This window comes from Hippoglossus stenolepis, chromosome 16 (assembly GCF_022539355.2).
Source record: "Hippoglossus stenolepis isolate QCI-W04-F060 chromosome 16, HSTE1.2, whole genome shotgun sequence".
In the NCBI taxonomy this organism is placed as follows: Eukaryota; Metazoa; Chordata; class Actinopteri; order Pleuronectiformes; family Pleuronectidae; genus Hippoglossus; species Hippoglossus stenolepis.
Window position 1 is genome coordinate 20,882,500 of NC_061498.1, and position 121,896 is coordinate 21,004,395.

At 40.6% G+C, this 121,896-nt stretch overlaps 2 protein-coding genes and 1 pseudogene across 3 annotated transcripts; 2 read left to right on the forward strand and 1 right to left on the reverse strand.

Moving 5' to 3' along the window:
* Positions 1–23,066: 23,066 nt before the first annotated feature.
* LOC124854965 lies at positions 23,067–25,931 on the forward strand (annotated as a pseudogene).
* A 25,332-nt stretch (positions 25,932–51,263) lies between these two features.
* LOC118123686 (protein TANC2) lies at positions 51,264–99,631 on the forward strand. 2 transcript variants are annotated; one of them, XM_035181208.2, is made up of 28 exons: positions 51,264–51,532; positions 64,604–64,708; positions 64,878–64,985; positions 72,396–72,535; positions 73,342–73,510; positions 73,619–73,939; positions 75,733–75,858; positions 75,951–76,217; positions 76,727–76,866; positions 78,871–79,102; positions 79,195–79,367; positions 80,124–80,204; positions 80,291–80,491; positions 80,691–80,825; positions 82,024–82,329; positions 85,235–85,357; positions 85,975–86,112; positions 86,241–86,339; positions 86,987–87,178; positions 87,593–87,686; positions 88,625–88,758; positions 88,850–88,973; positions 89,211–89,386; positions 89,523–89,655; positions 90,614–90,705; positions 90,860–90,994; positions 91,202–91,302; positions 93,634–99,631. In XM_035181208.2, exons 2-28 carry the CDS (start codon positions 64,651–64,653, stop codon positions 95,510–95,512), a joined length of 5,877 nt encoding a protein of 1,958 aa, XP_035037099.2. In that variant the 5' UTR covers positions 51,264–51,532; positions 64,604–64,650; the 3' UTR covers positions 95,513–99,631. The 2 variants fall into 2 exon arrangements, with proteins under 2 accessions (XP_035037099.2, XP_047199749.1); XM_047343793.1 differs by lacking the exons at positions 51,264–51,532; positions 64,604–64,708; positions 64,878–64,985 and adding an exon at positions 67,923–68,963.
* Positions 99,632–100,173: 542 nt separating this feature from the next.
* LOC118123696 (transmembrane ascorbate-dependent reductase CYB561) lies at positions 100,174–117,151 on the reverse strand. Its single transcript, XM_035181224.2, has 6 exons — positions 116,773–117,151; positions 115,405–115,612; positions 102,888–102,986; positions 102,689–102,792; positions 102,064–102,221; positions 100,174–101,931 (listed from the first exon to the last, which is right to left on the reverse strand). The coding sequence occupies exons 2-6, from the start codon at positions 115,607–115,609 to the stop codon at positions 101,739–101,741; spliced, it is 759 nt and encodes a 252-aa protein (XP_035037115.1). The 5' UTR covers positions 115,610–115,612; positions 116,773–117,151; the 3' UTR covers positions 100,174–101,738.
* Positions 117,152–121,896: the final 4,745 nt, after the last annotated feature.

Here is a 121,896-nt window from a genome sequence, read left to right on the forward strand (position 1 = left end):
ACAAATAATATTAACCTGACTGGAATTACCTTTCTGAAATCTAAAGGAAAAATTGCAGAATTTCTGTAGTTTGTGCAAATGTTTATGTTCTTAACTTCACATCATTCAGTGTACTTCAAGTTTTGTTTGGGGTTGTTTTCAGATCAAGCTTCAGTAATGACTTAGCAAACTGAAGTACAAGAAATTGTAAAATGAATTAATACAATGTTTGCCTCTTTGCTGGACACTTTCACCACTGTTATAGGCTAAGGCTGCTGCACACGAGAGGGTTTTCAACTTTGACCGATTTCAAAAACATGACAACACACATAATTTAACCATGTTCAATCTTTGGCCAGAACATAAGACCATACCGCTGTTTGTAGAAACAATTACACAGTGGCGATTCCAGAAACTTCAAACCTTACAGAAACTCACAATATAATTCTTCAGTTTTAGTTTTTTTACGACAGTAGGCAAACAACTTTTAGGTGACATCGCCACCTTCTGAACTGGAGCAGTCAAAGAAAACCAACATGGAGGGAGGACTGACGCCATGTGTCTGTTTCTTTGCAGTGACAAGAAAAAAACTGGATGTAGTCATGGCTGAGGAGGCGGAATTGGCTTAAACATTTTGAAATGTATTTTTGTTTTTCCAGTTGGTGACTTTACCGGTCAGCTCATTGTTTGGCTTAGTTTCTGTCGGAGCCGCTTATCAATTTAAATGATCAAACATGCTCAATATTTATGGATTCAGATCAGGAGGCTCCTGTACCAATCGGGTGCATTAAGATTATTTTATAAACCCCTCACACTTCGAGATTATTTTGGCAGACAATCGGCACTGACCGACCTCCAGTTGGGAACGCCCCAGAGATTGTTGGAAGGGGAAACCGTCCAGAATCATCACCAATTTTCCTTCTTCTCATGTGCAGCAGCCTTTAGCTGCCACTGTCAACTGTTACTCCAACTCCAGCATTGTCCTCTCAATTTATGGTGAGGTAAAACTCACTCAAAGAAGTATACCCGGAGTTAATAAAGGTGATTTTCTTCCTTATGTCCTGTACTATGTCTGCTCTGGTGTTCACTGTGAAATGTGCCGTCTATTATAATATTGACTTTATCTTACACAGTCAGCAATGTTAGAAAGACATGGGAGAGTCTTATCTAAACACGCGTATCACTGTAATCTTCCTCTCAAGAAGGTCACTGGCTCTACAAATCACCTTGTAATGATATCTCAAAACACCAGTCACTGATTAAATTTGGATACTCACAGGTCAAGAAGGTCACGGAGGGGGAAAAGAGTTCATCAAGAAATAAGTAGATTTACCTGAAAGTTAAGGGTAAAATGTTTTTCTGAAAAACAAGGAAGTCAGCTAGAGGATCTGAGAAAAATGTTCTTTCCTTTGTATATTCTCAGAATCTATATTAAGCAGACCACACTGTGGGATAGTTTGGTCTAACGTTTTTCTTTAGCTTAAGCAAAGAAACACAATTGGAATTTAGTAATATTTTTAATTCTACAACGAGCCATTTGTTTTAGCTGGAGATTGGAAAGTGTGAACCTGAAGTCCTCCGTCAGCATTTAGGTCTTCCAATGACTTCTGGATTTAAAACCTGTTGATAAGATGTTGCAACAGCACAGACATAATTTCTCTTTGAAGCTGATAGTTAACTAACAGTAGAAAAGAACAGCATTACTCGATTATCCATCGCTGTGTCTCTTGCTACCTGTTTCATTAATGCCGCCGCTTGTGGACCCCTGTTGCTTTCACTTACTCTCCACAAACACTGCTAATGTTCATGACCCATTTTCACTAAACCTAGTTAGTACTGCAAAGTACTAGATCATGTTGATGCCCCTTGCATTACATTATACATGGTCACAGCTTGTCAAATATATAACTTGTGTAATGTAGTTGCTGCCCAACTCAAGCAGGAAACACATTACAGTAATACATGCACATGTCATCCTCAGAGAGTCTGCAGACATTTGCAAAGCCCATTTTCAAACAACATCCACCAGACTTCAGACAAATAAAACTCCAAATTCGCTTGGGTGATTCCTTCTGTATCGACTCTAATTGAATCGGTCCAAATCTCCTCCACCAATTTCATCAGAAAGGATCTCGCATTGACAAATAAACATGACAACAGTGTTCACATGAAAATGCCAGAAAGTGTCAAGCAAACGAAACTGGCCAATCACATGTCTAAATGTCAGACAGAAGTTGTTGGTTATAGAAACGCCAACTCCACAGCTGCAAGAAAGCAGGAACATCTTGTTGGTTACTACAACATACCACCATCAATATCAAGTAGGTTGGGCTGGTGGAAAGTCTTGCCCCAGAGTTAGCGAGAGTTTACGCTGCTGGGGTCACTCTGCTCTGGCATCCTCTCTGTGTTTATGAGCTCAGACACTTCATCTAAGTATAATCAGGATGTTGAAACTCCTTCTTAGACTCTCTATTGGTGAGTAACAAGTGCTTAATGTGAAAAGATAATGTTGCAGTTTTTTCTACAGGATTGTCTAGAATTTTAAATTATTTATTATTTATTATTAAATTCATGTATAATCCAAATGTAAACCTTAGGTCTGACGAGCCAAATGTTTGGACTGAAATGGAAACCAGAAATAAGGAAAGTTGGACCATGAGTGTGTTCCCTGTGTTAAATGTCTAAAGATGCTTTTGTTTTCCTAGCGTGATCCAATATAAATACATAAATTGATGCATTATATTGGATATGCAGAGATAATTCACTAAAGAAAAAAACTGTTTCACAATGATATTCTACCACTCGTTATACTCAATCAAAACTGTCTCCAAACTGAAACTGTTTAACAGAAACATACCTTCTCAGAATCATATCTGAATAAACATCATGTACACATTGATTGGTGGAAATCCCTCTATACAGATCTGTAATAAACATCGAGGATAGATGTCCATGAGTTTGTTTAAAAATCATGTGCCCTCTCGATATAACTTCTGAAGATACAGACATGACAAAAATAAAAAGAAGAGGGGTAACACATTATATTATGACCCTCACTGCATTTTTATTTGAATTTGAATCTTATTTGTCACTTACAGCAACCATACACAGTACGACGTGTAGTGAAATGTTTTTTTTTAATACTATTTACAGAGGAAAAATATAGCGTGATAGGCAGGAAGAAATATATTCATGTATAAATGATATATATGTGGTTAGGATAGGTAACATCAGTAGCTGTATGGAATGTAAGTGCAGCTACATGTACAAAGGTGTGTGAATAAAGTAAATGCTAACTGGTTAATACTGGCAATTATAAGTTTGTCACCGTGACATTTGACCAATAAAATCTACTCAGTTCAAGGTTTTGCACCACGTGAAAGGTTTCACTCTGAGATGTTCCTGATCACATTCACAAGGGGTAAAACATTTGTTTTGTGAGGCCACCATGACTTTGACCAATCTCCAAAATGCAATAATTCCCATCCTTGAGTGCAGCTGAATGTGTTTTTACAAATGTAATAAATTCCCGGGCCTTCTCTTGAGATATAGTTTTCACAATAATGGAACAGATGTTGGGACAATATAAAATATTATGCCCTCCAGCTTAATGGGCACAGAGGCATAAAATACATATATGGATTTTAAAAATAGATATGGTAATAAATCATGTAAATATAAATCTGCATGTGCTCTATTTTCTCTTCTAGTCCGCTTTCTCTGACCAAGAGTTCACTGCTGCAGGTCATCCTATCTACCTGTGCATACGATACATATAACTCCTGTACTTGTTGCATGCATGTTCTGTTAAAATATGATGTTTGTTACACGGCTGGATAGGTTTTCAGATCAGACAGTTGGTTCTGGATCCACCGTGCTCTGAAGAGTTGGAAATCTATCACAACTTGGCTTACCTTGGGGAAACGGGTCTGCGATGACGGATGTAAATTTACAGGATGCGCTGGTGGTTTGCAGACAGCTGAACTGTAGTACAGCAGTGGAGTGCGCCTGTGGGTGCTTACTTGCAGAGGAGTTGGATCTATTTGGCTCGAAGGATGTGGCCTGTCAGGAAATGAAACTTCTTTGACCGCCTGTCAGCACAGAACATTTGGGCACATAACGAACACAGTGAGGATGCTGGGTGTCATCTGCCTTTGTGTGTGAGAAGAGAATATCAATGTCAATTCATCAAACCTCTAGTTGTTGGGCCAATGGATCAGCTGAATTCACTATTAAAGATTTGTGTCAGGCCTGTGAACCTCAGGGCTCAAGGGACAGCGAATCTGTAATTACTAAGGTTATTATTATTATTATTATTATTATTATTATTATTATTATTATTATTATTATTATTATTACATATGGCTATTATCATTATTACACCCGTCTCAAAGACAGAAGAAGGAGAGGCAGGGTCATACTTCACTGACTCCAGAGAGCACCATTTCCAGGCTGTCTTGTTTGCACCGTAGTTCTCCTGGGCGGTATCATCAGTTCCCCTGGTGGACCCATGCCATCCCGAGGCTACCTCAAGACACACTTGGAAACTTGAAATCTCTGTTGGTTCTTTTCCAATCACATTGCTCACAGCATCGACATCCCCAGGGACATTGCTGCCGAAGTCACTCTCTGAACTCCCGGGAAGAGGCTACCGTAAATGCATCCAAAGCTTGTTAGCAGCTTGCACCAAAGCAGTCAACACTCTTGAGCCTTTAGAGAACTTTCTTACATCCAAGTGAAATGTAATTTATTACAACCTGTTGTCTTTGCTTTGAGTATCTTGAAAATGCTACCATTTTCCTGCACTCCTATACTTGACTTAGAAATGACTATCATTTGGTTAAATACCAGCAGATATATTGAGCATTTTGCCATGCCTTTGGTTTATCTCATGGTTCAATTGTCTTCCTGTCTCTTTGGAATTAAATCTTTCTAGATATCTTTTACAATTTTGTTTTAGTGTCACTACATAAGACTGATCTTCTCCTGGCAAGAAAAATGTTTAGTATATGCATTAGCGTTATGCTGGTTCCTCATGAACCAACTGTCTGTAAAAGCACCCACTCTTGCACCCATTATGGACCCTCCCAGATCCTAAGGAGCAGTTTGTTGTCAAGGCTGATGCTTTTATGAAGAGTTAGGGACTGTGTTCCCCAGTGCTCTGCACCTACCAAATAGTCCACACATGTACATTCTTCCTGCAACATACAATATCTCTAACAGCATGCAACTATTACATTTGCAACCAGAACTGCTTGCTAGTTGGCAGTGCTTGAGTGCACACATTATTTGTAATAGACTAATAATGTACAGTAACAAACTCAATTCTGTCTGCTCTATCTTAACTAAGTTTTCCTGTCTAAAAACAACATTACACCTTCAAGAAAGGATAAGCCAATGAATACGGAGGAAACATTTAACTATCACTTACTTGATGGGAGGTAACAAAAAAAGATAGGATTTTAAATTAAAAAGATAAGCAAAAACAGGACTGTTGTCACTTGAGTGTCCCCTAGAAACACTTCCATTGTGTTGGGAGTATTTGCAGTGCAAATTGTTTTTTTCCAGCACCTGTTGCCAAACATGAAATGTTTTCTCCAAGCAGCATGTGTTGTGTCTATCTGCATGTGCAGTACATAAAGAAAACAGCTTGCAGGACTGTATCTTTAATAGGGAAAATAAATATACAAAAAAGACACGCTACAGTCAATGCTTTCCTAGTGTCTTTGTCGCTGCTGGTCTCCCTGTAGCTGCTGGGAGCCTGGTGCCGTTCTGCTGGTCCCGTGGTGATCTGTCTGGTCCGCAAGAAGACCTAAGCGATGCCGCCTGGAGTCCCTCAATGTCTGTGCTCACAAGGACACACTTTACATTATGTGTATATCACAAATTTATTTAGCCTATTTTCAAGCTCAAGCACTTAAATATCTCTGTATCTGTGTTCCTGACTGTGCAAATAACTATGTGATTTCTAGTTAGCTCATATTCATGGCAGATCCTCTTTCCCTGCCCATAACGTGCAGTGGCTGTCAGGAATCACTATGAAGACCCCACGATGAGGAGCCGCCTAAGGGAATCCTTGAACAAAGTGAAGAGGCAGTTGGAGCAAGCCAGCGGACTGCTGGATGCAAAGAGGAATATCTTTATTTTGCTGACGGGCGGTTTGCTATATGTAAAGACAAAATCCAAGAGCAGATCAAAATCGAAGAACGGGAGATGGAGCACAAGAAATGTGTCCAAGCAGAAAATATCTGAGTGGGTGCACAGTTTGAGCACAAGTGAGCATTTGAGGGCAAATGTAGGGTTTTGTGTGTAAGCATTACAAAAATCTAAATTTGAAATCAATAAGTCCTGCTCTCTAAATTAATCGCCACTCTTGAATAAGTAAAGGAATTATTTTCAATTTTTATGAGTTGAGTTGAAAGAAGGGGTGATTTGGATTTTAAGGTTGTTTTGACAAGTGTTGCCTGTCTGTTTGTTGGTTTAATTTTTTATGCAAAAACTAGCCAACCTATTTCACCAAACTTGCAGGATGGATGGGGCCCTGAAAACCTTTGACATCTAGTTTTTGATTATACTTTATATTTTTCTATAAGAACTAAACAATCATGGTATTGTTTCACGGTGGCAGAGGTATGGCCTACTTGGAGCCATATTCTAGCTATCAAGTCATTCAAAAGATCAATTTGTTGTTTTTAATACCTAATACAGTGTTTTTAGCTAAAATCAGACCACTACTAATCCACATCATATTTTATTCTTTAGTTCAAGCCTACACACATTTAAGACACTTAAATATCTCTGTATCTATGTTCCTGACTGTGCAAATAACTATGTAATTTATTGGCTCATATTCATGGAAGATCCTCTTTCCTGCCTGCGTTCCAGTCGCTGTCAGGATTCACTATGAAGACACTGATGATGAGGGTGGAGCAGCTCGCCATGAGAACTTTGAACAAGTGACGTACAAGAAGAGGCAGGGAGCAAGCCAGTTCGGTGGATGAAGATCATGATGACTGCTATGAGGGAGAGAAGAACACAGCGCAGGTTGTGTACAAAGCCAAGTGACCAGTGCTACTGACCACGATAATAATGTAAACCAGCCCTTTGCTGAAGACTGGTTGGACATTTATGGAGAAGACGCAGATGTTTATCAAAACATTTAGTTTTCTACTGCTGAACAAAAGCACAGGGGATTAATCAACCCACATGCAGTATTATGTATTTCAAATTAATGAATGTGGCTAGTCCTGGAACAGGCTTAAGTAAGATTTTTTGAGTGTGCCATATCAATGGGCAATATAGTGCAACAATGCAGTGTGTAAAAACACTTCCAGAAAGATCTTTAAATTAAAATACGAGGATAGAATGTTTGATAAGCATTTATTTTTTCATTTCTCTTTTGTAAAGTTTAATCGCAACTGCGGATATCCAACATTGCACCTATGAAAAACATAACATTATATACTATAGAATAAGTCCAATTAAGGTTTTCTTGTATATGTCTAGCGTTTCTAGCTTTGTGCGTGTGTTTTTGTTTGTGTGTGTGTTTTTCAGCTACTCTCAAATTTGTTCAGAGTATTTACACAAGAAGGCAATGTAGTGAAATTTATCTTGAGATGTGAACAAAGAGTTTCCTCAGACCGGAGTTGTCTTTGAGTTTTAATTAGCTCTGGGTGAGGGCCAGTACAGTCAGCAACAAGGCTTCAGAGTGCAGTTTTGAGTGTGCCGTTCTCTCTGCTCCACAGCTGCACCACCGCTGACATATGTACAGTGTGTTTGCACATCCATACCTAGATGAGAACCAAGTTAATGACGTTTCATGTATTTACACCTATTGTCACTGGAAATTCTGCTAGGAATTCCCATAGTGGAATAATGTCTCTCAATGCTTTGGTGACCACACTTGCAGTTTGTTTTGAGGCAGGAAAGGCTTCAACACATTTTGACCACATGTCGACCATCACTAAGCAGTGAGATTTACCTTCTGATGGTGATAGCTCTATGAAGTCCATCATCAGATGTTCAAAAGGTCGTACAGGTGGTGGGTGTGCTGCCTAGCTGGTTACAGCCACTGGCCTGCCTACATTGTGTGTGGTGCAGACTACGCATGCCTGACAGTATTTTTGAGCATAGGTGGAGAAACATTTCGTAAACCAATGTTCTGTGATCATAGATAACATCCACATTTTAGATGTATGATCTTTGCCGTGAGCTAACTTAGCATAATGAGGAAAGAAATGTTTTGGCAAACTGGGTTTGTTGTCAGGACCATACCACACACCAGTTCAGAACATAGCACCAGACATCTTCCATTGGGAGATCTCAGGAGGAGTGACAGTGGACTGTACTGCAGAGAGAGAGGAGGACATATCAGAAGTGATAAATACTGTTTGTGTATGAAAAAAAGGAAGTGACATGTCAGATGTGAGTGTAATAGCCTGTTGTTTGAAAGAGGAAGTGGTAGGCGAGCCGCAGCTTTAGCAGCAGCATCAGCCTTGGCATTCCCCGAGACACCACATCCGTAGCACGTGTATGTGCAGTACATGTGCATACAGCAACAGTCTTTGGGAGCAAAATGGCAGACAGAAGATCTGTGATGAGACTGTGATGTGCTATCTTTTTACCAGAAGATGTGAGGAAGTTTCTGTGTTGCCAAAGAGCGCCAAAATCACGAGTTACACCGAATGCATATCTGGAGTCAGTGTAGACTGTGAGTGTTTTACCAGTAGCCAATTTGCATGTTTCCGTGAGTGCAATAAGCTCTGCTGCCTGGGCTGAGAGGTGATGAAGAGAACTCGAGAGGAGAACATCATTATCTGAACAAACAGAGAAACCAACACAGTTAGTACCAGAGACAGGTTCACGTGAGGCGGACCCATCTACATACTCAAGTATGTACTCAAGTCAGAGTTAGAAAGAGGTTCGTCAGAAAGGTCAGGTCGTGGAGTCACAGTTGTGTTCTTCCCCGTCGTCCGGAAGCGGAAAAAAAACATTGGATAAGTCTACAACCGAAAACCACGCTGCGTCCGGCGGAATTTGGGAAAGTTGGGAACAATAGGCGATCGAGCAATTACAGCGTCATTCACAGCCTTCAAATCCTGCACAAATCGCCCCTCAGTAGGTTGACCTTTGTCTCTGATTTTCTTAACTGGGAACAGTGGAGTGCGGACAGGTGAATCAGGGCAGGGGACAATTACACCAGCCTGCAAAAAGGATTCAAAAACAGGACGTATCCCCTCCACCACTTCCTGTCTGAGTGGATATTGTTGTTTACATGGTCGATAATCAGATTTTGGAGTGATTTTGACTGGATCACAGTTTCTGATGAGGCCCACATCATATTTGTCCTTTGCCCACAATGTTTCAGGCAGATCTGAAAGTAAAGGAGAAACATCAGAGGGGCTGAACAACATGGCATAAGAATGAAGGTGACAAACAGTGAGCGTGTGGCTGGAGAACAGAAGGTTGGAGAAACTTTTAGATCAAATGCACTCAGACTGGGTGAATACATTACGTCAGGCGTGGTTGTGGGTTGCCAATCAACGGCAGCCTGGCATGATCTGACAAATGGGCATAAGTTGTGCCACTGGTCATCATGGGACTTGGAAAGCGAGATGTGAGGGCTGGAATTCGAGACGCGAAACAGTGCCATCTGCTGGTTGGTGAGTGAGACGGCAGCAGCACTTCTGGAACCAGACCAAAAAATATTGGACACATTCAGAGAATCATCGGGAAAAGGCAAAAACAGAGATTCATAAACGTGATCTGCTGTGTCTGTCACATGTGAAGTGCAGTGCAATGAATCAGTGTGCATAAAAACAGAAAAAGGGGTGTCGAGAGAGCGTGACATGGAGAACAGATCAGTTGAGGTTTTTATAGGAAGATGCCACTGATATACAAACAGCTGCTCATGTGTGGTTTGTGACATGAGGAAAGGAGGTGAAGAGGACTCATGTGTAACTGTCACTCCATCAGGGGAGGATACCAAATTGAGGCCTAACGCAATCATCAAATCTCTTCCTAATAGAATAATTGGGCAACAGGGAGACAACAGAAAATCATGTTCAAACCTTATGGGATGTTGAACCGTGCACGGGAGAACATCCCATACCGCTATTGCGCCGCTTGCGCCTTGAGAGAAAATAAAGCGACCACTCATTTCAGGAGATGTGGGCAAATCTGAAATCCTAACCACATAATAACCTGCACCAGCGTCGACCATGACATTGAGTTCATGACCGTTAACACACAGTTCGAGTTGAGGCATTTTCTTAAAAGCATCATTATTATATTTAACATTATGTGTGTGTGTGTGTGTGTGTGTGTGTGTGTGTGTGTGTGTGTGTGTGTGTGTGTGTGTGTGTGTGTGTGTGTGTGTGTGTGTGTGTGTGTGTGGTTAGTACAGCAAGCTGTTCTTCATTGCATGAGCATGTGTCTGTGTGTGTTTTACTTCCCTTTTTCTGCTCCTCTGTGGGTAGGCAAGTCATCTTCACTCCGCCTGCTCCCCCCTCACTTCCTCTATTTCAGTCAGCAGTGAAAGTTCTTGCGACTGACTCTTCGTTGGTTGGTAGAGTCTGGTCTTGTCACTGCATCATATTGAGGAGGGTTTTGTCGTTGAGGAGGAGGAAAGCAGGCGTCGAGGGGAGGAGCGCCACACCCTGTAAATGGGGAGTTTCTTGAGGAGTTTTTCTCTTCGGAGTTTAAGTTTGTCAATACTGAATGATCCATTATGAGGAAAAGCAAAGTCTCTGGACCACATTGGAAGAATGGTCACACTTTCCCGTCCCCACTTTGCAATCATAGAGTCCACACTAGGACCCTCTGGGTCCGGGAGTTCCTAACTTCCCTTGTTGCCCATCCTTATTAAGTAAATGTATGAAACAACCTAATATTAATAATGATATAATTATGATAAATAATAACAATTTCACTCATTATCATTGTTGTTGTTTAGTAGTGGTTGTAGCATGGCCCCAGGTAATGGATGAAATCATGTAGTAATCTACTGGACTCTGAGTTACTGCAGAGATGTTGTAATGACTGATCACTAGCACAAAATTACATTTACATTGTGCTATGATGATGTTACAGCCTCTACAATGTAAAACACAAACTGTGGCTTACCAGTTAGACACTAGGACAATGCTGTGGCTGTAATGGAGGAGCAGAGACAAGTCCAAAGGAAAAATTTTAAGATGGGAAAGACTGGGAAATATCAACTGTGTTTATTTTACTTTGTCCCGTTGTCATTTCTCCTGCATTTTGGAATGATTCCATTTCCTGTTGGTTGTACTGTGCTGGGTGTGTGTTTGAGCCAGCTGGTAGAGAACAGTAGTTGAAACAGAAATGATTTAATTAACATAGTTTTTTTTCTGGCCGATGAATCTGTTGGTGATGGTATTACCAACTTACCTATACCTACCTACCTACCTACCTACCTACCTACCTACCTACCTACCTACCTACCTACCTACCTACCTACCTACCTACCTACCTGCATCCATCCATCAATCCAACTGGATCTTGTTGGTCTAGTAGACAAGGAGGTGGAGCTGAGCGATAAGTGAACATTTGAGGAGGTCTGCTGAGGGTGGGAGGCAATGTGGTCCAGGACCCCTGAAGGCCATATGCTGCTGCTGATGTTGAAGTTTCATGATATGATATATCATGATATTTTCTTATTATAACATGAAAATAAACATTCTAAATGATATCTATGCATCAGAACATTTATAAAAAACATTTCTTCTCTTGCCATTTTGCATTAACCTAGAGAGAGACAGGAAGCGAGGGAGGGAGTATGACTTTGAACCATGTATGTTGAATGTGCCTTGCATATTTTGCCACCGCAAGCCCCACAATAGCGGATCAATTTTGATAATTAAATCAATTCAAATAAAAATTATGTGGGTATGCTTTACCATCCTGTAGCTAACAGAGGATGAATTGAGGTGTTGATATCCTTGAGTGGACAGGCTTGTCAGGAATGTTGTGCGACCAGGGGTAGGCAGGCAAGGAGCACTTGTTTTTTGTGGATGGGATGGAGGGTGCCAGAAAAGATTTAGCAGGAGTAGCAGGTAGAGGGGCAGAAGGTCTCAGGGTCAGGGGCAACTGTGGATAGAACCCAGATGGCATGACCCCATTTATTATCCTAGATTCTCACAGGCTACCTCCAATATGTACTCATATAAGTGTAGGGCGTAAGCACCACAGCAAAAATACAGACACACTATTCAGCAATAGAAGCATCGCTCAAACACAATGTAAGCATACCTTCTCTTATTAAAGTCAGTTTTATATCGCAACTAGTAATGTAAGTGTTCTCAAATACATCTGAAATTGGACTTGTAAATTCAGAGAAACAAAAAACAAATATGTATAAATGAAATCCACTTACAATTTGGTGCCTATAACCAAAAACAGACTTTCTGTGAAATTACCAGAAAACATATCAGACTGGATGAAAGCAACTCTGGACATTAGCAGCCAATGGTGGCAAACTCAGAAAACATCTACATGGCTACATAGCTAGCTAGTTGTCGAGCTATGTAACTTATATATTAACGTATCTAGCTTGCTATTTTTGCATCTTGCCATAGCAGCTATTCTGTATACAAAGATGATCAATATGACACCCCAAAAGTAAAGCCAAAATACACAACTCTGCAGACTGTGGCTCCAAACAATGTCTTCAGAGGACAATGGTAGCACCCATATCCAGGGTATTTGGCTTCATTTTTGTATTTAGAAACCGATGAAGTGGAGACATGTCGTCCTTACATACAGTCATGGCTTGCCATTGCTTCATAAAGGCCTAGACTATATAATTGCAGTTAAAGTGCTCTCCTACTTTTTTATCAAATCTCTGGACATGTTTATTCCGAATGCAGAAACATTGCTCTGACCAAGATGCATCTCTCTGGCTTCTTTTCCTAGACAGTGGTGGTGCAATGGGGTGTAATCTCATGTTAATCTGCCTAACCCTGTAGTTCGTAGTCTGGGTTTAACACTGCCCCCCACCATGTCAGTCATTAGTTTAATGCGATCACTCATACAGCATCATTAGTGCTAATTAAAAGTATACAAAATGTTGCCAGGAAATGTAATGTGCATTTTTTCCCTATTTTTTTAATGTTTTATAAATTCCATAATGATTCCAGCACCTTCTTGCCAAAATCTTCAAAATATTTTCTCAAACCTGCCTGGCAGATTCCCTCTGGTCTCATCTTAAACCCAGTACACAAAATTTGAGTTATATAAGCAGGATATCTATTAAAAAGTAGTGATAACTATGAGAAATAATCCATGATGCCAGTGTGCAGTGCCTTTGTATGAGCGCAATTTATCACTTGGGCTTCCTGTGGTCTTGGAAATGGAAAGCACATGATTTAGTGTCCTGGTATCATATTCCATGTGGCAAGGATGAGTGAGTGTGGACCACCTGGCCGGTGTCCTTGATGTTCTTTTGATCTTTCAATATTGCAGTGGCTAATGTGCCTGTTATAGTGTGGAGTGTGTGAATAATTTTTGAACCTGTCCTTTAGCAGTTTGCAGTCCCAAGCAGTTTAGTTTCCTTACTCTCTTTGTGGTAGTGAAGGTTACAAACACAGGTGGAAATATATATATACTATAATCTGTAAGCATCAGTCAGATGCTAACTTTGTTGGACTTTCAAGTTTAAAAAAACTAGGAGGTAGATGTATAAAATAACCCTTGAACACTTTTTCTTATTGATGTTTTTAATGATTATGATTGTGTGACTGTATAATCTGCTAATTGCTAAATACATCGGTAACGTCAAGGTTTTAGTTTGTGAAAAAACAAGTTGGTCAAAAATGAGTCAAGTTGAGTTGAGTGCTGACCATCGGCTAATTTGAGCAAATGATAAACAATAGTCGGACTTGCTGAGATGTATTTTTATGAGAATCTTGGGACAACCAGAGGTGAGCAGCAGACTGTCCAGTAAATACGTTCAATTACATGAGGATTATATGAGGTTTTTCAGATGTAGATTTTACACGTGATTAGTAAAAATGGTGGACAACCTGTCATTGTTAGCTCAGGAATAAACGCAGACAAGGTACCAGTAGCTTGATGCCATTCTTGTCACATAAGACAAGCTTTAAATGACTTCAAAAAGTGTATAAGTGATAATCGTTTACAGCAAGAGGAAAGGGGAAAAGGTAAGCATGTCAGTTAGCCCTTTGTTTGTTTATCTCCAGGAAGTTTTGTTTTTGTTTTTGAGGCTATGAACACACACACACAGACACACACAAGCTTGTGCACACACTCACACACTGTGTGTGTGTGTGTGTGTGTGTGGATTATTTGCATTGATTTTGCATCAGCAACAAGTCATTTGCATTCTTGAAGAATGTGTTTGCTGATGTTCGTTCTCAACCGCGTCCCTAATCCTCTGCTGGAGACGCTCTAGGAAACTCAGGTACCCACCAAATCAACTTGGAGCCATCCCCTTGTGCACCATGAATATCTTCACTAAATTACATTTGAATCCATTCAATGGTTGTTCAGACATTTTACAAAAAGTCTAAACTGTCAACCTGATTACACAATCCATATATTAGTGATTTTAATCCACTTTCTTCATCCTTAGTTTTGGCCTATATTGATGCTGATTTTTTTGTATCACAAATCTGATAAAGATGTAATGGGCTGGTACAAATTGTCTTTACACAACACATAACTACTACAGTGTATTACAAATATATTTACAGTGTAGAAATGTTCTCATCAATAGTCTCTGGTGGCCAAGCTATCGAATGGTGACACACATCTGTGGCATTTCTGTGATTCAGTTTCTTCTAATATTTTATCTGGCATATAAGCAGATATGAATATGCTGCATCTGCAATAATATATATGTATATATATCGGTTGGTTGATTTAGCGCTGGGTCTGGACACTGCAGTGGTCAAACTGTTCTTGCAAAACAAAATCAAAAATGTTTTATAGTAAACTTCAGAATATGTTGTTTAGTTTGTTGTGTTTTTTACAGTGATTGCAATAGTTAAAATACGTTTTTTAATGTAACATTAGCAGTGAAGTGTAAGAGGAGATATTTGGAAATGTAACTGAATACATTCAAAACAAGTTAAATTTGAATATAATTGCAGCCTGATTGGTTAGAATGTCAGTTGGTAATACGTAAACAGTGTTGGGACCAAATTGGGTCTGTGGTGTTTCTGTGTTGTGGATTTACAATGGGGCTACTTTTCTCTCTGTAGATATGCTAGCATGATCGTGACCTCCAGTTGGCAACACTTCTTAATAATGACTGCACTGTATGGGGTTTAATAATTTTACTTTGTCAATGCCACACAAGTATAAGGATACAGAATTCTTCCCTGATTGATTTGTCTGTCTGGAATTAACAACCAGTTAAGGTCAACAAAGACCTTACAACATGACTGTTGTAAACTGGATGTTCTACTGGACAGATGTGTGAACTGTTTGGTAGTAGGTGCTTTTAGAATTGGTGACTGGAAAAGAAACAGCGTGTTATTTGTTAATATGAGGAATTTGTTTTTAGCATTAGGTTGCTCTGCTAACACTAGCATCAAGCTAAGCGCTACATGTATGGTTATCCAGACTTGTTGTCCTGTGTAACTTGTGTCGGTATCAAATTTGGACAAAACTCTTGTGTGTTTGAGACAGAAAAAGTTGGAGGAGGTCAGATGGAGACGTAACTGACAACAGATGGTGTGTGTGTGTGTGTGTGTGTGTGTGTGTGTGTGTGTGTGTGTGTGTGTGTGTGAGAGAGAGAGGGAGAGAGACATGCAAACACCACACTTATCTCTCTTTCTCTCTTTCACACATATGGACACACACTCAAATGAATGAGCTTCTCACCACGTCGCCCCTGAGTCACATTTACTGGCATCAGAGTGACTCAGATCACATTTTCACATCTCCCTTTCTTTTTCTATCTATTTTTCCTTTTTTTTGTACAAGAACACATAACTTAAATAGCTAAACTCTACCTTTGACATACAGTATTACAGTTACAGTATTATATATATATATATATATATATATATATATACACACATATATATGTGTGTGTGCGAGCCTCCATGCAAAATACACTTTTGGAATAATGAAGTTGATATGGTTTATCTTTTAAAAGTATCACATTATTGTGAAGATGAACCCCGCAAAGTTATTAATGACAATGAATGGAACAATGCATTACTTCAAGTGAATGACTACACATCTTGTCCCAGGCTTAACCTGCCAACTCTAAACTCTCCAAAATATATTCCAACGTCACTCATAGATGTCACATGTCACCAGCAAACATGACACACATGTTTTGGTCTTGTCCTCGCTTACATATTACTCGTCACCCATTTTCAAACACTTCACTGAAGCTTTCAATATAGTGCTGACACCATGTGCAGAAATTTAAATTTTTTCAAAATATTACCAGGTTATCATTTAATCGGGAGGATAACAACGAATATTATTGCATTTGTATCTTTGTTAGCACACCAAATAATAGTGTTGGAGAGGAAGTCTTTTTGCCCTTTAAGCATCTCTACGGTTTAAGAACCTCATGATGTTCCAAAATTTAGAGAAAGTTAAGTACAACTTGAGGGGATCACATGGAAAATTGAGTCTGTTTGTGGACCCATGATTAGTTACATAGTTAAATTAAAGACTACAGGACAAATTAACACCCATTACTGATATACACTGATCATTTTAATTCATAATTTTGCCTGTTCTTTTGGTTTATTACTGACTCAGTTATCATGTTGAAAGGAAGGCATGGTTATGTATTCATTTACTTTTTTTGGTTTGCTTTTCCTGTTTCTTCAAATCTTCCTTTTCATTTAATTAAAATTCCACCTATTTATTTATTATGTATTTTATTTTTATCTCGAACCTTGTACTGCAACCTGTACTGGGTTGGAGGATGGGGTTGTGTAAAAAAAACGAGTCCTGAATATTCATTGTATTTCTTTGTACCTGTTCAATGAATAAACACAATTATGGTGAAAAATATTAAGTAACATTACAAACAAAAATGTAAAAATTTGGGTTAGGGTTAGGGCTAATATCTTTTTATTGTGTTTGGTTGGGGTTTTTTTTGGGCCCTATTGATTAGTAGAAACTAGGCCAGAGTGGGAAAAAACAGTGGCTGGTCTACAGGTGAAGACGACCACGGACTGATTTGAAGATCTCTCAACATACTGACTGTCCATTGGGAGGATGGAAGAAGTACAGGCCCTTATGGAGCAGCTGAAAACAGCCAATGAACAGTTGAGAGAGCAGTTGCAGAACCAATCAGAGTTACCTGAACCAGTTCCAGGGTCATCCACTACTTCTCCTAATGTGGTTCCAGCAGGCAGCCTAGCCTGTGAGGCAACCAACCTCCGTTATGTTTATGTACCTAGAGAGCGTAAATGCCCCAAGTTCACTGGTAAAATGTCAGTTGATCTGTTAACAGTTGAACAATGGATTGAAGAGGTACGTAGATGTCTGGAGGTTCGGCATATGCCAGTACTTGAACAGTTGCTGTTTATCACAGACCATTTAGATGGAGGTGCCAAGTCAGAGATAAATTTTCACTCTCGTGCCGACAGAAGTACTCCTGAGAAAATCTTTCAGATTTTAAGAGAAAACTATAGTTGCGCTCAGTCCTATGTTGCGGCACAGTTACAGTTTTTCCAACGTACTCAGCGAGAGGGTGAATTTTTGCGTGATTACTTGCATGCCCTTAAGTCCTTAATGGATTTAGCAATACGTAAAACGCCTGGTGGTATCCCCAACTCTGATGTCCTGTTGCATGATCAGTTTGTTGAACATGTGCTTGATGATATGTTGCATAGAGAGTTGAAGCAGCATGTGGTCCAACAACCAAGTATTCCTTTCGTAAACCTTCGGGCTATTGCTATTAGGTCGGCAGAAACAAGTAGACAGGGAGGTAAAATTAGACCTCGGGTCTACTCTTGTGACACATACTCCCAGGCAGTGGATAGTTCTGAGGGTAGCACAAATGCGGTCACTGCTAGCTCTAATGATGAAATGATGGCAGAGATAAAAGAGTGCCTTCGCAAACAACAAGCTCAATTAGATACTATTATGAAGCATGTCACTGCCCAGTCCTCTCAGCCTACTCAGAGCCCTGTAGCCCTGACCCAAGCTAAGCAGTTACGATTTCCAACAGATGGCAAACTAATTTGTCACCGTTGTAATAGAGCAGGCCACATAGCCAGGTTCTGTAGGGTAAACCTAACTGCTACTACGACCCGTGAAGGATCGGTTTATGAAGTGGGGGTGCACAGACAGGTAGGGGAGGGGTTCTGATTCTCAGCCATCGGGAAACTAGACACCTCTGGTGCAGAGAGCCAGGCATCAGAAAAGGGTTTTGTGAGCTCACCTGAAGACCAAATGGATGATCACTCTCGACTTATAGGAGATTGCCCAGTTGTGAAAATCAACATGGGGGGTGTGGTGGTGCCCTGCCTTTTGGATACCGGGTCAATGGTAACCACGATCAGAGAAAGCTTCTTTGAGAAACACTTCAGGTCACAGGGTGTCGGGCTTCTAAAGAAATGTCACTGGTTACGTCTTAAGGCAGCCAATGGACTAAAAATCCCTTATCTAGGATATATGGAGCTCAATGTGACTGTTTTGGGTAAAACCCTCTCTCAAATGGGCGTGCTAGTTGTAGAGGACCCCCTAGATGAGCCCACACCACAGCAGCAGGCAGTATCTGGCCTCTTGGGAATGAACATCATTCGCCACTGTTACCGTCTGCTTTTTTGAACAGTATGGACCTCGTCTTTTTGAGTCACCTGTCCTACAAGCTGCTAGTAAGGAGTGGAAAGAAACTCTTTCCATGTGTCATCACATTGAGGCTTTGAACACACAGGAGTTCTTGGGTATAGCCAAAGTCCATGGTCAAGCTGTTCGCGTTCCTGCTGGTTCCCTGAAATGGATACGCATTTCCTGTCCCTGCACTTTCAACACCACCCTCCCATTAGTGCTCCTGGAACCCCTAGCAAAAGGAAATCCTCTCCCAACAGGTGCCCTTGTATCTGCAGCCCTTCTTTCTGTCCACCAGGGCAAGGTGGAAATTCCTGTAGTCAATGTGGGAACTGAAGATGTTTGGCTGCAACCTCATACACAGCTGGGTGAGCTGCACGTGGTTGACCTGCCAAAATCAAAGAGCTCTATCCTTATCAGGGAAATAGACGACCAGAACACGCTAGCAGTGATTCAGGAGGTGACTGCAGTGAGCCCCCCGGCCATTGATCTGTCTAGGCTGTCATGGCCTAGCCTTTCCTCTGAGCAGACGAAACAATGCATAGAGCTTTTGCAGAAGCATATCACAGTTTTTAGTCAAGGAGAGGGAGACCTGGGATGTACCACGCTGGTAGAGCATGAAATTCCTATAGTGGATGACGCCCCAGTTAGGCAACGCTATCACAGGCTCCTGCCGTCACAGTATGAGCAAGTCAAAACTCACATTCAGGAGTTGTTGGACAGAGGGGTTGTACGTGCAAGCTGCAGCCCATACTCCTCGCCGATCGTGGTAGTTTTTTAAAAAACTGGAGAAATTTGCTTGTGTGTGGACTATAGGTTGCTCAATGCCAAAACAAGGAAGGATGCTTATCCGCTGCCCCGAATCGAAGAATCTTTGAATGCCCTCACAGGCGCTCAGTGGTTTTCAACATTGGATCTTGCAAGTGGCTACAACCAAGTACCCATGGCAGAAAAGGACAAAGCAAAGACTGCTTTTTGCACCCCTTTCGGACTCTTTGCCCCTAGTACGTTTCAAAGGTTGATGGAGAGGATCTTTGGAGACCAAAGTTTTCAGTCCTTGCTTTTATATCTGGACGATATTGTTATTTTTTCACAAACTTTTGACCAGCATCTCCAACGTCTCGAGTTGGTGCTAACTCGTCTCAAAGAGCACCATCTGAAATTGAAGCTAAGTAAATGTCACTTTTTTCAATCTGAGGTCAAATACCTGGGTCATGTCATCTCAGCATCTGGCGTTGCCACTGACCCTTCTAAGATTAGTGCAGTGGCTGAATGGGCACAACCCACTACTTGTACAGAGCTTCAATCATTTTTGGGATTCGCATCCTATTATCGCCGCTTTGTGGAAGGTTTTGCGAGGTATGCTGCTCCCCTCCACCGGTGTGGTGGCCGAAATGGATGGCACCAAGAAGAAACGCAGAACCCTTGGGAAAGCCATTATAGGCGACCGTTGGAGTAATGAGTGTGAAAATGCTTTCCAAACACTCAAAAGACTGCTTGTGACCGCGCCAGTTCTGGGATATGCTGACTTCACCAAACACTTTGTCCTTGAAATCGATGCTAGCCATGCTGGACTTGGTGCTGTGTTATCCCAGGACCATGATGGAAAACAGCGACCAATTGCTTTTGCAAGCAGAGGCCTGAGGCCCACGGAAAGAAACATGTCACACCAACCCTTTTAACCTTCCGAGGTCAGTAAATGAAACCGTTGATACCTCAGTTAGAACCTTGTAGGTGAGCCACGCTGCAAATCATCACATTGTTGAGACAGTGTTTAGACCCTGGTTGTAATTTGTCACTGGAACGGTGACCTTTTAAAATTGGGGCCATTGTAATGGGGTCAATCCTTAATAAAAAGCTTTAGCTAAAACAGGATAGTTTTAGCAGTGTTACTTTCCTAGTTATGCTTACATGTCATTGTAGATATAAAATCACAGCTCTAATTAACCTGACAGGACGGCGATGCCTATAGGATGAGGGGAGTTGGCGAAGTTTATTTAGGGACACCGTAGTCGCTCTCTCTCCCTCTCTCTCTCTCCACTGCCGGTCCTGTGAGGAAGTGTAGCGTGGGCACAGCAGGTGTGGACGCCAATTGTTTGTTGCGGTAAGTTTCATTAACTGAAAGTCACTTTAAAGTAAATGAAAATCATGCAGAAAACGTTTGTAAACATTAAGCGCATTTCTGTCCATAGAGCCCAGAGTACAGCTGTGTGTGTGTGTGTGTGTGTGCGCGCCCGTGTGTGTGAGAGATATACAGGCACACTGTAATAATCTCAGCGTGTACACACAAACTAATGGGAAACGATACTTGTAAGTAATGCGCCGGAACATTTATCCAGAGTCTATACTATTGTGTCTGTGACATTAAGTGTAATTGTCCTTTCCTGTTTTAGTACTTGTCGTCAAGACAATAAGGACGGCGTGGGTCTCTGCTTTATTTTAATGAATTGAAGGTATGGCATAACGCTGTGTTTTATATTTGTAAATGTTTTTAAACATTTTGATAAACTTGTTTAATAATTGTGTGACCTAATATGACATGTTTGTTTCATATGGCTGCCTTCAGGCAGAATATTTACGGTCACTGTTTTTTCCCACATTTAGATTTCATTTAGATTATTTGTCCTTGTTTAGATTTAGTTTCTTTCTGATTAATTGGTTTGATTTCTGGTTTCTTTGTTTATTTTATTTTGTTCTTTGTTCTATGGGTAATGTGCAATATGGTTGACGGGTACTGTGCAATCCTGGTTTAATGGCTTGAATATTGGTGAGTTATTGGCTCCGTAAACTAGAGGCCCTCTTCTGTTATTTCATTGTATAATATCGCTTGCAGTGATAATCCACTGGTGCAATCACACCAGTATTGGGATTCTTAAAGTGTGCTGTTTGTTTTATGCATGATATTTTAGCTTTGTTAAATTGGGTCTGGAGCCTTTAACTTCTCTCTTTTTAATCTGTTATTGATATCAAGTACAGGCCAGTACTCCCTACATTGCACATGATCCTGTGCTGTTTGATCAGTCTTTTAAATCCTTTGTCCAACTTGAATAAATTGTCTATTTCTGGAATCATCAGCCTCCCGTCCCGTTTATTCTGGATATATGTGGTGAACCCGATTGGCATTCAACTGTCACCCTAAACTTTAGACCACTACACTGACACATTGGAAACAGTTCACATAGGTTGATTGTTGATCAATGAAAACTTAGTGCTAATAACTCAGGACTGTCTGTTCATGCTGGTCCCAACACTAAAGATTCCCTGCATAGGATTTAGTGACATCAGGTGGTAAAGGTGCATATTTAACCAATTGAACAACGTGAATGTAAGAAACCTGAAATGTTTGGCTCACTTAATAACTACAGATGTGTATAATTATTATGTAGGGACCCAATAATAGAACGCTGACAGAATAATCTTTACAGTTCAAGCTCTTTCCTAGCAGCTCAGTGATATATGTTTTGATATTTGTCTCCTCCTAGTGGATATTGACAGGTAAGACATTCCCCTCAACCTGCCAGCATTAATTTGCAAAAACCAGGAGTGCGTTGGAAAGTCAAATAATCTCCTTTCCTAACCACCTATTCCTTAAACCTCCTGATACTTTCCATTGAGGTCAAGGAATGGTAGTTAGGAAAAGACAATTGACTCACAAGATGTGAAGGGGAATCCGTAAGAGGTAGGAAAGGAGAACCATGGTGCAGAAAAAATCTCATAGACTTACACTCAGTGTTTTTGTTTATACAATGAAGATCCAGAGACTGTCTGGTCTCTGTGATGTGTGCCAAGTAAAGTTTCCTTTGCAAAACAGAATGACTACATCTAGAAAAGAGTTGACAGAATTATTAGGTGGGCTAAAAATAAACTATAAATGTCTATACAAGACCTGAAACTATTAGCATCCAGAGATGTAAATAAAGAGCCAAAAGAAGCTAAGGACTTAGTCTGTCTATTAATGAGAGAAAATTCCATAATATAGCTGGCTGTGGTAGCAAATGCTTGGCCACCCTTTGTTAGAAACCCTTTTCATTCCATGTGAGTTTGCAGGCCTGATTATGAAACCGTTCTCTCAAAGTGTGTCGTGCTTCCCATGACAATTAAACCTTTTTAATGATGATTTAAAGACTTGTGAGCAACCTTCTTGTCCTTGAATCGAATTCCTGCCCAAATTGATAAGATACGTCTTCCTATCATTACCCCCAACATCAGTAGTGCGAAATGACAGAACGAAAAGAAGGAGGAGAAGGAGCAGGGGAAGCGGAGATCTCGTTCTGTCAGCAGACACAGAGCAGATGATTGAGCCCGAGTGCTTCAGGCCTCAGGAAACCTTTCCCTCCCTCTGTCAGCTGGGAAAATACACCACGGTAATCAAACAGACACTTTAGCATTTTATCAACCTGAATTACCTCAATCATTGAATCAAAAACTCCAGAACAACTAAAGACAAATTGATTGTACAGACTAAACTATAAAAGACATTTTCTGCCTTCTATCCGTCCCACCTGACCCTTATCTACAGGCCAACAGCGCAGAGCACGTGTTTCGCTGGATGTCAGTCTTTGGGACAAGGATTCAGTGAACTGTCCACCAATGCATCATTAAGACAGTGGGTTGCCCAAGCAGCTGCCGGGCTTCACGCTCACCATCGCTGATCAGATCACCCTGCTCAAGCCGCCTGCCTCGACATACTGGTGAGTTTAATGCTGTTTTTCAATCAGAGTGCATAACAGCTTTAAAAAAGACAGAGATCATTTCCACACTTGGGAAAATGTGCAGTTGTGGCACAGCAGAGTTATGTATGAAATGTATTTTAGTTTTTCTTTCCCCCATGTCATCCCCTTTTCCTAGATTCTGAGGATCTGCACCGCTACACCCCAGACCAGGACACGATGGCTTTCTCTGACCAGTTTTGACTCTGAACCGTACCCAGATGCTGGCGCTGGATTCGGACCTCTCACAGACTTTGTATTCTCAGCATACGCCCCAACCAGCTGCTGCACTGGAATGTAGACGACGCAGAGACAGGATTGCTCAGCGCCATCTGCCTCTCTGTGGAATACTTCACTCCTCAGGAATATGAAATATAATAATTAATAAAAAAAAGAAAATCATGGAAAATGCAAAGCTGCTTGACATTATTTCTGAGTGTGTGTGCGTGTATGTTTATGATTTACATTTTAGGTTGTACATACAGATCGTGTCAGGATCTGGAGGAATTGCAGAAAAGGTGGGCGTTCTTGGGAGCCTTTGTTAGAAGCCTTGAAGAGTTTGACATCTGATTATTATCATTATACAACAATGTTACTTTCGGTTTATTACATTATTGCCCATCTTAAATATGTTTCTGTATAATATGTACATACACAGAAAAAGATGTTATTATAAGTAGTTAACTGAAGTCTTTGGTTGTTATAATTAATATTTCTTCTAAAATCCACAAAAGGATAGAAACTAAGAATAACTCAGCCCAGCACATTATTTCCTGTCTATTAATACTATTTATAGACTCAGTTTGTCATTTTTTAACGAAAGAAGGGTTACCTGGGAAATAGCCGTTTGTTGGGACTACCTTCTCGAGTGGATTAATCCGCGGCCACAGTATTTCTGACAGCAGGACAGTGTATGCAGGGAGTCAAAGTAAACTACAGCTGTGGGTGGTCATGATGATAATGGAACATATCACCCAGTGTGTGGAAACAATGTGGTTCACTGATGTGTTTTTAATAGTTTGTGAACCAATGAATTTCAGTATGTATCAACCTGTGATTTCTTATTATTTATTATTATGATTATTATTGGTCTTTATCGTGGGATTTGTTGTCAATGAAAATTTAGATGATCTACAGTTTTATGTGTTAAGAAATGGCAACAGTTATTCACATTGTTTATCAGAAATGTAGAATTATAAAATGCTACTCACATATATAATATATAAATCCATTTTCATGTAATATTTATTCTATAATAAATGTATTTAGCAGTAATGTGGCAACTGTAAGAGGAGTCTTAGTAAAGAAATTAAACAAGAGTAAAAAAAATGGATTCTGATTTAAAACACAAATAGAACAAAAGAATTCAAAACAGTCATCATCATCATCATCATCATCATCATCATCATCATCATCATCATCATCATCTGTGGTTGCTGAAATTAGAGGAAACATTATGAGGGCACACAAAAAGCAAAAGTGTCATGTAAATACATTCCTCCACGTCTTTTTGTGTGTGCAGATCTATGTGAGGAGGAGGAGGCCTGATAAACCCTGTATGTTCCCCAAAATACTGATGAAGATAACTGACCTCAGACATCAGTGTGAAGAGGTGGGGTACACACAGATGCTGATGCATGTGACAGTGCAGAAGATTGTCAAATTCTATAACAGGTCTTTTATGTTTAACATGTTTACATTAAAGTCAGTTAAAAGTCCTTTTGCTATTGTGTTTATTAAGGTAGCCTTTCTGTTTTTATGATTTTACAATTTTTAATGTTTTGCCAGCCCTGCACTCTCCCCCATGATCATGAATCAAGTCATTATGATGTAAATTCCACAACATTATTACATTTAATACAATGACGGTCATTAGAAGGCTGAGTTTTCATTTGAACCAAAAAAACAAGACTTTTCAATTCACAAATAATTTCATCATTTTCACTTTTTCAATGTCTTATCACTGATGCGTTGTCTTCAGTGGCCTTGGGAAGTTTACCATTAAGGTTTTAATGTGAAACTTCTCTGTAGAAAGTGCTTGATTAGATTATGGTGAACTAACAATCATCTAAAAACAGCAAGCAGAACCCTTTGTTCACCAGTGTAATTCTGTTATTATTATTATACATTTTTTTGAATGTATGGTGTAATCATTTTCTAAAGGTATGCTTTCATTTCCTGTGAATGTATTCGCACTGTAACTATTACATAGGATGCATGAAACGATAAGAAGAATGGATGTTTTGACAATAAGATTTACATATTTGATAATGAAAAGAAATTGCAGAATAATAATTACATTTTCAGTCAGTGAAGAGCTCCTTCATGGGACTTGCTCTGATATCTGATGTCATTTTCTCCTTTTAGGGGCTGGCCAGAGTGATCACTCTGAAAATGGAGATCCTGGCTCCATGCCTCCTCTCATCAGGAGATGCTGGAGAACTCTGAGGTGTGGAGGGCACGAGTCGGGGAGAAAAGGTAGAGGAAAGGGGTAGAGCAGAGAACCGACAGGAGGATGAAACAGACCTCAGGAGCTGCCATCCAAGTCCGTCACCCAAATCAGTCCCCTCTCCCAGCCCAGCCCTGCACCCTGCTCCCCATGAGTCCCCTCACCCTCCAAGCTGAAGTTCTGCACTCAGCACCTCTGCTCCTGCAGTGGGGAGTGGGGAGCAGTGCACATAACTTTTTACACAGGGAATGAAAGCAGAAACAAATTGCACCTGATAACAGATAATATGGAGGAAAATGAGTATGGACTTCCTGAACCTATAAACTTGAAATGGGAGAGAAGCAAAGTGATGAAGGACAGCAGGAAAACTGTGATGTGAGGACTGATTTGATGTCAGACATCCATTCATACATACCAGTGCAAAAAATGTGATTTAAGTTTTTTTTTTAATCATTTTATAATACCTGAAATGTTAAAGTATTTTTCCAGACTGTGTGAACCTTAATGAAGAGTTGTGTATATACTGTATGGGCAGACTGATGATATATCTTATACACACACACGCACACACACATGTCCATAACAGAGGCATGGTGGCAGTTTTTCTCAACCTTGTGGTTTTATCTTAAAAGCATCATCCGGAGCAGGCAGGTGTTGCCGGTGGTTAATACCAGCATTGGAGTGTATTGCTCAGGCACATCATTTGGGCTGATGATGTTACAGGCAGTCAGATTCAGCAGCAACCAATTCAAATGAACAAAAACAAATCCTCACAAAATGATGTCAACAACTTCAGTTCTTCAAGTCTTTTAAACCGCTTCTCAAAGGAAGGTTTGTATCTACTGTAGACAAAATCTTCTTTAAGCAGTCATATATGTGACTTGTCCTTCATGTCGGTGCAGGCTACGTCCACACTGATACATTTGAGTTTAAACACATCTTTTTGCTGAGACTTTTACGAAACATTCAGTTTGAAAACTGGAGTTACATTTTGACTTTAGCAAATAATGACAAAGTCACCCTCATTGGCTTCTGATATAGGGTTTTATTAGTTACCATTCAACTACCAGCAGTTAACACGGTATGACAAATTGCAAACGATTCTAACCCTCTCATAGTAAATTATCCACTTACATTGTAATTGCAGCAGAGACATCTCCTCATTAAACCTTTTGCCATTTGTTCCTGATTCTTGGTATTTTCCAGAGTTGACAGTCTGCTTCCTGTTTACACAGGCATGGACATACCAGGGCCCTGTACTATGAAACAGGTTTCACGATTATGAGGGTAACTAGGTTCTATTCAGTTGCTGAATCCTACAAATCTAGTTCTTATTATCGAGGTAAATCACCAGGTAACTTGTGCTGAATGGCTAACCTGCTTCAGAACCCAGGTTATGTTCAAGTTGAAGATCAAGCTTTATAAGCTCACTCCCACTGACAATAAATTCCTTTCCCAAACATGACATTACCGTTCTTAGAGGAACCCGTGGAAGGACTTGATGTGGCAGATTGTTTGAGGATTTCTGAAAGGCATGGGTGTAGAGACTAAAGCAAAGATATAGATTTTCATCAAAGGAATAATGAGCCTTTTATCAGCTGCTGTTGCTGAACATAATAACCTGACTCGTAGGAGCAATCTGCTCAATGTTTCAGACCTGTCTGCGTTGATCGACGTTTCTTTACTTCTCACCTGTTCACTGTGGATGATGCAGAGAAGATCAGCAATACACTGTATGCCTTTACACATTAATAGCAATATCTTTCTTCAAGTCTAATCTATTGTCCTTTGGTGTTCTTATTATGATTTAATTCTGACTTGTTTACAAACCACACTGTGCATTTGTATACTGATATCCAATATACAGTTTAAGCGGCTACTTCATTCCTGACTGCATTTGTCAGGATTAAGTTAAGTTGAATGTCTGGAGAGATATCTGGGTGTGTTGAACTCGCTTTATGTAGTGAGCCCCAGGTTAGTGATTTTGTCTAAAATACTTTAAAGATGTGTTAGTATGGATGGGAGATTGTTTCAATCAGAAGCTAAAATGTTGGTTTGGATGAGATTGTTTAGTTTAGTTTCAAAATGTAACAGTGCATAGAGTTGAAAAATGACATGAGATATCCAGGAGATCATGGAGAACAGCGGCAATGTGTGTGATGTGTAGTTAAAGCAAGGGTTGGTAATCCTGGAGAAAAAGCTAACAGGTAGGCTGCACTTTGAAAAATACAACCAATGCATTCCAGCCACCTCTCAGTCAACAGTCCATATGAACATGCACTGACACCTGCTAGAAGCTGACTTTTCTGGCTGCTAAAATATGCACGCCTATTTCTGCTTCTCCATGGCTGAACACATGAATCCACAAAGGGTTTTAGTTCATTCATTCGGACCAAATTAAATGATTGGTCGTTTTGTTAGATTCCTGCAAAACCACAGACTTTTCTAATGGCTGTCTGTATGAGAAGTTTTCAGTGTCAGTGAAGGGTTTCGAAACAAATTATCAACCTAGCTTTCACTTCAGAGATGCAGTAGTTTTAAGATGTTTTACTGTGTCCCGACTTTCCCAGTCAGAAAAATAAATCCCTCAAGACGTACCTTTTTATATATATTTGTCTGAAGTTATATCAAATAGCTGCTTTGCTCAGTTGTGGGTGTATGTCAGTTCAAATAACAAAATCGGTAAAACCTATAAACAAAATAATAAATTAGAGTGAGAAACTGATCTCAGACTTAGAAAACCTAAGCTCTACACAATAAGCACTAAAACCCAGGACCCCAGTGATACACAACCTGTAGTTCTGCTGTCGTCAGCGTAAAGTTTACCTGAGCAATCAGCTAGTCCACCCAGTATTTATTTACAGTTGTTTCCTTGTAGCCTCTGCCTATGTCTATGGTCTCTGTCCATTCTTTTTGGGTAATTTTACCCTTACATGTGTTTATTATTAGTGGATCTCCTCGTATATGTAGAATCATTATGTGATAATATAGCTGTATATAAAAAAGGCTGTGAAAGTAGTTGTTGAACTGAGATGGAAGTTATTTTCCTAAATGTACATTTTGTATATTCGGTTTTTCCCCAGTTCAGCAATGAAGACGTCTTCCTCCATCACTGTCACCTCCATCTTGCCGTCAGGTGTATTTCTTTCTTTCCTCCTCACAGAACCACATCAGGCACAAATAATATTAAACCTTGACTGAATTACCTTTCAAAGAAATCTAAAGGAAAAATTGCAGAATTTCTGCCTTCAGGCAAATGTTTCTCTATGTTCTTGTAACTTCACTGTCAGTGTACTTCAAGTTTGTTTGGGAGTTTGTTTTCAGATCAATATTCAGTAATCAGAAATGACTTCATCAAACTGAAACATAGGGGTGTAAAATTGAATTAATACAATGTTTGCCTCTTGATGAACACTTTCACCACTGTTATAGGAGTTGAGCTACTCTACAGAGGTTTCAACTCTTAATAATTTCAAAACATGAGACAACAGACATGAATTTAACCGATGTTCAATCTTTGGCCAGAACATGAACCATACACTCACTGTTTGTAGGAAACAATTACACAGTGGCGATTCCAGAAACTTAAACCTTACAGAAACTCACAATATATTAAGATTATTTTATAAACCCCTCACGCTTGGGATGTTTGGGCAGACAATCGGTACTGACCGACCTCCAGTTAAGGAGCATCCCAGAGATTGTTGGAAGGAGTCAAAACCGGGTCTGGAATCAGCCCGACTTTCCCTTAGTGTGCAGCGGCCTTTAGCTGACACAGTGCCACTGTCAACTGTTACTCCAACTCCAACATTGTCCTCCTCAACATGGTGAGTAAAACTCACTCAAGAAGTATAAATACCAGGAGTTAAATAAAGGTGATTTTCTTCTTATGTCCTGTACTATGTCTGCTCTTAATTGTTCACTGTGAAATGTGCTGTCTATTATAATATTGACTTTATCTTACACAAGTCACAATGTTGAAAAGACATGGGAGAGTCTTATCTAAACACGTATCACTGTAATCTTCCTCTCAACAAGGTCACTGGCCTCACAAATCACCTTGTGAACATGATATCTCAAAACACAAGTCACTGATTTAATGTGAGATTTGCACTTATAAGTCAAGGTCAGGGGAAGAAAGAGCAGAAGGAAAAGATTCATCAAGAAATAAATGAATTTACCCTGAAAAGTTAAGGGTAAATGACACTAAAGCAAGGAAGTCAGCAGAGGCTCTGAAAAATGTTCTTTCCTTTGTGGTTGTTCTCCAGAATCTATAGCTACAGACCACACTGTGGACAGTTTAAGTGCAACGTCTTTCTTTAGCTTAAGCAAAGGGACACAATTGGAATTTAATAATATTTTGAATTCTTACAACGAGCCATTTGTTTTAGCTGGAGATTTTGAAAGTGTAACCTGAAGTCCTCCGTCCCAGCATTTAGGTCTGCGACTTCTGGTTAAAACCTTGTTGATAAGATGTTACAACAACACAGACATAATTTCCTCTTTGAAGCTGATATAGTTAACTAACGGTAGAAAAAAGAACAGCGTGCCTAGAGCATGCGTTCATTGTCTCTGGCTGACCTGTTACCCAGTGCCAGCCTAGTGGGACCTTTGTTAAGTTACCTTCACTCTCATAAAACATAATATTATAGCCTCATTTCTTAAACTGAAGTTGCAGTAATAAGTCACTAGTTGGCTTTTTCCCACAACCACATTATACATAGTCTGTTTATAAAATATAACATATATCTTGTGTTAGCCAACAAAGGCAGAACCTGTTATAGTAATACCATGCACCTGCCTCATCTCAGTCTGCAAAGACATTTGCAAAACCCATTTTCAAACAACATCCACCAGACTTCAGACAAATAAACTCAAATTCACTACCAATTCCTTCAGATCGGACCCCAAATTGAATCGATTAATGTCTTCCTCAACCAAATTCATCAGAAGGATCATTGACAAATAAACATGACAACAGTGTTCACATAAGAAACATGCCAGAGAGTGTCAAGCAAACGGAAACTGGCCAATCACATGTCTAAATGTCAGACACAAAAGTTGTTAGTTATAAAGCAATCAACTCCACAGCTGCCAAGAAAGCAAAGACATCTTGTTGGTACTAAGCAACATACCATCAATATCAAGTAGGTTGGGTTGTGAGAAGTCTTGCCCAGGTTAAAGTGAGAAAGCTTACGCTGCTGAGTCACTCTGCTCTGCATCCTCTCTGTGTTTATGAGCTCAGACACTTCATCTGCGATAATGTAAGGATGTTGAAACTCCTTCTTAGACTCTCTGTCTGGTGATGATGCTAAGTCTTAATATGAAAAAAGATAATGTTGCAGTTTTTCTAGGATTGTTCCAAATTTTTAAATTATTTATTATTTATTATAAAATTCATGTATGTAATCCAAATGTAAACCTTAGGTCTGACAGGCAAATGTTTTTGGACTGAAAATGAAGCTAGAAATGAAAGTTGGACCATGAGTGTGTTCTGTGTTAAATGTCTAAAGATACTTTTGTTTTCCTATAGGCGTGATCCAATATAAATACATAAATTGGAAATGCATTATATTGGATATGCAGAGATAATTCACTCCAGGAATAAAACTGTTTCACAATGATATTCTACCACTCGTTATACTGAATCAAAACTGTCTCAAACTGAAACTGTTTAACGAAACATACCTTCTCAGAATCATATCTGAATAAACATCATGTACACATTGACTGGTCAAAATCCCTCTATACAGATCTGTTATTTGTGCCTTAATGCATTAAGCGTGATACCATAAAATGGTGTGCCTTTCGGCATTTAATAAATTTGGTTATCAAAATAAAATATTAAATATTAATATTTTATTATTCATATTAAATAATAACTTTAATTGAGTTAAGTGCCTGGGAGCACCACCACTCCAAAGGAAGGAAAAAGATAGCCCAATTTATTGATTAAGTCTCATAAGGTTCACAACTACAAATTTGGAACTCTGATTAACAATTAAAATTTATAACTATAACCAAGAATTACCATATAGATAGCTAGCTAAGTTGAAGGATATGGAGTTCTTAAGCAGTGTAGAGTTGTAAGAATACTTATACAACACTGAATGAAAAAACATTTGTGAAAGAAAAACATTTATTATGAATATAATAAAGTATAAAAACACAAATTACCAACAGTGTACTTACTAAACAAAGATAGGTATGTGGTATGCATGTGTGTGTGTCTGTGTGAAAGGTCAGCGTGCTTTCAGAAGATGGCGGCTGGCCAAAGAGATAACACCCTTTTCCCCTATGTGCTCCCAAAATGGCTGCTAGCCACTTTGAAGATAAAGCTGCTTTGCTCTGACAGGCAAAGTTGGTTACTGCTAAATTTAGAATCATGCATCTCAACAATGGACCCTTTGATGCTGTTTGTGTCACATAATAGATTAAGTAGAGAATCTATTTCTTTATTACACTCACTGAAGTTCAACACTGATGAATTCAGGATAGCCAGGGTCAGGCTCTGTGCTGGGGAAGAAACAAACTGTTCTACGCAGGGTTCTCCCATTGTTAGGTCTGAAATTGAGATTAGATTTACAAGTTTATAAATCAAAAAGCAGTGTGGTTGGCTTTGGTGTTACATAACTGACACCTTGTAGTGTGGATTTGATCATTACATAAGCCTAACCAAAACTATGGTGAGTTAAAACTAGATTCACAAACTTTTAATCACTAACTGATATGCAGAGCCACGGTAACAGTTAGGGTTCCATAAGTCTAGGGCTGGGGCTTGCGCTCTTGGCTCTTTCTCAGGTTCTCTTATCCAACTTGGGCTGATATGCTAGGCAGTAACAGCCAGGTACAGCTCTGTTACATAGGGCCGGTGGCACGCTATGTCTTAATTCAAGCACTTAACAGTTACAGGAAATTTGGAAACACTCTACTGAGGACTTAAAGTGGTAGTTATGAATAATTAATTATTGCTCAAGCTTATTTAATTTATGAATAAATTAAATTTCCACCTGACCACCTTGTTTATGCATCGGTTGAATGTCTACTCCGATGGTAGACTAGTGGACACAATTCAAACCTTTGGCTTGACTAGAAAATTAAATTCCACTTATTTCTGTGTTTCAAAAATAAAGACAAATTAATATTGCATAATTGCTGATTTTTCCAACTGCTCTCCCTCGCGGGGCACCGTTATGTTAGCCAAAATGGAAGAGAAAAAAAATGAATGTTGCATAATTATGAATTTTTTCCAACTAACCTCTACCTCAGCGGAAGCATCATTTATGTTTGTAAATAATGGAAGAAAAAAATTATTAACAATAAAAATTACTAATTGCTAAACAAAGATAGGTATGTAGTATACATGTGTGTGTGTCTGTGTGAGTCAGCGTGCTTTCAAGATGGCGGCTGTGAAGATAACACCCCTTTTCCCCTATGTGCTCCCAAAATGGCTGCTACTTGCCAGAGATAACACCCTCCACCCCTATTGTCTTTACGACATGTAGCAGGGGTCAGAGCTAATTAGGTGAAGGGATATGCATGTGTGTGTGCCAAATTAGACAAAGTTACTAGATTGGATACAACGAAAGACTGTGAAAGAGCAGAACAGACTAACATTACTTTCTCAATAACTTGTACCCAAAATATCACAACACCACAAATCAAACTTATAAACATCACACCAGAATCGAATAAAACAGTCTTGCTTAGCCTAGTATAATTATTAAACCCAGTTAGAGTCTATACAATTTTGTCGTGTTCTTTGATCCTTAGGTATGAGAAGAGTCGGTCTTGGTTTTTGGTTCAAAAGTATTTGTTGAAACGTGAAAGGTACAGCATAGCTATGGGCACTCAATGCTATAGCCTGCCGGCTTTAGTCAGTAGCTCGGGGTAGTCAAGTGTCGCTTGAACGGACGACAGGTGCAATATTTATAATAGTAGGTTGAAGGCGTGGTCCCAGCATCTTGGGAATTGGAATCCACCAATGATGAGGAGCTGCTCCCAGGTTCATCTCCTTTGATAGTAGCTGGGCAAATCTTCACATTCTGACAGTGTTAAGTTTGTATATTAAACAAACCTTTATCCGGCTGAAGCTTTGTGAGTCTTTAGTAGTTTGCAGATACGGTGTTGTTGTTCATTGGAGTGAAACATTGTGTTTCTGCTTTATGCGATCTGTATGTTCTGTGTGTGTAAGCATGCGTATTCATCAGACAAGACAACGCTTAACTCTATCTGGCCTTCAGAAGCTGGGGCAGCTTCTTGATTTCTTTCTAAGGCATAGGTCACAGTGTCCCAATGAGCACAGTGCATTCATATGTGTGATGTTGAATAAAGCTAAGGAATACTGTAATATATATAAAGGTTTATGTATGAGCACAAGTTTAAGTACAGTGTATTGTATACCACGGATTACAGTCTAACACATAACAAAACATTAATTCTTTCTGTTAAGAACACAAACATGGTGCGTGTAAATCGATCCTTTTCGGGGCTATAGTGGCTCTGAATTATATTATTAAAATCCTAACACCGTCCGTGGAAGGGAAAAAGAGTTGCTGTGCAGTTCGCAGTTCTGAAGTCGTCAGCTCTGGCCGTGTGGCTCCTGCCTTAGTGATTCTGTTAGTTCTGCGGCTCAGTTGCTGTGAAGTTTTCCAGCAGGACATCAGTCGCTGTGAAGGGTTGGTAGAGCTTGGAGGGCGGAGGTTTCCTTGGTGAGGATGGGCTGGAAGCTGCACACCACTTTATGCTCCTCTAGAAAGTTGGATGGGGAAGAGAAGATGTGAGCTGGAGAAGAGGCTCAAACCAGCCTTCCCTCCTGTGGAAGGATTGTAGGAAGGACAGAAAGAGACAGAAGAGGGGAGAACAGGCCTTATATTGGCCCAGTGACCTCACAGTCATGGGAGTCCAGAGTGACCAATAGGAGTTGAAACCTGTGTCCTGGGGGTTTTCACCTCTGTGTGATGTTGATGGCCTGTGGGAGACTGAGTCCTGGAGGGACATGCGGCTTCAGGCTTTTTGATGGCCCTGGGGACTGATCCTGGGGACATCGGCTTCAGGCTTGGCTGCACATATAAACAAAACTTTGGTCTCCCAAAAACCAGGTCCCAACACTGTAATAAGCATGAGGATAGATGTCCATGAGTTTGTTTAAATCATGTACCCTCGTCTCGCCTCAAAGATACAAGTATCTTCAAAAAAATAAAAAAGAGGAGAGGAGTAACACATTATATTATGACCCTCACTGCATTTTATTTAATTGAATCTTATTTGTCTTACAGCAACCATACACAGTACGACAGTAGTGAAATGCTTTTAAAAATATATTTACAGAGGGTTGAGTGCAAAGTTTTCTTTAGCTTAAGCCAAGGGACACAATTGAATTTAGTAATATTTGAATTCTTATATAACAGGCCATTGTTTTAACTGGAGATTTAAGTGAACCTGAAGTCCTCTGTCGGCATTTATGTCTTCCACGACTTCTGGATTTACAACCGCGAGAGGTTCTTGTTGATAAGATGTTACAACAGCACAGACATAATTTCCTCTTTGAAGCTGATATAGTTAACTAACAGTGAAAAGAACAGCATTGCTCGAGCATTCATCGTTGTGTCTCTGGCGACCTGTTTATAAATGCCGCGCGTTTGTGGACCCTGTTAAGTTTTCACTTACTCCCTCACAAGCTCACTAATATTCATGAGCTCATTTTCACTAAACTGAGAAGTTAGCAAGTAACAAAGTACTGAATCATGTTTATCCACCCCTACATTTATATTATACATGGTCACAGCTTTGTGGAAATATATAACTTGTGTAATGGTTGTTGCTCAACTCAAGGCGGGTAACCCATTACAGTAATACATGAACATGTCATCCTTAGATGAGCTGAGCGTTCCGTTTCAGAAAAGTTTTGAAGATGACCTTGCTTCATCTCTTTATCAACATGTTAAGCTAAACTAAGACCCTGCTGCTGATACTCACTTTAATACAGTTACTAACTCCTTATCAGGCTGTTGATAATAGTAGCCCCTATAAATTCTAGCTATGTTGGTGCACACGGCTGTGTTGCTGTGTATGCTTGTGAGATTTTGTTACATGCTTAAATTGCTCTCTAGTGTTGAGGAATATAAAACCCCCTCCCGACAAGTCAGTTTATTAATTATTTCTACTATATATTATCTTCGTTTCTATATAGTCTATTTATTAAATCCCACCAACTGTATGGTACTGTGAGTTACTACACCTTCTGTTCTCACATGCAAGGGCCAGATGGCCATTTGATGGTGACGTGTTATCTCAAGCTACAAGGCTTCCATACAATTTAAAATTATTTCAATGCTTGCTGGGCTTGCTGAACTTCCCCAAAAAATCATTCAAAAGCAGAACAGAGCTAACTTTTCAAAGAAGTCTGATAGCATCAGTAAAGTTCCCATTATTATCTGCAAATCCTCAAACTAATTTAAGAATGATGTGTGGCTTTGGACGTAACGCTCGGATTCTATTTGTAGGTTTCTAACTTTCAAACCCGCCTTTATAAAAAAGAGCAGGACTACTCTTGATATACTCATTCATTTAGTCTGGAAAGGTTAAAGAAAGACACTATACCTCCCAACTCCTCCCAGATGCAGAGGATCTCTCTGTCAACAGCCTTATGTACAATACTTAAATATGTGGCCAAATAAATGTGTTGTCTTGAAGTAACTTCCAGTCAAACATGTACCCCTGTAGGAAGAATCTTCTTTGTACAAGATTGTTCAGATTTTTATATTATTTATTATTTAATATAAAATTCATATGTCTAATCCAAATGTAAAACTCTCGTGTAACTTCTCCAAGATACAGACATGCCAAAATAAAAGGAGGGTAACACATTATATTATGACCCTCACTGCATTTTATTTGAATTTGAATCTTATTTGTCACTTACAGCAACCATACAGTACAACGTGCAGGATGCTTTTAGCCTATTTACAGAGAAAAATATAGCGTGAGGAAGGAAGGAAGAAATGTATTCATGTATAAATGATATATATGTAGTTAGGATAAATTGCAACATCAGTAGGCTGTATGGAATAAAAGTGCAGCTACATGAGCTGTGCTAGTGTATGAAATAAAATAAAATGCTAACTGGTTAATACTGGTAATTATAAGTTTGTCACGTGACATTTGACCAATAAAATCTACTCAGTTCGAGTTTGCACCACGTGAAGGTTTCACTGGAGATGTTCCTGATCACATTCACAAGGCAAAACATTTGTTTAGTGAGGCCGTGACTTTGACTGACCTCCAAAATGTAATCATTTCATCATGAGTGCAGCTGAACGTGTTTTACAAAATGTGAAGAAATTCCCTCAAGGCCTTCTTGAGATATAGTTTTACAATAATGGAACTAGATCTTGGGACAATACGAAACATTATGCCTCCAGCCACCATGCAAGTATAAAAATACATATATGGATTTTAAAAATAAAATAAATAGATATGGTAATAAATCATACTAAATATAAATCTGCATGTGCTCTCTTTTCTCTTCTAGTCGCTTTCTCTTGACCACATCTTCACCTGCTGCAGGTCAATCATTCACCTGTATCACATGATACATATAACTCCTGTACTTTTACATGCATGTTCTGTTAAAATATGATGTTTGTTACACGGCTGATAGGTTTTTCAGATCAGATTAGTTGGTTCTGGATCCACTGGTGCTCTGGAAGAGTTGAAATCTATCACAACGACACCTGAGAGCAGTCTGCGATGGCGGATGGGACTTGGAGATGCGCGGGTGGTTTGCAGACAGCTGAACTGTGGTACGGCAGTGAAGTGCACCTCAGCGTGCTTACTTTGGCAGAGAGTTGGATCTATTAGCTCGATAAGTGGCCTGTTTAGGAAATGAAACTTCTTTGACCGCCTGTCAGCACGATACATTTGGGAACATGACTGTTCACACAGTGAGGATGCTGGTGTCATCTGCTCCAGGTGAAGAGAATATCAATATCAATTCATCAAACCCCGAGTTGTTGGGCCACGGGCAGGCTGAATTCACTATTGGCTAGTATGTCCGTAATGCATAAGAAAGTGAAAAATTAATTTCAGGGATCGACCCAATGATCCGGATCTACTCCATCCTTTTATTTCATGGAAATTTATCCGTAATCCTGCTAACCACTTAAACAAACAAAAGCAATTGATGAAAAACCTAAACTCCTTAGCGGGGTTATAATAATAATAATAATAATAATAATAATAATATATATGTATAATAAACATAATCATAACAATAATAATAACAGCTACAGCAAAGTACTGTGTTGTTAAAATAGCAAGTGTTGTGTTGCATATCATTTAGAATATAGGTTCCTCTAGTAAATATCACTTGTATGTTTGAAAGTCTTCTACTAAATTAAGTTACAACTACCCAGTAGATAGTAGCAGTTGTGCCAGCCCCCAGCTGATGTTAGGGTTATAACCTCAGTTGTGCACCGTAGCGTCATCAAGTGTTTTGGCCTTGTGATCAACGATACAGGCCGAACAAGGGTACGTTGAGGCTGAAGGTAAATCTGACTGGTTACTGGCTTGTATGGCAGCACTGTGAAAGTCATGTGGCCAGCTCAGTAGATCAGTCATCATTACCTCTATGCCAGTAGTAGGAATGGATAGAGTCAGAGAGCTGATCCATTTTGCTTTGTCCTTTCGGGCTCCAGGTTTACTTTTTAGTGTGTTTAAAATGTAGTTGTATAGTAATAATAGCAAAAATTTACTCTGAAACTCAGTGCGAACCAGTGAGAAAGACAAGAATAGCTATGTAAGTATTTCTTAACACCGACCTAGTGATCTATATATTCAAGCATACAGCCAAAAAACTTTTGTATTTACAAGTTACAAATACACTGTATCTGCATTAAAACACAGCAATAAAAGTTAAACTCATAATTGAACCTTTCTACCATGGTGCCCCCACCTTCATATCGTTACTGACATAAAAGACGACAGCAAAGGGCCTTAGAGGACAAGGACTTTCTCAGGATCTCTCAAAATCCAACTCTCTAGTAGAATCTACATTAACCATCCTCTTGTGAATTGCTTTAAAAACGTTTTATACCTTTTTACTGGACTTAGAGTCTTAAATTACTTTATATATTAATCACTACGTATTAACACCTACTTTTGTTATTAAAAATTTCTTTTCACCCATTTCATTGGATTGTTTTGTTATTGTTATTATTATTACTGTTATTAATAATACCCATTTTAACAGCCCTTCTAGAGCCCATATCTCCATGAATCCTCCTGGTGTAGTAACCTGGGGTCAGGACATCGGCATCACCTGTTTAATCTCAGTTAACCATTATAGGTGGAAGGTTTCTCTTACACACACACTCAGTCGAATCCCAAAATTAAATTCAACATAAATTCTTCCTTTGCTACCTTCAATATGTGCTCAAGTGACTTTCGATAGCGAGGGTGTCTGGTGCCAATTTCAAACACAGATTTTGGGTCAATACTTCAAGTCCCTCTTCAGTGACCATCTCAATCTCACTGGTAAAAGTGTAGTTTCGATCTTTTTAATTTGGTTGAAATTATCTTTAGTTAAATGTAAGAATTTGTTCATTTCATCAATGGTACTCACTATCTACTGTTCTTTACAAGTGACTCCCAAACCCAGCATCTTCATGAATCCCGTGGTAGGTCACCTGGGATCGAGATGTTATCATCCCTATTGATCACAACTCAACATTAATTTGGAACATTCATTCTGCAGTAACATCAGCTCAGTCAGACAATGATCAAGTGCAGACTACGCTACCTTCAGCATCAATAAGTGAACTTTGATAAGAGGGATTATGCAATGTCAGTATCAGACAAAAATTGTAAGTCAAGGCATCAACTCTCCCCTAAGTGATTCTGTCAGACTCTCTGTTACGGTAATTAAATCTACTGATCCTAGTTTTTAATTTAATATAAATGTTCAAAAGTAAATATTTACAAATAGAGTACAAGTACAAATATACTGAAAAGAATGCAAAAGTGAATATCTTAGCTTTTGGTTGGTTATGTAACATTGTTATATGGGGAAGACAAAATCAATCAAAATCTGAAGGATGTTTCAAGGATGCACAGATGCAGCGTGAGTACAAGGGGAAGAATGAGAGCTGGAGCATAAGAAATTTGTCCAAGCAAGAAAATATCTGAGTGCAGGAGCACAGTTTGAGCACAAGCAGGGGCTATGTAAGGGCGAATGTAGGGTTTTGCGTGTAAGCAAAAAAAACTACAACCATTTCCAACAAAAACTTGCAGGATGGGTGGGGCCCCGGAAGTACCCATGACATCCAGTTTTTGATTATTCTTTTATATTTCTTCTATAAGAACTAAACAATCATGGTATTGTTTGGCAGTGGCAGAGGTTTGCGCTCTACTGAGTGCCATTCTAGTCTATCAAGCAATTCAAAAGATCAATTTGTTGTTTTTGATATCTGATCCAATGTTTTTAGCCAAAATCAGACCACTAGTAATCCACATCATATTTTATTCTTTCAAAACCGCACATTTTCCTTGAAAGGTACAGACAGTCACAACAAGAAAACTTTTTAATGTTTGTTAAATCTGTAACTATGATCTGATAACAGTGCATGAGGCAGATAATATTAGCAAAAAAAACGTATCTGACTCACTCTGGCTCCACCTACAGCTTTACTGCAATTTGAAGAATCCCAAACTCTCATTTCTAATCCGCAATCCCAGTGCGAAAAGATCAGTGTCACTCACTGCTTGTCCATGCGCTGTTTTGGTACAGAAAGTTGTGAAGTGGAGCCGATGTTTGTCCTGACGTCTGTGTAAAGTGTGCTTGCACAAGTGACAGCTAAGAATGTCACAGTGTTGGTTTAACATTACCACAAGTTGGCTTCTGAGCCCGGCCAGCAGCTCTCATATTACTGTAGTGAAGTGGGCTATGTTTTAGCTTCATGAAAGTCTCTCTGTTTTTTTTCTGGTTGCTGTGGTTACTATCCTGTGCCGGTACTGCAGCAGGGAGGGGCTTACTACTGACTGCATCTTTAACTCAGATGGAAAGTTTTGCGCGGTGTTCCTGTTTGCAGTTCTTTTCAGAAAAGCAAAGATTTATACATATATGTCCTGTATGCATCGTTGGCATTACTGATTTATAAATTTAAGAAAAATAAATTGTGACATTGTGTTGTTCCTTTTGTAACTAGTGCCACTGCTGCAGCCCACCATCGACCTGATATCTGCTGATGTGGACTGCACTGGAGTCCTGAAGCTGCAGAGGTCTGAGGTCACAGCTTTGTCATCAACTTTCTTTCGATTTCACTCCCAACTCCTGAAGGTGTTTTCTCTCTCTTCTTCTGTGGCTCCAACATCACTGACAAGCTACAGTCAACCACACTCAGCCTCCTTTGAGTTCCCCGTAGCTGAGTATGAACACCAGGGCAACTACAGCTGTGTGTGTGAGGTCGCATTGTCCTCAGGACATTTTCTGGAGTGACCACATCGATTAGCGTCATGTCGTTAAATGTCATTCTGACTCAAATAAAACAACAATTGATGCATCTATTTTCTATGATTTTTTGGACAGGTTTGTCTTCCTCTTGGATTTAAAAGAATCAGTCTAATATGTAATTATTTTCAACTGCACATCGCATCCATGTTGCTCAAACATTGCAACTAATCAATAGTTAACTTTCCATTTTATTCTTCATATTTAACTAATTCAAATAAATGAAAAAAGATATCATCTTTACTAACCATGATTCATGGTTACTAAACTTTATTGAACCGACTCCTGAACACTGTGCAGTGATGTATTTAACTGCATCATTTAGTGCTAGATCTTCTTCAGGCAAATCTTTTGCCAAACAGCCATGTATTGGATACTAAAATGATCACTACGTCATTCTTTGTAATATCGACTGGTATGTTATTATTAATAATAATAATAATAATATTAATATTATTGTGGTATTATTTATTTATTTATTATGCAATAAACATAAAATTCAAAGTTCAAAGTCAGGTAAATTTCAATGCAAGTGTCATGATCACAACCAACAAGACATTTAATTTATTTATCCCATGCTCTCTGACTTGGTGAGGAAGCAAGTCTTTGTTTGCATCCTCTGTGTGTGTGTGTGTGTGTGTGTGTGTGTGTGTGTGTGTGTGTGTGTGTGTGTGTGTGTGTGTGTGTGTGTGTGTGTGTGTGTGTGTGTGTGTGTGTGTGTGTGTGCGTGTGTGTCTGTGTGTGTGTGTGTGTGCAAATAGAAAATTGCATTGAAATTCTCAACGTAGCTTTTGCCTTCAACACCACTCTCTTTACTTGAGTCTCTGTGTTCAGCCGTCCTCTTTCCCTTCCTGGACTATTTTGGTTACCTATTATCATCCTGATCAACATTTCTCCCAAGAACTCAAGATGTGACAACAGTCACAAGGAGGAGTGTCAATCCTTTTTGTGGTAGAGGCAGTGTGAATTACCCTTTGAGTTCTGGATCTTAAACACTTTCTTTCTTTCATGCATCCTCCACAGACTTGCCAGCTCCTTTAAGAGCAGGGATGCTCATTACTGTATACGCAAAGACTAGTTGTCTGCAGCAACACCAAATCTCAAAGACAGAAGAAGGGAGAAGCAGGGTCATACTGGCCTCAGAAACAACCATTTCAAGCTGTCTTGTTTAGCACCGTAGTTCTCCTCATGGGTATCCATCAGTTCTAGTCAGGACCCATGCCATCGAACCACTCCCAGGAACACACTTGGAAACTTAATTCCCTGTGTAGTTTCTTTTCCAATCACATTGCTCACAGCATGAAGTCTGCTCTCTGAACCTTGGGGAAGGGCTACCATAAAATGCATCCAAAGCTTGTTGACAGCTTGCCAAAGCCAACACTCTTGAGCCTTTGAAACTTTCTTACATCTAAGTGAAAAACAGGTTCTATTGTCAACTCATTCTCTTTGCTTTTGAGTATCTTGAAAATGCTACAAGCACACCTACCTCCCTATATGACTTAGAAATGACTATCATTTGGTTAAATACTGTGAACATATTGAGCATTTTGCCATACCTTTTGGTTTATCTGTAGTCTAATTGTCTTCTGTCTCTTTTGAATTAAATCTTTCTTGATATCTTTTACAATTTTGTTTTAGTGTCACTGCATGCAGACAGTCTTCTCCCTGGCAAGAAAATGTTTAGTATAACCATTAGTTGCTATACTGGTTCCTCATGAATATTCTCTGTAACACCCCTCTTGCACCTATTATGATCCTCCCAGATCTAAGGAGCAGTTTGTTGTCCAAGGTTGATACTTCTTATGAAAGTTAGGGACTGTATTTCCCCCAGTGCTCTGCAATCTACCAAATAGTCACACATGTACATTCTTCCTGCAACATACAATATCTCTAACTTTAGCATGCAACTATTACATTTTGCAACCAGGAACTGCTTGCTAGTTGGCATTCATGAGTACACATTATTTGTAATAGACTATACATTACAGTGTCAAACTCAATTCTGTCTGCCTTGATTCAACTAAGGAACACTGTCTAAAAAACAATATTACCTTCTAAAAAGGATGTTTTTCAATAGATACGGAGGAAACATTTAACCATCACTTACTTATGGGAGGTAACAAAAAAAAGATAGGATTTTAAATTCTAAAAAAAGATAGCAAAACAGGACTGTTCATCTACTTTTAAATTAGCCCCTAGAAACACTTCCATTATGTTAGGAGTATTTGCAGTGAATTTTCTTTTCCAGGCACCTGTTGTCAGAATTGATGAAAATGTTTTCTCATTAGCATGTGTTGTCATCTATCTGCATGTACGGTATAAAAGAAACAGCTTGCAGGACTGTATCTTTAATAGGAAAATAAATATACCAGAAAAGACACATCCCCAGTCAATGTTTCTCTCCTAGTGTCTTTGTTGCTGCTGGTCCCCTGTAGCTGCTGGGAGCCTGGTGCTGCTCCTGCTGGTCCCGGTGGTGATCTGTCTGGTCCGCAGAGACCGCCCAGCGTGCCGCCTGGAGCTCCTCAATGTCTGTGCTCACAGGACACACTTTACATTATGTGACTGTTGTAATTTATTTTATATTTTCAAGTCACACTTAAATATCTCTGTATCTGTGTTCCTGACTGTGCAAATAACTGTGTGATTTCCTAGTTAGCTCTCATATTCATGCAGATCCTCTTTCCCCTGCTCATATTCAGTGGCTGTCAGGAATCACTGTGAAGACCCTGACGATGAGGTGGAGCCGCTCTGTGTGAACTTTGAACAAGTGAAGGGCAGTTGGAGCAAGCCAGCGGACTGCTGAATGCAAAGAGTGAATATCTTTGGTTTTGGTTGATTTATGTATTTTGTTATATGGGGAGCAAAATCCAAGAGCAGATCAAAATCAGGAAACGGAGATGAGCACAAGAAATGTGTCCAAAGCAGAAAATATCTGATGCAGTACAGTTTTGAAACTAAGCAGGGGGCTATTTGAGGGCAAATGTAGGGTTTTGTGTGTAAGCATTACAAAATCTAAATGTGAAATCAGCCAGTCCTGCTCTCAAATGAATCGGCCACTCTTAAATAAGTAAGAATTATTTGTCTAGAAGTTACATGAGGTTGGCAGGTTGAAAGAAGGGATGATTTGGATTTTAAGGTTGTTTTGATAGGTTGCCTGTCTGTTTGTTGGTTTAATTTTTTTATGCAAGAAACTACTGCACCTATTCCACTAAACTTTGCGGATGGATGGGGCCCCGGAAGAACCCTTGACATCTAGTTTTTGATTATTCTTTTATATTTCTTCTATAAGAACTAAACAAAATCATGGTATTATTTCAGTGTGAAGGTATCGTCTACTGGAGTGCCATTCTAGTCTATCAAGCAATTCAAAGATCAATTTGTTGTTTTTAATACCTTTATCTACCAGTGTTTTTAATAAAATCAGACCACTACTATCCATCATGTTTTATTCTTTGATTCTGCCAACACACATTTAAGACACACTTAAATATCTATTTATCTGTGTTCTGACTGTGCAAATAATATGTGATTTCTAGTTGGCTCTCATATTCATGGCAGATCCTCTTTACCCTGCTCATGTTCAAGTCGCAGTCAAGATTCACTATAGAGGCCTGAGGATGAGGTGGAGCAGCTCTGGGAACTTTGAACAAGTGACGTACAAGAAGAGCCCGGTGGGAGCAAGCCAGTTTGGTGGATGAAGATCATGATGACCCCTGGGGGAGAGAAGAGCAATGAGAGCGGTGGTTGTGTACAAAGCCAAGTGACCAGTGCTACTGACCACGATATGTATAAACCAGCCCTTTGAAGACTAGTTGGACATTACTCTGGAAAGCGAAGATGTTTATCAAAACATTTAGTTTTCTACTGCTGAACAAAGCACAGGGATTAATGGAAGCCCACATACAGTATTATGTATTTCAAAATAATGCAATGTGCTAGTCCTGAACAGGTTTAAGTAAGATTTTTGAGTGTGCCATCAATGGCCAATATAGTGCCACAATGCAGTGTGTAAAAACACTTCCAGAAAGATCTTTAAAATTAAAAAAACGAGGATAGAATATTTAGATAAGCATTTATTTTTCATTTCTCTTTGTAAGTTTAATCGGTAACTGCAGTTATCCCAACATTGCACCTGTGAAATAACTTCTTGTTTGTAAAATCTATAAGAATAACACATTGATAATTTTTTTCTTTTACAATCTACAACATAACATTATGATACTATAGAATAAAGTCAATTGCCTTTGTATGTTTCTAAGCGTTTCTAAGCTTGTGTGCGTGTGTTTTTGTTTGGCTGTGTGTTTTTCAGCTACTCTCAAATTTGTTCAGAGTATTTACACAAGAAGGTAATGTGATGAAATTTATCTTGAGATGTGAAATAAAGGTTTCTCAGACCGGGTTGTCTTTGAAGTTTTAATTATTAGCTCTGCGAAGAGGTTACACAGTCAACAGCAAGGCTTCAGAGTGCAGTTTTGAGTGTACCGTTCTCTCGTTCAGCTGCCACCACAACTGGATGATATGCACAAGTGTGTTCTTTATCCACTAGATGAGAACCGAGTTGTTTGACAGCTTCGTTTCTGAAGTGTCTGCCGGTGTCACTGGAAATTCTGCAAGAATTCCCCATGGTGGAATAATGTCTCTTAACAATGCTTTGGTGACCACGCGCAGTTTGTTTTGAGGCAGGAAAGGCTTCAGCCCATTTTGACCACATGTCGACCATCCTTCAAAGCAGTGGTTACCTTCCTGATGGTGATAGCTCTAGCAATCCATCATCAGATGTTCAAAGGTGTTACAGGTGGTGGGTGTGCTGCCTAATACAGACTACAGCCACTAGCCTGCCAACATTGTGTGTGAGTGCAGACTACATCTGACAGTATTTTTTGAGCATAGGTGGAGAAACATTTAGTAAACCAATGTTCTGTGATCATAGATAACATCCACATTTTTAGATGTGTTGCCGTGAGCTAACTTAGCATGATGAGGAAAGAAATGTTTTGGCAAACTGGGTTTGTTGTCAGGACCATACCACACACCAGTTCAGAACATAGCACCAGACATCTTCCATTGGGAGATCTCAGGAGGAGTGACAGTGGACTGTACTGCAGAGAGAGAGGAGGACATATCAGAAGTGATAAATACTGTTTGTGTATGAAAAAAAGGAAGTGACATGTCAGATGTGAGTGTAACAGCCTGTTTTTTGAAAGAGGAAGTGGTAGGCGAGCCGCAGCTTTAGCAGCAGCATCAGCCTTGGCATTCCCAGAGACACCACATCCGTAGCACGTGTATGTGCAGTACATGTGCATACAGCAACAGTCTTTGGGAGCAAAATAGCAGACAGAAGATCTGTGATGAGACCGTGGTGTGCTATCTTTTTACCAGAAGATGTGAGGAAGTTTCTGTGTTGCCAAAGAGCGCCAAAATCACGAGTTACACCGAATGCATATCTGGAGTCAGTGTAGACTGTGAGTGTTTTACCAGTAGCCAATTTGCATGTTTCCGTGAGTGCAATAAGCTCTGCTGCCTGGGCTGAGAGGTGATGAAGAAAACTCGAGAGGAGAACATCATTATCTGAACAAACAGAGAAACCAACACAGTTAGTACCAGAGACAGGGTCACGTGAGGCGGACCCATCTACATACAGAGTCAAGTCAGAGTTAGAAAGAGGTTCGTCAGAAAGGTCAGGTCGTGGAGTCACAGTTGTGTTCTTCCCCGTCGTCCGGAAGCGGAAAAAAACCATTGGATAAGTCTACAACCGAAAACCACGCTGCGTCAGGTGGAATTTGGGAAAGCAGCGTGTACAGGTTGGGAACAATAGGCGATCGAGCAATTACAGCGTCATTCACAGCCTTCAAATCCTGCACAAATCGCCCCTCAGTAGGTTGACCTTTGTCTCTGATTTTCTTAACTGGAAACAGTGGAGAGCGGACAGCTGAATCAGGGCAGGGGACAATTACACCAGCCTGCAAAAAGGATTCAAAAACAGGGCGTATCCCCTCCACCACTTCCTGTCTGAGTGGATATTATATGGTCGATAATCAGATTTTGGAGTGATTTTGACTGGGTCACAGTTTCTGATGAGGCCCACATCTTATTTGTCTTTTGCCCACAGTGTTTCAGGCAGATCTGAAAGTAAAGGAGAAACATCAGAAGGGCTGGACAACATTGCATAAGAATAAAGGTGATTTTCAACCACAACAAGTGAGCGTGTGGCTGGAGAACAGAAGGTTGGAGAAACTTTTAGATCAAATGCACTCAGACTGGGTGAATACATTACGCCAGGCGTAGTTGTGGGTTGCCAATCAACGGCAGCCTGGCATGATCTGACAAATGGGCCTACGTCGTGCAACTGGTCATCATGGGACTTGGAAAGCGAGATGTGAGGGCTGGAATTCGAGACGCGAAACAGTGCCATTTGCTGGTCGGTGAGTGAGACGGCAGCAGCACGTCTGGAACCAGACCAAAAAATATTGGACACATTCAGAGAATCATCGGGAAAAGGCAAAAACAGAGATTCATACGCGTGATCTGCTGTGTCTGTCACATGTGAGGTGCAGTGCAATGAATCAGTGTGCATAAAATCTGAAAAAGGGGTGACAAGAGAGCGTGACATGGAGAGCAGATCAGTTGAGGTTTTTATAGGAAGATGCCACTGATATACAAACAGCTACTCATGTGTGGTTTGTGACATGAGGAAAAGAGGTGAAGAGGACTCATGTGTAACCTTCACTCCCATCAGGGGAGGATACCAAATTGAGGCCTAATGCAATCATCAAATCTCTTCCTAATAGAATAATTGGGCAACAGGGAGACAACAGAAAATCATGTTCAAGCCTTATGGGATGTTTTTCAAATTGAACCGTGCACGGGCGAGGTTTTGTGAAATTTTCCTTTGCTGTTGCGCCGCTTGCGCCTTGAGAGAAAATAAAGCGACCACTCATTTCAGGAGATGTGGGCAAATCCTAACCACAGAATAACCTGCACCAGAGTCGACCATTAAATTGAGTTTGTGACCGTTAACACACAGTTCGAGTTGAGGCATTTTCTTAAAAGCATCATTATTATATTTAACATTGTGTGTGTGTGTGTGTGTGTGTGTGTGTGTGTGTGTGTGTGTGTGTGTGTGTGTGTGTGTGTGTGTGTGTGTGTGTGTGTGTGTGTGTGTGTGTGTGTGGTTAGTACAGCAAGCTGTTCTTCATTGCATGAGCGTGTGTCTGTGTGTGTTTTACTTCCCTTTTTCTGCTCCTCTGTGGGTAGGCAAGTCATCTTCTTTCCGCCTGCTCCCCCTCACTTCCTCTATTTCAGTCAGCAGTGAAAATTATTGCGACTGACTCTTCGTTGGTTGGTAGAGTCTGGTCTTGTCACTGCATCATATTGAGGAGGGTTTTGTCGTTGGGGAGGAGGAAAGCAGGCGTCGAGGGGAGGAGCGCCACACCCTGTAAATGGAGGATACAGAGATCTATGTGATTTCTTTTCAACTTTCTCAGTTCCTTTAATCTCTTCTCGTTTTTTCTTTTTTAACCTTAGCCATCTGTTTAAATGTTTGTTTTCAGTCCCTACATTCTGTTTCTTTTCCCACATTTCAAGACATTTCTTATTGTCTTCTATGTCTTTCCATATTGTGACCTTGACCTTTTTATTGGTTTTTAATTCTTCCTCTTTCTTGAGGAGCAAAGTCTCTGGACCACATTGGAAGAATGGTCACATTTTCCCGTCCCCACTTTGCAATCATAGAGTCCACACTAGGACCCTCTGGGTCCAGGAGATCCTAACTTCCCTCGTTGACCAGCCTTATTAAGTAAGTGTATGAAATTGTGAACATCTACAATTTCCCCTGAACACTCAATTTAAGACGCGGACGTCTCCATGAATCCTTGTTTCTTTCTCCGGCAAAACAGGAAAAATGCCTTCAACTAGGATGATTGCCTTGAGGATGGGTCAGATAAACATCATTAACAACAATAATCCAGAGACAATGAGTAATACACCTGTTCCAAATAAAACCATAAACGTGTCATTTCCTATGTCTGTTTGATTTTCTATTTGAGAAATCCTCTAAACAGTCATGAAAAATCAGAATTTCAACATCTCACCGGATATAAGATGACCAAAGAGAGGTCTTTGGATCCCTGTGAAGACGGTCCAGAACCCCAGTCACTTCGGTCCTCTCGTCTCTTAAATGTCAGAGGTAGAGGCAGAAGATTTTTCTCTCCCGGGTGGCCAACCACCGAAGACTTCTCGGGTCCAGACGATCTTTCAAGGGATCCTGTTCGTGACGCCAAGTTTGTAGTGGAAATTTATCGCGAGATGTGAAATAAAGAGTTTCTCAGACCGGAGTTGTCTTTGAGTTTTAATTATTAGCTCTGCAGAGGGTTACACAGTCGGCAACAAGGCTTCAGAGTGCAACCACGAGTAGTTAAAAAGACAGAAAGCTGATTTTCTTCAGTTGAGCCTGGTCAATGTGTTTGTGTTTGTGAGTGTGTGTGTGGACACAGTAGATTTCTGCTTTTGAGTCTCTGTGGGGTTTGATTGTGTGTATCTCAGATGAATAAAAATATTGTTAATATTGTTAACTTAATTTGTAAATTTTGTTGTGTGATGATCATCATAGAGACCACAAGCCAAAATGTGTTGAACTGACAATGAAGTTGTTCTTCATACTACTAGTGCGCCTGGAGTGTTGATCTCTACACACAAGAGATGGGGTTCTTAAGGACGTCTCCCCTCTGAAAGGTACGTCTCTGATGATAGGTGGAACATCTTCAAGAACCTCACGCAAGTCCAGTTGCCCTTGTGTAGACGTAGGAAGCAGAAATACCACGATCTGGATGAGAGCCTTTAAAGACCCCAGATGATAATATCTGTCTTTAAGAGGATAGTTAATTGAAAAATGAAAATCCACCCATTATCTACTCACCACTATGCTGGTGGAGGGGTGGGTGAGGTGTTTGAGTCCACAAAACACTTTTTGAGTCTCAGGGGTAAACAGCATTGCAGCCAAATCCAATACAATTTAAGTAGCTGGGGATTCCTTCAAACAGAAAAAAACAACAGAAAAAATATAAAATGCCTCTCTATGTCCTTAAGCTTCGACATTCAAATTCGACTCGAAACGTCGTCATTTACATCATGTTTTTAGCCTAAATCTCCCCTACCGGAAGTAACGGTAGTATCGATGCTACCGTGTGCCCTGCACGTGCCCTTGGGCGAGAGCTTGTGCGGATATCAGAGGACATTTAGGCTAAAAATATGGTGTAAATGACCTTGTTTAGAGTCAAATTTAAATGTCGGGCTTACACTCGCACTTGGATGACACCACAGGAGCAGTATGGAGGCATGTTTTGTTTTTTACTGTTGTTTTTTTACGTTTGAATAAGGCGTACCCAGTTACTTCAATTGTATTGGATTTGGCTGAAACGCTGTTTACCCCTGATACTCCTAAAGTGTTTGTAAACTCAAACACTTCACCAACCCCTCCATCGGCATAGTGGTGAGTAGATAGTGAGGGAATTTTATTTTTCGGTGAACTATCCCTTTAACCCACCTTTCTCCCATTGTATGACTTCACTCTTACCATGAGTCAATGTGATTTGATTTCTTTAATCTTCAGTGGGTTCACTTGTGGCCTCTGAGCTGTGACCCTTGCTGTGAAAGCACCGGTGCACATTAGCCTTTGACCACTAGATGTCCTCCTCCTCATCATGACAGCTGCTGGCTCAACTGTAGCCGGGGATCCTGTTGTTGTCTGTCGCGCGCGCACACACGCACACGTATAAGCACACTGCGCTTCCTGGCCACGCCCCTCTCATGAATAATTCATCAGCTACCGGAGGAGGAGGCTCGTGCCCCCGGAGCTGCTCAGCTCGTGTGACGGTTAATAATGGTCACAACATCAGCAGAGACACAGACACACAGAGACACGGGTGAACGGTAATGAATGGAGAATCTGCCTCACGCACAACGACCCCGCTGGTTTGCACCGGAGATTTACAAAGGAGCGACCGAGGGTTTGATATTAACCCGACCCCAACCTATTATCTGCCGGCCTCACATTATCCTCACCGCCGCGGGTCTGCGGGGAAACAAACACTCACGGTAAGCTCAGTGTGTGTCCGTGTGTCCCTGTGAGCGAAGGAAGTGGAGATAGATATTGTAGTAAGATGGCTGGTGTGTGCGTGCGTGTGCGTGTGCGTGTGCACGCGCGCGCGTGCGTGCGTGTGTGTGTGTCCTCATCTCCCACCAGTGCAGCCATTATAAAAAAAATCAACAACCTAATATTAATAATGATATAATTATGATAAATAATAACAATTTCACTCATTATCATTGTTGTTGTTTAGTAGTGGTTGTAGCATGGCCCCTGGTAATGGATGAAATCATGTAGTAATCTAGTGGACTCTGAGTTACTGCAGAGATGTTGTAATGACAGTGTAAATCCTACTTCACTAGCACAGAAGCACATTTTCATTGTGCTATGATGATGTTACAGCCTCTACAATGTAAAACACAAACGGTGGCTTACCAGTTAGACATTAGGACAATGCTGTGGCTGTAATGGAGGAGCAGAGAAAAGTCCAAAGGAACAATTTTAAGATGAGAAAAACTGGGAAATATCAACTGTGTGAATGTGTGCGTTAATTATTTTACTTTGTCCCGTTGTCATTTCTCCTGCATTTTGGAATGATTCCATTTCCTGTTGGTTGTACTGTGCTGGGTGTGTGTTTGAGCCAGCTGGTAGAGAACAGTAGTTGAAACAGAAATTATTTAATTAACATAGTTTTTTTTCTGGCGGATGAATCTGTTGGTGATGGTATTACCAACTTACCTATACCTACTTACTTACCTACCTACCTACCTACCTACCTACCTACCTACCTACCTACCTACCTACCTACCTACCTACCTACCTACCTACCTATACCTACTTACCTACCTACCTACCTACCTGCATCCATCCAAGGAGGGGGAGCTGGGCGATAAGTGAACATTTGAGGAGGTCTGCTGAGGGTGGGAGGCAATGTGGTTCAGGACCCCTGAAGGCCATATGCTGCTGCTGATGTTGAAGGCTCATGATATGATATATCATGATATTTTGTTATTATAACATGAAAATAAACATTCTTAATGATATCTATGCATCAGAACATTTTTTAAAAAACATTCTTTCTCTTGCCATTTTGCATTAACCTAGAGAGAGACAGGAAGCAAGGGAGGGAGTATGACTTTGAACCATGTATGTTGAATGTGCCTTGCATATTTTGCCACCGCAAGCCCCACAATAGCGGATCAATTTTGATAATTAAATCAATTCAAATAAAAATTATGTGGGTATGCTTTACCATCCTGTAGCTAACAGAGGATGAATTGAGGTGTTGATATCCTTGAGTGGACAGGCTTGTCAGGAATGTTGTGCGACCAGGGGTAGGCAGTCAAGGAGCACTTGTTTTTTGTGGATGGGATGGAGGGTGCCAGAAAAGATCGAGCGGGAGTAGCAGGTAGAGGGGCAGAAGGTCTCAGGGTCAGGGGCAACTGTGGATAGAACCCAGATGGCATGACCCCATTTATTATCCTAGATTCTCACAGGCTACCTCCAATATGTATTCATATAAGTGTAGGGCGTAAGCACCACAGCAAAAATACAGACACACTATTCAGCAATAGAAGCATCGCTCCAAACACAATGTAAGCATACCTTCTCTTATCAAAGTCAGTTTTATATCGCAACTAGTAATGTAAGTGTTCTCAAATACATCGGAAATTGGACTTGTAAATTCAGAAAAACAAAAAACAAATATGTATAAATGAAATCCACTTACACTTTGGTGCCTATAACCAAAAACACACTTTCTGTGAAATTACCAGAAAACACATCAGACTGGATGAAAGCAACTCTGGACATTAGCAGCCAATGGTGGCAAACTCAGAACACATCTACATGGCTACATAGCTAGCTAGTTGTCGAGCTATGTAACTTATATATTAACGTATCTAGCTTGCTATTTTTGCATCTTGCCATAGCAGCTATTCTGTATACAAAGATGATCAATATGACACCCCAAAAGTAAAGCCAAAATACACAACTCTGCAGACTGTGGCTCCAAACAATGTCTTCAGAGGACAATGGTAGCACCCATATCCAGGGTATTTGGCTTCATTTTTGTATTTAGAAACCGATGAAGTGGAGACATGTCGTCCTTACATACAGTCATGGCTTGCCATTGCTTCATAAAGGCCTAGACTATATAATTGCAGTTAAAGTGCTCTCCTACTTTTTTATCAAATCTCTGGACATGTTTATTCCGAATGCAGAAACATTGCTCTGACCAAGATGCATCTCTCTGGCTTCTTTTCCTAGACAGTGGTGGTGCAATGGGGTGTAATCTCATGTTAATCTGCCTAACCCTGTAGTTCGTAGTCTGGGTTTAACACTGCCCCCCACCATGTCAGTCATTAGTTTAATGCGATCACTCATACAGCATCATTAGTGCTAATTAAAAGTATACAAAATGTTGCCAGGAAATGTAATGTGCATTTTTTCCCTATTTTTTTTATGTTTTATAAATTCCATAATGATTCCAGCACCTTCTTGCCAAAATCTTCAAAATATTTTCTCAAACCTGCCTGGCAGATTCCCTCTGGTCTCATCTTAAACCCAGTACACTAAATTTGAGTTTATAAGCAGGATATCTATTAAAAAGTAGTGATAACTATTAGAAATAAGCCATGATGCCAGTGTGCAGTGCCTTTGTATGAGCGCAATTTATCACTTGGGCTTCCTGTGGTCTTGGAAATGGAAAGCACATGATTTAGTGTCCTGGTATCATATTCCATGTGGCAAGGATGAGTGAGTGTGGACCACCTGGCCGGTGTCCTTGATGTTCTTTTGATCTTTCAATATTGCAGTGGCTAATGTGCCTGTTATAGTGTGGAGTGTGTGAATAATTTTTGAACCTGTCCTTTAGCAGTTTGCAGTCCCAAGCAGTTTAGTTGCCTTACTCTCTTTGTGGTAGTGAAGGTTACAAACACAGGTGGAAATGTATATATACTATAATCTGTAAGCATCAGTCAGATGCTAACTTTGTTGGACTTTCAAGTTTTAAAAAACTAGAAGGCAGATGTATAAAATAACCCTTGAACACATTTTCTTATTGATGTTTTTAATGATTATGATTGTGTGACTGTATAATCTGCTAATTGCTAAATACATCGGTAATGTCAAGGTTTTAGTTTGTGAAAAAAAATGAGTCAAGTTGAGTTGAGTACTGACCATCGGCTAATTTGAGCAAATGATAAACAATAGTCGGACTTGCTGAGATGTATTTTTGATGAGAATCTTGGGACAATCAGAGGTGAGCAGCAGACGTAAATAAATTCAATTACATGAGGATTATATGAGGTTTTTCAGATGTAGATTTTACACTGGATTAGTAAAAATGGTGGACAACCTGTCATTGTTAGCTCAGGAATAAACGCAGACAAGGTACCAGTAGCTTGATGCCATTCTTGTCACATAAGACAAGCTTTAAATGACTTCAAAAAGTGTATAAGTGTTAATCGTTTACAGCAAGAGGAAAGGGGAAAAGGTAAGCATGTCAGTTAGCCCTTTGTTTGTTTATCTCCAGGAAGTTTTTTTTTTGGTTTGGGGGTACGAAAACACACACACACACACACACACACACAAGCTTGTGCACACACTCACACACTCCCTTCCTGTATGTAGGCAAGCTGAGGGAGACCTGAGCGATTGCAGGATGTCAGGATTGACTTCTCTGGGGAAGAAAGATAAGAGTGTGTGCGTGCGTGCGTGCGTGCGTGCGTGCGTGCGTGCGTGCGTGTGTGTGTGTGTGTGTGTGTGTGTGGGTGGATTCAGTTGAAGGCAAGGCCATCTGCACTCCACTATTGCTAATAACAAACACACTTACAGACACACAACCAAACCTAGCGCAGCAAAATGGTCCTGGGCAAATGCTCTGGGTTTAGTGTGTGCGTAGGTGAGGTGTGCTTCTGAATAAGTTGTGTGAATGATGCTGTTGATTTCCTCGACTTATCGGAAGCTGCACTCATCTGTGTGGTTGTTAAAAACGGGAATCTCTTTGAGGTGTTGAAGAAGGGGGCAATCAGTCAGTGCAAATGCCAGGTTGACCTAACGTAGAGGCAGCACGAAGGGCGACGCATGCCTTGGATCATCAGAAGAAACTTGTGAAGTTGTTTGAGAAATGAAAACAAACACACATAGACTAGGCTAACATTAGATATCACCAGGGAACAGGTAGAACAGGTTGGATTATTTGCATTGATTTTGCATCAGCAACAAGTCATTTGCATTCTTGAAGAACGTGTATGCTGATGTTCGTTCTCAACCGCGTCCCTAATCCTCTGCTGGAGACGCTCTAGGAAACTCAGGTACCCACCAAATCAACTTGGAGCCATCCCCTTGTGCACCATGAATATCTTCACTAAATTACATTTGAATCCATTCAATGGTTGTTCAGACATTTTACAAAAAGTCTAAACTGTCAACCTGATTACACAATCCATATATTAGTGATTTTAATCCACTTTCTTCATCCTTAGTTTTGGCCTATATTGATGCTGATTTTTTTGTATCACAAATCTGATAAAGATGTAATGGGCTGGTACAAATTGTCTTTACACAACACATAACTACTACAGTGTATTACAAATATATTTACAGTGTAGAAATGTTCTCATCAATAGTCTCTGGTGGCCAAGCTATCGAATGGTGACACACATCTGTGGCATTTCTGTGATTCAGTTTCATCTAATATTTTATCTGGCATATAAGCAGATATGAATATGCTGCATCTGCAATAATATATATGTATATATATATCGGTTGGTTGATTTAGCGCTGGGTCTGGACACTGCAGTGGTCAAACTGTTCTTGCAAAACAAAATCAAAAATGTTTTATAGTAAACTTCAGAATATGTTGTTTAGTTTGTTGTGTTTTTTACAGTGATTGCAATAGTTAAAATACGTTTTTTAATGTAACATTAGCAGTGAAGTGTAAGAGGAGATATTTGGAAATGTAACTGAATACATTCAAAACAAGTTAAATTTTAATATAATTGTAGCCTGATTGGTTAGAATGTCAGTTGGTAATACTTAAACAGTGTTGGGACGAAATTGGGTCTGTGGTGTTTCTGTGTTGTGGATTTACAATGGGGCTACTTTTCTCTCTGTAGATATGCTAGCATGATCGTGACCTCCAGTTGGCAACACTTCTTAATAATGACTGCACTGTATGGGGTTTAATAATTTTACTTTGTCAATGCCACACAAGTATAAGGATACAGAATTCTTCCCTGATTGATTTGTCTGTCTGGAATTAACAACCAGTTAAGGTCAACAAAGACCTTACAACATGACTGTTTGGTAGTAGGTGCTTTTAGAATTGGTGACTGGAAAAGAAACAGCGTGTTATTTGTTAATATGAGGAATTTGTTTTTAGCATTAGGTTGCTCTGCTAACACTAGCATCAAGCTAAGCGCTACATGTATGGTTATCCAGACTTGTTGTCCTGTGTAACTTGTGTCGGTATCAAATTTGGACAAAACTCTTGTGTGTTTGAGACAGAAAAAGTTGGAGGAGGTCAGATGGAGACGTAACTGACAACAGATGGTGTGTGTGTGTGTGTGTGTGTGTGTGTGTGTGTGTGTGTGTGTGTGTGTGTGTGTGTGTGTGTGTGTGTGTGTGTGTGTGTGTGTGTGTGTGTGTGTGTGTGTGTGTGTGTGTGTGTGTGTGTGTGTGTGTGTGTCTCTCTTTCACACATATGGACACACACTCAAATGAATGAGCTTCTCACCACGTCGCCCCTGAGTCACATTTACTGGCATCAGAGTGACTCAGATCACATTTTCACATCTCTCTTTCTTTTTCTATGTATTTGTGGTTTTTTTGTACAATAACACATAACTTAAATAGCTAAACTGTACCTTTGACATACAGTATTATATATATATATATATATATATATATATATATATATATATGTGTGTGTGTGTGTGTGTGTGTGTGAGCCTCCATCCAAAATACACTTTGGGAATAATAATGAAGTTGATATGGTTTATCTTTTAAAAGTATCACATTATTGTGAAGATGAACTCAGCAAAGTTATTAATGACAATGAATGGAACAATGCATTACTTCAAGTGAATGACTACACATCTTGTCCCAGGCTTAACCTGCCAACTCTAAACTCTCCAAAATATATTCCAACGTCACTGATAGATGTCACATGTCACCAGCAAACATGACACACATGTTTTGGTCTTGTCCTCGCTTACAGGATTACTGGTCACCCATTTTCAAACACTTCACTGAAGCTTTCAATATAGTGCTGACACCATGTGCAGAAATTATAATTTAATCGGGAGGACAACAAAGAATATTATTGCATTTGTATCTTTGTTAGCACACCAAATAATAGTGTTGGAGAGGAAGTCTTTTTGCCCTTTAAGCATCTCTACGGTTTAAGAACCTCATGATGTTCCGAAATTTAGAGAAAGTTAAGTACAACTTGAGGGGATCACCTGGAAAATTGAGTCTGTTTGTGGACCCATGATTAGTTACATAGTTAAATTAAAGACCACAGGGCAAATTAACACCCATTACTGATATACACTGATCATTTTAATTCATAATTTTGCCTGTTCTTTTGGTTTATTACTGACTCAGTTATGTTGAAAGGAAGGCATGGTTATGTATTCATTTACTTACTTGTTTTTTTGTGTGTTTGCTTTTTCCTGTTTCTTCAAATCTTCCTTTTCATTTAATTAAAATTCCACCTATTTATTTATTATGTATTTTATTTTGATCTCGAACCTTGTACTGCAACCTGTACTGGGTTGAAGGATGGGGTTGTGTAAAAAAAACGAGTCCAAAATATTAATTGTATTTCTTTGTACCTGTTCAATGAATAAACACAATTATGGTGAAAAATATTAAGTAACATTACACACAAAAATGTAAAAATGTGCTACCTTATTGCGGAAAAGAAAAGACAAAACAAAGTAATGAATACTACAATAACATCAGTAATGAAGTATGTCATTCAATGAAATAACTACATGTTAAGTATATGCCATAAGATATAATATATTCAGTCTGTTATAGTTTTATTATACATTTTACCCATGCATCAGTCAAAAAGTTGTAATATGATTATGGCATCAATGCCAGTGAGACAGAAAAAAAGACCCACAACAGGTCAATGGTCTATACCATCTCTACTATCTTTAATTGGTTTTATACTACACACTTTTATATTTTGTTTATCTTCATATAACAATTTAAAAAATATATATTTTCTGCTACAAACCCCAGATAAAATGTCATGCTTGTGGGCACATCAAACATGTCACCATTGATACTGACACATTGGAAACAGTTCACATAGGTTGATTGTTGATCAATGAAAACTTAGTGCTAATAACTCAGGACTGTCTGTTCATGCTGGTCCCAACACTAAAGATTCCCTGCGTAGGATTTAGTGACATCAGGTGGTAAAGGTGCATATTTAACCAATTGAACAACATATGATTTATTTCTAATAAATGTGTATTGTTTAATTTTAGTGTGAGTGTGTGTGTGCGTGCGTGTGTGACTGGATGCTTGTCATCAAAGATTAGCACATTGATACACATTACACACATGCAAATCTAAGCTAGCTACTGCTGTGTGTACATCACATCTAAGAAATAACACGACATCTGGCTGCTGCAGCCAGAAGCTTTTGTGTGACTCTTTCTCAGACAAGGATTATGCTTATTCCTGACTAGCCATGCAGATACTTCAGTCATTCTGACTCTGAGTTTGAGACATCTGCTGCTGAGTCTGGTTGTAATAGGAAATTAATGTTTATTCTTGTAAATGAAAAATGTATTTCTTCGAGTAGTAGTTTAAACACTTAATGATGTGTTGTTTACTGTCAACAGTGGCTTATCTGACACACACACACACACACACACACACACACACACACACACACACACACACACACACACACACACACACACACACACACACACACACACACACACACACAGGAAATGTAGGGAACAATGAAAAGAGAAAGAAGAATACTTTAATGTCTAAAGTATTTAATACTGGAATTCCTGTGCAGCTCTTAAACCAAAATGAGAAGAAAAAAAACTTGATCCACACAGGGAAATTTCTTTAGTACAATGGATAAAACTACCTTGAGGAAAGAGGATAAAGTAAGAAAAAAGAAACACTACTATAAAATATTAATTATAAAAAATATACAGTACGTGAATAGAAAAACATACGAAGGCAAATGTACACTAAATAAAAAGTAATGTATGAGTTAGAGTTACAGAAAGTTACAGGCAAAACACAAAAACACACATTTAACACTGACCACTTGTGTGATCTAATACCAGGTCTGAACAGGACCACAGTGAGTCTGAGTCTCTTTCTACCCAACAGGGACTCTGTTGGCTACCAAACACTGAGGAGGATGGGAGATGTTCATGATGGAGAGTTGAAAACATCCTCCTCTTTCTGTGACTACATGCAGCAGGTCCATTCGACATAGGATAAGATGAGATAAGACTTTATAAATCCAGAGGGAAATTCTTGTGCCAGCTTGCTCCAAGATTACAATACAGAACAATATATAGTAGAATAGAATGCAGTGAAAAAAACAATAAAGAATTAAGTCTAAAATATAAGTAAAGATACAAATAAAAGTATAACTGTATTGTAAATAAAATCAAAATACTAAGTGTATACAGAGTAATGCAGAACCAGTTCCTATTTGTAGATATCAATAGAAATGAGAATAAGATAAGCATGAGCAAAGTTCCATTAGACAGAGAAACTAATCCTTAATTAAAGTGGCAGTAAGTAGAAATGATAAAAGAGTTGTTGGAAGAATAGAATTATATGTCTTAAAGACGTGACCACCTATCATATAATAAATTCTATTTACATGAGCAAAGACGTAACCGCCTGTCATATGATAAATAGGTAAGGTTCTGAGACCAACCTACTATATATTACTATGTAAGGTGACAAAGCAAATGAAATAGTTGCATATAATTTTATTCTTCCAACACCCTCTCTTGCAACTAGTGAATTTTGTTCTGTCAAGATGAAAACAATTGCATTATCCTCAACAGAGTATGGGATATTGCACATTATATTGAAATATATAAAAATAAATTATAATTGAAATATATTCAGTCATAACATAGTCTTTTAAATCTGTGTAGGTGCTGGCCACAGCTTTTGCCCCAGCAGACCATCGTGTAGAAAATGGTAACTTCAGATTCATAAAAAGTGGCCCTTCCTGTAGGGAGCTTTAAATCCTGGTCCAGTCCAGTTTACTGTAGACACCCAGGTATTTATACTCCCACACAATCTCCACCAGCTCGCCTGTGATGGAGAGAGACAAAAGGAGGAGTCCTGGTTCTCGAGGAGTCCTGCACCAGCTCATTTGTTTTCTGATGTTGAGCTGCAGACGGTTCAGCTTATACTCGTCCACAAACTGTCTATCACCCTCTGTCCCCCTCACAAATATAGAAATACCAATGTTTGTGTCTGTGTTGGTGTACGAGGAAACCAAAGTCTCTCTTAAATGGAGGGGGAGTGAGTGTACTTCATACCAGCCTGGATGTCCTTAGCAACCAGTCTAATTGCTGCTGTCACTGAATCTGGCTTATGATGTGCTGATATTCTCTGCACAGTCTGTAGCCTGCGTTCCTCCACCTTAACAGAGAGTGTCCTGCGTGATGGGCATCTCCGAGAGTGGCCATGCTTTGTTTTTGCAATGGTTAGAGTACGGAGTATCTAAGGAAGGAGGACCAGAGCTCTGTGCAGTTGGAGAAAAGAAATGTGATCCTTCTGGTCAGGATGCTCTCAGCAAGTCCTCTGTAGGCCTGTCCGAGGGGCTGACAGCTCAGTACCACCTTTTTTCAGCTGTCCTGATGAAATGAAGCTGCTGCTGAGCTCTTTTGTCCGTGATCGTGGTGTTAGGTGACCAGCTCAGATTCAAGGATATATGTAAGGCCACAAACTTAAGGTCATCCACTAGGGCTGGATGAAAAAAAAGAAATCAAAAGCAATATAACAAAAATCCAATAAGTTAAGTATTTATGTATTGCTTTTCTAGTCTTGATGACCACTCAAGGTGCTTTATAGTACATTTTTACCATTCACCTATTCACACACACACACACACACACATTCATACAGTGATTCATACATTCATATGTGCAGCCATCAGGGGCAATTTGGGGATCAGGATCTTACCCAAGATGTGGAATGGGGAAGACTGGGATCGAACCACCAACCTTCTGGTTAGAGGACGAGCTGGTCTACCCCCTAAGCTACAACTGCCCCAATATATTAAAAAAATGCTTAACATTGTGTAAAGCAATGTAAGCACATGATCAGCTTCAGATTTGTCAAGTGTTTTGCTGTTTATCAAGTCTTGGTCTTTCTCTGCCCATAAAGAAGAGTTTAAAACAACAACCTTGAATGAGGAGCAAAGTTCAGTCTTTAAATTTGAAATAAGTAATAATGTGACCTTTATTGAGATAATTATCAATATCAATTAAAAATTATATCAAGATACAAATGTATCTTGATATAATTTTTGGCCGTATCGTCCAGCCATACCATCCACCCACCACACCTTACTCTCATTGATAGTTATGGGCTGCAGACAGGGAGCCCATTTCCTTGAGTGTAGACGAGCTGCTTAGTTTTATCAGTTCTGTACCAGCTCAGTCTGTGTGAAGAATGATGCAACTGTCGGTATGTGATAATGATCTCGCTGTCGGTATGTGGCCTCATTATAGTTGTCAATAAGTCTCAGGATGTTGTGTCTTTTGCAAACTGGAATATGAGCTTGTGGTCCAGGGTGGATGTGTAGTCATGTCTGTACAGTTGTGTATTCAGACAGCATCCTTGGGGGTTCCTGTGCTTAGCATGTGTTCAGCTGACATCCTGTTACCCAGCCTCACCACCCGTGGTCTGTCTGTTAGAAAGGCTATAGTATCCAGTCACAGATCGATGTCGGTATACAGAGGTCTGCCAGTTTCTCATAAAGCTTTGGAAGTTGGATTGTGTTGAAGGCCAAGCTATAGTCCACCAAGAGCATTGCTGTGTCCGAAATCACTCACTCATGTCACTAACCACTATATAGTGACTTCTGTATAAAGAACTATTTAGTGAGCTTATCGGGAAAATAAAAAAAATGCTTTAGGATACTACTCTGCGCATTTTGTCTGCACGATTATGACGTACAACAACAACATCTGCTGTTGGAAAATCCCACAATAAATTCTAAATGTTTATTTTACACATAGTATTGATATTTTTAAGTAATACGCTTGTTAAATGACCATCTTTGTATGTAGAAATAAAGTTGTTTGTCTCAGTTTGTGATGTGCACACTAATCATTCGCACAGCACCTGAAAATGGCAAACTCACTAGTGGTCTATATAATGATTAGTGGGTAATATCAGACACAGCCTATGTGTCTGTGAGTGTTTTCATTAGGGTCTGAATGTTCCACAGCCGTGTGCAGGGGCTACGGGAACATCCATTGACCTGTTCCCCCCTCAGGTTGGTGGGTCGTCAGGGGTCTGTGGTCAGTGTAAATGTCACAGTCATTTATCTGAATGCCACAGGGTGGAAGTAATTCATCCAGGTGTTTAGCTTTTTGGGAACTGGGATAGTGTTTCCCTTTATTTGCTCTACATCCACACATCTTTTTTTGTTTTAATACCACAGTAGGCATTTACTACGAGGTGCTCTGGAGGGTACGTGCAGACTGATACAGAAGTAATAACCATGATGCTGTAATTAGCAATGGTCGACAGAGGGCGACAGAGGTCAGGGTTTGCTTGGGCAGCTTTAAATGCGAACACCTGGCGGGATTTATTTGGCAGTGCTATCCCTTACATATTTTGGAATTTGGTTCTCAGATTCGAATAAGGAAAAATTTTGTTCAATGTTCAATTGTTAATTTCTTAAATTATTTGCATTTATGTTTCCTCAAAGGTATAATATGTAACAATTCTTCATTGAAATGTCTCAAAACGACTAGATCTATATATATATTGTGTTGATTTGTGTACTTACATAAAAGAATGTCCAATGTTCAAACCCAGTGAAATCACCAATTTTATTCAAGAAAACAGGATGTTTCATATCCACTTTACTTTTGGTAATAGGTGCGTTCGAGGTGGACTTGGTCTGACTGTGTCTGACTTGATCTGCCAATGTGATTTGCCCGTGGCTGCAGGGGTGAAGTAAAAAAATTCAGCCAGCAAGGCAGACACCTTTGACTTTTCATAGTGTCAGTGAACCTACGACTGATCTCAAGTCATTTCAAATATTAGTTAAATCAAAGTAATGTTTCATGAATACATACATGATGATGAGTTCAGGGACAAAAATACAACCCACAAGAACATCACTTATTTTATACATACATCTCATCCTCTTTTGAGACAAATAAACAGCAGATAATGAATCTCAATTTCTTAGAATAAAAAAAAAAAGATACATCATGCATGTCAGTGAAGCCTTTAGCCAATCAGTTGTGTCGTCACAGAGGTGGTTTCAAGGTGCTGCAGCTGGAGTAGAACAACTGCACGGTCTGACTGCAACCGCCTCACTCCCGCAATGTTTTAAGGTCAAGTGACATGATGAGGTTTTGCAGGGCTGCAAAAGTCAAACAAAATTTCTTACCAGCATGATTATACCATGATTATACATTTGTGACACATTATTTGTAGTCCACCATTACCTAAAACTTTATTTTAACTTAGTATTTTTTAGTACATTTCAGGGGTTTCTTTCAAAAATGCATGTTGATTTGTTGGCAGCAGGTTTAGACAAGGAGCAAGAATAATATATACAAGGGTATAAAATCAATTCAGATTACCAACATTTTATTATTGATGAATGAACAATACTAAAATATAGTCCATTTGGAAGGAGGCTAATGACTAATGTGCTGGAGTGAACTACAGCAGCAAAGAGAATTGGTACTGTTAATTATCGGAGTAATAATTAGGAGAGTCAGGTTATAATGACTGTGTGTGTATATATGTATATATATAGGTTTTAATGTTTCACTTACCCTCTCCCTCTCTTTTTCCAGGGAGACGTGACAAGAAATCTGTGAGTGACCTGTTGTTGTGAACAGTCATGTTCCGAAACAGCCTGAAGATGCTGCTGGGAGGCAAAATCCGCAAGAACAACAATGGTCAGTACTTCTGCGTCATTGTATATTTTGTGTACACTTGCATTCTAAAAGCTGCATGTTCTTTTTACTGAGTGCATTTTTCTCTGTTTTGATATCTACTAGTCGCTGATATGTTGTTCTAATGCTTTCCATTATTTTATACAATTCATTTTTCTCTTGTCCTCAACAGGGGGCAGCAGCATTGAGTCAGAGGGGTCAGAGATCAGGATGATGGAGGGATTCACTCGTTCTCTTCCCTCCTCCCCCCTCCTCAACCTCCGGCTGGGCAAAAGAAGTGGTAGGGAATATTTGTGTACTGTACCTACGAAGATATTCCGTGTTATTCAGTCACATACACTGTAATGACATCTATCCTAAGTCAAATACAGGAATATACTGGAAAGTACATTCAAACAACACAAACATGACAAAATATTTAACATTTAAATTCACTAGATCCAGATTTTTAATCAGATCTGCAACAAATTACACACACTCAAAAATATCTTTTCAATATATTTTTTCTAACTCTCCCTCTTCTAGTTATTTATTTGACAAATTGCTTTGTTGACAAAAACTCCTGTCATCATATTTGTGTGTTTGGTATACTTATATCTGTATCCCATAGCACTTTTCTAGTCTTGATTACCATTCAAAGTGCATCACAGTACAGGTTTTTGCCATTCACACACACATTCATAGTACATCTATAGGCAGCACTTTTTCTATTAGAGAGGCACAACGGCACAATTTGAGGTTCAGTATCTTGAGCAAGGACACTTCCGCATTCGGAATGGGAAGACTGGGATCAAACCACTGTCCTGTTTAGAAAAGGACCTGCTCTACCCCCTGAGACACAGGGTCTGAATTCTTTCATGAAACTTGCTTTTACAAATACCCTGGGATACTTAATTTCCTTATTATCTTACATTGATGTAGCACTGATAACACAGGAGGACGTGAAAACTGTGCAATCAATGGGTTTCCTATCAGTCTGTGCAGGGTCATGTTAAAATATCTTATTAACTTTTGAAAAATCTGAGTGGACATAAGCGTATAATTGTTTCCCTTCGTTCAGACACATTAAACCAAACAGAGAAAAGGGTATATGGCTATATTTGTATGGTTCTTTTCTTCCTGTCGACCACTCAAAGCACTTCAAGCCACATTCACCCATTCACACACACATTCATACAGCACTACTATATGCTGCACTTTTTACTTCCACACACCATTCATACATTGCCAGCACAGCTGTAGGATTTTTGGATCAGTATCTTGCCCAAGGACACTTTGGCATGCTGACTGGAGGAGCCAGGGATCAAACCAGTTAATGGACGACCTGCTCTTCCTCCTGAGCCACAGCAGCCCACACAGTCTTAAAAGTGCTCCTGAGTGTGAAAGTGTCCACAGTCACTATGCTACCTTTCACTAATGAAATAAAACTAACTGTGGAGTAAACAGACCTCAAACACACTTTAAAGATGTGTAACAGTTTGAACCTCAAAGAATATATTTATTTGATATCGTGGTCACAATAAGAAAAGTTTAAGAGATACAGTCTGTAAAGATTCTTTGTTGGTTGTGGCGTCATTGTTTTATGTGCTAGTTGTGCCATAAGCCTCACAAGATTATCCACCCAATGGAATCTAGGTTCTGGTTGAAAGGGAGGAGAGAACCAAGAAGAAACCATAACAAGCATTCAAATAGTTTCTCATTTTCTCCCTTTACCACACACACACACACACACACACACACACACACACACACACACACACACACACACACACACACACACACACACACACACACACACACACACACACACACACACACACAGGCAACACACACACACACACACACACACACACACACACACAGCTGTGACCTGTTACACTGTGTCTGGCACCAGCGAGGGGGTTGACCTATGACCCTACATTTGATCATCCCTAGGTGCCTTAGTGAGAGAGAAAATGCAGAAATGTAACCCAACCTCCTGCAAAGCTCTCCTCTCCTGCTCCTCCTTTTTCTCCTCCTCTTCCTCCTCCTCGGGGCTGATTTGACACACTTTGTCTAAACATTACCATGTGGAGCCTCCTGACTCTTTTTATTTTCTGTGCTTTCTGTCAAAACAACAAAACAAAAAAAACCAAGGCAGCTTATTAAAGTCAGTATTACAACATACACAAGATCTAATTTCAATTTCAAGCACATATTTGAGCAGAATTGATTTATGACATCTGGTTTATGTAAACTATTATGTCATAGTAATGTATATTTATGGTAAAACAGCTTTCAAATGCACTCACTGAAAAATGAGCTATAACTGTAAAAATGCAGTAACTGCAGGCCACTCAGTACTAATCGGTAAAGCTGGTGAGATAGCCTTAGCTAAACTTAAGCTAAATCTACTAGATCCACCATTACGTGTGATTTAAAAATATCTATTTTTAATGAACTGACTTCAGTTTCTTATTCAACACAAAATAAAACGAGGCAGTAGGAAAAACAAGCTGAACTCCTTCTCAAGGTAAAACTAGCATATCTTAGCTAATAAAGGCATTTATGGAGGTGCATTAGCAAAACATTAATCTCACTCAGACCTTTAGCTTTGTGTTTGGTCTCCACCAATCCTGTGTATCTGGCACTGTAACTGCATTGTTCATCAGCTGTAGCAGCAAAATGGTGCCTGCGATTGTACATTGTTGCATTGTCATGGTAAATTTGAAGTTATTATATTGATTTAAAAATGAATATCAATAGTGGTTTGGCAAACAGAGGAGTCATGTTAGCTCGCTTCTAGCTGCTGTTACAGCCAGAGGGTGCCTTTCAAAACAGAGATATATTTAATTCCTCAGACTTAGGAAAGGAATGTTAGAAAGACATTTGGTAATCTTCACATCCAGTGGAGGATATCCCTCTCTACATTTAATAATCATCTAAACATCTAAAAATTAACTGATGTTCAATTCAAAATCTTCTATCTAGGACCTCTTTCTACATTTTTCGCATTTTTGGGGCTAAAGTGGATTAAAATAGTCCATGACTGTGTTCAGACACTCTTTTGTTCTTCCAAAACTGGAGTCTCACTTTGGCTCCAGCGTTTTTTCTTTATCTGAATCTTCCCTCAGTCTTTCTCTTTTTGGCCTTGCTTTTTTTCTGTTACAAGACAGAAGATCGAGCTGTGTTTTTTAACTTAGCCCACATTTCTTGACATGTACTCTCTCCACTCGGCTCCTCCTGCAGTCCCTCTATTTCACTCTGAGTGTGTGTGTGTGTTGGTTGGAGGAGGGAGGAGGTTCAGACGGGGGAGGTCGCCTTTCCGAGCAGATATGGAGGCTCCGCAGTTGAAAGAAAAACTCTTCTAACAAATGGAAACTTTACTTGTTGCTTTCCTTACCGAAGAGGACGTCCTCTCTTCTTCTTTCCACTTCATGCTTCAATTGTTCTTCTGGTTCTTTGCTCTAGTTTGGAGGAGGCGCTACCTGTGAATGAAAAGGAATGCTTTTTTGGGGGCTGAAAAGGATAGCAACCAGTGAAATACATTGTCCAGATCTGCTGTGTGAGTTGCTGTAAAGTTGAAGAGCATGTGCTTTCCAGTTTTACTGGAAGTTACATCAGTACCTTCACTGTTGATATGAAGAGTTTGGCTTTTACCACTTTTCATATGTTTTACTCTTCTGTTTTTTTAAAAACCGCAGTCATTCTGCTTCAGAAGTTGCCGTTAGAGTGGACTTGAGTGTTTTTTCTTTTCCCGGAGAGTCTCTCCCCCCTCTTATCTCTCCATTCCTACCTCCCTCATCTTTCTGTCCCTCTCTCTTTTGTGTACTCTGGAGAAGGAGGAGCTCAGGACCAAAGGGAAGAGGACTAGGCAGTGATGTTTCAATGTGCATCCAGTACAAGCAGTGCCACGGAAATTGACTCAGTTGACTCTGCCCTCTCCATGGAAGCACTGTGAACCAATCAGAACCCTGCTGCCAGCTAGCTATGGACTGCACAGCTGCTATTTTGAAACCATGTGCCTGCTCTAGAACCAAGTGGTGTCGGCATGAGCGGTCCTCCAACCACCGTCGCCCATGGAGGCTGCTGCATGGCTGCAGTTGTGGCAGAGGTGTCATGGAAGCAGATGTCGTCAACCACGCCTCCTCCCTCCTGCGGCGTTTGCTGTTATATGTTTGCTGTTGTCTGTCCAGTGAGGACAGCCCTGAGCTGCGACGAAATTGGGTGGCTCCTCCCATCAATGGAGCACAGAGGGGAGGAAGAAGAGAGGAGGAAGGTGAGAGTGAAGTAATCAGCAGGCAAAACAGAGTTCTACCTGGAGAAGAATTAACTGTCTTCGTGTCTGTATTAGGGGGCTGGTGTGTTTCAGTAAAATGATTTAGCTCTGGCCTACACATTTTCTGGTATTGTTACATTATAGGGATTCAATGACTTGCAGCAGATTCCAAAATATCCTGACTCAAAATTCCTAATTCCCTTAATAGTATTTTAATTGGGCTCCACCCCTTTATTGGCCACTCCTATCAAAGGTCACACCTAAAGTTTGTGAGGACTACATTTTGCTAAAAGATTGAAGTTGCTGAAGAACTGTTAAGTTCTCCTAAGGAAACTGAACTTCATGTGTAAAATTGATGGAGTGCCACTTTGAGAACATGGAGCCATTATAATTAAATTAGCCATTGTAATCAGGAACACAATATTGCAATTCTTCTGCTGTTGGTGAATTATGCCAGATTTTAGCAATTGTACAACTGACACAGACCCAGCTGGGAGGTGTAGAATCAATAATATTATTTATGAGCTGTCAGCAGTCATCCCTAGGCCTGTCATTATTTAACTAAATAGTGAATCTAATGTTCTCAACTAAAGACCTACCATAGCATTTTTCTAAAAAGTAATTTTTCTGATGTTATCAGTAGTAGATTTGATTTCAGGTGAAGCATCCAGCCTGTCCCGTACAGTATCGCAGAAAAAGCAGTATGTCTTCAGATAGAGGAACACTGAAAGAAAAGTTTTCAGAAACAAAGAAATAAGTAAGGAAGAAAAAGATTAAAAGAGACTGGGCACAAGAGAATAAAGAAATTGTAAAGTCAGAAAGAAGGAATGAATCGAAAAAGGATGGAATAAAGACAGGAACGAGGGACTGACAGAAGCTTTAGTAGTTAATGATAGAAATGGAAAAAGTCTGTTTTATGTATCTGATCTTTCCATTTTTTTTCTTCTAAAAACAACTCACAAACCCTGTCATTGACTGACCACACACATATGCATGAGCGTGAGCGCATGCTCACATACAGACACATCCACACACACAGTGTATTTCCAGTTAGCTTTGTGTTTGCTTGGTTTTATTTTCAGTCTGCGATGCTCCTCTAGTATTTAGTCCACAATTTATAGCCATAATTACAGACTGTCAGAGAAAGACACAGAGTATGAGCTTTCAGGCTGTGGCTTACATTCTTGTGTTACGTGTGTGTGTGTGTGTGCGTGTGTGCGTGTGTGCGTGTGTGTGTGTGTGTGCATCTGCGTCTGCGTGTGCGTGGGCTGGTTTTTGTTCCCTCTTTAGGACATTTTACATATTGTCAGGACATATTGTTAATTTCTGAGCTCCTAGTTAATGTAAGGGGTAAGATGTGAATTGTGGTTAGGTTAGAGTTGGGCATGAATTGATCGTTGCAAAGTCCTCTTGGCATATATAGGTCATGATAGTGAATATAATATATATATATATATTAATATACTGTTTTACACACTTGCACATGCTTGTGCACACACACACATACATGGTGAGTCTTCCAAGTGCTCTTTGTGTTGTAGCTCATGCTCTTTATATGAATGCATTTTTACTTCTCTTGTGATGTGTTTGTTCTATTTTCCATAATCTGCTCTGATAGGACAGCTTTATTTCCCATTTCCTGACTGGACTAATCCAGTTTCATGGTGTGTGTGGAGGAGGGGCTCCAGGTCACCAGGACAATGTAACGTAGACCGTAACTGCTGGATGACTTGGATTACTTCCTAGGTTGGTCAATAGGTAATTTATGTGGCTCAGTTTGTGTTTGACCTTACTGTAACTTGACAGCGAGGCTTTACTGGAGAGTCATACACTGGCAAAGCTCATATTAAAGGGATAATTTGCTTATTTGCTTTTGCTGCCGTCAGGAGCTGGTCAATGGGCCACCAGCACTTCTTATGGTTACAGATGTTTAGTTTTGTCTGTCTCCTGGAAGTTAAAAACCACAGATTGTCGTTTTATGTCCCGTTCACCATGGTATTATGATATTCCATGTTGTGCTGGTGTCTGTGACTTTTCTAACACATCCATGTGAACACAGTGGGAGACGCTGTAAACTTGCACCAGAGGAACCCTATGAAATCCGATAAGATTTTGATGTGCCTTGCTGCACAAACCTGAAACCTCTGTTAGCATTCCTGATGACAAACCACTGGCACTGTGAGTATGTGTGCTCTGGTGTCATGGAGATCATAAGGTAATCCTTTTGTTACACTTCAGACTTTTAAACAAGTCAATACTAACATGCTGATATTTGTACTCGACTGAGGCTGATATAAGTGTCTTTAGTATTTGGTCATGAATGACATATTTGAACAAATTAAAATGTACACTTAATGATATTGCTTTGTGGAAAGTAAAAGGATCACCAAACGCTACCTACTGGGCACCAAACAGCAGCCAGACACAGTTAGTGAACAGCTCCCTCAGGAGTTGTGGAGTGAATATTTAGATAAAATCAAGTGGACAACAATACAAGTGAATGCAATTGTTGCTCTTCATCTGCTTGCAATCAAATCCGCTTAAAAGGTGCTTTTGTCATTGTTGTAATCACAGTTTGTTTCTGTTTCACTGAGTGGTTGGTGGATACATCCATTATTATTGTAAGTTTAAGAGACCAAATTTGTAGATTGCTATCAACAACAGACATTGCTGTATAGACAAGTAAAACATATATTTAAGGTATGTAATAAATAGTGTCTGCTTTGCACAGTATGAGGAGAGTTTCATTTAAAACTTTATTATGGAAAGAATGTGGCATTTGACATTTTTGGCTTCTTGTGCACATGAATGCCATGGAAAATTTGATAATACACAGTCACGATGAAGTGTTTGTGACTTTCAATAACAACTGTTGCTTTTGTATTGACTGTGTGTGCAAAATGTCTCTTTTGGGCCAATGTCCGTCACATGACCTGCAGCCACCATATGAGAATCACCTCATGGGATCGCTCACTGCTCCTTGGCTGTTTCTTTGTGTAAGCACAAAACAGAATTAAGCAGTTTTTGGTTCAGACAAGCAGCACGATGGTGGAGCACTGTCGCCTCACAGCAAGAATCCTGGTCCGGCCAGGGTCTTTTCCGTGTGGAGTTTCTGTTCTCCATGTGTCTGTGTGCTTTCTTAGGGCACTCAGGCTTCCTCCCTCAGTCTAAAGACTTGCAGATTGGGGTTAGGTTATTTGGAGACGTTGTTTGAATGTGAGTGTGAATAGTTGTTTATCTCTGTATGTGTGCCCAGTGATACACTGGTGACCTGTCCAGGGTGTGCCCCGCTTCTCGCTCAATGACAGCTGGGATTAGATCCAGCCCCTCCGTGACCCTCAAAGGATAAATTGTAAGGTGCAATTAATGGATGGATGAATATAACAAATTTGAATCCTAATGCAATCTTTTGGCTTTTGTTTCACTATCCAGGTGAGGACGAGGAGTTGGGACCTCCTCCCTCAGTGGACGAGGCGGCTGACGCTCTGATGACCAGGTTGGGCTTCCTGCTGGGGGACAAGATAATCAGTGGAGAGCCCGGGTCCCCTTACCATGCCCAGGACGATGCACAGGTGAACTCACTCACATACTCACAGAGGCAGACTTTCATACATCTAGGTGTCTGAAGTGAAATCCAGCATGTAATGATTTTTACAGTATAGTTACTAGTACATGTTGTATTATTTTTTACAAGTAAACTGTTTCTGTTATTTGTTTCTCCCCTTCACATATTGTATACTTCTTATAAATATACAGTGTGAATGGGCAACATTCTTGGATCTGAATCCAACATTTTGCAAAACACAAAGAACAATAAAGTGTCTTTTATTATTTGTAAATAAAAATCGAATTGTTGGGGTGACAGAGGTACATCAGTCAATCGCATTTTTTAGTTTTGCCAACTTCTAAATATTTGTAAATATTATGGAAATTAAAGACAACAATGAAATAACTGCAACCAAATTTTGGTTTAAAAAGTCCAGAGATATTTGTTTTCCTTTAGTTTTTTTTCATTTTCGCATCAGTCAGTTAAAAAAACGTCATCAAAGCACCCACTCACTCGCGGTGAATCCTGCAGAGGATATCTTGCTGTGTTCTCACATCAGCTCCTCCGGATATTCTGCAAACTTTTTCCTAGGGGACTGGCCAGAGAAAGTCAGGAGAAAGTAGCATTTACCCCTACTGCCCCTCTGGATAATGTCTGCAGGATCTCTGGGGTTTAGTGCATGTCTGAAAGCAGCTGAGGACTTACCTTTAAACTTTTACTCTATTTTTTGAATAAATGTTTTGTATATTTGATTTGTTTTTTATTGTGGCTTTCACTTTTCATTTCATAAACATGAGAAATTGAGGATACATTCTGGTGTCTCTCCCACAGAGGATCTCTCCTTCCTCCAGTCTGGCCAGTAGCAGCACCTCCCCCTGCTCCACACTGCAGCCCCCTGCTGGAGGAGAAGGCAACAGCGACAACAAGCAGGTCTCCTCTAACAATGCCTCTGTCACCTCCCCCACATCAACACTGGAAAGCAGAGACAGTGGCATCATAGGTGAGATACTGTGTACACACTTTTTTTTTTTTTAAGTTAGAGAGAGTTAGTAGTTTATACTTTTAAACGATTCACTTTTTTCTGTCTTCCCCTCGCTCTTTCTTACAGCCACGCTGACCAGCTATTCTGCAGAGTCAGCAGCAGAGCAGGACAACAGCACCAAATACCCGGGAGATGGTTACCATGGGAGCAGCCTCCACCTCTGGCCGGCAGGTGGCCGGCCGGTGGTGGTCTCCACCTCCTCGTCCTGTATGGTGGCAGTGGGAAGCGTTAACGACCGCTTTCTATACAGGGCGGACAACAACATTGCCGCCTCCACTTACAGCCTCAACAAACTCCACCCAGACCGAGGCTCTGTCGCTGCACGGTCTTTGGGCTCCACCCACTCCATACCTGTCTACCTCATGCCCCGCCCCAATTCAGTTGCTGGTAAAATGGCAAATCGGATGATGTGTTTTAGCATGTTTTGATGTGTGCTATGATATCTTCCATAATAATTATGTTTCCGCTCTGGGTTTAAAACAGGACGCCTCACACATTAGTTACACAATAAGTGTGCTCAACTTTCATTGAATCTTCTTCCTAATTATTATTGCCTCTGTCTTGATGGCTTACATTCTTTTTCCACCACTGCAGTTCAGGATAACACCATAACAACTTTATGAATGTTGAATCTTTTTTGACTGGAAAATAAGCCCATACCATACATACTGATAAAATATGTGTTTGCGTTCAAAGCTAGTTTCTGCCATCATTTAAGTGGCAAAGTTACTGCAAGTGTAAAGGTTAATCAGAGTCATCACTAGGTAATAGAACATGTGTTTATTTAAATTAGGCAGCTCTAATTAGCTTCCAGAAAGTCTTCATTTATTTTGGCAATCAGTCATTCCTTCCTTTCTTTTTGCTTTAACAAACAGCTTTACATCACATTGAATAATAGTTTGTCCTCCTTGAAACAAATAAGCACAAATGTAAGTTTATGTTTTAGATTTATCCTTAACTTAAATTCATAATGTGGTTAGCGTAGGGCAAAATAAAACTCAAAATTCTACCAACAGCACTAAAGCTCACTTAGTAACAGGTGTTTAATCTGCACACAAACCATCTCTCCATGTTTGCTGTTTGACATGTGTAGATACAAAACAGCTATTCGCATCACATCCTCCCTTCTTTCCTTTCCTTTCCTCTGTGCCTCATAAAAACTGAAAACCATGGGCGCTTTTGGAAAGGAAGGATGTGACGTTCCTCAAAACACACACATACAGCACATACACACAGGATATGAGGCTCAGCCAACGCTGACATGTCTGTGGTGTTAGAGGTCTGTAAATGGATTGACTGGATCAAGCTCTCGGTAGGTTTCCGTCTTGTTTTGTGTGAAGTCGAGACAGCTACATTCATCGTCGCTTTGTTCGCTTTCAAATCCGCTTTGTAGCAGTGGGAGTGATAGTTAGACACTGCAGTAACCTGGAAGAAAAGGAACATAATTATTTATCGTCTTTAATAATTTGAACTTAACCACAAGTCTAAATGACTTATTTATTTCAGTGTTTTTTTAAATACTGGGTTATGTTTGTGGTTGTATTCTTATTGTGTAGTTTTGTGTTCATGCAGTGGCTCGTACAGGTTTCCCTTACAGCACTAAGATAAGATAAACTCCACTGACTTCACAAGATGTACATGCAGGCACCATGTCACTACGAGGTTGCCCTGTGAGCAGCAGCAAAAACAGGAAGTCATTGCTCCCACTCAGGAAACTGTCCAGCTAATAATTTAGCTTCTACTCAGCGTTTGCAGCACAGGGAACAGACTTATAAGAACTCTGATTGGATAATTCTTACCAAACTTCAGTGATGAGAACTGAGATCCCAGGATTTCCCAGAAAATCTCTCCTGCTTTAATTTTACTGGAAAAACTATGTAAGTTTATACAGTGAAATGATCTGTTATAATGTCTCATGATCATCTTGATTCAGTTTTCCTATAGTGCCATCAGAGAGATCAGACGATTGGCAGTGTGTTTTCCCACCTCAGAGACAGTGTACCCTATGGAATTAAACATTACACAAGTATAATCAACATCATTATATCTAACAATTCTATGGTTAAAATTACATTTCATATATGATGAGAAATCAGTAAAAGATATATTCCTGGGAAACAATCGTTTTTAAATCCTTTAACCTTTTCTTAACTTTATTTTTCATCATTTGCTATCTGCAGCCACTAGTTCTGCCCACCTTGAGGATCTGGCGTATCTGGATGAGCAGCAGAGACACATCCCTTCAAGGACATCCCTCAGAATGCCCAGACAGAATTCTGGGAGTCGTAGTCAACAGGACCACAGAGGTAAACACAAGCACATGCTCTCAAACACAAACATATACACTCATTTCAACAAGCAGTATTACAATACTCGCTCATACTCTCTTCCCCTGCAGTTCGTTTTACTCCCTCTCTCAGCCTGAAGCCCCTGCACTTTGAGGTTCCCGGTCTCTCATCTGATTGGCTGTTCACTGGCAGGGAGTGGCTCTTTCAGGAAGTACATGCCTGTCTCTGCAGCGATGACCCGTCAACCAGTCGGGGCGTGGTGATCTTCGGCAACATGGGCTTCGGCAAAACAGCCATCATTGCCCGACTGGTGGCGCTCAGTTGTCATGGAAACCGAATGTGGCCTACCGCTGCTCGGAGCCAGAGCACTCCAAAGCGTAAGCAGAGACATCCATAATATTAGTGAGACAATGATTGAAAATCAAATAAAAGCATGTACACAACCTCCATTTTATTGTAGAATGAGGCCAAAAGCAATTCTCATTAAATTTTACCCATGAAATTCTCCTTCTCTTTTGCAATCACTTATCAACAGTTAACCTTTTTTTACAGTTATAATTTGTTTTATTTTCGCATAGTTAATTCTTGCGTTATTAATTGATCAATTTTATATCACTGCTTTTTCCGTCAATAAAAACAACATCTACATGAACTTGAAGGGGATTTTGTGGAATTTGGGTTGGAGTCCAAATGAGATGCTTTCCAGCAGTGCCCCAGTGAGTTATTCCAGTCATGAGGAGAATCTTATTCACCTTGTAAGAACCAGCTGAGTCATCATGCAGAACCCAACCTTCCAGAAAACATCTGCCAGAGAGAAAGACGGTTGTGTTTACATCTTTACTGACATTTAAAATGAAAAACATTTTTCCATGCACCCTCCATCCAGATGTAGCACCTGTTTCTCTCTCCAACGATTCCCTGGGAAGAGGAGGAGGAAGAGGAGATGAAGGAGGAGGAGGAAGCTGTCCAGGAACTCCAGAGATGAAGAGGAGACAGGAGGAAGCCCTGAGGAAACTTGCAGGACAGGTCATATTTCCACTTTACTCACTGTTGGTCAAATTTATAACCCAAAAGTTTTCTAGAAAGCTGTCATGGAAAGTTAATAAGAGAATTCAGTCCCTCTACTTAGCTGCACAATACCCTTAATGTGTTATCATAATGCTTTTGTCAAAGGGAATTTCATTACATCTGGCACAAACATTTTTATTGGACACAATGACATGATTAGATCGTGCAAGTCAAAGGTCAAAGTCAAGGTTACCTCACAAAGCATATTTTTATCCTTTGGAATATGATAGCTGCGGAACGCCCTTTGGGAATCATTTCACATTTGGCAAACTCACTTTCACTTGGATTTGATTTTGGTAGCCAAATGTAAAAGGTCAAGTTCACAGTGGCCTCACAAAGTATGTTAATGTTTTTCTTGAACTCAATATCTTGAGATCAGCTTGAGACAATGTCTTCAAATCTGGTACAAACATTGACTTCGACCATATATGAATTTTGAAAAAAATATGTAGCAATATGTAGAAAGAAACTGCACTGGTTGGCGGAGAAACGCAGTGCGGTAATTCTAGAGTTCCTTACCGAATATTTTTCGAGTTTTGTAATTGTTGGTCGGTGTTTTGGATATATTGCTTTAGAGTACGCTGAGATTCATATCAATCTGACTTATTGTGGCTTGAATGCAGACAAAATGTATTCATGCAACTGTCGCACTGTTCAGTTTGAGCTTCTTTCTCAGATCCATGATACATTTTTCTGGTTTTAATTAGTAAATATATGCTATGTAAAGGGGAGAAATGTAAATGTATCAATTTACCTCACAACAGTGCCTCTATCCCCTGATAATAATTATAATAATATATATAGATAATAATAATAATAACTTGAATTTAAATAGTGCCTTTCAAGAGACCCATGCACGCTTTACATGTGGCATTAGAGACAAGAGTAAAAAGAAAAGAAAATAATCCACACAAAACAGGACAGAAATAATCAGCACTAGTGGAAGGTCGGAGCGTTAACTGAGGCCAAAGGCCTTGGGGAACACATGGTGTTTGAGGAGTTTTTTGAAGATGATGCAGAGATGCAGGGTGCGGTCTGTGACACAAAAGTCTCCAAATGATACTTGGAATACATTGGCTTCATTTCTGGATAGTGGGAGGGACTGGGGTAGGGCTGCACTATCGTCATCGCGATAGCAACGTGCACGATAGACTTATCGCAGAAGACGGCAAAAACTGCGATATATGGTGTTCCTTGTGCCACGCAGTCAATATATTTGGCCAATCAGATGGAGCCCTGCTGCCAGCCTAGATGAATAAATTAAAGATATTCAGATCATTGATGGGTATTTCTGTCGATGAATCATTGTCGGAACAAGAGAATAAGAAGAGAATAGAGAGAAAGGACAATTTGAAAACAGAGAGGAGGCGGCTCCGTTAAATCTCGCTCCGCCTCCTCCCGACTAAATTCTACTGTGGAAACTTCCAGTGATCACATTTGTCCCGAGTTAAATACATCACTATGAGCGGTTGATGGTATAAAAGAATTGAGTAGCTTATTTATGATCCAGAACCTGAGGGGAAAGTAAGAGCGTGCACGCACACACACACACACACACACACACACACACACACACACACACACACACACACACACACACACACACACACACACACACACACATGACTCTGCTGCTCTCTCTCTCTCTCTCTCTCTCTCTCTCTCTGTGTGTGTCTCTCTCTCTCTCAGCTGACGTCTCTGACCTGTACAGTTTAAATGTTGATTTCTTTGTCACCACAATATCAACACTGATCATCACATAATGATTGAGACTTTTCTTCACGAGTTAAATCTTTCTTCAGAGAAGCGCGCGCATTTATCAATTTATCAGCCGTACCGCTCGCTTTTTCCCCGCAGTTTTTCTCTAACTGAAACTTTAGTGGCCAGAAAAGAATTCTAACCAAACTGGTCATCCAAAAACCCATCCATCATTCAAACATTCCCTCTGCTCTGTATTTGCAGGTAGTCTCATATCATTTCTGTCAGGCTGACAACAGTTACACTTGTCTGGTTCCGGAGTTCGTCCACAACATGGCGGCAATGCTAAGTCATGCACCTCAACTGCTGGCATATCAGGAGCTACTGCACCGGTCGCCGCAGCTACAGAGCACGCTCAGTCTGCGCTCCTGCATCCAGGATCCAAGTTCTGCCCTCCAGAGAGGAATACTGGAACCGCTCGAAGCTCTCTACAGAGGTGCACACAGATTCTACTGTATTCTGCAAATTTCTGTCCTGTTAAACCAGGGACTGTATTTAATCTGTCCTGGTCCACATTGTTTTCTTCAGAGAGGAAGTTGCACGTGGAAGGGGCGGGGCTTATTGTATTGATTGATGGGTTAAATGAGGCAGAATTCCACCGGCCAGACTACGGCAACACACTGACTTCCTTCCTGTCCCAAAACGTCCCAAAATTTCCTCCCTGGTTGAAGATCATCACCACTGTCAGGACCAGTCAACAGGTATTCACACACACGCACACACACACACACACACAGCTGTTCAACCTTTTTGATTCAGCTGTATTTTTTTCACAATAGAATGTTTATTCCAACAGCCTTCATAATCACCAAAGTCCCTTCTGAAACCTTATAAATTTAGTCTGACAAACAACCTTTTTGAAAGAAGATCAAACAAACAACAATCATAATCAAGACCCCTGTCAAGCTTTGTATGTCTCCATGGACTTAAGTGGTGTACAAATGGCTGTGGAAAGAGTGATAGATGGTTTCTTAGGAGTTTGCAGGGTGTTTTCTTTAACCTCTTCCCAAACTAAAGCATGACACAAGAGCAAAAAAACAAACACAAATCAACTAGCAAAAGTGTAAGAAATTGATTTAACTATCTGTTTACTCTAATAGAGTCACAAATGTTAGCTTTACTTGCTCACAACGTATGGTAGCAAAACGTAGCAGGCCAAAAAGCTCATATGTTCAGAACTAGTACAGTTATTATTTTACCACAGTGTGAGGCTGGATCTAGATGCTTAACTACACGTTACACTAATTACATCAACCACAAAACAAAGTTGCGAGGGTACTTTTACATTCAAACTTCATCAGCTATTAATGATAACGTTGGTTATGTAGCAATAGTAAAACCTTTCATAAAGCACATTTAAGCTTGAAATAACATCTGTCTGACGCACCAATATACCAACACCATTAGGGAGTGACTTTGCTGACAAAATCGATTTGTCTGTCTCTTTATTCCTTCAGGACATCACTTGTTCTCTACCTTTTCATCGCATCTCTCTGGACAAGATGGAGGAGAGCAATGCTATAGACCAAGACCTGCAGGTAAAATGCACATAAACTGTCTGCGTGTCTGTCTGTCTTTCTACCCATCTATCTGGTCCTCATTATGCCTGTCGTTTTTTTGTTAGGGTTACCTGATGCAGCGTATCCACAGCAGCAGCGAGATCCAGAGCAACGTGTCGCTGAGTAATGGCCGTTTTGACAACGCGGCACTCACCAAACTGATCAGCCACCTTAAGAGCCTGAGCAAAGGCTCATACCTCTACTTGAAACTGACACTGGACCTGATAGAGGGAGGATACCTGGTCCTGAAGAGCTCCAGCTTCAAAGTGAGTAAGAGGTTGGGAGGGAGGGGGAAACCGGAACAAAGTCAAGGTAAATGACGATAAAGATGATTTACTACTCATTTGATACTTCAGTTAGTCATGTAGTGATACAGGATTATAGTGACTGAATTATTTGTGTGATGAGCTCGATATATTCAATTGGAAAAATAATTTATGAACACATGTGCCTGTGTGTTGGTAGGTGGTTCCTGTCAGTCTAGCAGAGGTCTACCTGCTGCAGCTCAACATGCGGTTTCCCACCCAATCGTCTTTTCAGAGAGTTCTGCCATTGCTTAACATTACTGTGGCATCACTGCACCCACTGACCGACCAGCAGGTAAACACCACCACTGTGTGTGCGTGTGTGTGCGTGTGTGCGTGTGTGTGTGTTGTGTGTGTTTGTGCTAGATGGTCTGCAAATGGTCTCCATTTACATAGCTCTTTTCTAGCCTTGATGACCACTCAAAGCTCTGTACATTACAGTTTTGCTATTCACCCATTCCCACACACATTCATACTGTGCATCTATCATTTTGATAACCTGTTTATTTTTTATTTCACCACATCGTACTGAGACTCAGACACAGCCCAATGGCTCTGATTACCATGGCAACAACAGTGATAGAATCACTTCCTCATAGCAAGTTGCTTTCAAAGTTAAAGCACAACATTTGTTTTGTTGCTACAATGCTTTATATGGAGGTGAATGGCGACTTTTATTAAGTTGTGAATTTGGGTCTGAAGATTGTGTTTAACAGACCTCTGAGATAGTCCACATGCAATGTATGAAAAAATAACAGCAGTTCAGTGAGACATTCAAACTTATGTATAAGCCACACACGTGAACAGTAATAAAAAAAACATTCAGTATCATTCTATGAAATACAGTGACTATAAAATCATCATTGCCAATCCACCAGGTAGGATGAACACAAAGTTCACTGTTTATTAAAAGCTCTGCAAACAACGTTCAGTACACAAACAATAAAAAAGTGACAGTATACTGTAGAACTGTTAGAAGAGGACTCACTAATGACCATTCTGAACTAGGCTCTGGTGCATTATTACAGGCCCAGCCAACAGGCAAAGTTTACTGCACTACTTCACTTTAAAGGGGTGACATCATGTCAAGTTTCCATGCAGCAGGACAGGCACCAGCTAGTTCAGTCTCATTTAAGAGAATATTCAAGGGCAGGTTCTAGCCAATCAAATCACATTGCAAATACAGGTCCTGTCTGACGTCGAAATGACCCTGGAGAGAGGAGGCAAAGGCAGCTGGTGGACCTGGTGTGTGTTCATCTGGTTGTGGAGTTCACTTCCCACATACTTTCATTCAGCATTACATTTTGTGTGTCCTGAGCAGGAAACTGTGATTTGTTGTTGCCATTATGACAATCACTTCAATACCAAGCATTAGACGCACTCACCATCTAGTGTTAAAGCAATGCATTTGTGTGAGTGCTGTGTTTTGTATTGTCGTTGATAATGAAACAATAAACTTGAAATATGACTGTTCCTCCCCTGTTCTCCTTCAGCTGTTTGAGGTAGTGAATGCTGCCGCTCTGACTGGAGGAACGCTGCAGTGGGACGAGTTTTCGCAGCGGCTGGAGCAGCTCTCGTCGTTTCTCCTGAGGCAGAGCGACGGAAGCTGGATGCTGAACCACGCCTCCTTTAGAGAGTGGCTGGTTTGGAGGGAGGAGGGGCAGGACGACAGGTTCCTCTGTGACCCCAGGAGTGGTCACACTCTCTTGGCCTTCTGGCTCTGCAGACAAGAAGGGAAGTTGAATCGACAGCAAACGCTGGAGCTGGGACATCACATCCTGAAGGCTCATATCTACAAGGTTAGTGCACACAAACGCACGTAGAACAATCGAAAAGACACTTCTTCAGCAGGGCTGTACAGTGAGACGAAAAATCACATCTCCCTGTAGAGATTATTTTTATATCCAGATAATAGTAGTCATTGCTTGTTACTTCTTCCTCTTCTTGACAGTGTAAATTGGGTCCACATCTTTGCAGATGTTAAGTTCTAACAGCAGCTGTTTTGTTGTGTGTTAGTCAAAATCCTCTTACATCTATGAGTATGAGGTACCACTGTGCTGTGGCTTTCATTTGTAGACTCTACACTGTTGGTCATCATTCTTGTGTTGGTGGTAAAAAAAAGGTTAGTGGTGTTTTGAGTGTGTTGTGGGGACCAGTTTAGAGTGTTTCTGTGTTTTTCTGATTGTCTCAGACTTTTCATACATGCCTTTGCAACAGAAAAAGCTGCTTTTTTTAAGTACAAGATTTGTCTTAACTTATCAAAGTTCCAATCCTGTTCAGAAGTACCCTGTTCGGTGTCGCGCTCACTGTTGTCCATGTTTGTTTGTTTGTGATGTTTTTATAAAAATTCCCTCTCTGTGCCGTGTGGAAGACTTAAGCTTTATCCAAATGATAAAGGTTATTAGTGTAAAGAGAGATTTGCAGCACAGCGACATTAAAATAGAGAGTAATGTGAAATGAGAATGGCAACCGGTAGCGTGCATACCTCCACCTCTGCCCAACAGTCCTGTTATGAAACCAGATTTAAATTCACTAAATCTGGATTTTTATTTGGATCTGCACCAAATTGCACTGACTCATAAATACCTGAGTTTTTATTATCAAGACCCATGAATTAGTCTCTGAGAAAATCAATGGAAATGTTGAAATTTGCCCTATCTCGAATGGATCTGCATTAATATTTAATGGTGTCTTTCCTGACCCACACTGCATCCTTACACCAAGTTTTGTGGTAACCCGTCATAATTGTGTGTTATCCTGCTAACGAACACACTTGGCAAAGGTAAATATCGAATAGCCTTATTCTGAAGAGGAACATATTTCTGGATAGTGTAGAGGCAACACAACCTTAAAGGGGACATAGCATGCCCATTTTACCACAAGTTGATATGGTTCCTTGGGGTCTTAATGAAATGTCTGTAACATACTTTGGTCAAAATACCACAAGGATCATTTAAAACAGCACCCTTTTTACCCTGTATAAAACAGCCCTCCACAGAGTGACCTGTTTTGAGTGCCTGTTCCTTTAAATGCTAATCAGCAGCTCCTCCTCCCTCTCCCCCATGATTTTAAACGATATAAATTACATATTTTATATGATATAAATTATCAAATATGCATCCCATACTTTGTATTCCCTTGTTGTCCTGGAGTTTTAATTTTCCCAATCACATAATTAAATGTCCCCCTCTGCCCATCCACTACAAGCACACAAGCAGACAGACAGAGAGAAAGAGAGGTGGGGGGCTATGAAGACCATCATTTACCCCGAACCCCGACATTCAACGGGTACAACAACAAGCGGAGAAAGCAGAATCGCGGGCTGACCTTATATATACAGTCTATGGGGCTGACCAGCGCGGAGAAATGCTCGTCCCGTGTGAACAGCCAGGCGGCTGCGTGCTGGAGCCGGCGCTGCGCTGCCCGCAGCGGCGCTTCGCGTAACTACTGTACCCCGTAACTACTGCCCCGGCGTAACTACTGTAACCCGGCATACAGTAGATCTGAACACTGCGGAAGTCTTCCACACAGCTGGCAGTGTGGAAGACCGCTGCGAGCAGCGCAGCGCCGTTCTCAACGCGCAGCCGCCTGGCTGTTCACACGGGACGAGCATTTCTCCGCGCTGGTCAGCCCCATAGACTGTATATATAAGGTCAGCCCGCGATTCTGCTTTCTCCGCTTGTTGTTGTACCCGTTGAATGTCGGGGTCCGGGGGTTACAGTAGCGCTGAACACTGCGGAAGTCCTCCACACTGCTGGCTGTGTGGCGCTGACACAAATTCCAGCTCACGCACGGGAGAGCGAGCGGTCGCTCCCGAGCAGCTGCTGCAGCCTCCCAGTCCCAACGATCCAGACAAATGCCACATGTGAGTGAATTGCGGGCTGACCAGCGGAGAAATGCTCGTCCCGTGTGAACAGCCCGGCTGCGTGCTTGGGAACGGCGCTGCGCTGCCTCGCAGCCTCGCTGCCTCCGGTGTAAACCCGGAGTAATGAGTGTGGGGGACGGGGGTGGGCCAAGACCATGTAGGGAGACTTCCAGTTCCTTGTTACGACACAATACCCAGGAAGCGCAATCGAGTCGCTCAAGCATGACGTTTGTGACTTAGAGGAACTATAACAAAACGCGCGAGTGTTTTTTCCCCAGAGTTTTTGGGTTGGTAGACATGCCAGATACCCACATTAACCTGTAGAAGCACTAACAAAGTGGAATTTGCATGCTATGTCCCCTTTAATACAACACACTTAAAATGTAAAGCCAGAGACAAAAAAATATTGAAGAAAAAAATGTATATGGCGCCATATTTCTGCCATATCTCAAGTCATAACTGGTAGCTTCGCACTATTTATTTCATTGATCTACAGCTGGAATAAAATGCCAACAAAGGCTACGAAGAGGTCACTGACTAGCAAACAAGCAAAAACGGATGTGAGCAATGCATAGTTTAAAATACCGTAAAAGTCGGTCTCGTTGTTTCATGAAAAAGGAAATGTTTTATCACACATTTGGTAAACCTCGCACACAGATGGAAACATCATTTCTGTTTGTTTACAACAGCGCCTCAAATGGAAGTGAGCACACTGTGGACAACCTCATTTAAATTTTAAACATTGTTACTGTGCATTTTTTGTGTAAGTATTTAATTTGCTCTTGATGCCAGAATCACCATCAAGAGCAAATGGTGACAAAAATCGATTCTGTCTCCAGGGTCTGAGTAAGAAGCTTGGGATTTCCTCCTCAGTTCTGCAGGGGCTGTGGCTGTCCTACAGCACAGACAACCTGAGCCCTACTCTGTCATCTCTTCGCAACCTCTACACCCCTAACATCAAGGTAACACACACACACAGACAGTCGTGTCTTGATTTCCTTTGACTGTAGGACTGTAAAGCAATTCAAAATATCTTTTTGGAGTTCCTCACACCACAGAGCAATGTGTTATCAACCAACCAGGCACATTTGATTGCTTCAAATAATCGCCAGTATATAAAAGTAGAAGCAGAAGCCACTTTTCAGACTCTCCTAAAAATCAGGACCCAAGGAATGCTGTAAAAACGGTCAAACCTCACATTCCGTCCTACATAGTTCCCATCCTTATCACATGTTTTCAATAATCACTGACAGACATGTATAGCATGTTGAGAGACAAATTACTGACTTTGCTTTACACTGTCTTTAAGGATAGACTTACTCTAACCTTAACCAAAGTTACTACTTGCCTAACCCATACCCTTACTTTAACCTAAGCAAACCTTAACCTATCATTAAAATATTCTTCACCTTAAAATGTCATAATTTATGTCATGGGGACTTGCTTTTTGTCCCCATAAGGAAGACAAATTCCCATAATGTGACTGTGTTAACGTGTTTAGGTCCTCACAACGTAAGGAAACACACAAACACATACAGACACACAAATGCAGGTGTCACTGCCCTCTCTACCTGTCCAGGTCAGCCGGTTGCTGATCATGGGTGGAGCTGATGTGGATTACCATAGTGGCGTCCTTAACAACGCCCCTCTAGTGTGTGTACACTCCCATCTGGGCCACAAGGATGCCGTGGCACTGCTGCTCGATCATGGAGCTCAGGTATAAAATTTTAGTTTTTCAGATTTTGTTAAGTTTTGTGGTTTCTTAGAACTAAATAGAAAGATAACCCCTAACCCCACTTTTCAATATTGAAGTGCAAACTTGTAGCCTCTGTGATGTATTTCTAGGTGGATTCTCAGTCACATGATGGTTTGACTGCACTGGGATTTGCTGCTGCTGCTGGACATATGGACATTGTCATCATGCTGAGTCAGCACAGAGCTAAGGTATACTCTACCTGTGGGCCTACTACATTTATTTTGTAATATCACAGTCTGGCTATTTGAGTACGTTTGTATCAGACTGGCATTTGTTTACAGGTGTGTTGAGGTGGAAATATTCAGCCATTGACTGCTTATTTCACTCTAAACATGTATTTGATCATATAAAAGGTACAAGAGAGAGATTTTAACATGTTGAACAACATTGTATTAAACCTACAATGTGCAAATGTAATTTTGTGTCACCCAGTGGTGACATTAAGAATGACACCACAAATCCCACAACAGATCTGGGGACATGGCATTTGGCAAACATATAGACCATACCAATAAACTCCAGGATTGCATTATTTTTCTATTAAAAAAATTATATTCCATCAGACTTCTATGAAAGATACTGTGATCAAATTGAAAGTTCTACAAATGGATCTATGCTTCAGCCAAAATTCTTGCTGGTCGCGTCTGACCATCCTCAACTTTTCAACTTTGATTCTTGAGAGCTGGCTCCAGTCACATTTCCAAATGTGAATGGTGCTCCGAAAAGCTCTACTTCATCCCTGTCTGTCTTCATGCCGGCTCATTTCTCTCAGTTGGAAACCTTCCTTAGCAAAAAAGAATATTCTACACAAGCCTTTGTCTTTCTGTGTATTCAGGTGGGTCATGTGGACAGCTCAGGTCAGTGTGTGTTGGTGCACGCTGCTCAGCGAGGCCACCTCAAGGTGCTGGACTTCCTGTTGAAGCATGCGGACTGGAGCTGCACTTCCTGCTGTGGCCAGCGGGGAGCAAGCAAGAGCCATGCAGTGCAGCAAGCTCTGATTGCAGCAGCCAGCATGGGCCACACAGAGGTCAACACACATTTACACAGACACACCCTTAAACAGCCCTAGGAACGTGTGTCAGTAACTGTGCCACACATAAGTCAAACACATGCACGCACACAAACACGCCCTTAAACAGCCCTTTGTGTCGTTAACTGAGGACCTCCCTAAATGTCCTCACTCCACAGTCACTAAAACTGGACCTCAGAAAGATAGCATTGATGTGTGTGACTCATATATTCATGTAAATATATAGATATATTAGTAAAATATGACTATATTATTAAAACTTAAACAGAGAGAGACAGACACTCAACAATTCTACAACAAGAATCCATATAAACCTATTCATTATTTGTGTGTGTGTGTGTGTGTGTGTGTGTGTGTGTGTGTGTGTGTGTGTGTGTGTGTGTGTGTGTGTGTGTGTGTGTGTGTGTGTAGATGGTGTCATATCTACTAGATCTTCCAGAGGAAGATGAGGAAGAGGAGGAGAGACCTGAGATTAACACACCTGACACTCTGTGGGGAGAAACAGGTACTACAAAACCTAATGCAACTGTACAAAAGATACTTTAAAACTGCACACTACATTTGTGTTTTTGTTTTATCATTCAATATTTCTGCATAAAATAATTTTGAATAGAGGGACTAGTGCTTTCTCTTCTCTTTCTCTTATTGCAAACATGCACGGCATTGCAGCACTGTTTGTTGAACCATATTAAGGCCATATTGAAAATAGAGATCGGAGAATAAAGAAAAAACGTTTTTAGGAAATAAACAGCAGTGAGAACCTGTGTTGGCCAGAGTTCCACTTCCTCTGGTTCCACAATCTGAAACCAATCTCATTGTTTCGTGAGAAACTAATCAAAACTACAAAACTCCTTTAAAGGGAAAGTTCATTATCTACTCACCACTATGTCGATGGAGGGGTGGGTGAAGTGTTTGAGTCCACAAAACACCTTTGGAGTCTCAGGGGTAAACAGCGTTGAAGCCAAATCCAATACAATTGACGTAAATGGAACCCCTTCTTCAGATGTATAATAACAGCAGAAAAAAAACATAACATGCCTCCATATTGCTTGTGTGGTGTCATTCAAGTGTCTGCAAGCCCCGACATTCATATTTGTCTTGAAACGGCGTCATTTACACCATGTTTTTAGCCTAAACATCCTCTGATAGCCTCCTCCGAGGTGCGTTCACGCTGTTGCGGACACACCAGAAGACCGCACACACTCTCACCCAAGGGAACGTGCGGGGTGCCCGTTCGCATTGCACGTCCACTAGCATAGCCACTTCCGGTAGTGGACTTTTAGGCTTAAAACTTTCCTCCAAATCTGTTTGGTTCTTTCTCCAGAATCGACAGTTTCTTCCACAATCTTTTCAAAGTCCTGATACTTGATAGTGTTGCTGAAGAGACAAAAGAAACAATTTAGAAACACACGTCTTCTTATTTCCCCACATCTCTGTTTTCAGCTCTAACAGCAGCAGCAGGAAGTGGCAGGCTGCCTGTGTGCAGGCTGTTGTTGGATCAGGGTGCTGCTGCTGAGCAAGGCAACAGGCGAGGTGTGGCTCCGCTCTTCAGTGCCGTGAGATATGGCCACTGGAAGGTATGCCCCCACACGCACACACAGAATAAGGTCTATTTTGATTCCTGCTGTTGAAATGTTGAGTGCCTTTCTCCCTCTGTCTCGTGGTCAGGTGGTGGAGTTGCTACTGAATCATGGGGTGGATGTGAACATGATTGACCAACAGGGTCGAACAGCTCTAATGACGGCAGCCTCCGAGGGACATATGCCCTCCGCACAGCTGCTGCTTGAACATGGTAACCAACCGCACCATACCATAACAACAACAATGGCTGCAAAAGGAAAATATTTTTTTTATTTTCACCCAACAAATCAAAAGCCTCTATGCCTGTGCTATAGCGGCTGAATAACTGGATTAATCCACACAGTTTAATCAGTTAGGGGTTGAATCCTGCTGCAGTCATCTCACCTCAACATTATCTCTAAGCTTGATGTTCACTGAGATGAATCTCTCTGTCTCTCTCTGTTTCTAGGAGCCTCTCTGGACCAGGCCGACAGGGAGGGGTTAACAGCGCTGAGCTGGGCATGTCTCAAAGGCCAGATCCCCTTGGTCAGAGAGCTGGTGGAGAGAGGTGCAGCCACAACTCATGCTGACCGCAGTGGACGAACACCTCTGGATCTCGCCGCCTTCCGTGGTGACCCAGAAGTGGTGTGTGAATCAGAAGCAGTTGCCATTACATATATACAGTACCTGCCAAACTAAAGTGTGGCGGTCCCTGCTTTACCTGTCCTACAGAGTCTGCAAAAGACTGAGCGAAACCTGTTTGCTACCTCTCCTGTGTTAGGTGCAGTACCTGGTGGATCATGGCGCGTTGGTGGAACACGTGGATTGCAGTGGGATGCGTCCTCTTGACCGAGCGGTCGGCTGCAGAAACACTTCGGCTGTCATCGCTCTGCTCAAAAAGGGAGCCAAGATAGGTAGTGACATGACTCAGTATTTATGATCCCTATGATTTTGTTTGGCTGTATCAATTCAACCCCACACTCACGAGGTATAAGAAACTTTTAGAGGTTATTAAGTGCTACTGTAATGTTTTTTAAGTAATTAACCTCACTCCTATTTTTTTATTATAAGTGCACCTTATGTCTAATAAAAGCATTTTAAATGAATTAAAAAAAAACCTTATAATGTTTTCTTTTACCACCAAAACATGTTTTACTTGCACAGTGACATAAAGCCAGTAAAATATCAAATATGACTGATAATTCAAAAGGAGCAAACCCCCCTAAAATGTGGATAGTCTGCATTGCTACTCTTTTGGAAGACAAAGGTGTTAATATGTGCCTATTTTTCTTCACCGATCCATTTTCATGTAACATGCACTGTTTTCATGGGTTTCAAATCTCCTAGTGACTACATTGACTGGTGACCGTTAGTGGTTTCATGCAGAAACGACGGTTATTGAAACCAGGAAGTGAACATAATAGATAATCTTTTTGGGATTCTTATTTTCTTAATGTGTCACATACAAGAACATTTTGATTTGTAAAGTTTACGTTGCAGTAGCTACAGTTGAAATCAGGAAGGGAGTAAGTAGGTAAATATCTATTTTCATTAAACTGTCAAACATTTGTGATTGGTCAAAACATTTTCAGCTGCATTTTAAATGTTAAATACAATTTTGAAACAAATTTGACAGGCTTGACACTGCTCCACTGTCACAAAATAGTTCCTTTATACAAACAACTCATGAAGCATTTTCCTGCCACCTTTTTCACAGAGGAGAAGAAACCAAAAATACCTGAATACCTGGAAATGTAGATAAAAGGAAAGGTACTTGCTAGCATTAATGTTTGTGTTTGTGTGTGTGTGTGTGTGTGTGTGTGTGTGTGTGTGTGTGTGTGTGTGTGTGTGTGTGTGTGTGTGTGTGTGTAGGACCAGCAACCTGGGCCATGGCAACATCTAAACCGGACATCCTAATGGTTCTGCTCACTAAACTGATTCAGGAAGGAGACAAACTGTACAAGGTAAAATACACAAGCATGAGCAAACTTAAACACAAACCAAACACACAAAGGTTTATTTGATACTGTGTGTAAAACATACTGCAAATATAATTTCATGATTCAGAAGTACACTTTGTATGTGTGTGTCTGTCTGTGTGTCTGTGTAAATTTGTAGCAAGGTAAAGTGCGAGAAGCTGCTCAGTCCTATCAGTCAGCACTTCAGAAGTTTCCAGGAGACGAGCTGAAGACATTCAGACAGCTGAGAGTGTGTGTGCTGCTCAACCTGTCACGGTGCCGCCGTAAGATGAATGTGGGTCTCTTTCTATCTCTCTACAACACACACACACACGAGTGTAGGAAACACAACATGATTTGTAATCCATTGTCTAAATATAACTCATAAGTTCATTCTACCCCATGACATGTTTTAGTTTAATGATTGTTTTGTTTTAATTAAACGCATCGCTCTCAATCTTCTGCCCTCCATCTTGAACTGAGTACTCTTTTCTTATTTCAGGATTTTGACCTTGCTGAGGAGTTTGCTACCAAAGCACTAGAACTAAAAGCTCAATCCTACGAGGCCTTTTATGCCAGAGCCCGGGCCAAACGCAGCCGCAGGTAATTATAGCAGCACAAGAACAAGTTGTTGAATGTAGTGACCTGACCCTAAGCAAATCATGAACTGTTAAATGTATTATTTTTTTGTTAAAAATGTATTTAATTGGTTCAAAGCCAAAAAAACACATAAAGAACAAATGTAACATGATAACATAATTTTTTACATGTATGTGTTTATCTAATTGGTGAAGTCTGTTAATCAATGTTCCTCCAAAAATGAGTAAGATACTGTTTATCAATTCAGTTTATTTCTATTTTAATTATATAGCGCTAAATCATAATATACATTATCTCAAGGCACTTTGCATTGTTTAGTGGCGACCTAACATATGATAGAGAAACCCAACAGTTCCCACAACAAGCAGCACTTTGGCAACTGTGGAGAGAAAAAAACTCCCTCATTAACTGAAAGAAACCTCTAGCAGAACCAGACTCAATGTGGGCGGCCATCTGCCTCCACCGGTTGGGGTGAGCGGGGAGAAATGGGGAAGAGAGGAGGTGGGTGGAAAAGAGGGGAGAGAGAGATAGGGGGGAGGGAGAGGGGAAGAAAGAGGGGAGAGACCAAGAACAGTTGTGTAACCATCATGTTTCAGCCCTGACTCTTCCATCTATCAATTTAGCTGAGGAATATAAGAAGGCCTTATGATTTAATGATTCTCTGTTTTGGGACGACCAGCCCTGTTAAAGGAATAGTTAACCCAAAAAACGCTAATTCACGCAGTATCTACTCACCCCTATGCCGATGGAGGGGTGGGTGAAGTGATTGAGTCCACAAAACACTTCTGGAGTCAAGGGTCAAACAGTGTAGCAGCCGAATCCAATACAACTGAAGATCTTAGTGAGCTATCTTTAGACATAAAAAAACAACAGAAAAAACACAACATGCCTCCATACTGCTCCTGTGGTGTCATCCAAGTGTCCGCATGCCCTGACATTCATATTCGACTCGAAACGATGTCATTTACACCATGTTTTAAAGCCTAAATGTCTGTTGATATTATCCGACGAGGTGCATTCAGGGACCGTTGGAAATGCTAAGGTCTGCTAGCTTGGCCACTTCTGGTTGACTTTTAGGCTTAAAACATGGTGTAAATGACGTCGTTTCGAGTCGAATATTAATGTCGGGGCTTGCAGACACTTGGATGACACCACAGGAGCGGTATGGAGGCATGTTATGTTTTTTAGAAAGCTCACTATTATCTTCAGTTGTATTGGATTCGGCTGCTACTACTCTGTTTACCCCTAAAATTACAGAAGTGTTTTGTGGACTCAAACACTTCACCCACCCCTCCATCGGCATAGGGGTGAGTTGATAATGAGTGAATTAGCATTTTTGGGTGAACTATTCCTTTAAGTAAGGAGACTGAAATATGTACTGTCAAAGAGTCTTTATATAATTTCAGACTTCCGTGGATGTGTAGCCACTAGTTTCACAACTCCTGTCCTTACATCCCGAGAAAGAGAAGTAGTCCTTGCTGGCTCATAATGTTAAATGGAATAGTAAATGGACTGTATTTATGTAGTGGTTTTCTAGTCTTAGCAATTGCTCAAAGTACAAGTCACATCCACCCATTCATGCACATATTTCTACAGCACTTCTTTTTGACCAATAACTTTGGGTTGGACCACTGGCACAAGTACGTTTCTACATCCTAACTTGCCACAAATACCAAGTATCTCACATACAAGTACCAAACCAATTCTAAATTGCTGTATGTTAGCCCGACTTACGTAGCTTAGCATAGCCAGTTTCAAGGTGTTGCCATGGCAAGGCACTACATAGATCTGATACATTTGCAGAGAGGCTATGTGCTCACATATTTAGCTTTCCTCTTTGTAATACTTAAACTTAGTCTAGGTGGCTGGTTAGGCTTAGGCAATTCAATTAGTACTAAGCCTTATACCTACAAACTACTTACTGGCCAGAACATACACTAGAAACTCTGTTGCACTTCTGAGAACACCCATGATCAGAGGTGGGTGTGGTCTGTTGTGATCAGGCCCTAGTGTTATGAATCATTTTAGTACACTTTGAATACTGCACAAGGTAACAGATCAAGAAGGATTTAGTTTTCTTACTCTTTTGGATTCAACACAAATTTAATGAACCATTTGTTGAAGGACTGTGGGACTGAATATTGAGTTGGAACAGGATCAGATATTTGATCAGAAATATGATGAATTCCTTCATTACCTTTTGTTACCAAATGACTACAACAACAAGTTTGGGCTCCCAAAATTCTCTGCATTAATAATGACAGCACACTCTCTTGTTGTTAATCTTCTTAAACAACTTTTCTGACTCCGCTTTTGCTCTCTGTCATCATTCAGACAATTTCATGCAGCCCTGGAGGACCTAATTGAGGCCAGCCATCTGTGTCCATCTAATCGGGAGATCCAGCGTTTGCTGTCCCGGGTCAAGGAAGAGTGTCGGCAGGATTCTCAACAACAAGAGTCTCCCCGTCCTTCATCACATCATGCTTATCAACATAATGTGTCCATCAACGAGGCCAGGTGCAGAGATTCAGGTTGTCTGCAGGTGCATGACAAGGAGGGGCTTACAGAGGAAGAGGAGGAAGAAGAGAAGGAAGACGAGAGGTGTGACAGGGAAGGAGATCCCCCTCCACACTCCTCCTTCCACCCTACACCTGTGGTTCAAAGTATTGACACTCACTGCCGGCCTGCGATGTCATCACCCTGCTCCCTCTCCCCTACTCACCTGTATCATCACCTCCCAAGTCCCATTCACTCTCCTTCTTCCTCTTCAGCCTGTCATTCTGCTCCTCCTCCTCCTTTATCCTCCTTTCACAATTTCAGTCCTCCTTCCTCCCCAATACAGCATCAAGCCAGCCCAATGTCAGAAAGTATCACTGCATTGTCAGGGATTGGTGTGCACCACTATCCACAGTCCTACTTAGCGCTCCACCACTCAGACCAGAAACAGGGAGTGCAGCAATACCACTTTTTGTCTGATCAGAGATCACTTCAGAAGCAGAACCCTGCACAAAGCCAATGGCTTCAACCAGCCAAAGCCCAGGTTGTTAGAACCAGTCAGCCTAGTTCTTCATCCCACTCCAGCATGGTTTTGGGAAGTTCAGCTTACTCACAGTTTGCCTATCTGCCCCAAGAATTGGATGAACTGGGAGACGGAATTTGCTCCAGTCTCCTAAATGTCAGGCCTAGCCTGCAGGTCCAGGCTGGTCTGAATTCTGTAGCTTCATATCCACTTGATGATGTAGATGTTGGCTTGACTTGCCAGTTGAGACCTGCATCTGGCTTTGGGAGAGGAGCAGGAGGGGAAATGGTGGGGAACAACCGGTTCGCCCAGGCCCGTCAGTTCAGCCGCAACCAATCCAAAGCAGCTTCCTACCCCATGGAAGTTACAGAGGCAACAATGGGACCGCCTGAAAGCCTTCCATCATTGCATGATTATCAGTACCATGATCAGGGTGGCCTGCGACGTCCACTTAGCACCCATCCAACCTCATCCACTGTCTCCTCCACCAGGCCTCTCAACCAGAGTGTCAGTATCTGTTTCCCCACCACCAGCAGCAGCTTCGCTGGTGGGCAGCCAGCTAATCATGGATCAGGCTTCAGGACCTCGGCCTCCACACAGCACATGGATTTACCTTCAGATCTTGCCTCTGTTGGAGGGGTTACTGGTTATCATGATGATCTCTTTCTGATCTCTCCCCAGTCAGAAATATGTATGACAGGAGGTGGGACTTATCCTGGGGAGGGAGGTCGGTCATCAAGGAGCACTCCTTTTATGGGCGTTGTTGACAAGACAGTGAGGGTGCAGCAGCAGTATCAGCAACAAGCTCCTTCTAATTCGTCATCCTGTCTCAGCCCCTCTCGCTCCTGGGCTGTGTCTTCAGTGGACACAGTGGTTACCCCACCTGGTAAAACCCCGCCCAACCAAGGAGGCTTCAGTCAACCACAGCCCTCCTCCATTGCCTACCACAACCGTGGCAACAACAATGCCCACAATGGTCACAACCACCTCGACTACTATGAGGTGCTGCCAAGTAGTGGTACCCAGGGTGAGGGCTCGATGCAGGTTGCTAGTCACAATCCCTCTTACCTGGACGTGAAGCTGGCCCGAACACTGCCAGTGATTCATAGCTGCTCAGACAGACCAACTGAGAGAAAGACAGGACCTACCTCTCCTGTCAAACCAAAAAGACCCTTTGTTGAGTCCAATGTATAGAGAAAAGTTTAAATGTTATGTCAGACACAAGGGAGGAGGGTCAACCAACATTCCAAGATTCACAGAAGATATGGAATATGTAAGGTTGGGCTATGCTTGACACTAATTAAGAAGTTGGGTGTGTTTTTCATATGTGTTGTTGGTACTGAATTAAGAGGGAATACAATAATAGTTGTGGGCTATACACACCCAGGTCCACTGCTGCAAGAAGTATGTATACTTGTCAGATTGTTTCAGAAAGATGAGCACTTCATGTGAAGCATAATAAGTTAAACATATAAGTACAACATGTCAAGCATTTCTTCTTCTGTTCGGCTTATTGGCAGGTGGTTAACATACAAACCTGATCTGTCGCATTGTTAACCAGTCAAAGACAAGACCAAGTACAAAGGGAGAGAGGAAAACATCAAAGTTCGAAGAAAATTTACTTTTGTTCTGAACTGACATAACAAAGCACAATGAGGAAAAGCAAGATTATGGAAATTGTAAACACAAAAAAGACACTGAAAAAATTCCTCATTCTTTCCCTGGTTATCTCTGGCTAACTTATGTCCCTGGAAGTCCATATTACACTGCTCTGGAGTTTCTCTGCCAAGTTCATGTATGAAACCCCAGGTGGTTACGGTCAGACAGGAGAGACACAAAAGCGCCACTTTGCTATTGACGCCATTAATGAAGATTTGCATTTCAAGTTTGAAGCGCTTAAATGACACAATGACTGGAAACCTGGACACATCCATGCTCTAGAACTTGTGCCAGGCAGATGCTGGTCAGTGACCCCGACCTAAGCCATAGTTTGAGAAACTAAGATTATGCTGTCATTGTATGAGCACTGACTTACTGTTTATAAAACAAAAGTAAGTGATATTTATCTGTTTTAAGTTATGTCTGCGTTAACCTATATGAATAGTGTTTCAATTTGGAGTTGTTGTTTTATCTTTTGGAGTAATTTTCACTCAGAACAAAGAAAAGTTTTCCAGGAGACAAAAAAAAACAATAACAACATTAAAGTGCAGTTTTGTTCAGTTCTGGGTTAAGAACTCTTCTTGCTTGAGTACGATGGCATTAATTTACAAAGACGAACCTGAAACAATGCCTTTAAGAATTTTGGATGTTAATACTTCATGTAGGATTTTTTTATTTTTGTTTTTATCATGAAGGTTTTTTGTATCCTGTGGTCACATCATTCCCAAACTGATTTACCAGGGCCTTGATGCCCATTGCCATGGAAACAGTGCTTACGAGTCCCATGAGGTGCCAAATGGCTCCTACTACTCTCAGTAATTCCTTGAACAGTGATTGTCCAGTCATAGCTCATCTAACTTGGCAAAACATGTCCTATCTATGTCTGGATTTCTCTTCACACATTGAAACAGGTGCGAATGGAGCTGTAGTAAAATCAATCCTCTACATTTAAAGTCTTGTGATGTCTCTTTGTTTTAGCCTTTTAAAAAACAAAAACACGAGCAAAAAAGCAAGGAATGGCTTGATGTGCAATGCATTTATCTGCTGTAGTGTTAGCTGTAATACAAGGACTCATAGAGTCTAGTAAAGCTAAAAGTGAACATATTGCTTGGAACAATTAAAAGCTATGAACTAAGCAGCAGATCTAAGCATAACAGGGTTATGTTAGAATCAAATAACTGATCTTACTTTGTATTCTCATCATACTTAGATTAACTAGTTCTATACTGCCATACAAAAACAATGCTATTGCATTTTAATGCCTCTACGCCGGCGACAGCCCGTGACCAGTGGCCTTGAGGGAATTTCTTCAAATTTGATACAAACATTCACTTTGTCTCAAGGATGAGCTGATTAGCTTTCGGTGGTCAAAGGTCAAGGTGGCCTCACAAAGCACATTTTTAGGCTTGTATTGTTATATCTCTGGATCACCTTGAGGGAATCCTTTCATATTTGGCGCAAACCTTCACTTGGACTCAAAGATTTACTGATTTGATTTTGGTTTCCAATGGTCAAGTTCACAGGTCATGTTTATGAATTTCTCAAATGGGATATCTGAAGATCAGCTTGAGAACATTTCTTCAAATTTGGCACAATATTTCACTTGGACTCATGGATAAACTGATTACATTTTGGTCAAAGGTCACTGTGGCCTCGAAAAACATGTTTTTGGCCTCTTGAATGGATTGAAAGATGAACTAATTAGATGTCAGAAGTCAAAGGTCACTTTATCATGTATGTAGCCATCAGGTGCATTTTAAGTCCCATATACATCATTCAAATTCCAAAACAATTCCCAAAAATCCAACACATACAGCATTTTCTGCCAATGTTGTCATATTTTCAGCTACACATTTCACATCGTTTAATTAACAATTGATGACAAAAACTAGGAAGCCTGCATTAGGTTACCTTTGTCTAAAATCAAGAAACCATTGTTTCAAAAATGATTTCAAGACAACTGATTGATTATCTGCTGTGAGAGAATGGAAAGCTTTATAGGTGTAGAAACAGTAACAAGAGGAAGAAGTGAACAGTCAATCAGCGCTAGTTTTCAAGAGGGTATGACCGCTAAATTATATTTAGAAAATGGGACTAAACTTTGACGTTTTTATGTATTTTCTGCACACGAATGCCTGTTTTTTTCGTAAATTGAATTTTACGTTTCTAATGAATCAGCAATTCTCTGTCAGTGTTGCTAGTGCCGATGTAACCTATGACCTCTAACCTCTCTGTCTGTCTCTATGACCACTGCCCTTTTCTCTTTTTCTGCTCAGGAGTCTCCAGCTATGAGATGTTTTAATACTTAATCGTGCTGGTTCACAAGGCATTTTTACAGTCTGGCTGCTGGACAACGTATAATTGTAATTCTGGACAGTTAGATTAATGAAGGATTATTAGCAAGTTGATTGGAAGTCCAAGACTATCATCAGTGTTGCTTGAAATCCTTGACGAGCCACTTGGCAGATGTGTAGTCTGTCATTAAAACAGTGTGTTGTGCTTTATATGTAGGATTTCACCCCCAACTTAAGGGGTCTCAAGCCCCAAGTTTCAAACACTATGTTGGAACAGAGCAGGGTCAGTGGTCCCTGTTTACATGTGTGCTTTGTCACTGTGTGTAAGGTCATATTTTAAACCCAGGACTGTTACATCACCATGTAAATAAATATTAAGCATTTAAAATGTGTTTTTAATCGGTTCATGTGAAAAGATTGACTCCTAGAATTACAGAGGAATAATGCTGAATGAAAGGCAGATGTGTAATTGTATCTCTTGGGGGATGAAAGGGGGAATAATTGAGCTTGACTTGAATGTTACATGTGGTTACCCCAGATACATTCACATTTCACTATGCTCAGCATATAAATATGTCTTTATATGTATGCTCTACATTAGATTAATGAATTTTTTATATGGATATTAAAAAGCACACCACATTTGTTAATGTCAACCCTTGAACCTGCTCATTGATGCTTTCTCTGTTTTATGCATTTTCATGAAATATGTAGGTTTTGTCACCACCATGCAGTGGCCCACTGGTTAGTATCTAGTTTGTCATGATATGTCTTTACGATTTTTTTTTTTTGTTTAATTACATTCACTCATACATCTGCATTTGCTAACGTAGCTCTTTTTGCCTTGTGCCATATTTAGTGAAATCCACTGAATTCAACTTGGGTTAATTTTGTAGATTTCTTTTAAGGTTTTGAAATTGAACTGAATATATTTCTCAATGTCAACCATTAAGCAACATTAAGGTAACTATTTTATAATTGAACACATCACTAGCACAGTCATGACATGGAACAGAGTTAGAATGAGGGCCAGACAAGAGGACACTGATTAATAATGAAGAGTTTCTATTCAGCATGAGTGACATGTCTGTCTGACCAATTTAGTGTTATTTGTTCAATACCCCCACGTTAACAGACAGGAACAGGAGTGTGCTTTATTGTTGAGTTTTGTAAATAGTTCACCTTGTGTTCCAATTGTTCTATGTTCCTCAAAAGGCTTTGTAAATAGTTCTGTTTGATGTAAAGTTCTTTCAGGGTAAGTTTCCTTTTAGTGGTTAGTTTGACTTTGTAAATAGTTTGTCTGTAACACCTGTTGGTGTAGTGGTGCACCAGGGACATTAAAACATTGCTTCTAATGTGACCCACTGGAAAGAACCTTGTATTTTGGAGGAAGAACTTAAAGGAATTAATGGAGCCTTTCTCCAAACCAGCGGTGCAATATCCACCTAAACCTGACCACACCACCAGAACAGCCAGGAGAGGCATCTATTATTATACTGGGTGGGCAGGGTGCCTTCTGTTTGTTTTTGTGAGTCGTTTTTATTTTTTGTAAATATATATTATTATTACTATAGGGGAGAGTTCATATTTGGTTTATACAGTGCAGAATCTCCTGTACAGTGTTGTCACTATTAAAAAATGTAACTCCTGGTTCTTTAGAAGATTACAAAGAAGTTTGCACATAAAAATGTGGCACATGATACAATGTCAGGATGCTGTTCTTGACTTTCCATTATCCCCTGTAGGTAGTCTAAGCAGTGACCACTGGATGGTGCTACACATCTAATATGACCATATGACCCATGTTCCCCTGCTCTGCTGCAGAAGCCTGTGGGTGTCACCCAGCAGGAGAGACACACAGTGTCAGAGAATGTTTAGGAACAAGACTAGACTTCATTTATACACTGTTTCACGCACACACACACTTTATTTTGAGATTTTACAATGACAATATGACAAGTCTACAGGTTATCATTGAGTGTATATGAGAGTATATCCCAGGAGACATGCTCTGAAGGCCAGATATTTTTCCAAGGAGCTGTATTTGAGAATGCAAATATCCGAGTCAGTTGCCCTGGACATTTTACTGTAGGAGGCTGGCAGAAAATGCTAAAAATGCTGTGAAGCCACCAGTAAAGCTTTCAGATACATAAAGTAAGAGTAAAGTGTTTCCCATTGTGATGTAGCTGTATAGAATGAAATGCAAAAATGGAAATACTTCTGTTCAATTAAGTAAAAATTAAGGTTGTGTAGAACCGATTCTAGTCGTATTTGAGTAGTGTTATCAGCTGCTGCCAAATACAGTGATTCTCAGCAATCGCACACTTCTGAAGGCACATATTCAATTTACTGTGTAATACAATATTGAGGTAAAATAAATAGACATTCCTAATGTAATTTCCTATTAAAAAATGACAATATCAAGACATTATGTATCAAGACCTTACATAAAGACAACATCCACTATTGGAGACTGGCCAACGCTCTATAAAAGCTTTGCTCTAGGCACAAGGGCTGATTCCTGAAGTCAAGTCAAAAAGCCATAAACAGCTACACTTTTTAGAATTTGCATCAACACATTGAGGGGAATGAATTTTATATCTTTAACAAGCAGCCAAACACATCAAAGCAACAGATTTGTTGCTAGCAGGACATAGTGGACCAGGAATTGTCAAGAATTCATACTGTTGCATCCAAATTATTTGTCACTGTTACACACTAAACTGAAGTGGACAAACCAAAGCAGAGTTCAGTAAACTAAGGATCAGGAATCTCTTGTGCCAAACTCTGGTCAGGATGCAGGACTATTAGAGTAGTGGTAGACTCAGGTAGCAGAGAGTTCTGATAGCTCCAGACAGTGTATCAGCTTCGGTTTAGGTTTTAACCCTTTCTTTGGTCTCTATTCAGGTTAGAGTGACAATGTTTTCAAGCGTAATTTACTGAGAAATGTTCTCTCTTAGTGCCAGTAGGGGGAGAGAAATAGACAGAGTGTAGCCACTGCTTGCTTTCACCTGGCAAACAGTCATTTGGCATTACCAGGCGCACTCAGTCAAGACAATTGTTAAAGAAATTAGTGTGGGCTGGGTTTGGGCCTCAGCTTAACAACAGCGCAGAACTGTGTGGGAAGCCATTGGTATTGTAGGAGTTCGATTACTTTTGCCTTAGGCAGTTAACCGCTGCAGGTACAAAGTGACATTGCCCCTTGCGTCCACATGTTGAGACGACAGCAGCTATGGAGATGCCAAGTGAAGACAACAGGAACCGTGATTAGTCTGCCTGCTACATGTACTATAGGTTTTTACTATACTAATCCTAATAAAAGAAACAAATACTTTTTGGATGAAAGTTGATGGATTCGTTAAGTAATACGCAAGATCAGGAGAGACCATTATTAAGGCTTCCTGTCCATATTTTTATTGACTTCACATAAACTATACGTTGTAGGCGTCAGATGTCAGACCCAGAGATCAGGGCGTGGTGGGTGACCCCCCCTCTGTCAGAGTCTTGAAGTGCACAGATAGGGACTCTTCCTCTGGGTTAGGTGGACGTCTGAACTCTTCCTTGGAGACCAGGTAGCAGAGCAGCACCCCAAAACCCACCAGCAGGATCCCCAAACTGTTGGCCAGCATCCCCTCTGGGGCAAACAGAGGGTACGTTGGCCTGGGCAGAGAGAGAGAGAAAGGGGATTCAGAAGATAGAGTCAGAGACAGATGTACAACATAGATACAAAATATAAACATAGATAAATTAGTTTAATGTAAAATACAGTAGTACAGTCAAAAACACACATACATGATGCTGAAGAGGAGTTTCTCTGTGATGCCAAGCAGACTGCTCCCTATGGCCATAACTACCAGAACCAGACCACAGAACATGTGGATGGGGAGGTACGCGGCACGTAACCATAACGACGCAACCGGAAACAGGAAGAACAGCAAACCCATCACCCACTAGGAAAAAACGTGAGTTTTAAAGTTATAATCCTCATTACAAATTCAGAGAGAACTTTATAGGAACATCTGTTCGCCTGCTTATTCATTATGTTCAGCCAATCATACAGCAGCAGTACAATGTAGAAAATCCAGCAGGTCAGCAGCTTTAATTTTCACATCAAACATTAGAAAGGGGAACAACTGTGATCTCAGTGACTTTGATTGTGGCATGATTGTTGTCATGTTTCTGGAAATGCTGAACTTATTCAGATCTTATTTATTTAGAATGTTGCCTAAATTAAAAACCATCCGATGAGCGTTAGTTCTGCCAATGGATCCAGACGGATTGGAGCAGACACAAAGGCTATGGTAAGTAAATGGCTGTTTGAGGGTCAAGTCTTCGTAGGGTTAGAGTTAGACATTCAGTTATGATGCTTAGGGTAAGGCTAAGAATTCAGTTCATCTGTGTGTGTATGTGTGTATACCTGCAAGCAGAACAGGACTAAGGTGGCCATGCCACACCAGCTGTGAAGAGAGTACATGTCTGGAATCTTTGCTGCTCTGTGGAAATCAAACACAGCTACAAAACCTACACACACACAAATACACAAGAAGTTACACAATGGCATAAGGAATTATTTTCTGGTGTTAGAAAAAGGCTTATAATTTGGTTATATATCTCACCTATGATGCTGATGATAAGAGCAAGCAGGTGAATGATGCCATGAAGAATCTTTACATTTCTCTTCGCCTCATTGCGAAATACTCTGTAGACCAGAATGGCTAGAGAGAGAGATAGAGAGAACATCTTTACCACATACAATAAATATACTAATTTATGAAAATTACAAAATTTATTATATACTACTGAATATAGACAAAATATCACGTCAGAAAGTCAATACTTAAAGTTAAGATTAAATAATGTTATGTTCAGAAACATTATGCTATTAGTCTGAATAACAGAGTAACATGAGCAATTGTCACCCCCAAGTCTGAAGATGTCTCCCACAGCATCCCCCTATATCTTCCTCTACTTGTGTCACCCATTCTAACATCACATCCATGAATGGTTACAATTGCTGTCACTCTCTATGTTACATGTAGGTGTTCGCATCCTATTGGATGGTTAAGTCTAAATATGCATTCCTAAATCACATTGTGTCGTTATGTCTTGCTACTGGTGAAATACGCAAAAGAGTTAAAGTCGGTGAGGGTTAAGGTTGGTGCCTCTCGGTCTGGGACATCTGAATTAGATTTGAAAGTCCGTAAGCGTAGACCACTGTTGCGTCAAAGAGAACACACACATCCAAGATAACTAAGCAACTAGTCTGACATCATAGCACCAGGCTTTCCAACAAGCCACGCCCCCAAATATTGACTGTTGCTATAGCAGCGGTAGCTACCTTGGGAAGCCATGGGTTCTTTTGACTTCATGTGACTCTGCACCGCACTGATTTAACGTGATGCATGCTGGTTAGAAATTTTGTCTGACTTTTACCAGCGCTGCAAAACATCACCATGTCACATGACCTTAAAATATTGTGGGAGCGAGTCAGCTGCAATCAGACCGTGCAGTTGTTCTCCTTCAGCTGCAGCACCTGGGTGCATAAAAAAGTACATAAAATGACGGAAACTATCGTTGTTAAACTTTATTCAACATTCAACGGCCGCAGTAAACACCAGAACATGTGCAAACTGCATCATCATTATAACATCTGTCAAAACCACGCATGTTCACAGTAAGACAAGCTGGAGGGTTTTACTTTACATTTCTTCTTCACCCCTTTAAAAGTCCTCTCATAATTTGTCATTAGGGTACAGATTTTATTGCTGCAGCCGGAGGAACTGTACTGTGATCACTCTGCAAGGACTCGGCAAGGAGCTGCCTTTGGGCAATCAAAAACACACATTCATTTTTTAACATCTGCTGTGGAGAAAGAGTCACTTTGCTGAAAATCTTTGTTCAAAAGCCTTCAAATGTCGCAGGCAACGACAATTAAAATGGAAATGGGAATCTGTGGGGGACTAAAGACTAAAACTTATCCAAGTTACACACTTTCATTCTGGTAATCTGGTAACAAGATTCTTGATTAAAAAGGTTTGGAGAAGGCGTTGCACAGTCTGGAGAAGAACCTGCTGATGGCGCTGGATCTTGATGGTGGTGTCACAAGCAGATCTTTGACGACAGAGACAATATATTTGTCCAGTGTTGGGTCTTCCATTTCCAATTCTAACAGCACACTTACAACCCCGTGCCACTTTTTGCTGATTTTTTTGAAAACGGCTTTGTCAAGTTGTTTCATCATTTTTGGGGTGATCTCAAAATCTTCATCCTTGATTTCGACCCATATGTTTTCGAGTAGACGCTCGATGATGGTGTTTGGTGATCTGAGAGTGTTCGACAACTTTGCTTTAGCAAAGATCCTCGAAACCAGCTTCAGAACAATTATCCTGATGGGTAATTTCCTTCCTTCCACTGTTGGTTCTTGCTCTTCTCTGTATTCTTCACTGAATTCAGGAGTGGTCACCTTGCTTTCTGAGCCAGACCCGTTACCAGGTGCCGAAGGCAGACTGGCCCCACCGATCGGGCCCTCTGACACAGCTTTTTCTAAACTATGTGTTATCACCGTGGAAGTGAGAGTTTCTGACTGTGTGTGAAGCCACCACCTCATTACTCCAAGGAAACACCACACAATGGCAAGGATGTCAGCTGATATTATAGCACGTGGCGGACAAACCGTTATGCTTGTGCACCGTGGTTGTGAGGCTTTTGGTCGTGAGGTCATCTTAAATCTCATCCTATCTATGTGATTGCTGAGGATATTATTCAGCTCGTTGGTTAACTCGAGGGTTTCACCACTGAAAATATCATCCATCCATTGAGACCCATTCTGCCCCTGCTGTATCTCACCAACTGCTGTTGGAAGCAGAGCGTCAATATCACTCGTAACAGATTGCATTGACTGCCTACCCAAAACCTTGTCAAAGGCCGGGTTGTAAAGGCTGTCAAAGTACTTGTTATTCAGTCTGCCCACAATACGACAAATGGACGCTTGGGCAAACTGCTTTGCAGCGATTGTCCTAATCCTTTCAGACACTTTCTTCAGAGAGGGTGTGCTCTGGGCTGTTTCTGGATCATCTTTGTTTTGCGACATGATTTCATCCACAATCACCTCAGCAACGTCATCTGCAACATTCTTAATCTCCAGAGTGGAGCCAGATTCCAACTGATCATAATCATAGTCGGATATTTCATCGTTAGTAGATTCTGTGTATTGAGAGACCTCCTCCTTAATGATCTCCTGGACAGTTGTGGATGTTGCAGACAGAAGACTTTCCCTGTCTTCTGAGATTGTCTTCTGGGATGAGGATGATGACTGACTGTCATCTTCATTGACCAGTTGGTAGACCTTCTTTTTGCTCTTAGAAGGTGCACACATACGTTTCAGATTCCTCATGAGTCCCTTGATCATTTTGCCGGCCTGTTGAATCATACCTTGTAGTCTTTTTGGAGGTGTGACACGAGGAGTAGTTGCCTTCACACTGTCCACGCCCATGGAAAGGACAGAGTTGACACACTCTGCAATCTCTTTAGCAGTCAACTGGGTCAAATTCTCTGAACTTACAAGATTGATTTCATCTGGAACGTCAAGAGCCTGAGCAAAAACTTGAGGAAGTGTGTTGCCCAAAGAGCAAATCACACTCTTCTGTGACACAGGCACAGCTGTGCTCTCAAGATCCTTTAGGATGGATTGTGTCATCAAAATGACAATTTCCAGCAGTTTCTCTCCGAGTATGGTCATTGTGGCCACATCAGGTTTGCCTTTTTTCGAAAGATTCCATTGTTCTGATGTCATGCCTTGGAAAAAGGACGTCACAATGGGCAGAATGCTGTCGATGTCCATCTTCATGTTTCTGATATTGTTTTTCAATACTTCTCTTATTGGCTTAGTTTTTAAAAATCGTACTATTCCTGTCGGAAGTGCTCTCTCTGTTCTCCGTGTACTACCCCTACCATACACTGATCAACTAGGACAAAGGAGATATCAGAAATGAGATTATAGCACACACCAAAGGGAACACGGTGCAAAAGCCTGGTGCTATGATGTCAGACTAGCTGCTTAGTTCTCTTTGATGTGTGTGTACACACCAAAGAGAACACTGTTGCGTCAAAGAGAACACACACATCCAAGATAACTAAGCAGCTAGTCTGACATCATAGCACCAGGCTTTCCAACAAGCCACGCCCCCAAATATTGACTGTTGCTATAGCAGCGGTAGCTACCTTGGGAAGCCATGGGTTCTTTTGACTTCATGTGACTCTGCACCGCACTGATTTAACGTGATGCATGCTGGTTAGAAATTTTGTCTGACTTTTACCAGCACTGCAAAACATCACCATGTCACATGACCTTAAAATATTGTGGAGCGAGTCAGCTGCAATCAGACCGTGCAGTTGTTCTCCTTCAGCTGCAGCACCTGGGTGCATAAAAAGTACAAAAATGACGGAAATATCGTTGTTAAACTTTATTCAACATTCAACGGCCGTAGTAAACACCAGAACATGTGCAAACTGCATCATCATTATAACATCTGTCAAAACCACGCATGTTCACAGTAAGACAAGCTGGAGGGTTTTACTTTACATTTCTTCTTCACCCTTTAAAAGTCCTCTCATAATTTGTCATTAGGGTACAGATTTTATTGCTGCAGCCGGAGGAACTGTACTGTGATCACTCTGCAAGGACTCAGCAAGGAGCTGCCTTTGGGCAATCAAAAACACACATTCATTTTTAACATCTGCTGTGGAGAAAGAGTCACTTTGCTGAAAATCTTTGTTCAAAAGCCTTCAAAAATGCAGGCAACGACAATTAAAATGGAAATGGGAATCTGTGGGGGACTAAAGACTAAAACTTATCCAAGTTACACATTTTCATTCTGGTAATCTGGTAACAAGATTCTTGATTAAAAAGGTTTGGAGAAGGCGTTGCACAGTCTGGAGAAGAACCTGCTGATGGCGCTGGATCTTGATGGTGGTGTCACAAGCAGATCTTTGACGACAGAGACAATATATTTGTCCAGTGTTGGGTCTTCCATTTCCAATTCTAACAGCACACTTACAACCCGTGCCACTTTTTGCTGATTTTTTGAAAACGGCTTTGTCAAGTTGTTTCATCATTTTTGGGGTGATCTCAAAATCTTCATCCTTGATTTCGACCCATATGTTTTCGAGGGACGCTTGATGATGGTGTTTGGTGATCTGAGAGTGTTCGACAACTTTGCTTTAGCAAAGATCCTCGAAACCAGCTTCAGAACAATTATCCTGATGGGTAATTTCCTTCCTTCCACTGTTGGTTCTTGCTCTTCTCTGTATTCTTCACTGAATTCAGGAGTGGTCACCTTGCTTTCTGAGCCAGACCCTTTACCAGGTGCCGAAGGCAGACTGGCCCCACCGATCGGGCCCTCTGACACAGCTTTTCTAAACTATGTGTTATCACCGTGGAAGTGAGAGTTTCTGACTGTGTGTGAAGCCACCACCTCATTACTCCAAGGAAACACCACACAATGGCAAGGATGTCAGCTGATATTATAGCACGTGGCGGACAAACCGTTATGCTTGTGCACCGTGGTTGTGAGGCTTTTGGTCGTGAGGTCATCTTAAATCTCATCCTATCTATGTGATTGCTGAGGATATTATTCAGCTCGTTGGTTAACTCGAGGTTTCACCACTGAAAATATCATCCATCCATTGAGACCCATTCTGCCCTGCTGTATCTCACCAACTGCTGTTGGAAGCAGAGCGTCAATATCACTCGTAACAGATTGCATTGACTGCCTACCCAAAACCTTGTCAAAGGCCGGGTTGTAAAGGCTGTCAAAGTACTTGTTATTCAGTCTGCCCACAATACGACAAATGGACGCTTGGGCAAACTGCTTTGCAGCGATTGTCCTAATCCTTTCAGACACTTTCTTCAGAGAGGGTGTGCTCTGGGCTGTTTCTGGATCATCTTTGTTTTGCGACATGATTTCATCCACAATCACCTCAGCAACGTCATCTGCAACATTCTTAATCTCAGGGTGGAGCCAGATTCCAACTGATCATAATCATAGTCGGATATTTCATCGTTAGTAGATTCTGTGTATTGAGAGACCTCCTCCTTAATGATCTCCTGGACAGTTGTGGATGTTGCAGACAGAAGACTTTCCTGTCTTCTGAGATTGTCTTCTGGGATGAGGATGATGACTGACTGTCATCTTCATTGACCAGTTGGTAGACCTTCTTTTTGCTCTTAGAAGGTGCACACATACGTTTCAGATTCCTCATGAGTCCCTTGATCATTTTGCCGGCCTGTTGAATCATACCTTGTAGTCTTTTTGGAGGTGTGACACGAGGAGTAGTTGCCTTCACACTGTCCACGCCCATGGAAAGGACAGAGTTGACACACTCTGCAATCTCTTTAGCAGTCAACTGGGTCAAATTCTCTGAACTTACAAGATTGATTTCATCTGGAACGTCAAGAGCCTGAGCAAAAACCTGAGGAAGTGTGTTGCCCAAAGAGCAAATCACACTCTTCTGTGACACAGGCACAGCTGTGCTCTCAAGATCCTTTAGGATGGATTGTGTCATCAAAATGACAATTTCCAGCAGTTTCTCTCCGAGTATGGTCATTGTGGCCACATCAGGTTTGCCTTTTTTCGAAAGATTCCATTGTTCTGATGTCATGCCTTGGAAAAAGGACGTCACAATGGGCAGAATGCTGTCGATGTCCATCTTCATGTTTCTGATATTGTTTTTCAATACTTCTCTTATTGGCTTAGTTTTTAAAAATCGTACTATTCCTGTCGGAAGTGCTCTCTCTGTTCTCCGTGTACTACCCCTACCATACACTGATCAACTAGGACAAAGGAGATATCAGAGATGAGATTATAGCACACACAAAGGAAACACACACACCAAAGAGAACTTGGTGCTAAAGCCTGGTGCTATGATGTCAGACTAGCTGCTTAGTTCTCTTTGGTGTGTGTGTACACACCATAGACTGTATATATAATGGACGTAGGGTCCGTGACGTCACCCGTTGGTTTCTGAAGAGTGAAAATTAGGCTAGTAGTAGGCGTTCACCCGGCGCCATCTTGCCGGTGCTGACTCCTCCTAGTTCCTGGCTAACCAATAAATGGGCAAAGAGGAGGAGCGCGAGTGAAGACTGACAGCTGAGCCACGCCCGCAGAGCTCAACGTTACCTGGTTAGCTCAGGCTAAGGAGCTAGGCTACATGCTATCCGCGGCTGCTAACCGGCTAGCGCTGCGGTGTTGTTGCTTCAGGATGGTCGCGATGTTTACAACGAACTCACTAGAGGTAAGTAACCTTGAAACTACACAACAACAAAACCTATTGCTTTATCTATTATCATAATCATTTGCTTACATGCCTCAAGTGGTTTTTAATATGTAATTGTTATAAAAGGTACCGTTTATTTAACACGTGTAATGAACAGATTGAAGCAAATTAACTACACTACTACAGTCGTGTTTGGTTGTGACTTGATTTTAATAAGTTAATAAGTTAATATGAATACGCTACATGTGTAAGTTGCATGTGATAGTAACTATATGTTTCACAAATGTTGTGATACATGCTGGTATAACCACCATTACTATTGCCACCTTGTTTATTTAGCCTGTTATGGAATTTACAGTGAATTAGACAGTTTAGATATGATTATAATCTCCACACACCACTGTTGGTTCTCATATTTATTATATAATTATGTTTTCACACTGAGAGAAGTGGAGAGACTTGATGTGGACTGTTATCAACAGCTCTGTGGGAGATTATCACCTTGAATATTACAGATGAGGTAGAAAGACATTTGATCTATTTGTACAATGTTTTATTTCTTTCAGTACATTACATTTCATTTAGCTGACGCTTTTATCCAAAGCGACTTACAATATGTGCATTTAACCATGAGGGTACAAACCCAGAGCCCAGTACATCGGTTCTGTCTGAAATCTGTGGTGCTTCCACCTGCTGAACACAGAATAAACTGTAAGAACCAGTCTTTGCTGGAACATACACAACATAAAACATCCTTTTATAGTGAGTTTCTTCTTTTCATTAGATGAAGCACTGCAGCACCTGATGTCCTCAGCATCCACTGTGGCAGCAGCAACATGGTGGAGATCGGCAGCTTCAGGCTGGTTCAACATGAGGACGACCTGCACCAGCTTCATCTGCACAACACTTCATGTTTTCCTCCCTTAACTAAAGATGGCCTGCAACTGTTTAGAGTTGGCAGTCATTGCTAAGTGTCATGGATAATAGAGTTAATTTCTATATTCATTATGGTTGGTTAAAAAAATGAACACTTATCAGAACAATGTTTGTCTTTTACTTTGATTTGATACACTTTAGATAAAAACCCAGTGTTTTATTTTTCTTCTTTGCCATAAGAGACAGAACACGGTCAGCACAGCTGTGTCCTTCAGGCTCGTCGCCCCTAATAAAATGACAGGAAACATAAAAGTATGGCATTATTGTAGAGGAAGTGTTACTTATGAACAAAGTTTGTATCCTTATTTTCTGTGGATATTCAACTATGTATTTGAATATGGTTTTGGATTAAACAGTGCACTACCAAGACAATGAATGTACAGTATGGAGTTCTTCCACATTAATAGTATTGCATTTATAATTTAATGCATTATGTGCAATACTTTGCTTTGATTGTTTGTAAGTTATGAAAACAGGTCTGTACCTGGAGTCAGTGTTGACGTGATGACCCTCAGTGTTCAGTCTGGTTGGATTCCAGTTGTGTCTCATGTTGGACATCCACAGGTGCAGGCTGTCTGAGTCACCTAGAGGAACATTCAACACAAATACACAGATATGTAAAGTCATACATGTGCCAGGTTAACTCCTTAACAGACTTTGACATGGTAAAAATAAAAGTTTATTACTTCAAAGTTCATCAGATCATAATCATTTCAGCTTATGAAATAGGTGGTGGACATCAGCCTCAGGTTCTCTATGTGAATGTCTATTCTAGTAAAGTTACACTTCCTATAATTGATTTATGTGACAAAAACAAAATAATACATTATTCTGCATGTCCACTTATTTAACACAATAATTCAGTACAGTCTGCCTAATAATAATCTGTAACGTAGTCAAGTCAAATGGGTTTGCGAGTGAAACAACTTTACATAACATTAGATATCTTACGTGGTGGAGCTTATTCTCCAAACACACAGTCTCCTGTCTCGGTTCATGTCGGTTCAATAACTCCCGGACGGTCCCGTTAGCATCGCCATTACTGCTTATCTTGCCTGCAGGCTAGCGGAGCTAAACTAACAAGCCAGGTACAGAGACACCGATACCTGCTCATCACTACTAACACATAAATAACATACTATACTTTACTTACCACAGAAACGGGAGCGCAGACGTCTTTAACTTCTCCGTCAGGAGAACAAGCCGAACATCAAACCGTATTATTCATCCGATATGTGAGTGAAACCTCTCCACAGACTCAGGTCCTGTTCGGTGACGGGGGTTAGCCTGTTAGCCTGTTAGCTCAGGTGAAGCCGAGCAGGCAACAGGCTAGGAGCTGGAGTCGCGAGCTAACGGTGACGTCACCTGTCCATCAAGTGATAATTATTCATAATATCAAACCTCTATATAATTTAAACGAGTGAGTTAGAAAAAAATCCACCCCCCTCAGAGTTGTCATGAAGGAAGAACTAAGTGATTGAGACTAAAACCGTTTTTTGAACCATGCTGTAAACAGGTTTAATTCTGCTCTAAAGTCGGGCTTTTTAACATGGGAGTCAATGGGAATTGACTCCTTCTTGGAGCCAGCCTCAAGTGGCCACCCAGTGAACTGCAGCTTTTTGCACTTCCGTATTGGCCTCATCGCTCAGCCCGGGATGTTGCCCCTTGGCGTAGACGCTAAAATGTACTGTTGGTTGGTCCTTTATCTATAACCTGACCTTGGGTACTGCTTAAAAAGAGAAGGGAGTATCTGTGGAATTTAGACAGGCACTATTCTCCTTTACAGATATAGTGTAATATACATTATATTCATAATATATATAGTGGCATATACAGTAATGTGTAAGGATGGTCCAAATTCATCAACAGTAAGCAGTTGTTTAAAGAAATATGATGAAGCCAGTATGACTATATACGGTTTACTCTAATATAAAATATGAGTGTATGAGGACAAAAATTTGAAATCCCTTGAAACATTTTAGCAACACACATAATTCAGTTCTTATTTTAAATTGTTAAAATTTAAAAAAAAGAATGTCTATGAACTTGTTAGTTAAAGTGTGAGACACATCAAAATGTGTAAGACAAACATTTTTGATGATTACTGCACAGGGGTTGTAATGCCAATACTGCTTTACTGTGAGCATCTGCACATGCATAATTTACCAAAAGTCTCCCAATGTATTTTTCTTATACTGGATCAAAACATTGAACTCTACATAATTGCTAATTGTGCCTGTTTAAGCATTTTATTTTGGCTACCAGAGCAAATGACTTTGTAACATTATCCCTAAGCTGCTTTGCACAGTTACCATTTGCTGTTTACACAGTGGGTAGAAGCATGACTCATATTTGAGCCTTTAAAAGTTCCGTTCTAAAGTGTGAAGGTTGAGCAAAGACAAACCGGACACACTGGTGAATGTGTCAACAATTTCTGTGCACATGACCTGAGACAACAAAAGAAGATATCACAGTGAATTAACAGTGAGGGATGTGTCGCTGAGTGAAGACTCTGTCCCCGGGGTGTTTCCCTCTCTTATTTACCGTTCTCCCCACTCTCCTTCTAATGTCCAGCTGACCTTTGCTTTTATTGCTCTAATGTAATCTCGTGCTGTAACAGACAGCTGCTCCATTGAACCAGTTGAACTAATGTGGTTACTCTCATTAGCAAAAGTACCCAGGCTGCAGGCACAAAACCAAAGAGGGGGGGGGGGAAACTGTTATCTCACTCTGTCTGTATTTCAGAGACTTACGACATCATCAGGGTTTGGTTTCTGTTTCTGCAATCCATTCAACTAAACATTCTCACTGTATATAAAACATGTTTTTACACTGTTTATTAGTCTTTACTTTTTTTTTTTCAATGTCCCTATAAGTATTGCATGTTTATTTACAATTACTTATTGACATATTTTTGCCTGCCCTCTTGCTGCTGTAACATTGCAAATGTCCCTGTAGTAGGACGAATAAAGGATGATCTTATCTTATCAACGATTTGGACAGCAGCTTATTGCCCCAAACCGAACAAATTTACCATCTGGATTTTTTTGTTGCTGTTGAAATACTGAAATGTAAATGCATTTACACCTGGTATTTTTTCGTTATGCTCATTGAGATTGGATTTCCACCCTCCAGAGCGTATAACTTCGAGAATTGCCTGAGTGAACCCTTGTTAAATGCTGCTCAGTTTGCTGACTGTAGTTTTCTGTGCTTGTGAATCAATTCCCTGAACAGGGTCTTGCTGTCAAAGCTTGACTGGAAATGTCACCAAACAAAGAACTGGCACGTTTCGTGATCACAACCATTCTTCTTTCTGTGTAAATCAGACTTTATCTGGGTGGGGTTGATGGCTGTCTGGGCAGTGTTAGCCTAATACATCAGGTCAGTAACACAATGCCTGAGGCGCACACAGAACACAAACACACACACTTTCAGGCTGACTAAAATAGCGTCCACATTTTGCTGGCATACTTCCTGTTTCACCCAGGATATTATCTAAAAATGACTTGTCAAAAACATGTGGGTTTTTCTGAAGATATTAGTGTTGTCAGCCTTGTGCAAGGTAGATGGAAAGGCTCCCCACCTGCAAGGATTTATTTTAATGTATTTAGCTTTATGCCAGTGGTATATCTCTGGGAATGAAAGTATAGTTCAGCATTGGTCCAGAATTAAACATTTTAATAATCTTAACATGGATGGATTACCATGAGATATGCTACTGATATTCAAAGTCTGTAGAGGACTATTTCTAATGACTTTAGTAATCATTACAGGTTAAACGTCACAACCAAGCAAAATAAATGAGCCTATTTGGATTCACCCCTCTTTTATAGAGTCAAAAAAAATCATTCAAACCAGACTTATCAGAGGAAATAGCATTTGGAGATCAATGTGATAAGAACTACCTAAAATGGGAGAAAACATATTTCAGAATTTTGTATTTAATGTGTAATTTGAATTCTTAGTTTGGTCCATAGACTATATAAAGATGGATGACCAGACCTCCAAATGTGATGCAAACACGTCTTGATCACAACCTGGTGGCTAGCTGCTATATAGTTCATATATCAGGTCTCCTCCATATTAATGGATGGGACATGGACCAGAATAAAAAGTAAAAGTACACGCCAAATACATTTTTCTCAAAGATGGTTTCTGTCATTTAAGGTAGTTCTGATCACAATGATGTATATTCAAGGTCTTTTTTTTTTACGTTAAGTTTGGTTTCAATTTGATGCTGTAAAAACTGGGTGAAACATCATGATTGACAGCTGAGAATGACTTGTAATTGGTCAAGGACCTTGCTACTGTGGCCCAATCTCCCAATTCCTACTGTGCAGATTCTGGCTCCAAATGCTACAAATGTTCGTGTCTGGGATATATACGACCAGTAAAAGGCTAAGGATGTTGATAAGCAAACAATGCGACAAAGTGGTGGCACAACAACAAACTTTGTAAAGCATCTTAAAGACCAACACCCGGGTCTTTATGACAAATTTTGAGATATCAGTAAAGCTCCCGTTTCAACAACATTGAAGTATTAAACAGATGAAGCATCGCGTTAGTTCATGCAGGACACGGAGTCATGTGCTCAGCTGTCATAAGCCATCAGCTACTGATCATATGGATCATAAAAACATTGGTTATTCCCTGACTTTACAAGCAGTGCCATAAACAAGTCGAGAGTTCAACTTGTCCAGAATGATGAAAATCCACTCAAAGCTAACAATTTCTGCACCGCCGCCTCAACCACTTGCTTGTCATTACAGACATATCACGTAAGCATGCAAGTAGCTGGCTAATTGAAAAGACATTTTATAAAAAAAAGCAACCAACAACTTACTGAAACTTTTTTGTCAATAAATCACATCCGCACCTCCAGGGTGGAAATCTCAATCTGATGAGTGACGCATGTGGACTCACCGTCGCCTTGCAGGAAGACCATCCCCAGCACCATGCAAAGAGGGTGCAGGTTGAACTCCTGCGCTGAGCCATCCCAAGCGAAGCCCCCATGGTAATGACCCATCCACACACCGGTCAGCACCACAGATGCCAGACCCAGAACCTGTGATGCTCCCACCAACCACCCAAACATAGAGCGACCAGGACATGGAGCAGAATCATCCATGATCTGAGGGAGAGAAACAGAAAGAGTAGTGCAGTTTATGGCTTGGGCTGTATCATTTGCTGAAATGAATCTAAATTTATTCAATTAGAGAGCTGAGGTAGAGAAATCTAGATATGGTGAATGGGTGTATTTTCTCTTCTAAACTGTTGCAGCAGAGTTTGATTCATTTGAGTCTTTGAGTGGGCAAAAAGCATATTTAAATTTATTTTACTCCATGAAATTTACTGAATTAAGAAAGAGAATTTGCCCCTGTAACGTACCATGCTGAAGAGGATCCACAGCTCAAATCTAAAGCCACAACATTTCCTATCAACAGAGAAAAGCTAACGGAGGTGATGATACTTCTATTGGAGCACAGTAAGGGGATCTTAGCTTCTTCGGTTTGTCAGCAAGTGACCCTATGGCATGACAGAACATCTGGATTTGGAGGTTTCATATCCAAACCAATGAAAAATAACCCAGTCAAACTCAGCTGTAATTACATGAATGCTTTTTAAACCAGATTACTGCACACATGCATGGACAGTAATAATCCATGCACTTCTTTAACCTTGCACTTTTCACCTCTTTGTATTCGTATGCATCTATTTTAATGTGTTAATCATGTTTATAGACTATAGATCATAATATAAATGCATTCACATTTTTCGCATTGTGATGTTGTTGGATAAGGTGGAGCTAATTTTGACTTATTTACATACTGTTGACAGTTTAAGGATGTTTAATGAATCACAGACCATATATTTCAACATATAAAGCGTATTTTCGACTTTACTTTATCATTACATTTCTTGTCTCGAGGAGTATGAACAGTATAAACATACGAAGACATGGCAGGAAGTGCGGCCACATTATCGCAGAAGAGCCACTATCATAACCGCACTGAAGAGAATAATCAGCCCAACACACGTCAGTGACACACCGCCATAACTACAGGGTTTTCCACTGACGTTGAAATGACCGGTTAGTGTGATGTTGTCTCAGCGCCCACACCTGTTAACTCACGCTGTAAGGACCCGACATGACCCTGTGCTATTATACTCTCACTCTAACGAGCGCACTTCAAAAGGGCTCAGACGACAGGGAAATTAACATTAAAAACACAATGTGCATGTGGACAAATCCGCAGGAATAACAAAGAGCGGATGGTGTTAAATACTCACTGCGCTGAGTGCTACGTTCCACTGAGGAAGTCCTGGAGTCTTGATCCGCCTCCTCCCTCTGACTGGGTGTGGGTGTGTGTGTGTTGTGTGCGTGTGTGTGTTTTTTTAATGCCCTTCTGAACAAGCCCAACCCATGTGCCGGCAGGGAAAAAAACAAAATCAACAATGACCACCACCTCTACCACCACCATCATAATTGTTGTGTTGTTATATTATATTATATCATATGAAACAAATACATCCTATATCTTATATAAAATATTTCCCCAAACCAAAACAGTATAATGTTATAATATTATTTGAACTGAAATGGAGTCGTGATGTGGGCAAACGTCACACTAACATCACAATAGGTAGAGTTTCGGGGGGGTGCTGCATAGATTGATGACTAACAGCTCCAGTTTAAAGGTTTGTTGCCTTGACAACAGTGGAGAGCGGTGGGGGAGGAGGAGGAGATGTGGAGAGGAAAAGGAGGAGGAGAAGGAGGACTGGAGTGTCTGTCGATGAATCATGGCTGCTCATTAGAGGAGTAACAGGGTCATTTAGAGAGGTTAGCAACTGTATTAATGAACCCTCAGCTAAACACGACAGGTCATAACCATCATATCCCACTACCACTGCCAGGACCACCTCTGCTGATGTAACTACCAAGGATGTAGAGGTTGTATATGAGGGAATCTGGAGGTAAAATCAGCCTTTATATTGATATCTGATTACATTTAATTCCATTTTTTTTCTATTTGACCCCTAGCAACAATTTTCCATGACCTAGTGGATGAGGCGTGCAGACCAGTTCAGTTCAGTTCAGTTCAGTTCAGTTCAGTTCAGCTCAGTTCAGTTCAGCTTAGTATAGTTCAGCTCAGTTTTGCCGCTGTCCCTCACAACTCTTTTAAAATGTTATTAAGATCATTTTCAGTTAAAACCTTCAGAGATTCTTGGACAGCATGTGGACCAAATCCAGAGCTGGCCTTGGGCATGAGTGAACATAACTAAGGGGCCCTTGTGTCCACTACAGGGCCCCAAAGCATGTTTGACATGTGTTCTTTCATATTATATTCAAGTAAATTATGTTAAATTAAGCATCATGCAAAAATACAGTATTATGCCAACAGGATGGCAAATTTATATTATCAGCACCAGGTGTAAAATGTCAATAATATTGTCAGGTCCCAAGGCAATGGGGGCCCCTAAATCAAATTCTGCTTCGGACCCGACAAAGGGCTGGGCTGTCCCTGATCACATCCGCAGCCTCAAGTGTTTTTTTTTACTTGATGTGTAGTGGTACCTTCATTAGATATACCAAAATCTTGGTTACAAGCTATTTGAGAAATGTGTACACTTTAAAGTGAGATTTGTATCCTGAAGCCTGCATATGTGCAAAGCCTAAGGTAGGGAGAGCACACCTCACTACCCTTACATGAGTCTTCATGGAAAGCGAGGCAGTAGCAGGGGGAGCAGCAGCTAAAAGAACTCCCAAAACAACCGTACTAGGCAAACTCTCTGACCTTAAACCTAAGGGAGGTGGACGATTAGCTAAAGACCCATCAACTAAACAGCACTGAAAGTTTATGAGCATCTAGGATGGTCTGAGTTGGTAGATGGAGACCAATGGCCCGAAGCCTTGAGTGTTGAAATAAATGAGAAATCTAATGGCAGCCCGTATTATTGGCAAATGAAGAAAAGGCGTGAAGCAAAGCAGGCTCAGAACTTGTATTTTCTTCACCTCTGTGGCAGGGAGGTTCTTGTTGGCGATTGCAGCAGCAGGAGTAAAGAGTGAAACCCTTGTGGAGACTGGGACTGCACTTCCCAACATTTTCTACTGGATTGTGGTGACATCCAAACTCTCTGAGGTGGCGTCATAGAATGGCTGATGGTGCATGCATTGCCTGAGCAGGGGGACAGGAATGGTACGATGGTAAGATACTACTACTTATCTTTGATGTGATGCAGAAGGTAACTGGTGGGCGGACTCTCTGGTACTTGGACCCCGTGTTCTCCCCGCTACAAAAGCCCGTCCTCCTGGCTGAGACGATCTCTCTCTCACTCACCTGACTTTCATGCATAGTCGTTGCTTTGTTCTCCTCCATCCAACATCCTCCCCGCATCCCACACACGCTTCACTCATGCATCCACGCACCCACACTACTGATTCCACTAATGAACAAAACTCATTACCTTCTTAGTTTGTGTTATGTTCGTTGTCAAATAATTTCATTTAAATAAATTACTCATTTTTGGCTTTCACCTAGCACCTCCCTCTATGTTTGTCACGGCTTCTGAGCCGGGTCATGACGGTCACCAACACGCCCACTTGTGGTGAATCCTGCAGAGGATCATCTGCTTTTTTCTCACATCGAGACACAACATTCTCCAGAGTTTTTACAAGGGGGCTGGCCGGAGAAACTCCAGAGAAGTTCTCACATACAACTCCCCTGGAGATTCTCAGGTGTTCAGTGCATGTCTGAAAGTATCATATGTAGGGTAACAAGTACCTCAAAAAAGCAACAAAGTATTTTATCTCTAAAATAAGGGGAGTGCAGATGAACATTCTTGCAGCACCCATCCTCTCCTCTTGTCGGCACTGCAGACATTTCAGTTAATGGATCATACTAATGTGCAGCATTTAGTAAAGCAGCAGGCCTTCATGGTGTTCACTCCAGGGTCTGGGGATCTGATGGGGGTAGATACTAAAGCCCAACATGTGAGACACAGGATGATGGAGGAGCCTCCCTCCACATTCACAAGTGCAAATAAAATCTAAGCAGGTAAAACTGTTGTTGCAATCTTATTATTAAATTGCTAAAAACGCTTTTCTGTCATTTTTTAATAGGAAGAAGCATGTTTGGAAAATGCATTCGTTTTGTGTGTGTGTGTGTGTGTGTGTGTGTGTGTGTGTGTGTGTGTGTGTGTGTGTGTGTGTGTGTGTGCGTGCGTGCGTCAAACTGACATACACCGTGTTCTGTCTGACATTTCTGATTTCTCCTATGACTCATCGAAGCCTGAGTCACGACTGCTCCTCCTGCTGTGTGCATTTGTGTTTGCGTATGTGTGTGTATGTGCTTGCTAAACATCTTTTCTCATCAATATTTCTCTCTTTCTCTCTTAATCTTCTAATCTGATCCCTTTGAATTACACCAGCGGGCCATCTGTCCACCCTCAATTTACTCTTTGCCCCTCAGACATACTTTTACCTTTTTGAACAAGTGACACTTGATATTGTACATCTACCCACCCGGCAGCATGTGGACATACAGAAGGAAGCTCTGATTTTAGGCTGGAACATGAAAAATGTGTGTGTGAAATACAGTAGAGTCTGGGACAACTGTTCCCATATCTGTCCTGAGGAACAAAGTATAGAGCTCACAATCCCTTTGTTATCTCAGGTTTCTATTGTGGAGTTGCAGGGCAGTCAAGCTAGTAATTTCTCATTTCTATGATAAACCTTTGTGCGATACACTTATTTGCTTTCATGTTAGGGTTAGACATTTGACACAGTACACTTCATTCGGAGGCTGGACTGGTACCAACTGGGTGGGGCTGAGAGACGAGTGCGATCCCGAATGACTCATACAGGGGAGGAAATACGAAAAGGACGTTTCGATGACATATTTCTTAGAATGGACTGAGTGAAAAAGTCCACGGAGTGACTGTTTTCATACTTTGTCTGTCTGTCTCACTGTAGTGTAATGCATTTTTCGTGAACCGTTCTATTGTAAATTTCCCCAGAAAGTGCAGTGCCAAGTTTGGTACGATTTGGACATGCGACAGTTGTGTAGCAGTCAGTGACCATGGTTTTAGTAGTTTAATGTAACGTGTTATTTTTATTTAGCCAAGATCATAAAGGGATGTTTTTTTATTTCAGACCGACTCCTTTAGTGGCTTTCAACCCATTATATTAAATCTTATTCTCAATTCTTCAAAAAAACTTTTGTAATTTCATGGTGCTTGATTCATATTGACAATCCACATTCAGACCCAATCTAGCAACTTTTAGCTACATTTTAGAGAGCCAATATCTACTTCTGGTGAGATTTAATTGGCCACATTGGGCCTCATTTACTAACAGTGCGTACGCACAGATCTGTGCTTGAACTGTGCGTTCAAACGTTTGATGCACAATCTGGGATTCATCAATATGTTCTTCCTTAAATTTGTTTGTACTCTGGAAACAAATTCAGAACTTCCTCAGACCATGCGTACGCACAAATGATGAAGGCCCGACTGTCCTGGAAAATATAAACACACACCCTTTTAACTAAAAGCATAGTATATTAAAATTCCATTATTTAAATAAAAATAGTAGATAGACAGCAATAATTTAATTTACTAATGCATTGACCAAATGTACTAAATAACTATGAAATTGACACCCTTTCATCCTCATCACTTTCTGGATAAACGGGGCGTCGCTTCTTCTGCAACAATGAACGTAAAACATTGTTGCGTTGCGTCATAATCTGCAGGAAGAACTTCTGTCTGCAGGAGGGGTGTCATCTCTGTCCCTCTTCAGACGAACTGGTAATCACATGTATTCAGTTATTAATACATGATTTCGGATCATGACTCCGGATCCTTCCGCTCACTTTAACCCTGATGTCCTGACTGTGCACGTCACGTTATGTCTCGTGTTGTGTAGCAGGTTTGAACATGTGTCTCATAAACTCGAGAGAATCAAACCAACACAAAGTAAACATCAGTACTGTACATGTCCTAATAACTTGTGATCAGTGCTGGTGTTTATTGTTAAAGTGTAAAGTGAGCGCAGGTCAGAGGTAGGAGGAAACAGACTCCGACAGAGACACAGGACGACCGGACCTTTAATGTGCGTCTGTCCTGGAGCAGCGGTGTTATAATTATTCAGCGGAGTCAACGTCCGCGTCGCGATGCATCTTAGAGAAATGTCCACAACTCTAGAGCTCAGCTCTGTGCAGGACACAGCATTCAGCGCCTCAGCTATTGCAGACCAGGTTAAACATTTTTTAAATATCGTCACTCCAGAGGACACGCTTCAGAAAAGTGTGTATTTTGTGTCTTCCACCTCCGTCGCCTTCAGAGTTTATGAGACAAAAAATATTTTTGTGACTCCTTCCCAGAATTTCCTTACTTCTGTGCAGAGAGAATGAC

Excerpts from the sequence above, each read along its gene's own strand:
- LOC118123686 (XM_047343793.1), top strand. The coding sequence starts at position 68,675 with ATGGACTGCACAGCTGCTATTTTGAAACCATGTGCCTGCTCTAGAACC. Across the intron at positions 79,368-80,123 it reads CTGTCAGGACCAGTCAACAG|GACATCACTTGTTCTCTACC; the intron begins GTATTCACACAC and ends TTATTCCTTCAG. Across the intron at positions 80,205-80,290 it reads CTATAGACCAAGACCTGCAG|GGTTACCTGATGCAGCGTAT; the intron begins GTAAAATGCACA and ends TTTTTTTGTTAG.
- LOC118123696 (XM_035181224.2), bottom strand. The coding sequence starts at position 115,609 with ATGGATGATTCTGCTCCATGTCCTGGTCGCTCTATGTTTGGGTGGTTG. Across the intron at positions 102,987-115,404 it reads GGTCTTCCTGCAAGGCGACG|CCATTCTGGTCTACAGAGTA; the intron begins GTGAGTCCACAT and ends CTCTCTCTCTAG. Across the intron at positions 101,932-102,063 it reads AAACTCCTCTTCAGCATCAT|GCCAACGTACCCTCTGTTTG; the intron begins GTATGTGTGTTT and ends CTCTCTGCCCAG.